This window comes from Gymnodraco acuticeps, unplaced genomic scaffold (genome assembly GCF_902827175.1).
Source record: "Gymnodraco acuticeps unplaced genomic scaffold, fGymAcu1.1, whole genome shotgun sequence".
In the NCBI taxonomy this organism is placed as follows: Eukaryota; Metazoa; Chordata; class Actinopteri; order Perciformes; family Bathydraconidae; genus Gymnodraco; species Gymnodraco acuticeps.
In genome coordinates this window covers 204,998-340,088 of record NW_022992244.1, presented here as the reverse complement: position 1 = coordinate 340,088, position 135,091 = coordinate 204,998, and the positions used below count along the sequence as shown (strand labels likewise).

The window sequence follows — 135,091 nt, the reverse complement described above, 5'->3', positions numbered from 1 at the left end:
TTGTATATTGATTTCTCTGTTTTATCCTTTCATAAATGTAAGGACTACAAATGGCTATAAACATTCAAGGGCTGGTTGGAGTAAACAGGGTTTTATTGCTCTTTGGGGGAGGTGTAGGTATGCAGGCCTTGAGACCTTTTGTTGGAAAGTGAGCCTGTTTGGTTTCCTGCTGCGTTTCCTGCTGCGTTGCGTCTCCCAATGAGATGACCTGAAAAGATGACCAGCTGACCTAACACCAAACCCCTCCTTCTTACTCTGGTATATATCCGGTGGATCCCTGGCGTTCGGCCTCTTCCTTCACATGCTGCCCTCGGGTGTGAAAGTAGCTCTGCAGTATGCGGACCAGAGCAGGAGTAAGCCGGCATTACTCCTTAAGCATTGCAATATAACTGTAATATATCATGTTGTATTGTAATGATTGTATTGCATTGTCATATTGCCATTAAAGTAGATTATTGTTAACGGTTACTTTGTAGCTATGGATTCCTTCCTGTATTATAACCAGCTTCATAGGAACGCGCGGAGATTTGAAAAGCGGACCAGTTATCCCTCCAAATCTCCAACAGTAGCAACGCCTGTTCTCTTCCCTAGCATGACTGAAGCCCCATCACATGCAAAAGAAACGAAACACTGACCTAAAAAGTCCTCGTTAAAATCTCTTCCAAGACACTCCATTAACGCCTTTGTGATGTCATCAGCCGTTGTTCCATCCAACTCGATCAGCTCCCAAAAAAACGTTTCGGGCTCAGCATCAGCTAATGCTGAGCGTAGACACACAACAAGCACCGTTTTACCACTAATAGTGGTAGATTCATCGACCAAAACACAGAGTTTTCTTTGGTTTTCTGTAATGTCTTTTGCCATTTTTTTCTTCAGCTCATGAGCTATGTGGTCGATGATTTCGCCACAGGTTTTATTGGAGTGCAAAACCCTGCCCACGTTCAGCCCATTCAGTTTCTGTACATTCAAATCAATTGGCATGTCTGTGAATGGTCGGCTATGTTTGCCAATTTTATATGCCGTTCGAAAAACTCTGATAGTGGTGTCTAATTCAGATTTATGCATAGACTGCACTTGATGTTGAATAGTTTCACGTGAAGCAGATGTAAGGATGTCAGCAGCTTTTACATGGGCTTGTGATTCTTTATGTTCTTTGATTTTTTTTCTCAGGCTAGCTTGTTGTTTGCCCTTGTCAACACCGAAATGAGACCACTGCACACTCACCCCATTCAGTTGACAGTTTCAGTCCTTGTCCAGTGTGTATTCCCAAAGATTTGACATCTCTGCATATCCGACATCCTAGCTTCTTATCTTTAAGAAGGAGCCATGCATTGGTCTTGCAAAAATATTGCACCTGGTCCGTTGTCCAGCAGTCAGGTGCATCGCTTTGCCCGGTGTTGGTGGTGGCAGTTGCGCCAGCAGCAGCTAACGTTAGAGGCTCTGGAGGAGGCGGCGGAGCTAGTGCTAATGCTAATGCACTAGAACTTGGAGCAGGAGGATCAACCAAAGAAAGCTCCCCATCAGACACAATTTCCAACACAGGCACAGCATTCTCTGTATTTGAAGTTTCTTCCGGCGACAACCGCTGTCTTTTTGCACTTTTATTAATCCACGCTAACATTTTAGAAATGCTAATTTGTGACGTGACTTGCTTTCCTTCTCTCGGGGGGCGTGCCTGCTCTGTTCTATCACTCTACATAGCCACCCACTGGGTGGGAGTTGCACTGCATAAACACAACACAGGTGCATCTAGGTATGTAAATTGTAAAGCATTAAAACATGGTTTTACTAACAGTTTTCAGTATGTTGTTACTTCGGCATTATTATTATTATTATTATTATTTTGAAACGTGTATTACTATTAAATCACGGTCAAATAGGTTAATTTTGACATAGTCGTTTCCACCACAGTATTTACATGGAGAAGATAAGCCCCGCCCCCTCTCCAGCACGTTCTGTTTGAATGACAGGAGTAAACAGCTGACAGCCGCTGTGAAACTCCAGCGGTTAGAGCGATGAGAATGTCCGTTCGGCACCTCATGACGCATCTACTGAGTACCGGGCGGCTGTATATATATATATGGATGTATAATAAGAACGGCGGGAGAGTGTTGAGTACTGGCACGGTGCATGAGTACCGGAGTACCGCCAGCATGCCGGTACTGAGCAAGAAGTGCCGGTACTCCATGGGTCAGAACCAGAAGTGCCGGTACTGCGTACCGGTGAGTACCGGCCCAATTCCAGCACTGCTTGTATGTTAAGATTATCAGCTGTTTAACATCATGAACCAAACAGTTATAAACTGAACCAATATTAGTCAACCATGACAGATACTCATCTGGACTTTTAGTGGGACTGGGAGCGTGGTTAGTGACATCAATGACCTCAGCGGGTGTCCAGGGTTTACAAACTGGAACATCTCCTATCAGAATTTTCGGGGCGGTCACACTTTCTTCAGAATTATTATCCTGAGATGTTTGCTTTGTCGTGTACATTTTACGCTGGACATTACTTGGAAAACTGCTGCCGTACGGCGAAACTGGGTAATCTCGTAAAATGAGTGGCTGAGTGCGAGGAGTGGGGGTCAATCGCGGACTGCCATGTGAAACATTCCCCTCCCCCGCTGCTGCCCTCTGCTCGGCGTGTGCCGATTCTAATTCTCCATGTTGTCCTATCTGATATCTCAACTTATTTTCATTCATGATAGCTGCAGCCAGGGTCGGCGTCATGGGGGGTCATTCGCGGGCCATGCCCCCCCAAATGAGTCACTGTGCCCCCCCAACGCAGGGTGGGCAAGCCTTGTCACTTTGCCGATTTTTTCTTTTTTTTATCATATAGGCTAAGTGAAAACGTTTCCACTAAAGGTTTTTTGTGTGAAATACATCAGAAATAAATAATACAAATATAAAACACAGCCTGAGGTGTGCTCACTGCTGCTCTCTGATTGGTGTGTTGCTTGACCAATGACCCCCGACCTTTTTTTTTGTTATCATTACGTGGCTGAGTGTTTAGATGAAAGCCCAGTGGCGATCTGTTCATCTGTTATACTGATTATACAGTAAAGCCATCGAAAATAATATGATATACAGTACAGTACAAGTACATGGGTCTCTGTGTTTCATTCAAGCTCTGTGTGTGTGTGGCACGAGCGCATTTTGTGAGTGCGCGAGCGGTAACGTGGAATGTTGTGGTTAGCATCTGGTTAGCTAGCTATGCTAACGGATATAAAGGGCTGTTTCTACACCAAGGTGGAGGAGAGTCCTCTCCTGTCAGACTGAGAGGATCTTATAACGTCAGCTCAGTGAGGTAAGGACTCTCTCAGTGTTTAGATAGTTCACTTTAGTGTAAGTTATCTCAGTGGGTCTCAAACGGTTTGGTCACAATTTATGTAAGTATTTTCGAGGAATACCTTTATATGATCATTATAGTTATTAAAGAGAGAATAAATGAAAAACGGGTACGAAATACTATAGGACAGTAACACAAGAATACAGTTTAAAAGGGGAATGATTAGTGAAATATCCATAAAGAAAAAGTAAATATGTGTACAGTTCTGTTTCATATGGATGCTGAGAGATGTAGGCTATCCATAGATCTCTTCACTTTGCTCTCAAAGTGCACCAGATTGATGCATTTAACTTCAATATTTTAAAAATAATCTTCCCGGGGGAGCATGCCCCCAGACCCTCCTAGAGGAGGTTAGGTCCACCCCCACCTAAAACATGTTCACATGGATAGGATACTAAATACATTTGCACACTTTTTATATGATGGCCTATGTCCATATCAAATCAAATCAAGTTTTATTTATATAGCACATTTTTCAACGATTTTTGGTCGAGCCAAAGTGCTGTACATATAATAAAAAATAACCTACAGTAAAGACACTTTACAGCAAATACAACAGCACAGTTTGTGCAGAATATCAGTATGAGAAAACGACACCCTCTGTCCTTATATGTTTCTGTTTTGGTGGTCGTGCCACAACCGTGCATGTATGCACAAGTCATAGGTGCGCTATACAATAGCACTACACCCTGCAATGTGTGTGAAAGACAATAGACTTTACAGCATGTTTTTTTAAATTGAAGTTGCGTTGGTGTTTGTGTGTTGGTTGTTGACGGCAGTGTGTGCCCCCCCTTGGTAAATGATTGCCCCCCCATTCAAGTTGTTCTAGAGCCGACCCTGGCTGCAGCTGTTATTAACAGATCATCATCGGAGTTTCTCGCAACGGGATTTGAGAGTTCTGTCGCGGGAATTATTTTCGTACAGAGAGATACAGCCTGCTCTCCGTCCAACAGCCCTGCGTCTGTCAAAATACAAATGAGCTGAGATGGGGTTGGAGTTTTACCTTGTCTTTTAATCCAATCATAAATTATGGATTTTGCAATGTCTGGAACATTCTCACCGTGTCTTTCCCTGAATCTGGACATGTTTTCTGATCTCACATCAAAAGCAGCCTCTAGGCTAAGCAAATGAAAACTTTTTGCACATTGAGAAACTTTATCAATAAGCGCCTTGAGCTCAATGGAGCCTCGCTCGCTGCCAACAGATTTTGCATTTTTCCTTTCTTCATAACCCCGCTTTTCTGCCAAAGTCATCCAGGCTTTCACACATTCTGTCATGTATCCTTGATCCCATGAACAATTTGAATTATCTTCCACCAGTTTAAATGCTTGCCACAACACGGCCATATCAAAACTACCTGTCAGAGGCCAATCAAATCGAATCAATCCTTTCTGATTAATCTGTTGTGAGTGTTCGCAAAGTAACGATGTAAACGGCATAACTTTAGACCAATCCAAAGTTCTTCCGACAATTCCAGACGGCATGTTTGGAGAAAACAAATGCGTGTAGTGGTTTTCTGCAATCGGGTTTTTTTTAAGTGTCTTTGTGCGTGAAATGGCTTTCCTCTTACCAACTGAATCGTTTGTGGAGGCAGTATTACCCATGTTTAACGGTTAGTACAATAAAAACAAACACTGCAATTAGACAAACAAACATGTAGGCTACTCGCAACAAAATCAGTGCCCTGGCCAAAAAAATCATCCAGTTTAATTTAGTCCGAGAATTACGGAAAACGTCAACGGGAGCACTGAAATATCTGTTTAATATGGGCTCTTCTCAGCCATATTCAATCTATTGATGAGCAATAAACGACCTTATTCTCAATCAAAACCACTATGCAAATGTAGTGGTAAAACTGCTCAACCGACCGAGAGCAGCGATTGTTTTAATTAATTCAGTGCTTTTTTTTAATTATTTTTTTTTTAACCAACAGCCAATTCAATAATCCGTTAGTTTATTAAACACAGTGTGAACGTAATATTCTGCCACGACCCTTCCCATTGAATAGCTCAATTTAGTTCTTGAGCTTATGGTGTGATTAACAGAAAATACAAGTCTGTGTTCTTAAACATTACTCTTGTGCCGCTCACCACAGGGGGGGAAGGGAATTCGCCCTCCCTCGTGCAGCCTGAGCAGACACCCGAAAACGGATAGGTCTGATTTAAACCCGTTGAAATCTCCAGAATTCGGCAATTTGTTTCAATTACAAATCCTCACATTGCTTTTTTTTTTTAAACAGAGGTTCCACCTTGCTGATGCTTTCCTTAAGGTCTCTCCGAATATTTGCAGTGTGTGATTGTCCAGTAATTTAATTCTAGAAACCACACACAGCGGAAATCGTTAAAAGTCGATGTTCCGAGGTTATTTATTAGCCCCAAATATTCGTATTGTTTATACATGAGCTGTGCTTGCTTTTGTTGGCACTTGCCCCAGCAGCATTCACAGGAAGAACCGGCCAAGATAGAAATCTCCTTTTGACACCGATTCCTCAGGTTATGATTAAGCCTTCAGATGTACATAGTGGAGAGACCAAAAAAAATTGCACTCGCGCAGTTTCACAGATAATTTTGATACCGTCAATCACAGAGTCTGGTAAGGCAGTTGTTCAAATAGATTTGAAAAAAAGCACTTACCAGCCTTCTGAAGAAATCTCGGCATCCTATTCGTAGACGCCAAAATGTGAAGGTAAACTTCTGTTGTTGCAATGTTGAGGTAGAATGAAGGAGTCTGGAACCGTTGTTAGCCAAAAGCACTGAAGAGTTTATTGATCACAGTACATTAATTACATATGGCCGGGGAGATCATCTAAGTTTCACATATGCCCAGTGCTCCACCAGCGATCTCTGAACCCAAAAGACACAAAACATCTAACCAACACGAGGAGAGGCGGGCTTCCAGAAAGCCCGCGTATAATCAATTAGCCGATGCAAGACAATGATCTGCTTGTCTCAAAGAGATCCTGCCAGGTCAACCCTCGGACATAGGAGACGCGTTTGACCTGTGACCTCAACCTACAGAGAAGTCTCTGACTGACTACAAGCAGATGTTTGCAGTATCACAGACTCTAAGGAACCATAAAAGACTCTATAAACAGATCAGATGAAAATATTCTCTTACAGTGTGGTAGACTAGAGGGTCGCTGTCATTGATGCGTTTTGCACCCCGGGCCGCTGTTTTGATATTCCGCTGAAATATACGCTGTGACTGTGACGTAATAACTCTTCTTTTTTTTTCTTCGAGGGATGGGGGGGGTCAGAGGGCCTAGGTAAAAAAAGTCACAGCTCGCCACTGCTGTGGATACAATTGGGAAAGTGCAAAACATTTAAGACACTTCTACTTGAATGTCTAATTCAGGTCTGTTTGAAGTCTTTGAAGAACCTATGTCTTGTATCTGGAAAAATGTTACCCAGTTTTGGTGAAGTTGGTCCAATAGGCGATAATGTAGCATGAGTCGTCACAGTGGCGGGGCCAGTACCCCAGTGGTGAGGAGAAAGGCTTTCCGAAAATGTACTGCAGATCATCAGCGTGGTCGGCTCCCATCCAGCTGGGGTAGTGCTGGGCAATGCCGCCCTATACGGCTGGGGTCAGAGAAAAGGTAGGAGTAGGTACGGCCGGTTCTTTGGTAAGGCAAGACATTTTTCTACGCATGGTAGAAAATGGCACTAAAGTTTGTGAAGAGCACATTAGGACTTGCTTAAAATACAAAACAATTTAGGGACTTTGGAGATTACTATGACATGACTAGGGACTATAGGACATTCCGGCCCCCCCGGCGGAACAGGTGTCGGCTGGACCCCCAATAGAACAGGACATGGAGTTGGCAGGACCCCTGGCGGAACAGGTGTCGGCTGGATCCCCAACGGAACAGGACATGGAGTTGGCAGGACCCCTGGTGGAACAGGTGTCGGCTGGATCCCCAACGGAACAGGACATGGAGTTGGCAGGACCCCAAACAGATCAATTCTGTGGTAAAATCCAGCTTCTTTCAGCAAAGGTCAAGCCTTTCCTTTCTTTTAATGACTTTGAGAAAGTAATACATTGTATCCACTAAACTGGATTACTGCAATGCTCTGTATATTGGAGTAACCAAGGCTTCCCTGTCACGCCTACAGCTGGTCCAGAATGCTGCTGCGCGCCTCCTTACAAGGACAGGCAGGCGTGAACATATTACGCCTGTACTCACCTCATTACACCGGCTACCAGTCTGTTTTAGAATCCAATTTGAAATGTTACTGTTCACATACAAGGCCCTAAACGATTTAGCCCCACCGTACCTGGCAGATCTTTTAAAACCATACACAACCACACGGTCACTGAGGTCTGCTGACAGACTCCTTCTGGTCGTCCCTAAATCGAGGTTAAAGCAGCGAGGAGACAGAGCCTTTGCTGTTGCAGCTCCAAAGTTATGGAACGAATTACCCCTCCAGGTTAGACTTGCTCCAACTCTGCCTGTTTTTAAATCTCGTTTAAATACCCACCTCTTTTCCCTGGCTTTTACAGGCCAGGTATGACACTTGTGCTTTTAAATTTGGGTTTTTATCTTACTAGTGTTTTGTACTGTTTTTACGTCATGTAGGAGAGTTTTTCAGTCTGTGGCTTCTGATCTGGTTTCATTGTCTCGTGTTTTACATTTGTTTCATGTCCTGTCTGTTTTTCATATTTATGCTATGTTTTTATATAGGCCTAGTTGTTGATGTACAGCACTTTGTTCAACTCTGTTGTTTTTAACACTAGAACCGCCAGAGGTCGCTGTATACCTAAAACCGCCAACGGGTAAAATGTACCCGCTATTGATTTTCAAGGTACAATGTTCTTTTATTTATCATACAGAACCGTGAGTTTTGATCACACAGCGATTCAAATTATACCAATATAATCTGTGGACTCTCAGCTTTTCATATGATATAGTTTATGCAGATAGCATGAAGTATAAAATATCGCTAAGAGTGCTGATTTAAACACTTGGTGTTAGACTTGTGTTTTGTTTAGGTACAAATATCTCTATCTATAACTATCTATCAGTAATGTGCTGTTCGATGGACATATAATTGTCTACATAAACAGATGACGCGGACTACTTCTCTCATTCCGAGTGTCCATCTTTATTCAACTGTCACGTAACCTGCACACATGCATTACGTCCTCAACGTGAGGTCTGTCTGTCTGTCTGTCTGTCTGTCTCGGCCCTGACACACCCAGTGGCGACTGGTCATTAGGGGCAGGTGGGGCACAGCCCCACCTAGTGTCAGCAGAAATAAATATATATATATATATATAAAATATATTTTAAGATCATGTTTATTCATCTGATTCGTCTGTACATTGCTGTTTTAGTCTGTGTTCTTCTAATTAGTGTCTACAGTGTGTGCCTATTGAGCTGTTTAGAGCCATGTGGGACAAAACCCGATCCTGCCCCTCCCTCTCCCTGTTTAAGTCAATGGTGACTGTAAAAACTACACTGCGCATGCTCAGAGTATTGTCCTATTTAATGTGTGTGGCAAAAAAATAATGACCATAGGGGCATAGTGCTGCCATCCCCACCATACGTCATCTCACATAATTCAGAGCTGATTGGCTGTAAGTACGTGTGCCGCGAAAAGTGTGGTGTGTGAAGAGGAGGAGAGAGAGCTGCAGTGAGGCGTCCTAAAACCCGGAAATAAACTGCGCATGGCTTCCCTCCACAAAAAAGCAATGATATTTCTCCATAGGATTTTAGAAAATAGCTCAAAATAAGATCTGTGGGAAACAAACCTGTTAGATAAATGCACGTTTTGTTCAGCCGGATAATATCCACATGTCTACCCTACTTTTATAATTTTCGAATCATAAATCTATTGATTAGATCAGATTTATGATAGACTTTTGAAACTACAAGAACATAAGGAGGACTTTTACAAAAAAGTAATAGAGATTTTTGTCCAGAAGGATAGGCAAATGGACTTCATCTTCATGTCAAGGTAAGACTGCAATTTGATTGAAAATGGGATCTTACTAAGAGAGAACAATTCAATATTTAAATGATACAATTACATTTTTTGGGTATCCTTTTGTTGAACTGTCTGTTTAAAATTAATTGAAGCATCAGACAAAAAAAGCTTTTGAAAATAATATTATATTTTGATTTAGGTCAAAATATAATATTTGTAAACCTGAAGAGTCAGAGCCTCACCAGCCATGAACCTCACTGCAGAAGCTTATATATAGACATCTAAGTTTTTTGTGCCCCACCACTTTTGTACATATAAAAACGCCACTGGACACACCAAGCCGATATCGGCTGTTCTCGTAAGTCGGGAGACGAAGCGTGTCCTGTCGCCCAAACTCAATTTGGTGTGTCCCGAACCGTCGACCGTGACACGCCTTATTTGGACTGCCTGATGTTGAATCGGCCATGGATCGGGTCTGGCAGTCGGACCAAACAATCACTCTGATTGGCTGTTCAGCTAGCGAATCAGTGCATGAGAAGCGATACGGAAGTGAGGAACGTAAACAAACGATTTAAGAAGAAGGCACACACAGACTGCTATTCATATTTAAATATAGCAACATCTTTAGCTTGCATACCTGTTGCCAAAAATCGCAGCGTAACCATCAGACGTGTCCCCACGGAGATGCAATCCGGGTAGTTGGTGTTTTCCCTCTGGGTGATTGGAGTGATGAGTTCCTCCAACGTGTGGAACTGCACAGGAAAAAGCCGAGCGAAATTTCTGAAATCCGGCACTTCATTGAATTCCAGCTCTCGACACAGGTTCGGGAAAGCACCGTGAGCTTCTCGCTGTAGTATCCATGACTTCACCCATTTAGTGCGGTTTCTCCTAATTCTTCACTTCCGCTTCTTGAGAGACTGTTGCTTGAGAATGTCTTCCACAAGTAACACTGCAATGGCTGATAGCTCCAGTGCCGCACGAAACATGTTTTAGATGGACGAGAGGGAAAATGGAACGCACAAGCTATTTGTTGTTGTTTATATCACGGTCTGTTCTTCTTCTCTGTCTTCCGGTTGTTGCCTCTTTAGAATGACGAATACACACTACCGCCGCCTGCTGGTAAGGTGAGTTATTGCCACTCACGCACTGAAGTCTTTGCGGTGTGTTCCCGTGCGACACATGGCCAAGACGCAGGAGAACACGGCCAGGCAACAGCCGACGTCAGCGTCGGCGAGTCCTCTGGTGACTGCTTGGTGTGTCAGGGCCTTAAAAGGAACCGCAGTAGACAAAAGGCGTTGCTATAGCAACACGTCATGTTTACGCTGCATTTTCTATGAGGTAAATATTACCCGCTGGCGGATATAGGTATAAATGTCAATTTTTTTGGCGATTTTTTCAATCTGACTTCATATTGACAATTGTTAACAACAGAGGGTGCTACATAACACACTTTCAGTAAAAGTCACGGATTGGTAGACTTTAATATGTTATTCAAAACAAGTTACATTACTTAGGCCTACATACAATCAAAAAACAGCTGCGGGTAAAATGTACCCGTTGGCGGTTCTAGTGTTAAATGTGCTATAGAAATAAAATTGATTGGATTGGCGGAACAAGTGTTGGCGGGACCCCCAACGGAACAGGACATGGAGTTGACAGGACCCCCGAAAATAGGACCCAAATGCAGGAAAAAATTACAAAAGGTCAAGAAACAAAAAGTGAGCTTTGTTTACCAAAAAGCTGTTGACAATGAACAAACAAGAAAGAAACCTAGAATCCATAAACCGGTAGCATGAGGTAGCATCCAGACAACAAACCGACAGGAACAAACATGGAGGTGCAAGGAAGACATGAAAGACGACGACCAAACATGGAGCAAAGGAGAAGACGAGACTAAATACACAGAAGGGTAATCACAGGACAAGACACAGATGGGCAGGGGAGGTAGAAACACAAGGGCAACAGGTGAACACAATAGAGGTTTCTCAATACTCTAATTTCCCCTCCTCGACTCCTCCACTCCTCGGTCCTCCGGTAGTGACCCGGAAATGGATTTCAGCGCGCCATGTTGAAGGACATCTAATTTCTCTAAATGCACATCGAGGACCGAGCGTCGAGCATCGAGGAAGCTCTCTGGAGGAGCTATAACTGAGGATACACTGATGGGTCCTCCACGGATGCATTTCCGGGAACGGTGGAGGCGTTACGCACGGCCGGTTTACAGTGAGAAAGCAAAAGCAGAGCAGTGTGTAAAATATATATCACTCAGTATAACAGGCCTACATTACTCTCTTTATTTGTATGCTGTAGTTTAGTAGATATTTACAAACAAAGAGTCGATATTTTTCTAAGACTATTTAGTGCTTCACATAATAAAATACACAACGGCTACCTGATCATGCTTTAGGAGCTGTAGGTGCGTGTTGTACAGTGCGTAGTCTCACGTAGTCACGGGTCTCACTTGGGTTTGGTGTCCTACTGTATGCTTACTTTTAGTACTTGTAAATACAACTTTTGGCCCATAATTTAAATTCCCCATTTCAGCGACCAGAGAGAGGGGGGGATATATCCAGGGGCGGATTTAGACACATATTCATGGGGTGGCAAGAGGGTGGCAGGAGATTTTGAGGGGTGGCATGCCCTGGCAGAAGTATATGCTGATTTAATCGCAGTCATATCAATCAATGTTAACTTGGAAAGCCACAATATTAAGATTTTAACTCAATAACCTAGGTGACATTATTTTTGGCACATCAGTAAAGCCTTACATATAAATATATAAGGTGGCAGACATAATTTAATGAATTTTAACTGAACAATAACTGAATGACTTTGTTTCACTCTTAGACCAGCAGGGGTACCAAATCTATGAAGACTGCTTCAATAAGTACATTAATTAACTGTCTCATGGATGTTTGTCTGAATGAATATGATACTATTAACAATCATATTATTCCCATCAGCTGTCAATCACTGTTATGATTCACATATTCATTTAATATTGAATAAACTATACTTTTTGGAGGAGTTAATGATGAATGTTCCTCAAGATGCTTGCTCACCCTCCTTCAAATTTGAAAGACAAGTAATTACTATCATGTATCAAAATTCAAAAGATTCAAAGGAACAGTTCAGCGCCCCACAACTTTACTGCAAACAGTTACAACCTTGACTTTACATCAGAAAAAACAAACATTAAAGAAGTGACTAACTGCATCAGTTAGGGTTAAAAAAAATTGTATTCAGCTAAAACATATACATCACTGCAGTTATTATCCAGTGGAAAGTCCTTACCGACTGGCCTAGTTAAATCAAAGTGGTTACTTTTTTTTGGCTGGGCAGTGTAGTTTTACACACCGTCTTATTTGACTTTCTCAGGACTTAAAACTGTTTTTTGGGGGCAGAACCCCACAAAGAAAAAGAATATATACACATACAAGGTCATCATCAGTTTTTTATGCTCATCGATTCATCCGTGAGCAGAGCATCAAGTTGGCATGCCTATTACTGCTGAATGCGGCGATTACCATGTTCAGCAAAACGCCTCACACAACGTATTAAGATCCAAAGCTTTAGTGCGTTTTGATTCAATGCTGAGCACAGCCAAACTGACAGTCTCTTCTCTGTCATTGTAGACCGCAAATACCTCATTCCTTCCGTCTACTTGGATCCGAATGGTTCTCGTTATGCGCCGTCCCGTTCAAATGAAATCGCCGCCAATCATATTATTTCCAAGCTCGCGCCAGGGTTACAGAGTTACAAGACTCACGTCTTGTGCTGCATTCACTTGCACTCGGACATTAGAGATTTTCTCTCATAAATGTCCGATGAGCCATAACTTTTCTTTCAAAACAAAGATGCCAACTGGGGTGGCAAGGCTATTTTTTAGGGTGGCAGCTGCCACCCCATGTCACCCCGGTAGATCCGCCCCTGGATATATCCAGTCTCTGATTGTGTTACTTTATTATGAGAGTGCTCTCATACTTTAAATTGCATATATTTATATAAATATATTTGTGTGTATATGTCCGCATCTGTAGCCTGTTATTGTCTCATTATACCGCACTGTCAATGAATTCAAAGTAAATATATAAGTCGTCATGAATACATCTGTCCATCAGACAGAGGGCTGCTGTGCCTCCTGTCATCATTAATGGACGTCTCTTTAAAATGACCGCTCAGAGGAGAGGAGTTCTCATTTCTCTAACCGCCTGCTGCTTCCCCTCCTCTCTCCTCGGTTCCCCTCCTCGAGTCCTCCGCTCACATCTCCTGTGGGCAGGACTAAGTCTCGGGGATAGGAGTCGAGGATGGGAGTCGAGGAGGGGAAATTAAGAGTATTGAGAAGCCTCTAATGAGACAATCAGACACAGGAGGGCAAACACAGGAATGAAGACCAGACAAAGGGAGAACAGATTTTCAAAATAAAACCATGACTAACACACAAAACTAAAATCACAGATAGTAAGAACATCTAAACCAGTGTAGAGATGTATATAGGCTAAAGTGACTTTTTAATCACATTGAACTACAAACCTTATTTAGACAGTATTTGTAAGATAATAAATTGATGGCTGATGATCACAGTATGTTTAAAAGGCCTTCAAAAAAAGGGGAGTGGAGGTTGTGCCAAGGTTTATCATTTATTCATTATATGTAAAGTTTTTTTTAAAAAATCCACTGCTGATAATAAAGGCCATCAGCAGTCAAGTTGAAACGTTTAATAAGCTCCTGACAGATTTATTTAACACTCATTAGATTTATTGTATAATTGGTACATTTGAAATGCGGTGAATGCAAATTCATCACTGAGCATCTGTGACACCACGTGATTGGAGGTTTGGAAGGGTGCTGGTCCAAAGGCGAACAAAACGTAGCCTCATTTCCTGTCCAACAGAGCTCTCATTCATCTTAGCATGGATGTCCAGGAACTGGTGTCCAGTGCTGGTGAACTCAGGCCAGTTCACAGGAACCTGCATGTTTCCTTTGTTAGGGTTTCTGTTTAAAAAAAAGAAGCAAAAGCAACACACATGATACATTTCGTAGCAAGATAATCCTCAAGCTGTTGACATTTGTGTTGCATGTGCATTTACCCAGTTCTGGCGAAGTTAGTCCAGTAGGCGATAATGTAGCCAGACAGGTCTCTCTGCCGGTCCCCATAAGCCTTTGGTGTGGTGAAGGGTTTTCCAAACACGTACTGCAGGTCATCAGCATGGTCGGCCCCCACCCAGTCATTGTAGGGTTTGCCCGGTCCGGCCAATAAACTGGGCTCGGACAGCAGGTAGGAGAAGGTACGGCTAGACCTGAAAATGACATCAGAGTGCGTTGTATCTGTCAGACATTACTGTTGTCCAAAAAATATGACAATGCCAGTTTCAAACTTTGGTCTCAACTTCCAAAGACATAACCGGAACGCTTACAAATGATAGTGTGTCAACTCATAGGTATGAGAACAGCAAGATCTGAATAATAGCAGCAATCTTGATTTTTTGCTGTTCTAGAAATGGTGTTTGGGTATAGTGGAAGTTGTCCAATGAAGGTCTAAAGTACTATAAGAAGAAACACTTTAAGAAGGGTTAGGGGATGAAGCAGTTGGCCTGACCTGGCGTTAGCTGCATGCAGGTAGATGGCAGTCTGTGCAGGAACCAGGAAGAGGAAGTCAGTCCCAATGTCTACAGCAGCTTTCTTAATGGTGGTCTGGGTGGGTGTTGATCCCCAGTTGGATGAATATTCAGTAAAGGCAACCTCAAAACCAGCTTGCCCTGTCTCTTTTGTATAAGCACCAAGGAGCCTCTTCACATCTTCTCTGCAGTGGAATAAGGTAGAGAGCTTTGTTAGTGAAAAAACTCTGAGGGCCGGCAAAACAAAAACCTTTAAAATCATCAGCCTTACACAGAAGTCTCTTGATTCTTGTCCCCAATGGAGGAAATGTCCTTGGAGGTGAACAGGTGCCCATCCATGTTATTAACCCCTGAGAGGTAATCGATGTCAGCAGTGTTGTGGAACAAGTTTTCAGGCTGATCGGGGAGGAAGTCTCCATCAACAACAGGAGCCAGAACCAGTTTTAGCACAGTGGGAGCTGAGAGAAAGGGATAAAAACATTCTGATCAAAGACACAAGAGGCAAATTACAGCAAACTACAACAGAACAATTATACCTAAGATACATTGTACATCATAAATTGTGAATTTCCATTGCTTGTTATATTCTAGATGAAGCAGTAAGTTGTACAGAAGATAATGCGTACAGTCAGGGGAGCCCAGTTGGATTCTGGGGGCAGCCATGACGAGAGTTGCAGCATCAATTAATTTCAGACAGGCCACCAGCGAGTCATCTATGGGGCAGCCGACCTTCTCAGCAACCTGTGCACATGGTTGTAAAGAGGGGAGTTGAAGCAACTGCAAGGAAAACATTTTTAGTACTGATTTTTGCTCCTCCTGAGGACAAGAGTAATAGTGTTTCCAAGATCACTGGCTAACCAGGTGTCTTAGGATGCACAGCTATGATGTAACATGTACGTGTGGCTATGTAATAAATAACTGTAATATGATGAAGTTGAAACAACATAACATTGAACTTAACCACCAATCTACATCCAAATATTGCTATAAAACATAGAATGTATATTTGATGGGGATTTTTTAAGCCAAAATTAATATAAAAAGAAGAACATGGGAATTTCCACGTGGGGTGAACAGCAACATTTGGGTTATTAAATGTCTGGATCTCTACAATCTTCTATGGAAAAAATTATTGCGCAAGATGATCTTGATCCCAACAGGAGAACTTCAGTTGTATTTAAAATCCTTTAAGATCCTATAAATGAAAACATTTGGAATTTCTCATGGTCTGACATGAAATAAAAAAACACCTCCTCTGCGGTTTTGCGTGGGTTCCTGTTCATAGCCCAGGGGCAGAAGGCAACACCGCTCTGGGAGATGGCTCTCTTGAACAGCCCTTTGTTGTGGGGGGAGAGTGTCTGTGAAGGAATACAACATAGAATATAAAATTATTACTTTTTGTCATAGTAAGTTTGTGGGCCAATTTGCCAACTTGACACTTGTGACATAGTAGAATAAGTAGTGGGAGTGTTACAAAATGTTAAATGGAAAAGGTTGTAAGGGGTGTATACGTTGTAACTAGTGTTTTTATTAAATGCAATAATCAAAGATACATATATTTCCTCTTCCATGTAAGCTATTGTTTTAGTGTGAGTTGCTCAGTGTTGGAGGTTTCGGTAAAAAAAAATAAAGGCAAAAAGATGGAAAAATTAAAACCTCAAAAACATTCCAGATATCATGACCCTGCTTTATCTTTGTATGAGCATTTTAACGGAGGAACTATTTTCTTTCTACTTAACTACACATGACCTCGGTATCACTGTGCAGAAGGAAGTTTGCATATACTCATTGACAAGAGGTTGTCATGAGATGTAAAAGTTAATGTCATGGCTGTTGGTTTTTCAAATGTATTTCTTTGGCACTGGGCACCACAAGCTGAGTGCCATCAAGTTCCATTACACTGGAGAGAGGGTAGACATCTCCAAAACTGTGGGGGGGGGGGGGGGGGGGGTTGAAATGTTTCTTAAATTGAAGTTGAAACATGACAAGCCCTTTTATTCTTCCTATTAAGCATCTCACCTGGAAGCTGACACTAGCTCCACCTGCTGACTCTCCAAAGATGGTGATGTTACCAGGGTCTCCTCCAAAAGAGCGGATGTTCCTGCTCACCCATGCGATGGCAGCATGCTGGTCCCACAGACCGTAGTTTCCTGTAGTGATGACAACCTTTGAGTCAAAATCATTATAATAAAGCCAACAGGTCTGCTGACAGACAGGCATCCAGGATACCCAGCTACTTTACATCAGTTACTGAATATAAAGAACTTATCCCACCAGGTAAGCGAGAGTCTCCAGTACTGAGGAAGCCCAGGGTTCCCACACGGTATCCCACGGACACCACGATGACACCGCCTTTGTCTGCAATTTCCTGACCGCTATACAGATAGTTGTTGAGAAAGTTTGCCCCCATTGAACCACCAGCCAAGAAGCCTCCTCCATAGATCCAAATCATGACGGGGAGATCTGATGACACTTTGGAAGAAAGAAGAAGCTATTTAATTTTACAAGCACAACTGTATCAATTATTCCAGAAATCAAAGAATAAAAAAGCTACCTTGTCGGCCATGAGGAACCCAGATGTTGAGGTAAAGGCAGTCTTCAGAACCAAAACTTGAAGTCTGGAGCAGGCTGATCTGGAGACATCTCTGGGCAAACTTAGTTGCCTTAAGGACGCCTGTGAATGGAAACAATATTAGTTATTTTTTTACAGTAATTAAAGGAGAATTTAATTGAGATTTCTTAGCTTCTGTTTATGCTATTCACAGATAATATTTAAAAAAGGTTTGGTCGGATAGGGTTTGAACACACCATCCCAGCCAGGGTGAGGTTGGGGTTTCTCAAATGTTCCAGGCTTGGCAGCAAAGGGAATTCCTTTGAAAACTTCCACAGAGCGGAAAAAACCAAGGGGGATATTTATTCCTTGAACACTGCCACCTTCCGTTTGTACCACGCCAAGCTAGAGACACGAAATACAAGAGCATTCACCTTCAATGACATTGTTGGATTACTGAACAGGCCACAAAGAGACACAACATGACTATGGAAGAGACATAAAATAACCACAAAGAGCCAAAATGGCCACTAACAGTCACAAAATGATCACAAAGAGAAAATGAATGACTGGTAAATAAAACAAAAATTGCAAAACTGTGTAAAAACATTGCCAGAATTTAAGCAGATGCTTATGCTGAATTTATGCAATTAGATAAAGTTGACAGGGGATTTGGTGAACTCATTATAAGTGAAGGCAGATACCTTTAAAACAATTATCACATTCTATTATTTCCCCCAAAATTATTGATTATCTTTTAAATCACAGAGAGTAGACAAATTACTCCATGCAAATTGAAGGATGCTTGTAATTATAATTGAAGCACACTTACAGAGGCTGCTGAGGCCGTCCCAAAAGAGAAGACAACAGCAAGCAGAATCTTAAGTTTCTCCATGGCTGTCGAGAAACCAGCGAATGCCTCACAGTGGGCCTATATACACAAGACCTTCCCTGCAAGAGAATGAATGGTAAATATAGCTGTTTACTTATATAAGCTTTTCAACCCTTACTGTTTCCCGATGTTGATGACCTGACCTCCAATTCCTGACCTCTAGTGGGAAACAGCCCGGTGTAAACCATGCCACTGCAAAGTTTCTATAGTTTTTTCCCTATTACTGATTTAGGACAGATTTCAGAGTCTGAGTATTTGCCATATTTTTTATCATTCTGCTGTAGAAAATAATTTGCTAGTCCCCACTTTGTTCCACCATCTTTCCACTATGATGATAAAGTAATCAGCAAAACATACAAAGATAATAAACCCAAATGTCACATCAACACTGAAGTAGGAAACTGCTTCTGTTGACAACAGGTGGACTGATTCTCAGACAAGCAAATATCACATGGTTTGAGACGAGATATAACCACAAAAATAACCCCACACATCTGAGGCGCAGATGTTAGTGGAAAATGTTTTTGGAATTTAATATTCTACTCATTGTAGAGATTCAGAGACTTACAACAGTTGCATAAAAACACTTATTTGTCAACAGATATTAGTGGTGTGACACAAAATGCAAGATAAGAAGAGAATTTGATATTATGCTTAAGTCTAATGAAGATACATGTAACTGTAGGCAGCTATGCTAACTGTGGGGGAAACTTCTGAAGCAATTGGAAACAGCACTCAGAGAGACACGAGGAGAGCTGGAGCTTTGATAGCAAACACTGACGGTTTATTTGGAGTTACGGTTGGAGAATTGACAAGACAGGTTGTTTATCACGAGTTGACACAGCGGTTGCCAAACCAATTCTGAAGAACTCTTCTGCAGCTCGAGGTTTTAACTAGTTCGGAGTGTAATAATCAACATTCTTCATCAGCGAGACCAAACAAATGATGGACCCTGAATCTAACTAGAGCTCTCGTCCATAGGAAAGAATGTGCGCCAGGGAACCTTCATCCCTGAACAGTAAACTACCTAATGGCGGCTTGTGCTCTGTCATAGACTGGCAACAACAATGCGCCCGAGCTGCCCTCCTTAAGAGAGATAGCAGCAATACCCAAGGCCGTAGAACTATGCCATGGGAAAAGAGACAGTGAGAAGAGAAAACGATTAACTGTGTCGAAGGTTGAATACCTAAGCAAATTATTCCCTAACACTATGTGTAGGCCTTTAGGAGAAATACTAAATATGATAATGACTAATACCAAGGCCTTAAAATCCTCAACTGAGAAAAGGTTCACTCAAATTAAAACTTAGCTTTACCCATTTCCTGAATCTATTCTTGAAAATATACATTTTAGCATTAGGCTATCCTAGCAGAAAGATGGCCTCGCTATTGTAGCTTTCAAAATGATTAAATTACTATGTCCGCTTAATAATAATAATAGTTAAAACTGCGGTCACAGACGTGCACGCAGTTGTGGGCGGGCCTTCGCGTCCGAGCGCCTGTCGGGGAGGGTCGTCGGTCGTCCCGGCGTTAAGCAGATGCGCGCGAGTCCTCCGAAATGAGCGGTTCGTCATTTCTCAAACGTTCGCGTCCCGGACTCCCAGGTCCTCCGGCAGCGACCGGAAAACGTATGTGGGCGCGCCGCCTCGAAGGAAAACACATTTCTGTAAAGGCTCGTCGACGATCGATTATCGCGGAGGCTGTCTGGAGGAGCCTTAACCGTGGCGTGCGGTGCAGTGGGTTGTGCAGACGTTCTGCCCTTGACCGTTTGTTTACTCAATAAACGCATCTCCTCTGGATATCAGGCTATGTACGTTTTTAATAGTACTGCTTGAATTCTGAGCCGACATTTACAGTGAGAACAGCTGCTGAGGCCAGTGCAGAAAGCAGAACAGTGTGTATAATATATATCTCTCAATAATATCAGTAACAGGCCTACATTACACACTTTATTTGCAGTGGCGGCGGGTCATTAGGGGCAGGTGGGGCACAGCCCCACCTAGTGTCAGAAGAAAGTATTACAAATAATGATTACAAAAAAATACTAAAAAATAAATAAAAAAACATATAAAATATATTTTAAGGTCATGTTTAATAATCTGATTCGTCTGTACATTTCTGTTTTAGTCTGTGTTCTTCTAATTAGTGTATAGAGTGCCGTTTTGAGCTGTTTAGAGCCATGTGGGACAAAACCCGATCCTGCCCCTCCCTCTCACAGTCTAAGTGAACGGTGATTGTAAAAACTACACTGCGCATGCTCAGAGTATTTTTCTATTTAATGTGTGTGGCAAAAAAATAATGACCGTAGGGGCATAGTGCTCCCATCCCCACCATACGTCATCTCACATAATTCAGAATTGATTGGCTGTAAGTACTCACGTGTGCAGTGCGTGACGAGACAACCGATGTCTCCTGTAAATCGCAAATGGTGATTGTGCTGCGATACATTATGCCTGACCTCACAGTTACAGAGCGTTTTTTGGAGTTTGTGGAAGTAAAGGACAAAACTGGTGTAGGTCTCTCTAACAGCATCAAGGCTGTTCTGGAACCCCTGAAGCTGAAAGAAAAGCTAATCGCTCAGACCTATGACGGGGCGGCCGTCATGAGCGGTAACGTGCGCAGGGTACAGACGGTGATGAAGGAGACGTACCCAAACGCTCAGTTTGTTCACTGCTACGCCCACCAACTGAACCTGACCCTGCAGCAACTGTGTTCAGCAAGGATGAGCATCCTGAAGGTGTTTTTTGCAGATCTAACTGCTTTTTCCACTTTTTTCTCCGGTGCTCCAAAACGTGTTGCAGCTCTTGCAGAGGCAACACAGAGACGCATCCCACGGCCACCGGCTGTGAGATGGAACTTTAAAAGCAGAACTGTGAACGCGGTTTGGGAGACCCGAGATGCACTACTTCAGTGTATGAAGCATATATGCGCACAACCAGGATGGGATGCGGTCACCATAAGTGAGGCATACGGCCTGTCAAAGAAACTGCGGGACCGAGCATTTATGCAGCTCCTGGAGTTTTTTTCGTTGCTTATGCCAGAAGTGGATGTTCTATACAACACTCTGCAAAAACGAAGCATCGATGCACCTGGGATCAACAGCGCGCTCTGCCGTTTCAAGGAAAATGTTCAGAAAATGAGGCAGAAAACTGATGCATGGCCGCCACTGCTCATGATGGAACAGACGAGCCAGGCCGACGAGTCAGCAGCACAGCGCCGGTGATGAAGGAGGCTTGTGACACAGTCATCTCACAGGTGGAACAGAGGTTCTCAGAGTGACCATTTGATCGCTGCAAAGCTTGTTGACAGCTCATTCTTCCCACAGCATGTCCTGTCATTTCCTACACCTGAGCTTGACTGCGCCGTGAAACTGGCCTGCGTTGGGAAACAAGGAGAAGTTGAAGTCTGAGCTGACCACGCTCTACCGCCACAGTGAGCTTCACACTGGAAACACTGCCCTGTCTCTGTTGAAATCCATTCGCGAGAACAACTTGGAGGAAACGTTTGCTGAGACTGTTATTTTGGTCAAAATAATAGTGACAACTCCGATGACGACATCCGAGTCAGAGAGGAACTTTTCCACCCTCAAAAGGATAAAGACTTTCACTCGCAACACCATGGGACAGCCGCGACTTAACGCATTGGCCATGCTTTCAATTGAAAGCCAGTTGATCCAGCAACTACAGGACTTCATCCCCAAAGTGATAGACACATTCTGTCAGAGGAAGGACCGCCGTGCCGCTTTTCTTTTCAAGTGAGCCTTCAGCTTTGGTAAGTTCATTTATGTCATATATTTTGTTGATCTTCTGTGTTTTGCCTCTGCTGGATCGATTGATATTGTGACCTCGATGATGAGTGTCTGTGTTTTCCTTATATTTACAGTCTATGGTGTTTTAATGCTAAAGCATTACGGTTGTTGTTATTGTTAAGAATTACTTTGTGATGGTGACCTTTACTCCATGTATGAAGGTGCATTACTATGACATCCCCACGCTGTGTACGTAAATGTATGCGCTCACAGTGTTGCTCCTGTGGTCTTCAGTATGTAATTTGACACTCCCCCCTCTCTCTCTCCTCCCCCCCCTCTCTCTGTCCCCCCTCTCTCTCTCCTCCCTCTCTCTGTCCCCCCCCTCTCTCTCTCTCTCTCCCCCGACCTCTTTCTGCCCCCCCAGTTTTGTACACCTAGAAACGCCACTGTTTATTTGTATGCTTTAGTAGATATCTACAAATAAACAGTTGATATTTTTCATGAAACCAAATAGTGCTTCACATCATAACATATACATGGGCTGTAGCCTGATATGTATTATATGCTTTAAGAGCTGTATGTGTGTGTTATAGAGTGTATATGTGTCTGTTGTAATTGCATGTGCCGCCAGCAGAGGGAGCTGCTGGACTAACACTCAACATCATTGCCAGCAGTGTGTGTGTGTGTGTGTGTGTGTGTGTGTGTGTGTGTGTGTGTGTGTGTGTGCGTGTGTGTGTGTGTGTGTGTGTGTGTGTGTGTGTGTGTGTGTGTGTGTGTGTGTGTGTGTGTGTGTGTGTGTGTGTGTGTGTGTGTGTGTGTGTGTGTGTGTGTGTGTGAGAGAGAGAGACAGATGATGTGGAAGGCAGAGTAGCTTATCTGACATCTAAATGTTGGAAAATGGTACATTGTAGGCTGTGAGCTCCCTGTTCGAGCGACTGACTACTCCTTCGCTATGTAGCATCACATTGGATATGGGCTGAAGTTGTCCTGGAATGGAATCTTCCCTGCCATTTGCCTAGGAGGCCTTAGCAGAAATGTGCGGAAAAGGCATGAGAACTGCACATTTTTCAAAATGGCGGACTTTCTGTGGGGCGGGGTAAATGGAAGGCAATTTGAAAGATGTCCGCGATTGAGCTAGCAACTTTTTTACTCCCAATGTAGCATGGCTGTGGATATGGTCTGAACTGGTCCAGGAATGGATTGTTTCCGATAATTTCCCTAAGAGCAGTGTGCAAAAATGTGCTCAAAATGCATGAAAAACTGCCATCGTTCAAAATTGCCATTTTTGTGGGGGGCGGGACTAATTAAAAGCCATTTGAAATATGTGTGCCATCATAATAGCAATGTGTATACAGCGTTTCGTGAATATCTGGAAAACTATATGCGAGTAGTTTGGAGTCATTTGAGACATGTAAATCGTCAAAAATGGTACATTCTCTGTTAGCTTACGTTCGCCCCATTTGAGCTAGCAACTATTTTATTCGCAATTTAACATGATATTGGATATGGGCTGAACTTGTCCTGGGCTGGAATTTTTCCGATCTTTTCCCGAGGAGGTGTTTGGGAAAATGCGCTTAAAATGAATAATGCCAATGTTTCAAAATGGCCGACTTTCTTGGGGGCGTGGCTAATGGAAGCCATTTTGAAATATGTCCGCAATTCCATGAGGAATGTCTGTGGCAAGATTCGGGTAGTTTGGAGAAACTATATGCGACTATCGCACAATAGGGGGCGCTACTGAGCTGGTGTACAAAAACGTACGATTTTTTTGTACAGTCTGGAAAAGGTCGTGGGCTGTGACATGTGTCCCAAGTTTCGCGTCCGAAGGTCATTGTAGCAAATGTGTGACATTAAAATAGTCAAAAATTGTACATTCTCCGTTAGTTTACGAGCTCCCAGTTTGAGCAGTGAACTATTCATTCGCAATTTAGCATCCCGTTGTCCTGGTTTGGAATTTGTCCGATCATTTCCCGAGGAGGAGTTCGCAGAAACGCCCATAAAACACACATTTTTCAAAATGTCCGACTTTATGGGGGGCGGGGCTAATGGAAGCCATTTTGAAATATGTCCGCAATTCCATGAGGAATGTCTGTGCCAAGTTATGGGTAGTTCGGATAAACTATATTTGACTACAGCACAATAGGGGCTACTGAGCCGTATTTGCTAAAACGTACAATTTGTTTGTACAGTCTGGAAAAGGTTGTGGGCTGTGACATGTGTTCCGAGTTTAAAGGCCGTAACTCATTTTTTCCTCTACTTACAGTATGGCTCGGTACATTTTTTAACCCTTCGATTTCGAGAAAAAACGGAATAGGACACGCCCACATTTTTCATTGGTTGCGACCCTTTAAATCTCAGTTTGTCTCACCCTGCCAGTATGTCTATGACAAAATATATTTATTTCGTCCATCGGTTCTTGAGATATAAATTAGTTGTGTTTTTGGCGCCCCCTATTGTCCGAAATGAACATGCTTTTTTGTGCCTATTCCCCAAGACAGACTGAACCTATCCACCGAAATCTGTAATATTTGGATACATTTCGGATGAATTGTGAGCATTTATGTCTAGGCCACACCTTTTTGCTAATACGTTTTGATTGATGTCGGCCACATTTTTCCACACCTCGTGCTCATTTTCTACGGTAATGTGTCCGGCCCTCCATTGACGCTGTGCACTAAGTTTGGTGTGGAAAATCAAAAAATTGGAATTTAAGTTAATATTTCACTGTTTTTGACATTATGCTAATAAAAAAATAATCAAAGTAGGCGGAGCTTCGGGATATGAGAGGATAATATGTAGAACTGCTCCACCCGGATAAGTGTGCAAAATGTCAGGTCCCTCAGAGTTACGCTGCGACTATGTACATTTTTTGAAAAACCGATTTTTCACAGGTGGCACTAGAGAGCAAGTTTGAAATTGTTCACCCATCGAATCCAGAATGTGAAATTGTTCACCCGTCCTGGCAGCGTTGCCAAATGTCGCTACATGAATAGTGTCGTAACTAGGGGTGTTGAAAATAATCGTTTCTACGATGCATTGCGATGCGGACGTGGACGATTTGGTATCGATGCAGTGACGAAAGATAATCGGTTATAGCGTAGTAACGTTGCTTCCTGATTTTCCGGCCGCGGCTTTACTATAACGTTTTTCTGTCACTTTAATATCAAATCGGTCGGTAGAGATCAGGGAACAGACGTGACAGCGGCACAGCGGCACAGCAACACCAAACACGGAGCAGTCTGCTTTATCCACCAACACAACACCACCAGTCCAGAACCAACAGCAGAAGGACCCGCTCTGAATCACTCCGTGTCGCTGCGGCACAGGGATTTATGTTTTTCAAAAATAATCGCGTTACAATCATGTCAGGTTTTTGGTGGATTTAATTAAGTCTTGGATTGCAAAGTATGAATGTCCTCTAGAAATTTTCAGACGATATATACGTGTGTAAAGTTTGTGAAGGCAGGAGGAAAAAAGCTTCCGCGATCACCGTCTCCTCTCTGCTGCTCAAAGCCCCGCTTCCTCCCTGAAAATAATGAGTGACAGGCTGATAGTGACCCGATAGAAACTTTATTATTCACTTAATCACTGAGATATAATGAAGCTAATTTAATTTCATACATTCGGGATTTATGTAACAGTAAGACAGATAATGTAAGTGTGCACCCACCCACAGTATTTTTGTTTTTATATGCTATTGTAAATACTCCTGTTGTCTGCTGTGTTCAGACTCAAGTCCTGTGTGTGATGCCACATTCAGGACATTCAGTGTCCTTTCTTTAACAGAAGGCCGTTGCTAGAAGCTGCAGCTAGACTGCAGAAGCATTATTTTTTTGTTTTTGAGGATGGAACAACTTCACACACAGGAGGCTAGACCTATACAATTGATTTATTTTGGTTTATAAATGAATGTCAAGACATTTATGTTATTGATTTCTGAAGCACTTTCTAAATAATAAAAAGAGAGTTCATATGTATTTACTGCATGTATGCATTGATGAAAAATAAGCCATGTGCAGTAATATAGAAAATTGAGGATGCAACGTATTGGTATGAATCGTGATGCATCGGGATGCATCGGGATATCGAATTGAATCGAATCGTTGACAGGATAATCGTAATCGAATCGAATCGTGAGACCAGTGAAGATGCACAGCCCTAGTCGTAACCCCCTCAAAAACAGGTCCAAAGCGCAGAAGGAGAAGAATAAGAATAAGAATTCTAAGCATAACAATAGGTCTTCGCACACTTCGTGCTCAGGCCCTAATAATAATAGCTTGGATTTATATAGCGTCTTTCATGAGACCCAAGGTCGCTTTACAAAGAAGAACAGGGCAAAACAAACATAAGAAAACAAAAGGCAGTCAGACAACCAGTCAGATAGACAAAACAACAAATAGATTATTAGGGGCCAAAGGCCTTAGTAAACAGATGGGTCTTGAGGGCCCTTTTGAAGGCGTCAAGCGTGGGAATGTTGCGGATCTCCGCAGGGAGAGCGTTCGAGAGGGTGGGGGCTGCCACACTGAAGGCTCTGTCCCCGAAGGTTTGCAGGTTGGTGCGGGGGGTGGTAAGCAGGCCAGAGTCTGAAGACCGCAGGTTCCGGGGTGGGGCATGTGGGCGGAGGAGGTCCGATAAGTACTGGGGGGCATGGGAATGGAGGGACTTGTAGGTAAGGAGGAGGATTTTTGCATGATATGCGGGACTTGACTGGCAACCAGTGGAGGTGGATGAGGGTGGGAGTGATGTGCTGCCACGACTTTGTATTTGTGAGCACCCTAGCAGCACAGTTTTGAACATACCTGTCCAGGGTTTTGTTGGGAACCCCAAACAGGTGGGAGGATGGAGTGGTGCTGAGATACAGTTGGGTATCATCAGCGTTAGCGTAACAGTGGAAATTGAGTCCATGATGCTTACTGTTCCAACTAACTTATTTTGCCCGATCTTTAGTCCAACTAGAATGTCTCTTCCATGAGTCAAATGATGTGGAACAGGACAAAATAACAAACTGAATGTTGGACAGCGGCTAATACAGTGTGTTAGCTATTTTAGCTAGCTTTAGCCCTGTCACCAAAGTTAATCAAACAGGCGCAGTCTTGACTTTATCTTCTTGATTATCTCAATATTTTGTCTTGAAAAACAACATCTTCTGTGGCAAGTGTTCATGTCATTAAAGTGATAACCTCTTGTTTAAAAATGTTCAAGCTTTTTTGTGAGCAGATTTAGCAGATGACATAAAAAGAATATTACTTTAAACATCTGTTTTAATTTTTAAAACTTGCTTTAATTTTGCTGCTTGTACCTTAGCTCACACAGATGATAAAAAATAAAATACACAAATATTCTCATGTTTTCATCTCTGGTTTGCCGTCTATTTTGTAAATCTAGTTAACACACACTCTTATCTTCTATACTAGTATACAATAAACAAACCCATATTGTAGGTTCCATGCAAATTTAATTTGTTGAGTGCTACTAAGTATATAATTCAATAGGTCAAACTAAAGAAAAAACAAAACAAGTAATATCATTTGTATTTTTCATCAATTTATTTTCTACATGGACCAATGATTATTTAATCATACAAGTAGATACAGTAGGTCCACACTGCAGCTGCACATCTGATAAACAAGGAGTTTATTCTGAGGCTGAAATGGGAAGGTTGGGTAGGACGCTGGTCCAGAAATGCACATGACGTATTCTCATCTTCTCTCTCACATAGGCTTTGTTCATATCATGATGGATCTCCACGTACTGGTGTCCAGTGCTGGTGAACTGAGGCCAAGGAGTGGGCACACTCTGACCTCCTTTGTTGGGGTCCCTGTGGATACAATTGGGAAAGTGCAAAACATTTAAGACAGTTTTAGGTTTCTACTTGAATGACTAATTCAGGTCTGTTTGAATTCTGTGAATCTCATATGTCTTTTATCTGCAGAAATGTTACCCTGTTTTGGCGAAGTTGGTCCAATAAGCGATAATGTAGCCAGAGAGGTCACGGTGGCGGGGCCAGTACCCCAGTGGTGAGGAGAAAGGCTTTCCGAAAACGTACTGCAGATCATCAGCGTGGTCGGCTCCCATCCAGCTGGGGTAGGGTCTGGCAATGCCGCCCATACGGCTGGGCTCAGAGAAGAGGTAGGAGTAGGTCCGGCCGGTTCTTTGGTGAGGCAAGGAAAAAAAGGTATGTGACAATGACTACACAACAAAAAAAAGCATAAAAATTCACAAGTGCAGTTTTCAAAAGGGACAGTCAAAAATGGCACTAGAGTTTGTGAAGAGCACATTATGACTTGCTTGTAATACAAAACAATTTAACCTGTTAAGCCCCAAGCCTGTTTTTCAGGTATCAGACTCGACAATGACATTCCCAGAACAATGGACTATATCTTCACTTCTAAAAGGGGTAAATTAATCATCTTTTTTCTCAAAGCAATGATACACCTGTGAGTTGGATGTAGAAAAGTCAGAATCAATATAGAATTTTTTTATTTTAAAGTAAATTCAGATTGAACATAGTAAAAACAATTTAGATAACTTGTCCGTCCAAAAGAAAAACATTACTTATAGTGAAAACCACCCTTGAATGATGGGATAGTAGACTAAAAGCTTTAGGAATCCAAACTATAACATATAGTAAGTACCCTGTATCAAGATTGATGCAAAACAAGTGACATTTGACCTTTTTAGAGAGGTTTAGAAAGAAAACAAATACTTCTGGGGTTATTTGGGTGGATTTGCCATATCTCTGGCCCCCTTCGGTCGATTTTGATGATTGACACCTCTTTTTAACAGTTAGTGCCAATAGAATCGAGAGGGCAGTTCCTAAAATCCATCAACATTACCATTGGTGAATGCATGCCAATGTGCCCAAAACCGGAAGCTGGGTTGTAGTAGCTCTCACACACTCTATATGAAATCTCAGTTTTTGACAAAAATTGAATGATGGATTATCAGTAATCATTTCAAAGTGAAACAGACACATTGAATTAACCTTCAGCAGCGTTTTTATCGATGTCATGCCATTGAACACAACTTTTGATCAGAAAACAGCAAAGGTAAGACTTATTTGCCGTTTTGAATCCGTAAAGCTACGTTGTGTGTTGTCTGGGTTTGCCTTTGCTGCCCACAATGATGATAATTATACATCTAGAATCTGTGGAATCTCAGCTTTAATCTGATATCTTGTTTGTGCAGATCCGATAAGTAATACAACAATTCTACTGTGAGTTCTGTGCTAAGTGCGTTAGCATTTTTTCGTTCAGTACTAATTCAGAGGCTTTGTATTAACCTTGTGTTTCGTTCAGCTAAAACATTTTCATATCGTCAGTTAGCTGAGTTTCTTCCCGTTATGTGGGTATGACACATTAATAGCTTAATTAATCAAAATTACGATGTGGAAGAAAAGGGCTTTTAAATAATAGCATCCTCTGTATAAGAATATCTTATTCTCACTTTGCGTTGGCAGCATGAAGGTAAAGGGCAGCCTGAATAGGAACCAGGAAGATAAAGTCTGTTCCGATCTCCACCACGGTTTTCTTGATGGTCTCCCAGCTGGGGTTTGAGCCCCAGTTTGAGGTGTATGTGGAATAAGCATTGTCCGCACCGGCCTTGCCCTGGTCCTTAGTGTACGCAGCCAGGAGCCTCTTCACATCGTCACTGCAACCAGGTATGTTAGACATTAGAAACATACAATACAGTTCTAACCAAAGTATGGTATGTTGATCTGGGAACAGAATCTTTAAAGTGACCAAATGGCTTAAACTCACATAGGGGTGTTCACCAGGGGGGAGTTGATCGTAGGAACATCTAAACCAGTGAAGAGGTGTCCGTCCATGTCGTTGACTCCAGCCATGTAATCGATGTCAGCCATATTGTTGAACAATTTGGAAGGGTCATCAGGAATGAAGTCCCCGTCGATCACAGGAGAGAGGGCCAGGTTGAATACAACGGGGTCTGACAGAGGCAGATACAATGAGACATTACCATTCAGAGTACTAACTGTATGCCTAACGAAAGTGGAATTCCAATTTTCCTTTTTCTAGATCTTGTATTGTTCTGCTTATATATGGCATGTGCTTAAGTGTGTTGAAGTATGCATTTTAGAGAACATTCGGCAGTGTGAGGCCACTAAGTGTTTGACGAAAGCTTGTTATGTTAGGGCAACACTCACTAGCCAAATTTCCATCTAAATTTAGCGCACATTCTAATCAAAACAATGCAGAAGGAGTCAGCACAACAAGATTATTTTTTCCTCTCCATTGCTCTGGTAAAAAGCACTGACGTTTCTGAACAGAAAATGTAAACTGTCTGTGGAGTGCAGCTTACGGTCAGGTGAGCTGGAAATACTGAGAGAGCCTGCCAGTGTAAGAACTGCGGGATCAGTCATCTTCAAACAGGGAGCCATTTTTTCATCGGTGGGGCAGTTGACCTTAATAGCAACCTGAGGAGAAATGTAAATCATGTTAAAAAGTGGAAACTTGTGGTTATGCTTCAACTGTGTTGGAGCTTGACGACGGCCAACCAACATTTCTGATGTGTCAGAAATTCAACAGAACATTCAAGAGCAGTTGAGTGGCCATTATCGGTCTACCCTGCACCCTTTACACTGCATGGTAAACAATGCGACACCAGCTTTAAATTTCAGGGAACTATTCCATATAAGAAATAAAACATGTAAGTAAAGCTTTTGTATACCTCCTCAGCAAACCTGCGGGGGTTCTTGTTGACAGCCCATGGGCAAAGGGCGACACCGCTCTGGGAGATGGCTCTCTTGAAAAGCCCTTTGTTGTGGGGACTGAGAGTCTGTGTGTGGATACAAAAATTAGGTTGGATACATACGAAGGAATTTTTATTAAATGTACTATATATGTATTATCTATCAATCATTCCACACAATGGGGTGGACACTGACCTGTAAGTTAACACTAACTCCACCTGCAGACTCTCCAAAGAGGGTGATCCTGTGAGGGTCTCCTCCAAATGAGCGGATGTTCCTGTTCACCCAGGCAATGGCGGCGTGCTGGTCCCAGAGACCGTAGTTTCCTGATGAGAATCAAATGTTTCACTTAATAACGGAACATTAATGGTATGTTAAATTGGCAGGAATGTCAACATTTATTGAGATCTGTACAATTTGTCACTTTTGAGAAAAAAACCTGGCACCAACCAGGGAGGTCTGACTCTCCAGTGCTCAGGAAGCCCAAAGCTCCCACACGGTATCCCAGTGTCACCACGATAACATCTCCTCTGTCTGCAATCTCCTGCCCACTGTACAGATAGTTTTCCAGGATGTTAGCTCCCATCGAGCCTCCAACCAGGAAGGCTCCGCCATAGATCCAGACCATGACGGGCAGACCAGTGGAAACTAAAAGACAGGGAATATTAATGCCATTCATAGAGTAGACCTAATATGGAAGACACTTTGTAGAGTTTTCTCAGTCTTTACCTGAGCGGCCGTGAGGAACCCAGATGTTGAGGTAAAGACAGTCCTCACTGCCTCTGGTATCAGTCATCAAAAGGTTCACCTGAATGCATCTGTTCCTGTACTCTGTGGCCTTCAGGACACCTGAGGACACACACAGTGTTAGTTAGAGCAGGGGTAGGAAAACTTTGTGTCTGTAGTTGGTAAACATTTTATCGCACACAAAAAACCTAAAATACCATGATTGGTATTTCCTTGTTTGTTTTGTCAGTCACTTCGTTGAAATGTTATTCAATTACATTATTAAAAACAAAAAAATCTCTTAACTTAGACTCAAGTTAAAGTCTTTGCTGCAACACTATCAAGATGATAATGGTATCATCATGGACTCCTCTTTCGAAGTGGAGCTCACAGGGGGCCAAGCTCAGTGTTACAGGATCACTGGCCCCTGTTGGCCCCCCTTTGGAGCCACCCATGCACAGGACAGCAACAAAGCCACATAGGATGATTTTATTTCATCTAATGCACTGCTGTCGATTAAGGGATTTTAAATAAACACAACATTTTACATCCTTTACACTAAACATACACATAAATACAGAAGTAATTCTACTCCACCCACCGTCCCAGCCTGGATGACGTTTTGGTTTCTCAAACCTTCCCGGGATGTCTGCAAAAGGAATCCCCCTGAAGACGTCCATGTGGCGGCGGAAGCCCAGACGGATATTCTTGCCCTGCACCTTACCTCTATCTGTGTACACCACCCCGAGCTGCAGAAATCACACACAACATTCCTTTATTTTATTCTCTTTTTTTTTTAAAAAGTGTAACAATGAAAGTTGTCACAGATATATAATTACATTTTCTCCAATAAAATATATCTATCAGTGTTTGATGATTGAAAAATGAACAAATAAATAATCATACTTCCTAAAGAAGTATTAAGTGAAGACTTGAATACTATTAAAGAGATACTGAAAAGAGTGATAAAACACATGAGAATAATATAACTGACACTTACAGAGTTCGCAGAGACCGTCTCCAGGAACACAGCAACAGCTACCAATATCCCAAGCTTCAACATATTGATGTTGGGAACTAGGTTACCTGAGATTGCCTGCCACTTTTATAAAGGAGACCCCCTCCCATACATGACGCCTGACCAGAAGGAGTTACATAACATGTAATATTGAACCGCCCTGTGTCCGAAGCATTTCTCTGATACATTTTTGTGATGACTTCAAACACTTGTTTAACTAAATCACAATGTTTTTATTGATCACACAAAAACCTTTCTCTGTTTTCTATGACCTATGTAAAAGGATATTTGATTGGCTGAGCTTAACGTGGTTGTATTTTCTTATTATACATAAAGTTGTACAACCTTAACTGCCAACATGCAAACTCCATTCATTGGACTGAGCCGAGGCGAGCCAAGAGCATGGATGTATAAAGATAACTTATCCGCTGATTTGCAGACGTCTCCAAATGTACTTTCCAAATATAAGTCAATGGGAAAAAGTGTTTTTGGGCCCAATGACCTCACATACATTTAAGTACCAGCGTTTGGCCACTATGAACATTTGCTCCAACGTCCGGCACACTTCCTGGGGACTTAGCAGAGAGCTGGAGCGCATGCTCTAAAAGCAAAAGGCCCCAGATGATCCGGGCACTTTCTGAATCTACAGTCGCTCCATTTTGGGCTTGAGTATGAAGCGCCACTGAGCACAGAACTTGTTTAGCACTAAGACATATTCGTCACACCAGGTGACATTAAGTTATTGGGCCATGACTGAATCATCTTCGATTTCAATTTTGTTTTGTTTTCATGCTCACTGTAGAACGTTTTTGTATACAAAATATAAAGTAAAAGGTGAGAGAACACAGGCCCGAGGCGACACAGCAGAAACATTTATTAAATCGGATAAAATGTTCACTTCACACTAAGCCATTACACAAAACCCCAGATTGAGACTCAACTCAAAATGGTCTTTCAGCGTAATGTCTAAAATATGGGGTTTGGTATTATAGGGCTGTAGGAAAAAAAAGTCAATAAATAGCAATCTAGCACGGCTTATATTCCCCTAAAGGTTTAGTTATTCCCTTGAGTGCCACATAATAAAATGGCCAGTTTGGTCCACCTTACAATCTCTGTCGGGCCTTGCAGTTGTGTATCAGGAGGCCAGCTCTACTGAGTTGACACAGCTGTGCAACAATCCACAAACAAGCATCCTCATGGATGTGGCAAAAGCACCTGTTCAGACTGGATTTGTTAATTTATAACAGGGGGATGGCCCAATGAGAGCTCTCCCCTGCTGCCACACCGCCAACACACCCCTGTACACACCCCCCTGTACACACCTCCAACAGGATACTGTAGCACTCTCTTCTACTAGGGGATGGAGAGAGGGGTTGTAATTCTCCCACACCACGCCGCTCCTCCGCTCCCTTCACTGGCTTCCGGCAACTGCTAGTATCTACTTCAAGACAATGGTACTTGTGTACCATGCTGCGAATGGATCTGGCCCTTCCTACATCCAGGACATGGTTAAACCGTACACCCCAGCGCGTGCACTCCGCTCTGCATCAACCAAACGGCTCGCTGCACCCTCGCTGCGAAGGGGACCCAAGTTCCCATCAGCAAAAACACGTGGGTTTGCTATCCTGGCTCCAAAATGGTGGAATGAGCTCCCCATTGACATCAGGACAGCAGATAGCTTACACACCTTCCGGCACAGACTGAAAACTCATCTCTTTCGACTCCACTTCGAGTAATAGAACTATTAACAAAGCACTTATATACTAATAAAGGACTAGCTTACCTAAAGCCAGTTGAGTAGCACTTGAAATGTTTTTGCTCTATGAAACCTGATGTACTTATATGATTCTGTTTTCTTCAAGTTTGTATTTTGTTGGTCGAACGCACTTATTGTAAGTCGCTTTGGATAAAAGCGTCAGCTAAATGCAATGTAATGTAATATAATGTAAGGTCAACAAGGGGCCCCTGGCCTCATATAGCATGTAGATAAAAATGTCTTACCATGCATTTTTATCTACATGCTATACGAGGCCAGCGGCTGTGACTGTCTCCATCTCGTTTTCGCTGCCCTCCGATGGCAGAAACTCATCGTCCTCATCTTCGTCATCCTTGTTGTCGTTCTCTTTCTCTGAATCAGAGCCTCTCCCCGGGGATATTGCAAGGCCTTTGCGTCTGCGTCTCTTGGGGAGTTCTGGCATTGCTGAAGGGAGAGAAATTAAATCAGAACCAATTCTTCAAGGGTTTTCTGTCCATATTCCAATAGTATCCAGGTATAAAGCAGCATTTTTAATTAGCTTAGTCTTAGCTACCGAAGCCTTATTAGTTTGTTATGCTTCTAGTAATTTTTCGTCTTGTAAATGTAACCTTAACAATCTTTGTCCTAGTTGTCCATGAAGACACCCTGAGTAAGAGAAGTCATTCTCTGTGATGGATGTTTTCCTTACGTGGTTTACTGGCTCGGATGACCTTCTTGATCATGGCTGAGATCATGTCCCGCAGTTTGTCCGTAGTGCCGAGGACACACCAGCCGTCCCGCTCGTCACAGGGCTGATCCTCATTAGCAATCTGAGCGATCACCTTTTTGATACTGGAGACACAAAAAGCTGAATCACAGACACACACTGGTGCAAATACACATTTTCTCAAGCATTGTTAGTACAATTTAGAGGTGCTTGTTCTTATTAGGGCCCCATTATGCTGTTTGAGTTTTATAGTTCAATAGGTCTAACTAAAGAAAAAAAAAACAAGGAAAGATCATTTGTATTTTTCATCAATTTATTTTGTACATGGACCCATGATTATTAAATAATACAAGTAGATACAATAGGTCCACACTGCAGCTGCACATCTGATAAACAAGGAGTTTATTCTGAGGCTGAAATGGGAAGGTTGGGTAGGACGCTGGTCCAGAAATGCACATGACGTATTCTCATCTTCTCTCTCACATAGGCTTTGTTCATATCATGATGGATCTCCACGTACTGGTGTCCAGTGCTGGTGAACTGAGGCCAAGGAGTGGGCACACTCTGACCTCCTTTGTTGGGGTCCCTGTGGATACAATTGGGAAAGTGCAAAACATTTAAGACAGTTTTAGGTTTCTACTTGAATGACTAATTCAGGTCTGTTTGAATTTCTGTGAATCTCATATGTCTTTTATCTGCAGAAATGTTACCCTGTTTTGGCGAAGTTGGTCCAATAAGCGATAATGTAGCCAGAGACGTCACGGTGGCGGGGCCAGTACCCCAGTGGTGAGGAGAAAGGCTTTCCGAAAACGTACTGCAGATCATCAGCGTGGTCGGCTCCCATCCAGCTGGGGTAGGGCCTGGCAATGCCGCCCATACGGCTGGGCTCAGAGAAGAGGTAGGAATAGGTCCGGCCGGTTCTTTGGTGAGGCAAGGAAAAAAAGGTATGTGACAATGACTACACAACAAAAAAATGCTTAGAAATCCACAAGTGCAGTTTTCAAAAGGGACAGTTGAAAATAGCACTAGAGTTTGTGAAGAGCACATTATGACTTGCTTGGAATACAAAACAATTTAACCTGTTAAGCCCCAAGCCTGTTTTTCAGGTATCAGACTCGACAATGACATTCCCAGAACAATGGACTATATCTTCACTTCTAAAAGGGGTAAATTAATAATCTTTTTTCTCAAAGCAATGATACACCTGTGAGTTGGATGTAGAAAAGTCAGAATCAATATAGAAGTTTTTTGGTAACATTTCATATTAAGGTACACAAATTAACCATCAACTAGTTGTTAATTAACATGCATATTAGCAGTATATTGGCACTTTATCAGCTATGGGGCTTCACAGGTTAAGGACTTTGGAGATTACTAGGGACATGACTAGGGACTAGGACATCAAAATTACGATGTGGAAGAAAAGGGCTTTTAAATAATATCATCCTCTGTATAAGAAGATCTTATTCTCACTTTGCGTTGGCAGCATGAAGGTAAAGGGCAGCCTGAATAGGAACCAGGAAGATAAAGTCTGTTCCGATCTCCACCACGGTTTTCTTGATGGTCTCCCAGCTGGGGTTTGAGCCCCAGTTTGAGGTGTATGTGGAATAAGCATTGTCCGCACCGGCCTTGCCCTTGTCCTTAGTGTACGCAGCCAGGAGTCTCTTCACATCCTCGCTGCAATCAGGTTAGAAAATTAGAAACATATAAAACAGTTCTAACCAAAGTATGGTATGTTGATCTGGGAACAGAATCTTTAAAGTGACCAAATGGCTTAAACTCACATAGGGGTGTTCACCAGGGGGGAGTTGATCGTAGGAACATCTAAACCAGTGAAGAGGTGTCCGTCCATGTCGTTGACTCCAGCCATGTAATCGATGTCAGCCATATTGTTGAACAATTTGGAAGGGTCATCAGGAATGAAGTCCCCGTCGATCACAGGAGAGAGGGCCAGGTTGAATACAAGGGGCTCTGACAGAGGCAGATACAATGAGACATTACCATTCAGTTGTAGTACTAACTTGTATGCCTAATACCCCTGTGGGGTTTTCTCTGGAAGTTTTTCCTTGTACGATGTGAGGGTCTAAGGACAGAGGCTGTCGTATTGTCATACTGATATTCTGTACAAACTGTGTAGACCACTGAGACAAATGTAACATGTGTGATATTGGGTTATATAAATAAACATTGATTGATTGATTGATTGATAATGAAAAGTGGAATTCCAATTTTCCATATTCTAGATCTTGTATTGTTCTGCTCATATATGGCATGTGCTTAAGTGTGTTGAAGTATGCATTTTAGAGAACATTAGGCAGGGTGAGGCCACTAACGGCCCATCCACACAGCGGCTTTGGAAAAAGCATGCTGGCGGGCGTGTCTGAAGCTCGACCAATAACCAATCACATGAATCTCCCGCCCCTGACACACAAGCAGCGGTTTGATTGGCTAGAGCTTGTACTGGCATATGATTTGATTGGCTGACACTTCCACCGAAAGCTTCAGAAGCTTCAAAAGTTGAAAATTGCTCAACTTTTGCAGCCTGAAACGCCAGGAAAGCTCTGCTCTGAAGAAGCTTCCAATGCCGCTGTGTGGACGGGCCGTAAGTGTTTGACGAAAGCTTGTTATGTTAGGGCAACACTCACTAGCCAAATTTCCATCTAAATTTAGCGCACATTCTAATCAAAACAATGCAGAAGGAGTCGGCACAACAAGATGATTTTTTCCTCTCCATTGCGCTGGTAAAAAGCACCAACGTGTCTGAACAGAAAATGTAAACTGTCTGTGGAGTGCAGCTTACGGTCAGGTGAGCTGGAAATACTGAGAGAGCCTGCCAGTGTAAGAACTGCAGGATCAGTCAACTTCAAACAGGTAGCCATTTTTTCATCGGTGGGGCAGTTTACCTTAATAGCAACCTGAGGAGAAATGTAAATCATGTTAAAAAGTGGAAACGGGCAACTTGTGGTTCAACTGTGTTGGAGCTTGACGACGGCCAACCAACATTTCTGATGTGTCAGAAATTCAACAGAACGTTCGAGAGCAGGTGAGTGGCCATTATCGGTCTACGCTGCAACCTTTACACTCCATGGCAAACAATACGGCACCAGCTTTAAATTTCAGGGAACTATTCCATATAAGAAATAAAACATGTAAGTAAAGCTTTTGTATACCTCCTCAGCAAACCTGCGGGGGTTCTTGTTGATAGCCCATGGGCAAAGGGCGACACCGCTCTGGGAGATGGCTCTCTTGAAAAGCCCTTTGTTGTGGGGACTGAGAGTCTGTGTGTAGATTAAAAAAATTAGGTTGGATACATACGAAGGAATTATTATTAAATGTACTATATATGTATTATCTATCAATCATTTCACACAATGGGGTGGACACTGACCTGGAAGTTAACACTAGCTCCACCTGCAGACTCTCCAAAGACGGTGATCCTCTCAGAGTCTCCTCCAAATGAGCGGATATTCCTGTTCACCCAGGCGATGGCGGCATGCTGGTCCCAGAGACCGTAGTTTCCTGACGAGAATCAAATGTTTCACTTAATAACGGAAGTTTAATGGTATGTTAAATTGGCAGGAATGTCAACATTTATTCAGATCTGTACAATTTGTCCCTTTTGAGAAAAAAAGCTGGCACCAACCAGGGAGGTCTGACTCTCCAGTGCTCAGGAAGCCCAAAGCTCCCACACGGTAGTTCATTGTCACCACGATAACATCTCCTCTGTCTGCAATCTCCTGCCCGTTGTACAGATAGTTTTCCAGGAAGTTAATTCCCATCGAGCCTCCAGCCAGGAAGCCTCCGCCAAAGATCCAGACCATGACGGGCAGACCGGTGGACACTAAAAGACAGGGAATATTAATGCCATTCATAGAGTAGACCTAATATGGAAGACCGTTTGTAGAGTTTTCTCAGTCTTTACCTGAGCCGCCGTGAGGAACCCAGATGTTGAGGTAAAGACAGTCCTCACTGCCTCTGGTATCAGTCATCAAAAGGTTCACCTGAATGCATCTGTTCCTGTACTCTGTGGCCTTCAGGACACCTGAGGACACACACAGTGTTAGAGCAGGGGTAGGAACATTTTACATCAGGTTCAAACTAGGGCTGAACGATTAATCGATTTTAAATCGAAATCGCGATTTGAAATGATGCGATTATCAAATCGCAAAGACTACAATAAAAATGTCTTCTTTTTTTTTTACATTTTGTACCATATGTTCCAGCCATTGTTAACCAATCAGAAGTGGCCCATGATAGAAGGTGATAGACAGATTGATCCAATCATCTGCCAAGTATTTTTGAAAGTGCCTGCCCTTTCCAAATGGCTTCCAATGGAGCTTTAGATGGTTTGGTGAAACAAACCATCTGAGTCAGGTTAGTAATGCTCCATCACATGTTTTACATCTATTTCAGGGTGAATCTTAAACTGAAGCTTGACTTTAAAGCAACCCAACGGAAGTTTCATGTAAGTTTAGTTAGCCGGAGATATGGCCGCGTTTTACAAAACACTTCCGTTGGGTCGTTTAAAAACAAATATCGCAAATCGAATCTCAATCGCAATATTTGTCTGAAAAATCGCAATTAGATTTTTTCCCAAAATGCAGCCCTAGTTCAAACACTTTATGTCTGTAGTTGGTGAACATTACTTTATATCGCACACAAAAAACATAAAATACCATGATTGGTATTTTCTTGTTTGTTTTGTCAGTCACTTCGTTGAAATGCTATTCAATTACATTATTAAAAACAAAAAAATCTCTTAATTTAGACTCAAGTTAAAGTCTTTGCTGAAACACTATCAAGATGATAATGGTATCATCATGGACTCCTCTTTCGAAGTGGGGCTCACAGGGGGCCAAGCTCAGTGTTACAGGATCACTGGCCCCTATTGGCCCCCCTTTAGAGCCACCCATGCGCAGGACAGCAACAAAGCCACATACAGTAGGATGATTTTATTTAATCTAATGCACTGCTGTAGATTAAGGGATTTTAAATAAAAACAACATTTTACATCTATTACACTAAACATACACAGAAGTAATTCTACTCCACCCACCATCCCAGCCTGGATGACGTTTTGGTTTCTCAAACCTTCCCGGGATGTCTGCAAAAGGAATCCCCCTGAAGACGTCCATGTGGCGGCGGAGGCCCAGACGGATATTCTCGCCCTGCACCTTACCTCTATCTGTGTACACCACCCCGAGCTGCAGAAATCACACACAACATTTCTTTTCTTTTCTTTAAAGTGTAACAATGAAAGTTGTCACAGATATATAATTACATTTTCTCCAATAAAATATATCTATCAGTGTTTGATGATTGAAAAATGAACAAATAAATAATCATATTTCCTAAAGAAGTATTAAGTGAAGACTTGAATACTATTAAAGAGATACTGAAAAGAGTGATAAAACACATGAAAGAATAATATAACTGACACTTACAGAGTTCGCAGAGACCATCTCCAGGAACACAGCAACAGCTACCAATATCCCAAACTTCAACATATTGATGTTGGGAACTAGGTTACCTGAGATTGCCTGCCACTTTTATAAAGGAGACCCCCTCCCCTACATGAGGCCTGACCAGAAGGAGGTTACATAACATGTAATATTGAACCGCCCTGTGTCCGAAGCATTTCTTTGATACATTTTAGCAATGACTTCAAACACTTGTTTAACTAAATCACAATGTTTTTATTGATCACACATAAACCTTTCTCTGTTTTCTATGACCTATGTAAAAGGACATTTGATTGGCTGAGCTTAACGTGGTTGTATTTTCTTATTATACATAAAGTTGTACAACCTTAGCTGCCAACATGCAAACTCCATTCATTGGACTGAGCCGAGGCGAGCCAAGAGCATGGATGTATAAAGATAGCTTATCCGCTGATTTACAGACGTCTCCAAATGTACTTTCCAAATATAAGTCAATGGGAAAAAGTGTTACATTTAAGTACCAGCGTTTGGCCACTATGAACATTTGCTCCAACGTCCGGCACACTTCCTGGGGACTTAGCAGAGAGCTGGAGCGCATGCTCTAAAAGCAAAAGGCCCCAGATGATCCGGGCACTTTCTGAATCTACAATCGCTCCATTTTGGGCTTGAGTATGAAGCGCCACTGAGCACAGAACTTGTTTAGCACTAAGACATATTCGTCACACCAGGTGACATTAAGTTATTGGGCCATGACTGAATCATCTTCGATTTCAATTTTGTTTTGTTTTCATGCACACTGTAGAACGTTTTTGTATACAAAATATAAAGTAAAAGGTGAGAGAACACAGGCCCGAGGCGACCCAGCAGAAACATTTATAAAATCGGATAAAATGTTCACTTCACACTAATCCATTACACAAAACCCCAGATTGAGACTCAACTCAAAATGGTCTTTCAGCCTAATGTCTAAAATATGGGGTTTGGTATTACAGGGCTGTAGAAAAAAAAGTCAATAAATAGCAATCTAGCACGGCTTATATTCCCCTAAAGGTTTAGTTATTCCCTTGAGTGCCACATAATAAAATTGCCAGTTTGGTCCACCTTACAATCTCTGTCGGGCCTTGCAGTTGTGTATCAGGAGGCCAGCTCTACTGAGTTGACACAGCTGTGCAACAATCCACAAACCAGCATCGTCATGGCTGTGCAAGAAGCACCTGTACAGACTGGATTTGTTAATTTATAACAGGGGGATGGCCCAATGAGAGCTCTCCCCTGCTGCCACACCGCCAACACACCCCTGTACACACTCCCCTGTACACACACCCCTGTACACACACCCTTGTACACACCTCCCACAGGATACTGTAGCACTCTCTCTGCTACTATGGGATGGAGAGAGGGGTAATAAGATCATGCCTCGTATAGCATGTAGATAAAAATGTCTTACCCATGGGCTGCGGCGGACTACGGTTCGAATCCAACTTATTCGTTTCGTCCCCTCTGAACAGGACTTTCAAAACAATCCTAAAGCAATAAAAACATTTTGCATGGAACAATCAATTTGTAACACTGGTAAATAAAGGATAGGTATGTGAAGCATGTAGCACTTTCAAGGTATTTGCTTTCACAATGTAGCGTAACTCTTATGAGAGAATTATGAATCCTTTCAGTTGTACCGTATAATCCAAAAATATAATAGAAGACAAAACCACTAGAAATACTTTCTGTTTTATTTATAATTAACTGAAAAGATAATTCAGACTTAACAACCATTACAGGAAATGACAGGTATTAACCGTCGAGATAAATGTCTTTAGTTACATGTAGTCCAGAATGTCTGTCTCCATCTCGTTTTCGCTGCCCTCCGACGGCAGAAACTCGTCGTCCTCATCCTCGTCTTCGTCATCCTTGTTGTCGTTCTCTTCCTCTGAATCAGAGCCTCTCCCCGGGGATATTGCAAGGCCTTTGTGTCTGCGTCTCTTGGGGAGTTCGGGCATTGCTGAAGGGAGAGAAATTAACCTGGGGGAAAAACACACAATCTTTCCAGTATCAGTGAACTTTGTATATTATCAGTGAACATTGGAAACAGTAGCAGGAGGATGGATATTGTTTTACAGATTCTCAGACACAACGTTTCAAATCGATGCTGGAACTTTTATAAAGCCATATGCTTTTTCAGAAAGAACCGGAAACCACGTCTGAACTTTACATATCTCCTTTATATAGTTTGTCTACATCCACTCACCTGCTTTGTTCATTGTGATGGACAGGTTGTAGTTCAGAGCGCTCCTCTTGGCTTTCACTGGCATGTCAGATAATGAATACCCTGAAGGTGTAAAGAAAATAAACAGGGCCAGATGGACATTTTTCTTAATCTTTGATGTTAAAAATGGAAAAAACATGATAACGGTGAACTGGAAAATAACCTTCTGGTAGATAACAATGAGTTCCTTTAGTTCTTACCATGCTTGGTGCTACCGCGGATCCTGAAATCCAGTAGCTGGTATTTCTTGGACTCTTTGTTCTTCCGGGGGTCATAGCCCAGCCTCACCCACAGACTCCTCCACGGCCCTGTCACCTGCAAGAGCATTCATTATAGTGATAAACTCTTATTTAAAAATACTCAAGCTTTTTTGTGAGAAGATTTAGACAAAAGGATTTGGTGAGACATAAAGCATATTACTTTAAACAACTGCTTTAATTTTGCTGCTTGTACTTTAGCTCACGCAGATGATAACAATAAAATACACAAATATTCTCATGTTTTCATCTCTGGTTTGCCGTCTATTTTGTAAATCTAGTTAACACACACTCTTATCTTCTATAAAACAAACAAACCCATATTGTAGGTTCCATACAAATTGAATTTGTTGAATATTACTAAGTATATAGTTCAATAGGTCAAACTAAAGAAAAAAAAACAAGGAAAGATCATTTGTATTTTTCATCAATTTATTTTTTACATGGACCAATGATTATTTAATAATACAGGTTTATAGGTCCACATTGCAGCTGCACATCTGATACACAAGGAGTTTATTCTGAGGCTGAAATGGGAAGGTTGGGTAGGATGCTGGTCCAGAAATGCACATGACGCATTCTCATCTTCTCTCTCACATAGGCTTTGTTCATATCATGATGGATCTCCACGTACTGGTGTCCAGTGCTGGTGAACTGAGGCCAAGGAGTGGGCACACTCTGACCTCCTTTGTTGGGGTCCCTGTGGATACAATTGGGAAAGTGCAAAACATTTAAGACAGTTTTAGGTTTCTAATTGAATGACTAATTCAGGTCTGTTTGAATTCTGTGAATCTCCTATCTCTTGTATCTGCAGAAATGTTACCCTGTTTTGGCGAAGTTGGTCCAATAAGCGATAATGTAGCCAGAGACTTTACGGTGGCGGGGCCAGTACCCCAGTGGTGAGGAGAAAGGCTTTCCAAAAACGTACTGCAGATCATCAGCGTGGTCGGCTCCCATCCAGCTGGGGTAGGGTCTGGCAATGCCGCCCATACGGCTGGGCTCAGAGAAGAGGTAGGAGTAGGTCCGGCCGGTTCTTTGGTGAGGCAAGGAAAAAAAGGTATGTGACAATGACTACACAACAAAAAAATGCTTAGAAATCCACAAGTGCAGTTTTCAAAAGGGACAGTCGAAAATAGCACTAAAGTTTGTGAAGAGCACTTGTAATACAAAACAATTTAAGGATTTTGGAGGTTACTAGGGACATGACCAGGGACTCGGAAATCAAAATTACGATGGAGAACAAAAGGGCTTTTAAATAATAGCATCCTCTGTATAAGAAGATCGTATTCTCACTTTGCGTTGGCAGCATGAAGGTAAAGGGCAGCCTGAATAGGAACCAGGAAGATGTAGTCTGTTCCGATCTCCACCACAGTTTTCTTGATGGTCTCCCAGCTGGGTTTTGAGCCCCAGTTTGAGGTGTATGTGGAATAAGCATTGTCCGCACCGGCCTTGCCCTGGTCCTTAGTGTACGCAGCCAGGAGCCTCTTCACATCCTCGCTGCAATCAGGTTAGAAAATTAGAAACATACAAAACAGTTCTAACCAAATTATGGTATATTGCTCTGGGAACAGAATCTTTAAAGTGACCAAATGGCTTAAACTCACATAGGGGTTTTCACCAGGGGGGAGTTGATCGTAGGAACATCTAAACCAGTGAAGAGGTGTCCGTCCATGTCGTTGACTCCAGCCATGTAATCGATGTCAGCCATATTGTTGAACAATTTGGAAGGGTCATCAGGAATGAAGTCCCCGTCGATCACAGGAGAGAGGGCCAGGTTGAATACAAGGGGCTCTGACAGAGGTAGATACAATGAGACATTATCATTCAGAGTACTAACTGTATGCCTAACGAAAGTGGAATTCTGATTTCCCATTTTCTAGATCTTGTATTGTTTTGCTCATATGGCATGTGCATAAGTCTGTTAAAGTATGCATTTTAGAGAACATTAGGCAGGGTGAGGCCACTAATGGCGCGTTTCCACTAATGGCCTCGCTCGGCCTCGCTCGGTTTGGTTAGGCCTTATTAGGACCGGCTCACTTTAATGCTGCGCTTCCATTACAGTTTAGGAACTGGGGCAGTTACTATAGTAACGCAGTGTAGGCGGAGCCGTGACGTCATCTTCAATGAGAGCCCCAGAAAAACAACACAGCCGTTAGCTCTTAGCACTCAGAGCTCACAGCTCTTCATATCTGTTCAGAAACTAGACGAAAGTTAAGTACAAACCACAGACTGCCTGTGTCATGGCGAATACAGTCGCTGGTTTATTTATGTCTGTATAGGCCGTTGTTGTGAGTGTGGACGGTCGGAGCATATATAACGTTAGCTTAGCCAAGCTCCATTTAGAAAACACGCATTTTAAAAGGGGTTTTCGCCTGCCGTCTGTCTGCAGACTTGTCAAAGCATTAATTCATGGTTTTTACTAACCGGTATCAGTATGTTGTTACTTCGGCATCATTTTGAAACGTGTATTACAATTAAATCACGGTCAAATATGTTCATCTTGTTGTAGTTGTAGCCCCCTTGCCAGCGATTCTCTCTCTAGTTTAGCATACTCAGCCCGACTCAGCCTGGTTGTTCCTGGCCCTAGAACCACGATTTTATGGGGTCAGAGAAACTGTGAATTAGGACCCGCTAGCCGGTACTAGGCCAAGTGGAAACGCAACCAAAAACGGGCCCCGCACAGCTCGGCACGCTTCAAGAGAGCTACCCGCTGCAGTGGAAACGCGCCATAAGTGTTTGACGACAGGTTGTTATGTTAGGGCAACACTCACTAGCCAAATTTTCCATCTAAATTTAGCGCACATTTTAATCAAAACAATGCAGAAGGAGTCGGCACAACAAGATGCTTTTTCCTCTCCATTGCTCTGGTAAAAAGCACCGACATGTCTGAACAGAAAATGTAAACTGTCTGTGGAGTGCAGCTTACGGTCAGGTGAGCTGGAAATACTGAGAGAGCCTGCCAGTGTAAGAACTGCGGGATCAGTCATCTTCAAACAGGGAGCCATTTTTTCATCGGTGGGGCAGTTGACCTTAATAGCAACCTGAGGAGAAATGTAAATCATGTTAAAAAGTGGAAACGGGAAACTTGTGGTTATGCTTCAACTGTGTTGGAGCTTGACGACGGCCAACCAACATTTCTGATGTGTCAGAAATTCAACAGAATGTTCGAGAGCAGTTGAGTGGCCATTATCGGTCTACGCTGCACCCTTTACACTCCATGGCAAACAATGCGACACCAGCTTTAAATTTCAGAAAACTATTCCAGATAAGAAATAAAACATGTAAGTAAAGCTTTTGTATACCTCCTCAGCAAACCTGCGGGGGTTCTTGTTGATAGCCCATGGGCAAAGGGCGACACCGCTCTGGGAGATGGCTCTCTTGAAAAGCCCTTTGTTGTGGGGACTGAGAGTCTGTGTGTGGATACAAAAATGTGGTTAGATACATACTAAGGCATTTTTATTAAATGTACTATATGGGCCATTTTACCAAATTGGTGCAAAGTCAGGTTGGAACAGTTTTGAAATGTTGTATGTTTTTTCCCCAAAACTTTGTCCATATATAATTTGTACCATATCTAAATTACACATATCTAGTAAAAGAACCGTACATTTTTATATCGTATTTTCAGACTGTATTGGAATGTTCTTCCTCTACCAACAATGGTCACTACCGAAACATAGTGCATACACTGTAGTAAAAAAGTATTATATTAACCTGTTAAGATTGTTTTACCTTCCCTTCTCTAAATAGTATTTTAACAAATATTTCTTGAGGGTTTTCACAATTAAATCAATGCAATTTAATTTGTAATCAAATTGCAAAGTTCAATTTATATAATTCATAAAAATCACAATGCAAACTTTCTTTGTAAAATGCATAATACTGATCATATTGATTCCAGAGTTGATGATTGTTGAAATTTAACATACATTAAACCAATTAGTATCATATCATTTTAGTTGATAATTCAATATATTTAATATTTTACAAAATATCCACTGTTTCGGTAGTGACTGCAGTATTTTTTTCTCAAGGTTGTATCATATTCCCTCAATCTTATTGCTTAATCTTAACTCATAACATGCCTTATGTTGAAGTGTGAATGTTTGAAGCTACTGACCCAGAATCAGCACTTTAGTAACAGGCTGAAATAGAGGGGGATGAGGCTAGAATCTGTTTGGTATTTTGAGCAAAACACTTCATAGACATGTTTCTTATATATCTGAGACCTATAATATATGCATAACAATAGTATAATAATGGCACGTTTCCACTGCAGGCCTCGCTCGGCCTCGCTCGGTTTGGTTAGGCCTTATTAGGCCCGGCTCACTTTAATGCTGCGCTTCCATTACAGTTTAGGAACTGGGGTAGTTACTATAGTAACGCAGTGTAGGCGGAGCCGTGACGTCATCTTCAATGAGCGCCCCAGAAAAACAACACAGCCGTTAGCTCTTAGCCAAGCCCCCAGGAAGTGCGCCGGACTCAGATGAAAATATTCGTGCTGGCCAAACGGCGGTACTACACTTCCGTTTGGTTGCCAGGCCCGGAAACACTTTTTCCCATTGACTTACATGGGGAAAGAGTGGTCTGTAAATCGTTGGATGATTTTTTTTAAACTAAATAAACTACCCAGTATGAACACTTGTATAGCCCTTATTATAAACATTCGTTCCTCAAGTTGTAAAAATGTGCTAATAACGTTATTCTGAGAGTTATTTCCCTCTGCATTATGAACGCGCATCTAACCCACGGGACCGCGCCGCCCGGCACGTTCATGTTACGTGTCCCGACCATAGAGGTCCCGACCAATCAGAGCACACTGTGCTCACAGGGAGGGTGGGGGCTGGAGCTATTGGAGCTACAACGAGCCGTTAAAGGCAGAGAGTGAAATTCAGTGAATACACGTAGTTTACAGAGATGCTGTTTGAGAAACCAATGTGAGTTGTGTTTATCTTTACCCATGGATGCACAATAAGAACGGATCCATATCGTCTTACTGCCACCCCACGGAGCTGTAATAATGGATATATTGCACATGTTTGCTGTAATTCATTATCATACTACATGGGCTGTATGATTAAATCTTGTACCGTAAATGTTGTATTAAATAAAGTTAATATTACTTATTATTATAAGTATATATATATATATATATATATAATATATATATATATATATACAGTGCAATCATTCTTTCATGCTAAATGAAGCTCTGTTGCTTGGATATCACTAGATCCTGTTACAGCGTAATATAAGTACATAACGATTGATGTCACATTAGCATAATTACTAGCTAGCCGCTAGCTGCTAACTGCCGCCTCGTTAATATCAAATCCATGATAACAACAATCCATTACCATGCTGTCATGAACGTGCGGTGCTGTTACGCGTACGCAAATTGACGTGCTTGATGTGAACGAGCATTTTGGTTAAAGTTGCGCATGCGCTATGAGCGCACATATGGGTACTTCTCAGGCATGCCGGGTAATCTGTGACGTTTCACTCTCTCAAAAGTTGGGCCATTTTATCATCATGCGCCAATGAGCAACTCTCATAGGAATGAATGGGGCCCCGCCTCCCACGCTGTATCCAGTTCTTATTATACATCCATGCTCTTAGCACTCAGAGCTTACAGCTCTTCATATCTGTTCAGAAACTAGACAAAAGTTAAACAAGTACAAACCACAGACTACCTGTGTCATGGCGAATACAGTCGCTGGTTTATTTATGTCTGTATAGGCCGTTGTTGTGAGTGTGGACGGTCGGAGCATATATAACGTTAGCTTAGCCAAGCTCCATTTAGAAAACACGCATTTTAAAAGGGGTTTTCGCCTGCCGTCTGTCTGCAGACTTGTCAAAGCATTAATTCATGGTTTTTACTAACCGGTATCAGTATGTTGTTACTTCGGCATCATTTTGAAACGTGTATTACAATTAAATCACGGTCAAATATGTTCATCTTGTTGTAGTTGTAGCCCCCTTGCCAGCGATTCTCTCTCTAGTTTAGCATACTCAGCCTGGTTGTTCCTGGCCCTAGAACCATGATTTTATGGGGCCAGAAAAACTGTGAATTAGGACCCGCTAGCCGGTACTAGGCCAAGTGGAAACGCAACCAAAAACGGGCCCTGCACGGCTCGGCACGCTTAAAGCGAGCTACCCGCTGCAGTGGAAACGCGCCATAAGAGACCTTTAAAGTAACACACTGATTTTCAGACAAAACACATTTATTTCAAAATGGTGGGATTTACCTGCTTACCATTCCATTTTGTCACTACTGAAACGATCATGTCAATTACCGAAACTTAACCATATGTTTCAGTAGTGACGATTCTAGCTCAAATTGAGCATAACTAAAGAATGCTAGCAAGTACATGGCTAGCATACACGTCTTTGAAGAGGTTTACACATATAAGAACCAAATACTTTGCATAAAACCCCGAAAAAGTTTACTTAATTGAAGATAATATGTGTTCGGTAGTGACAATTCTTAAGGTTACACGCCGATTTTCAGATTATGGAACAGATATCAAAAGTATGGGATCAAGCTACTTGTGGCTAAAAACCAGGCTCACCCATTGGACTAAAACCCCTTCTGTTTCGGTAGTGACATGAAAACTGGGAACATGATTTTTTTAGTATAGTTTTTTTATTAAAAAATTAAACCCACAATAAATCGAAATATTCCAACTTCTGTTTGAATGTTATCATAAAGATCTTCTAAATACACCATTGAACAAAATAAAAATGTTTTAAGTGTTATTTACAGAAATTGAAATTTAGATGTCAGGGTTGGGGACAGCTACTTCCCAATAGAAAGAACCCTATATATATGATGTTTTTGTATATATTAAGCTTATCACTATATAATGTAATGCCTTATGTTTAAATAGACCATAACATATTCTTAGTAAATATCTATGTCTGAATAATTGTTTTGTTAAATAGTTTTTCTTGTCGTGGGACCGCACTTTGTACTAATTCGGTAGAATGCCCCATATATGTATTATCTATCAATCATTCCACACAATGGGGTGGACACTGACCTGGAAGTTAACACTAGCTCCACCTGCAGACTCTCCAAAGACGGTGATCCTCTCAGAGTCTCCTCCAAATGAGCGGATGTTCCTGTTCACCCAGCCAATGGCGGCGTGCTGGTCCCAGAGACCGTAGTTTCCTGACGAGAATCAAATGTTTCACTTAATAACGGAAGTTTAATGGTATGTTAAATTGGCAGGAATGTCAACATTTATTGAGATCTGTACAATTTGTCACTTTTGAGAAAAAAAGCTGGCACCAACCAGGGAGGTCTGACTCTCCAGTGCTCAGGAAGCCCAAAGCTCCCACACGGTAGTTCATTGTCACCACGATAACATCTCCTCTGTCTGCAATCTCCTGCCCGTTGTACAGATAGTTTTCCAGGAAGTTAATTCCCATCGAGCCTCCAGCCAGGAAGCCTCCGCCAAAGATCCAGACCATGACGGGCAGACCGGTGGACACTAAAAGACAGGGAATATTAATGCCATTCATAGAGTAGACCTAATATGGAAGACCGTTTGTAGAGTTTTCTCAGTCTTTACCTGAGCGGCCGTGAGGAACCCAGATGTTGAGGTAAAGACAGTCCTCACTGCCTCTGGTATCAGTCATCAAAAGGTTCACCTGAATGCATCTGTTCCTGTACTCTGTGGCCTTCAGGACACCTGAGGACACACACAGTGTTAGAGCAGGGGTAGGAACATTTTAAATCAGGTTCAAGCACTTTATGTCTGTAGTTGGTAAACATTATATTGCACACAAACAACAGAAAATACCATGATTGGTATTTTCTTGTTTGATTTGTCAGTAACTTAGTTAAAATGTTATTAAATTACATTTTTAAAAATCATCATGGACTCCTCTTTCAAAGTGGGGCTCACAGGGGGCCAAGCTCAGTGTTACAGGAGTACTGGCCCCTGTTGGCCCCCCTTTAGAGCCACCCATGCGCAGGACAGCAACAAAGGATGATAGGATGATTTTATTTAATCTAATGCACTGCTGTAGATTAAGGGATTTTAAATAAACACAACATTTTACATCTATTACATTAAACATACACAGAAGTAATACTGCTCCACTCACCATCCCAGCCTGGATGACGTTTTGGTTTCTCAAATCTTCCTGGGATGTCAGCAAAAGGAATCCCCCTGAAGACGTCCATGTGGCGGCGGTAACCAAGACGGATGTTCTTGCCCTGCACCTTACCTCCATCTGTGTCCACCACCCCGAGCTGCAGAAATCACACACAACATTCCTTTAATTTATTCCTTTTTTTACAGTGAAGTGTAACAATGAAAGTTGTCACAGATATATAATTATATTTTCTCCAATAAAATATACCTATCAGTGTTTGATGATTAATGATTGAAAAAGTGAAGACTTGAATACTATTAAAGAGATACTGAAAAGAGTCAGAATATTATAATTGTGACACTTACAGAGGTCGCAGAGACCGTCTCCAGGAACACAGCAACAGCTACCAATATCCCAAGCTTCAACATCTTGATGGTTGGAACTAGGTTACCTGAGGTTGCCTGACACTTTTATAGAGACCTCCTCCCCTACATGACGCCTGATCAGAAGGAGTTACATAACATGTAATATTGAACCGCCCTGTGTCCAAAGCACTTTCTTTGATACATTTTAGTGATGACTTCAAACACTTGTTTAACTAAATCACAATTTTTTTATTGATCACACATAAACCTTTCTGTTTTCTATGACCTATGTAAAAGGATATTTGATTGGCTGAGCTTAACATGGTTGTTACTTGTTACTTGTTAGACGCTTTTATCCAAAGTGACTTACATACTCAATACTGTGGACAATCCCCACAGGAGCAATTTGGGGTGAAGAGTCTTGCCCAGGGACACGACATGCTGACTGCAGTGGGGTTTGAACCTGATCCGAACACCAACGCACTATTTCACTGTGCCACACGCCTCACGACAGTTGTTTTCTTATTACATATAAAGTTGTACAACCTTAACTGCCAACATGCAAACTCCATTCATTGGACTGAGCCGAGGCGAGCCAAGAGCATGGATGTATAACGATAACTTATCCACTGATTTGCAGACGTCTCCAAATGTACTTTCCAAATGTAACTCAATGGGAAAAAGTTTGTTTGGGCCCAATGACCTCACATACATTTAAGTACCAGCGTTTGGCCACTATGAACATTTGCTCCAACGTCCGGCACACTTCCTGGGGACGTAGCAGAGAGCTGGAGCGCATGCTCTAAAAGCAAAAGGCCCCAGATGATCCGGGCACTTTCTGAATCTAGTCGCTCCATTTTGGGCTTGAGTATGAAGCGCCACTGAGCACAGAACTTGTTTAGCACTAAGACATATTCGTCACACCAGGTGACATTAAGTTATTGGGCCATGACTGAATCATCTTCGATTTCAATGTTGTTTTCATGCACACAGGCGACCCAGCAGAAACATTTATTAAATCGAATAAAATGTTCGCTTCACACTAATCCATTACACAAAACCCCAGATTGAGACTCAATTCGAAATGGTATTTCAGCCTAACGTCTAAGATATGGGGTTTGGTATTACAGGGCTGTAGAGACAAAAAAAATGCAATAAATAGCAATCTAGCTATTCCCCTAAAGGTTTATTAATTCCCATATAGTGCCATATAAGAACATTTCCTGTTTACAATCTCTGTCGGGCCTTGCAGTTGTTTATCAGGAGGCCAGCGCTGCTGAGTTGACACAGCTGTGCAACAATCCACAAACAAGCATCCTCATGGATGTGCCAAAAGCACCTGTACAGACTGGATTTGTTCATTTTTAACAGGGGGGGGACCAATCAGAGCGCTCCCCGTTGCCACACCCCCTGTACACACCTCCCAGTCCCACAGGATACTGTAGCACTCTCTCTGCTACTATGGAGAGAGGGCTTGTAAGGTTAACAAGGGCCCCCTGGCCTCGTATAGCATGTGGATACAACTGTCTTACTGGCAGAGGCTGCGGCGGAATAGGGTTCGAATCCAATTTACTCGTATCATCCCCTCTGAACGGCACTTTCAAAACAATCTTAAAACAATAAAAACGTTTTACATAGAATAATACATTTGTAACACTGGTAAATAAAGGATAGGTATGTGAAGCATGTGGCACTTTCAAGGTATTTGCTTTGACAATGTTGCGTATCTCTTATGTCAGAATTTTGAATCCTTTCAGTTGTACCGTATAATCCAAAAACATAATAGAAGACAAAACCACTAGAAATACTTTCTTTTTTATTTAGATTTAACTGAAAAAAATAATACAGACTTATCAACTCTATCAGGAAATGGCTGTCTTTTGTTACATGTAGTCCAGAATTTCTGTCTCCATCTCGTTTTCGCTGCCCTCCGACGGCAGAAACTCATCGTCCTCATCCTCGTCTTCGTCATCCTTGTTGTCGTTCTCTTCCTCTGAATCAGAGCCTCTCCCCGGGGATATTGCAAGGCCTTTGCGTCTGCGTCTCTTGGGGAGTTCTGGCATGGCTGAAGGGAGAGAAATTAAATCAGAACCAATTCTCCAAGGGTTTTCTGTCCATATTTCAACAAACATTAGGATGTACTTCCTCAATGGTTAGTATCGAGGTATAAAGCAGCATTTTTAATTAGCTTAGTCTTAGCTACCGAAGCCTTATTAGATTGTTATGCTTCTAGTATTTTTCGTCTTGTAAATGTAACCTTAACAATCTTTGTCCTAGTTGTCCATGAAGACATCCCGAGTAAGAGCAGCCATTCTTTGTAATGGATGTTTTCCTTACGTGGTTTACTGGCTCGGATGACCTTCTTGATCATGGCTGAGATCATGTCCCGCAGTTTGTCCGTAGTGCCGAGGACACACCAGCCGTCCCGCTCGTCACAGGGCAGATCCTCATCGGCAATCTGAGCGATCACCTTTTTGATACTGGAGACACAAAAAGCTGAATCACAGACACACACTGGTGCATATACACATTTTCTCCAGCATTGTTAGTACAATTTAGAGGTGCTTGTTCTTTTCCCTTACCTGTAGTGTGTTATATAGGTTTTAGTGAATTTAAATGGTCTACAAAGGCTAAAATCCCAAAGTCCCTCCAGAGGGAGTTTCTCTCCCACACACTGTCCCCTGATATGAGTTTCAGAGCCCATATTATTTAGTGAAGTGAATACTAGAAAGAAGAATACACCCTCAGCAATTTAACGTACCTTTCCACATCCAGATCACAAAGCTGGTAGAACATCTGTCTGTGTGGAGGCAGCATGCCCTCTTTGAAAATGTAGGATGACTCCTGTGAGGATTAAACACAAAAAAAACGTTGTCTAAGGAAAGTTTTCCATCACTTTATTCTTCTATTTAGACTCAAACAAGTAAAGCAACCCTTGTTATCTTCTAACATGAATCAACATTTAGCAATCAACAATCAACAAAATCTCAAGATAGGAAGATATTGGATAGATAATGACAAAATGTAAGATATAACGACAAATCAGTTCCGCCGAAAAATAGTATAAAACTAGCATGTTAGCACCATGCTGCAGCATTGTCCTATCACTCCAGTTACTGAGCTTCAGTAGAGGAAGAACTCATCTGACTTTTACTTGAGTAAAAGTAGAAATACAAAACTGTGAAAGTACTGCTAAGTATAAAAAGTCAAAGTACAAAAGTTTTGGCATTAAAATATACTTAATGTACCAAAAGTAAAATAACTTATTCTGCAAATTAGCCCATTTATGACGCATTCATGTGTTCATAACAGCTTGTAATAGTGGAGCTTATTTGAATTACCAAACAATCTTAACCTATAATAATAAAACATGGTTTGTTTGATAGTTTATCTATATTTTGTACAGTACTTGGGTAAATGTACTTCATTACATTACACTACAGCTGAACTCTCACTGACCTTCAGCTGGTAGGAAATTGGGGTTGGGTCCCGAGTGGAGCCCAGACCCTCCTGCGCGGGAAGCTCCATCACACTCGCAGCCTGAGGACCTGGGGGAAAAACACGATTTTTCCAGAACATTATCAGTGAACATTGGAAACAGTAGCGGGAGGATGGAGATTGTTTTACAGATTCTCAGACACAACGTTTCAAATCGATGCTGGAACTTTTATAAAGCCATATGCTTTTTCAGAAAGAACCGGAAACCACGTCTGAACTTTACATATCTCCTTTATATAGTTTGTCTACATCCACTCACCTGCTTTGTTCATTGTGATGGACAGGTTGTAGTTCAGAGCGCTCCTCTTGGCTTTCACTGGCATGTCAGATAATGAATACCCTGAAGGTGTAAAGAAAATAAACAGGGCCAGATGGACATTTTTCTTAATCTTTGATGTTAAAAATGGAAAAAACATGATAACGGTGAACTGGAAAATAACCTTCTGGTAGATAACGATGAGTTCCTCTAGTTCAGGGGTGTCCAAACTTGTTTCACCGAGGGCCACATACAGAAAAATATACGAATGGCCTACAATCAAATGTAGGTCAATGATGCTTGTGAGTGTTGGCAGCTCATCCCTTAAAACAGAAGCCTCAGATTGATTATAATAAGGAGAAATAGGAAGGGTGTATTTCAAGTTTTCTATGTAAATAAGTCATCGGGCTTTTTGCTTATCAACTAAGATATGTTAGAAAATGTTTCCAACTTTAATTGACTGAATTTATGTGGAAATTGGTCTTATTAACACATGAATACTACTGTGTCAGTGTTTCCCCTACCATTGTCTTGGAGGGGCGCTGCGCCCCGTCAACGGAGCCCCGCCAACGGAGCCCCTCCCCCCCCTGAAATTCAAGGTGTTTTAAAAAAATAAAAATAAATTATAATTTTGTTTTTCATTTGGAACCAAATTGCAAATAATCTATATCCACTGTCACTTTTCACATTGAACATGTGCTCTTTTATTAAATAAACTAAACACTTTCATTTTAAGTTGTGAGTTTAGTGTTTTTGACCCTAAGAAACACTGATGCACTAATCCAGTGGTTCCCAAACGGTGTGCCGTGCGATGTTGTGACAACCATATGTTATTATTGCAATATACAACTACACAAAAATAATTATGTTTTCATTTACTATATCAGTACTTTGTAGGTTTATATGTACGTAATCTGCGCGATTTGTGCATCCACATCTCCACGTGCAGTGCTGCATAAACATGGCTGAGTCAGCGATAACTTTCATGGGGTGGAGGTATGCCCATTACTTTGAGTTCGTCCGAAGAATAGACAGGAATGTGACGGTGAGGTGCAAACTGTGTCCAGGCCAGAAGCTGTTATCCACTGCTGGAAACACCACGTCAAACCTCAACAAGCACCTGCAAAGAACACATGCTAAGGTGAAGCTAACGCACACGCTATTTGTTGTTTGTTTATATCACGCAGTCTGTTCTTCTTCTCTGTCTTCCGGTTGTTGCCTGTTTTGAATGACAAATACACACTACCGCCGCCTGCTGGTAAGGAAAGTTATTGCCACTCACGCGCAGTTCGTACGTGCTCGGCGAGTAAAGTAACGAGTAAAGTAACGAGTTACTCTATGTAGATAGTAACGAAGTAGTGTAATATATTACTTTTTTTTAAAAAGTAATATGTAATATATTAAAACATTTTAGTAACGACCCCATATCTGGAGTTGGCGTTCTCTACTCTGATTTACATGAAGAACAACAGGAGGTCACGGCTCTCTGTTGAACAGGACTTGCGAGTGGCCCTCTCCTCAGTGCCACCAAGGATTAAAAAATTCTGCGCGCCCCGACAGGCACATGCATCTCACTAATTTGTAAGTCGGGAAAATATTTACAATAGCACATGTTTCAATGCTGATTGCTGAAATGTTACATTTATAATTTGTAGTTCAGGACCATGGACAATGCAGCTTCCTTGCATTGACACTCTGTGCTGAATTTCTGCTGAGTTTCCTTTGCCTCATTTTTAATGTTGTGACCTGTCTGGTTTAAATGAGTGTGTTGCTGCTTTGATGAAGCCTAATTTGATAAAGTTTCAAATTAATTTCTGAAATATTTCGTTAATAAATATTTCATGAGTAATATAGTTGTCTTTGTCACATTTTATTTGGCATTAGTAAATAATTATGCACATTTACAGATATTTTACATGATATGAGTGATAACACGTGTTATAAGGGCTATTTTGCACAATAGGTGTGCCTTGAGATTTGTACTTGTCCTTTGGTGTGCCTTGGGCACAAACAGTTTGGGAACCACTGCACTAATCAATAACAATAATCCACAGCTCCTCTCTCTGCTCCAGAGGATTCAAAAATATATATATTCCAATGCACCCCCCCGCTCAGGCAGCACCCCCCAAAGCAGTAAACCTAGGGGAAACACTGTGTTTAATATATTTTTACATTTATATTTAAGAAGTACAACATAAGACAAGCACAAGTTTAATTTGTGGGCCATATTCCATTATACTTTTTTTATTTGCTGAGGGCCGATTTAAAATGGTCCGCGGGCCGCATTTGGCTCCCGGGCCGTAGTTTGGACACCCCTACTCTAGTTCTTACCATGCTTGGTGCTACAGCGGATCCTGAAGTCCAGTAGCTGGTATTTCTTGGACTCTTTGGTCTTCCGGGGGTCATAGCCCAGCCTCACCCACAGACTCCTCCACGGCCCTGTCACCTGCAAGAGCAAATCTGATGTTTCACTTTCTTGTGGGTAGGAAAAAATCTTCCTCTTCAATTTAGTTGAATCATTGCTTTGGTAAGTTAACATTGTACTTCCTTACTTTCTTTACAAAACACTGCCTCTATGAAGCTCATAGTATTTGTTGACCCAAAGGATTTTTTTCTTGGAATCCTCAAAGGGACTCTACTACAAAGGATTTATTTTTGGCTGGAAATCTATTTCTAGAGATGTATTTTCTATTATATGACATTTTAGTTCTTCTTGTACAAAGCAACGACTCCCTGAGGCTCAATTCTCCTCTGAATAACATCATGGAATATGCACCTAATGGCATTTTCCTCCCCCCCCCCAACTGTTTACCAGGCACGCTGTGTCCCTCAGCTCACCATGTAGTAGGCGAAGACGGGCAGCAGCAGTTTCAGTTTATCAGGGTGGATGTTGATATTGGCCTTGACTGCGTTCCGGGACCAGATGGGCCGGGTCTCAAACATCTAAGGACAAAAAAGTTTGGCTTGAGATTAGATACAAATTTGACCTGTGTGATGTTACATAAAATCATGTTTAATGTGACAAGCAGCTAGTTCTTGAGTCAAAACAGTTGTTTATGATAGTCAATGGTGAACATGCTTGCAAACATGGATGTTGAATATGCAGGTTTAAAAATCTACAAATGAAAAATCCAGCCTTGCAATTGGTATATGAGGAAGGGGATGAATTGAAGGTGTATGCACAGAGATAGACAATGTGTTTTGGTGAATAATACCAAAAGTATTTTAAATATATTTTACTGTTAAGAGAACAGGGAAGGAAATATAAGGGCTGCAACTAATGACTGCCCACTGTATTGTTAAACACATTTATTTTCAATAAAATCGCAGAGAATATTGAAAGAAGAACATCACCATATTATTATATTAACATTATGTTATTAAATATCAAATGTCAGTAATTGGGTTTTTTGGAGCCATCGTCCACAACCAAGATATCTATAGTAAAATGATATAAAACAGAGAAAGGAAGCAAACACTCACGATTGGTAACCAAAAAACAATAATCTTTCAGCAACAGAACAACATGATTAAGAACTGTCAGGCTAAGAACTCTTGCTGTAAATTAATTCATTTTAAAATTAACATTTCGCAGTTTTTAGCCCTTTTCAATTAAAAATATTTTTTTGGATACTGGCCTCTCCTGCTTTATTAAAATACTTAACCTAATTCAAACTTCATTATGTTTTTTCTTAATCATTTTTCATTATACTAGCAAGCCTCTATGTTTTCTGATTTCATTAAGCAGTAACCATGACTGCAGCAGCACACATACCTGTCTCAAATGTTCCTCGGCCTGCTTGTCGCTCTCCTTCACGCAGACTCGCTTCCAGTTGAGTTTCGCCGCCTCGAGGCACTCGCCAGGGACGGTTGGGTCATTGAAGCTGAAAAAGATGGCGTTGTGGGGCCGACGAGCTCGATTCAAACCGATGAAGTTGCTCTTGTTCAAGGGCTGGCTGTGAACAGAAAGGAGAAGAAAAAGTGTGAACGTTTTCCAGATACGCTGCATTAGCACAGTGACATTGAAAATTAATTAATTAATGTTTTTCCCTTACGCTATATTTTGATTGACGTCAGGTCGGAAATAATAATCCACCGGGGTGTCGAGGCGGGAAAAGCTGGCCGGGGGAATAAACAGGGGAATGGGCTTCTCAAAGAAATCTTGATTCTCGGGTTTGCGCAGGATGATTTTATCGTACAAAGAAGTGTCTTTTCCACCTTCTGAATCAACAGCGAGGCACTGGAAGTCTGCCATCCCTGCACAAAAACAAATGTAATCAATATATGTGAAGAAAAAGTCAAAGAAAATATCTCACATCAGTGAAAGGGGAAAACACTTCTCTACACAATAAGGAGGTTAAATTAAACCTTGGAATTTGTATGTTGTTGCAATGACTCCCAGGATATCCATGTGGATCTCAACGTCTTTGGGGTCCTTCTTTCGCACCCGACGCCGCACTCTGAGCACCAGGTTGCTCGATGGGTAGCGGTTTCCACACAGGGAGTGACAGAAAGGATCTTGAGGTCGGAAACGCAGCTCAAGACGCCTGTTGGGATGAGCAAAGGTCTGTGGGATTCACAGGAAATGCAGACAGGTATCAGATTAGTGCAGTTTAGAAATTAAGTGTCTAAAGACTTGTGCATTTGTTTTCAAATCGCCAGAGAATGTATTTAGAGGTATATGAACATTTTAATGAAAATGGATTGTTCAATTTTATTTTGAGACTTGAATGATGCATCTAAATATAAAAAATGCAGTTACAATATGTATAGTGTCCATTGTTAATATTCATGTTCAAATTAGATTCAAAATGTTTATGTTGTCCAACAATAAGAAGCCATGCTTTTCTAAAGTTAATGTCAAATGGCTTTTCAATCTTTATTTCTTCATTTTAACATATCATGTCCATGCTTTAAATGTTTATGAAATTATTCTTGAATTTAAATTGAATTTGCTCACCCAATAATACAAAATTGTATTTTAAGCTAGTCCAAAATGTTTTGAAATGTAGCATTTTGACTAACATGAAGTTTTATATCAGAATACTCCGACATTCCATCATATAAGGCAGTGCTTCTCAAAGTGTGGTCCGCGGACCACTGGTGGTCCGTGAGCGCCCCCTAGTGGTCCGTGAGTATATTGGTAAAATTTCACATTTTTAATTAATTAATTAATTAAAGTTTTCCGCACTCTCGCGGGAATATCTCCGCAATGGAGCGAGATTAAGTTTAACTTTCGATTGCATGATATAACCCAGATAAACACCTTCATCACACATGTTGCCACTTGTTTGTAAAATTTTCAGGCGATTTGTAAAAAACGATGTGTTTTTGGATATTTGTGGAGTTAGGTGGTCCGTGAGTGTTTTTGTATTGGTTAAGTGGTCCTTGGTATGAAAAAGTTTGAGAAACACTGATATAAGGTATACAACACCAATGACTATATTATATCATGTTTGCACAGCAGGGGGCCAAATCCGGCCCCGGGGTGATATTTACTGGCCCTTTGAGTATAATGTTAAAAAGTAATATACTTTTTTTGTATTACAGAGAGGGTGTTAAATTGAGAGATAGAGGGGAAGACATTGCCTAAAAACTTCGGCGGGCTTGGGTTTCGAACCCACCTACTAGCTACTGTAGTGACAACTCCTGTCATTTATTGCATCTCTGCGTGAATGATTATGGTTCATATGGATGTTGATGGTTAAAGTAGCTTCACATGTAGGCCTACTGAGTTCTGAACTTGCCATTTAGATCTATAAAGGCCTTGGGGCTATGTTGTTTGATTTAATTAAAGACAATATATGCACTCCACTATGCTGTTGTAGTATTTACTGTATCTGAAGCTCTTAATATGATTGCTCATTTTTCATCAACCCCATTCCAAACTAATTGAATAGCCCTGGCATACAGCATACTGTTAACATTAGGATGATATTTTAACATACGTCATAATTGAGGGCATTTGAATACAGTCTAAAATGGATAGCATAATAGTGAACTGTGACGGCTTGTAGGACTGTTTAAAGTCACCCCATTTACACTTGTAGGACGTAAGAGCAACATCAGTGTGTCCCAGTGATGGTCTGCTTACTTTGGACACGGCTCTTTCCCCCCCGAGAGTCTCCAGCATCCTGTCCACGCTGCTGACCACCGCCGGGTACTCCACACACACCAGCCTCTGGTCCTGCAGCTCCACGCTGGACGAGCTGCCGGGGACAGCCTCCTCAGCCTGCGGGGACAGAGTGAGCTCCTTCAAGATGAAGTCCAGCTTCAGCTCCTTGTTCTCCGACATGCTGGATGATTGAGTTGGGATATCCATGCAGACACATTAACAAACATGTAGTTAAACCATAAACTAGAAGTAAGAACGCGCGCTCAATTAATTACAGCAGTGTGTGTCCATGTTCAAAATAACACCGTGCGGAAACAAAGTTCAGCTAACGTTGGTTCCGCAGGCGTACGTCCCCTATCGTAGATTGGGTTTCTCTGTTTAATAAATTCAGGGAATTTACCACTCATTTGAATATGTATATAATAAAAATAAAAACAAAGTGATGTCGACATTTATCTTGATTTTTTTTAATTCGACCATTAAATGTGGCCATTACCGATACTATAACTTATCCATATACTGTACGTAAACAATTTGGAAACATATTATCATTAAACGCAACAGATATGTATTTAAATGCTGAGATTCAACTCACATACCAAAAAGACATGTAGAATCATATAGCCTATGATTTAATTACATTTTGTAGTTTTTTGACTTGATATTATTAATTTGATATTGTTAAATACTGTTTTTAAATTATGCAAAGACATTATCACATTTGTACGTCACCCGGCCTATACTCGCACCTTTTTTTAAAAATCAAATAAGTAAAAACTTATTTTAAAAACCTGTAACATTGAACTCAATGCGTACATTTGACCACGAGATGGCGCTGTAAAGCCAAATAAAATATATGATGGAGAAAACCCTCAGGCAGTGAGAATACCATGATGCCTCCATCAAAATTAAACAACTCAAGTAACTGAATTACTTTTCTTGAATACTCTGTGTCCACTTGAATGATCGGTCTTCTTACTATTATTTTATATTGAAGATCAAATACAGCCATTTTATTTAATCTTTGTATTATCAGAAAGAGACACTCTTTTGTGACCTTTGTAAAGAGGTCCCTCCCAGAAACTGTCAGCAGACTGTCATCCCCTCAGAGAAGAGGACTTCGAAGAAAAAAAGTTTTGTTTACCAAGTGATATAATATGTTGTTATAAAGGTCACTTTAATGTGAGGTGACACTGTGTTTACTTAGATTCTAGTTTGTCTTCTTCTCTTGTGCCTTTAAGGGAGTACAACGCTTAACATTGTTTTCTTAACCAACTTATATTTGTTTTTTAATGTTTTTCTCTTCGTGTTCTTGAGTGGGCCATTTTGGTAATGACTGCTGGAATGGTGCATTCATGTGCAGTTGTAGGGATTGGGAAAATAACTTCCCTTATTGAAGGCCAGCTAATGTGATGTTGGTGCTGGAACTATCGAGTTATCAGCCTCTACGTTAAGACAGGCCTGGAACATGTTTCACATTAGCTTAAAGATGTAAAGCAGTGAGTATAGAGGATGTCCTCCAAAAAATACAAAGTTATCAAATTCACATTATGTTTTTCCAACATGCTGCTGCTTGTAAATACAATATGGCAGATTTGGAGTTCCATTGAAGTTATTTATTTTTGATTGTTTGTGAAAACTGTTTCCCTTTGCATCAATTACTAACCCGAAGAAGAAATGCCTCCACAATGAAAAACGTAATAAAGTCTTGATAAATGTAGTCAATTAAGGTGGTATTTAACTATTGTTAAACAGTACTCACACCAATATAAAACTGCTTACATAAAAATGAATTGTGAATATTTAAGTTTAGCATAAATGCTACATGAGTTGTGGGACAATTAAAGAAGTTTGAACTTTTTCGTTTTTTAAAACATAGCCCAAACTTAGTTCAATTCATTATAATTTTAAATGTTTTGGGAAATCATTTTATTCAACATAGAGGCATGCCAGCAATACAAATTGTTTATTTAAATATGAGTCACCCATCTGATTCTGTGTAAGATTATTTTTTGGACTGCTCACATTTGCACAGGTGTAATCAATAATATTAACGATGGCTCTCTGATTGACCTACATGGCTCACTGTGATAGTTGAGCCATCGTTAGCATTATCAGTGACACCTGTGCTTGCTCTGCTATAGCACTCTGCTACGACAAGGTAAAAATACCTGCAGTGAAAAGGGCTCATGGCCTTAGATTAGCTAGACAACTTCAACAACACTGGACAAGAACCAATGATGGCTGAAATATTTGGCAGTTCCCCTCCATCTTTGATAGAAACAGGTTTGCTCTGAAATATAAACTAGAAGACTCCCTTCATTGGTTTTCTTGGTTAAGTCTTCCAATTCTGACGAAAACACTGTTAACTATGATTGCTTTGTTTATCTGTTTCTCAGCAGGACCAGGAAAAACTACCAAACACATTTTCATGTAACTTGAAAGATGGGTGTAGCATGGGCCAATGAAGAACCCATAAAATGTTGAAGCATGTCCGAACTAATTTGAATCAACTTAGTGAGCACTATCAGAGCTTCAATAAAAACATAAATGGTGACGTCCAGCCTGGCTTATCACACTGTGAAGCTCAGTGTTCTGTGGTATGGATATACGGAGGAGGGGACAAAAGACTGACAATCTGTTGTGTTATGTGGTAAGGATTTCAACTTTTTTTTCTGTCTCTTCTCTAGGGGGCCCTCGTCCATCGAACAGTGTTCCAGCTCTGGGTGCTATCTCAGTCAAAGGCCTGTCCAGTCCTCCCTGCACACAGCAGGCCTGTTCCAGCCGTTACAGTGTGGGGAGGCCATGATAAGGTTATCAGACGGTTACTCTGAAAGAGCCTGCTGCCTTCAGATTTCCCCCTTCTGACACTCACTCTGACTTCTCACTCAGCGTTTCCCCTCTCCTGTCATCCCTTCTCTCAGCTTCCGGACATCCAACGTTTCTGACTTGGGTTTGCAGCTGGCTGTATGTTAGTCTGAAAGTCTTTCTGTATGCATAACAATATGAGTATGTGGTGTATGCATTAAGCCACACCTAGGGCCTTGTCATCTTCTGTATGCAAAATCCAAGATTATTATAGCTCATTGCTTGCGCTGCACTCTTGCAAGTCATCTGTAGTTTTCATTGTTTATATAAGCACACATTTCATGCTACCAATGCTGTTTTTTTAGATGCTACTCTTAAATTGCCAATGTCTCATTTTGATCCATTTAACTGGTTAAACAATATTCTACACCATGATAATTAAAGAGGCCTGGAAATGAAAAGATCAACATATTAACTAGCTTAAATATTATTTGTCCCCTTTTATCCTGCCTTGAACCTTCAGATGTAACCATTGTAGTGGACGTTATCCCTAGGTTTGGAAACACTGCATGGTATGATGCTTCGTGTAAACCTTCCCCATGAAATGTGTTGCTAAAGTCAAAGATTTTCTTTTCAGATTCATATTCATTATAAATCAGTATCAAGTAGTCAAATTTGTATGGCATGGTTTGCCGTTATGAAACACTTCTGGCAGGGAAACATAGGGCAGAGTTAGGTGTATGGTTCCTGTACACGTGGCTTCCATCCAAGCCAGTATCAGCACTCACCACCGCTGACATATTTTAAAGGCGTGACGATTGATTTATCTTTTGCTGGGAATGCAAATGCATTTTGTGAGGCATACATTTAAATGGAGCCTGTTTAATAAAGAGTCCACAAAGAGTCTGAAGTTCATCAAACATCAACATTTACAAACTGAGCACCTTTTTAAACGGTTTCCGAGACCTGTAACCACATCAAGGGATGTTCATGAGCATTTTCTAAATTGGCATGTTCTTTTTTATATTTCCTGTATTTTAGTGTTTGGTCTCTTCTGCTAATGATAACAGGCGCTAACTTAAAGTCGCCATTTTGAATGGCCTACTTGTGAAATAGATAATTACAACCACAGAAAACTTTTTTTCCCGTCACTCTTACGTCTCTTTGTAGGAGTGGCCTTCGGTGCGTCATCGCTGCACTTATCAATAGGAGGCCAGGACGTTCAGCCTGGACCACAACACAGTGCCACTGGCAATCAAATAGTATCTCACCCACACACACACAGGATGTGATCATACTGCATCTTCCTGTGTTCAGTCACATGGAGGAAATCTGCTGACAGTTTATTTTTCTATTTGGATTCTGTCAGCGTGATGGATCACTGGCATGTCATTCAACACTGAGTTTAAAAAGACAAGGAATAGCTTAGTTGTGTATAAGGACTTAAGGGCCAACTTTTACATAGATCTTATTAATAAACTGTGTATTTTATGGATCAAACACAAAATATCTAATATTTTTCTATGGGTTGACATATGAACAACAAGTCCTTACACTCTTTACTCAATATTTTGATGTGTCATATTTTGGAAATAACTTTCAAATGTGTGATTTTGTTTACTTAATACTATTGTTTTTTGGTTGTGTGTGTGTGTATCTGTCCGTTCGTCCAGAGCTAATCTCGTATACTTCTGGATCTATCAGTCTAATATTTCGGTGTACATGTATGACTTTATGCTCTCATGGGTGTGGTCCATCACACTTTTTGAAAAACCTATGTCATCGGCTGTTTCATACCAGAATTAACTGCTTACCCCTCGCTCCTCTTAACCGTTAGGTAAGGGGAGCGAGTCCTCCCCATTACTTCAGTAGCAAAAAGTATAAGTGGCAATTGATCGGCTAAAAACATGCCTAACCTACCAGTTTGGCCTTTTTCGTGGCTTGAAACTGTCATCCATAGATCATTGTAGTTTTTTCTTGAACCAGTGAAACTGCAAATTAATTCCATACAGATATGTTATGACGAAAATCCCAGTTTTTGTAATATTGACGCCATTTTGACGGTACGGGAGCCATTTGAGTGGGATACAACTCTTCATTGTTACGAAGGGAGACACTTGGCTGAGATATTATTACATCTAATATTTATATTCTTTATAAAAGGTTCAATCAGTTTTGAAATGCATCATTTGTGTCACAGGTGAAAGCTCTATAAACAGCAGCTATAGGTAGTCTGGTCCTGTTTTTAGAAAATATAATAAGTAACACCTCTTATACAGATTTGTAAGCCTACATATTTGCAGCTTTACCTTTCCTGGCCACCGTACACATCCCTGTGCTGCTGTAACACCTGAATAATTCGATGTCTTTTATTTCAAAATAAAAGACCAACACATTTCAACTTTTAAAGCGTCTCGTACTGGATAAAGTTACCTTTAAAGTTGAATTCAGGGGTTTTGACTTATATTCCTAAATATGAATAGTCAAAGTAATGGTTCATTAAGTCCAACACTCACGAACCACTTGGTCTTAAATATTTTAAATTAACATTAAATTATCTTCTAAATTAACATTATTAAATAACCTGATTTTATGGAAAGCACTTAACATGCTGCTCTGTCAAATTCACCCTTAAAGTAGAGGAACCGTTTGTGTTAGTTGTAATACAACTTGTAAGTCAAACATCCTGAACTGCTTTTACAGCCAACACAGAATCAGATTAAATGTAGAAAAAGGAGGAACATATCTGGGTCCTACAACTGTAAAAGTGATTTATTTAGGGGGGATGTGCTTTTCCAAACATAGCAGTTGATGTTGACTGTGTCCTCGATGCCTCAGGCTCTCCTGCCATCCTGCAGTGTTTCCACACCACAGTAGCAGCCAGGGTTCATTTGCATGCTCATTTGCAAGACAAATTTTGAGCTGTGTGATCTATCTGTTCATCTGGTATGTACGTGAGATACAGAGGGACATAACTGCATTTGGACTGGGGTTTTGAGGCACAGTGCTGATGTTTGAGTCTTGATTTGTTTATTTGTTGGCTGCTGGATGGAACAGCGTTGGTTTTTAGTGCTAAGGCTCCACTGTACTGGCAGCAACTTGAAGAAATGACTTCTGTCACACTGCAAGCATACTATAAATTCAATATATTGAATGCACCTTTTCATGCTGAGTACTGAATTTCAGAAACTTATGTTTTACTAGTGGTGCTCTGTGAGAGCTGAACAGTTAGAAAGAGTAAATTTGCAAGTTTCACGATACCGAACGCTTCAGGGAACACATATGCAAATGAACAAAGGGTTAGATAACCAGATAAAAAGTTCCTGCACAGTCTTCATCAGCTTTTCTCTCAGACATCTCTGTTACAAAGCAAACATTCTTCACGTTAAGCTTTTCACAACCAAACAATTGTACACTTGTGTTACAGGTGACCTCTCCACACTATTTTCACTTTTTACTGTTTCCCCCCAGGCTCCTCCTTCAGGAACTTCATGTCCTGTTTGTTAGGTCCCACCATAGACTGTATAAAGGGTCCCGTCCCACCCAAAATGCATCCCTTTACTGTTGGTTAAACCTGTGCAGTATTTTGATTTGCTCCGCCTGCTCTCACCAGGATGTGGTGGTGACAGCAGCAGTTGTAACTGTACAGGATCACAACGGACCCTGTTGCCGTGGTAATGGCAACACATTTTGCATAAAGGCCTCAGATTTGTTTGCCAGACCGTAAGCCCTAACTCGTCCTCCCTGATTTCTGCAGCAGTGACTCCCCTTGGCACAACACGGGGGAAATCCCAGGTTTTAATTGTTAGTACATATATGTCTTTTTTAAAGATCCCATAGAGTGTGCAGGAAGAAGTCCAGAAACCTAGAAAGTAGTTTGCATTTCACCACTACTGGTCCCCTTTCTTTAGTTATATGCCTTAAAAAATATCTGTAGTCAACACAAACTTAAAGGTCCCCTATTATACCGTTTTTCATTACTTTATTATGGTCTCAGATATACACAAAATATGTCTCTGAAGTGTTTGGCCTCAAAATACCAAACAGATCATTGCAGCCTCCCATAATCCCCTCTGTTTCAGCCCTATTTCAAAAGTGCTGATTCTCTGTCTTTTACTTTAGATGAAAATAAGGTGCCACTCCCAACGCTCCTCTGATGTCCCTTTCACACCAACGCGGTTCCAGGGCCAGTTCGGAGCTGGAGCTTGAAAAGGACTGTTTTTTCCTGTTCACACCGCAGCGGAGCCGACTCTAAGCTCCGGAATCCGGTTTGTTTCAAGCACCAAAAAGTTGTCGGTCTAGAAAGCAAGCACCGCATACGTCACGCTTAGCCTACGTCGGAAGATCTTGGCTGTGTCCAAATAACACGTGACATCCGCCTTTCCGCCAGCCTCAATATGATCTGTGGAAATAACATTGAGAATCAGTTTTAATGTTATACCATAGTAATTAATGCTGCAAAGCTGGGTATTTTGAGCTTGGTGCATGCAGAGGCTAACAACAGCTAGCTCTAACGCCATCGAATAGGACGTATATTTACCTTCTTTCTCCTACGGAATCGTCGTAGAAGTTGATGATGATGATTGTAAAGAACTTTTGAAATGTTGAAATTAATCATCTAAATAAAATTCAAGACTGCCTCAAGGACTTAAAAACGTGGATGACCTTAAACTTTTTGATGTTAAACACAACCAAAACTGAAGTTATTGTACTTGGCCCGAAGAATCTACGAAACAAATTATCTAAGGATATACTAACTATGGATGGCATTAATTTGGCCTCCAGTGAGACTGTAAGGAATCTTGGTGTTATATTTGATCAGGATTTATCCTTTAACGCCCACATAAAATCAATTTCAAGGACCGCCTACTTCTATCTACGTAACATTGCAAAAATCAGGCATATCTTGCCTCAAAACGATGCAGAGAAACTAGTCCATGCATTTGTTACTTCAAGGCTGGATTATTGTAACTCCTTATTATCAGGGTGTACCAAGAAGTCAGTCAAGCTGACTCAAAATGCTGCAGCTCGTGTACTAACCAGAGTTAGGAAAAGGGACCACATTACTCCTGTTCTGGCTGCCTTACACTGTATAGAACACAGGATAGAATTTAAAATTCTTCTTCTCGCCTACAAAGCCCTTAATGGGCAGGCGCCATCTCACCTTAAAGAACTCATTATACCCTACTGTCCTACTAGGGCATTGCGTTCCAAGAATGCAGGGTTGTTGGTTGTTCCTAGAGTCTCTAAAAGTACAATGGGAGCCAGAGCCTTTTCTTATCAAGCTCCACATTTGTGGAATCAGCTTCCAGTTTGTGTTCGGGCGGCAGACACCCTATCCGTTTTTAAGAGTGCGCTTAAGACCTTCCTTTTTGATAAAGCTTATAGTTAGGGCTGATTAGATTCAGCCCCTAGTTTTGCTGATATAGGCTTAGTTTGTCGGGGGACATCTTACTTCTTCCTTCTCTCTGTCTATACCTGTGTACTCTCATGTTCCGCTTAACCCAGCTTCCCCAAATGTATTTCTCTTTGGTGTCTTTGGAGTGAATATTTGTTCCTGAAACTTTCAGAATCTCTTTTACACAGAGGGGACACATGTTTATGTATAAAAGACATGAAAAAGTGGATTTTGCATAGGCCTGCTAGTTGACCTTTTAGACATGTTCTATTTGTGTTCTGTGACAAACAATACAAGAGTAAACACACCTTACTTGAATATTGAATACTTCTATGTATCAACAGTGGTTGCTAACATCGACTAAATGAGACTACTAAACAGCACAATGCGAACATTAGCCGCCTTTAGCTTAGCGGTGGTGACATTAAGGTCAAGTGACCATGATGTTTGTTTGTAGCCTAAAGTTAGCTTTTTACTTCTGGCATTGCATGTACACTTCAAATATGGAGTCAAAGATGTATTAAAGATGTTTGTTTGCCACAGTTATTTTCTGCTATAGGCCTATTACCCAATGGACAAATCCCATTAGCGTTCTGCCTTGCAATGCTAACCTGGGTCGGCCTAGAACAAATTTGTCATTATTGCCCCACTGAGAAAAAATTGAGAAAAAGGTATTGCCATCACTATTTTATATCAGCAATTGTACCAATTTATCCAAAAACCAACACTTGTACAAGTTCTGGCAGCGCTGCATCCTGTTGGTGTCAGATTTATAAGGCCCAGGTGATGATCTGATTTGCCTCGAGCAGCTTAATGTCCTAACAGGTTTGGTGTTTGAGGAAGGTGGTGTGTCTTCGTTAGAGCCGACACTTGTTTGTTGAAGTTAATCCAAAAGGCGTCTGGGTGTGGTAACAGTTGACTAAGTAATCAATCCCTTTTTACACAGTCCCGTATTAATCCCTGTATCCCATTCGACTCAACGCAAGGTAAGGGCTGAGCAGCTACACTGACTGCATGTGTGCAAAGGTGTGTGGTCAAAGATTGTTACAGTCCATCCAACAGTTTGGGCAATTGTGATTTTCTACTCAGATTAGTAGACTAACCCTAATCCTTCATCTGCTTTCCAGTCAACGCTCTGGGTTTATATTTGCATGCTGTTCCGTGTGTTATTTGAATGCAGCGTTACTCCATTTCACATCGTCCCTGTAAGAGATTTTCACCCAAGGCCGCAGTTAGATATTTTACATCCTGCTCTGACAGGAAATGTGACAAAACACACAGAAAGAGGCAAACGGAGGAGTACAAGTGTGTTCACAGATCTCATCCAGTTCTCATCCAGTCATCTTAGACAAACATGTATTCTGCCTTAAGGGCACGAAGATGTTATATTGCATTTCCCTTTGCATGTCGTTATTCTAAAAGAAAAAAAAAGATCGGTAGACATTTCACCCTTTTATTCCAATTGAAAGCATTGAATAGCTCACACACATTGATCAGGCATACTTTAAATAAATTATATGAAATCAAAAATAAAAGTATATTTAGTATTGACACATCTCCCACTCATCATGTAAACACATCTTTAAATGACCACTTAATATATTAACAGATACATTTTCATCAATCACTCAATTTCTTCATTATAAATGGCCTTCAATGAGGAATCAATATCAGCTTATTTAATAGAAATGTACACATAGACACTGTTTTCCTTTTCATTTCAGGCCGTGCTGACTCTCGTGATGTCGGCGAAGATCCACCTTTCGCTGGAAGCCCTTTGAACAAATGTCACACCCAAACGGTTTGAAGCCTGTGTGTTTTCTACTGTGTGTGATCAGGTTGGAGCTTTGGCTGAACGCTTTACCACACACTTGGCATTTGTGGGGTTTTTCACCTATAATAAAACACACAAAAACAACACAGTAAGAAATAATATCCAATATCTTCAATTCATTCAAAATGGTGCTTGTATGAGTTTTCCCTCGAAAATGTTGGCAATAACAACTACGGGTGAAGAATCATGCCATTGTTCAGATTTGTCAAACATTTATTTGCAACTAATGTCACCAGCATAGACCTCCTTTCACAGAGCGCTGCGTGGAAGCAGGAAAACCAGATATGCAAATCAACAGGATATTTGTTTAAGTTTCTTTTTCTGATTTATCAGTAGTTTTATTACTCCTGGAAACAATTCCTGCTTGCTGCACCTGGATAGCAGATAATAACATCCATGAACATCTTCATATAAGGTCGCCTTTTGCAAAATGACTGTGACCTACCGGTGTGAATGTACGTGTGTTTCTTCATGTCAGACTTCTGGTGGAACCTCTTGCCGCAGTACTGGCAGGGGTACGGCCTCGTGTCCGAGTGGATGAGCAAGTGCGTGGACAGAGTGGAGGAGCGCTTGAAGGTTTTCCCGCACATCTTGCACTCAAAGCTTTTTTCCTGGTCAAAGAAGAAAGTAAAAGTGTTACACAGTTATCAACAAATAAAAAAGATGTGAGAAAAGATAACTTTTCTCCAAGTTTATAGGTCACATTTAGACCAGCATAGACAAGAAGTTCTTAATAGTACAAGAATAAAATGGAAATTTGAACACCAACAATATCAATAGACCTGTTGGTGGGTCCATTGGTGGGAAAAGGTCGGGTTTTTTATTTTGCGTAAAAACTAAACTATGGATTGAGTGAAATCAACTTTTACTAATGGCATTGCATGCTAATGATTCTTTTTTCATATCATAACCATTTCTTCAGATGTATTATGTTTATTGCCATTAACTTAACAACTTGGGAAAAACCTTTAAAACTCAGAACTAGGTCAGGTAAATGCAAAAGCAGCTTTTTCAAAAGGCACAACCCATCCATTTTACATTTGTAACATCTGTGCCGCTATTGTCTACTGGATTTTATTGAATTTGATCCTTTTGTCAATAAACAAGAAGACACATTTTGATTGAGTAGCCCATTCAATTCAAGAAACTTTTAATATTTCATACAGCTTTGGAGAGTCACCATAGATTTACCTGGGAGTGGACATTCATGTGTTGCTCCAGGCTCACGGCGTGGCCGAAGGTTTTCCTGCAGATGCTGCATCCGAAAGGTCTCGTTCCACTGTGCGACCTCCTGACGTGAACCTCCAGTCCGTGGGGCGTTGAGAACACCTGAAACAGATAACATGGGAGTGTTGTCTTAACCATTAACATCAACGCAGTCAGCTTCTTACTGGGATTACTTCATTGTTCAGGAGGTGTTTAGCGGGAGCCTCATTATCCACACAGGTCATCTCCACTCCAAAACAAACACTGTGATTAAAACAGGTACACATATTAAAGTAGAGCTATTCACATAAAAAATCTCTGTTTCTTTAGCAGTTGTTGCTCGGCTTGTTTGTGTGATAACTTCACATCAAGACGTTGAGGAGGTTTTTACTGGGAGCCGAATTAACCGCAGAGGTCTCCACCTCTCTAAAACAACAAGACCAGGTGATAAATCAGAATATAGAACGGTAATGATAACATCTTAGTTTTTTCTTGGTTGTTTTGGCTGTATGTTGTTCATAGAGTAACACTCAAGAATTCCTTTGTAAGAGTATGTGTAAAAAGTATTTGTTTTTTGGAAATTCAATCTAAACTTTTTGGCTCAAGTCAAGTTAAAAATATATTTGAAAAACACATTACAAATTCTTCCAACTCAGGGTAGGTTCTTGGTTAAACATAATTTCAATTTAAGTTGACATAACTCAAAAATATGCATTATTTATTTGTTTACCGTTTGGAGCATTTGTTTTTAGAGTGTATTTAGAACAGTCACATATTATAGTACATATGCACAGGTGTGAGGCTGACCTACCTTTTCACAGGTGAGACAGTGGAAGGTGTTGGAGGTGGGGGAGTAGTGTGTGCTGCAGTCCAGAGGCTGCTGGGGCTGGGGGCTTCGGCTGATGTGGGACCCGTACAGGCTGCTGGCGTGCTGCAGCACCGTGGGGCTGAAGCTCATCTGACGAATCTTATAGGAGGGGGGCATCGGCTCCCAGGCGTACGACGGCTTGTAGTAGGGAGGGAATCCGGCCATGTGAGGCTCTGAGGGAGAACACATACAGAAAATCATCCATCTGAACGAAGGTTTTAAAGTCAAGTCAAAGTCAACTTTATTGTCAATCTTCCAGTTTGTGTGTACAGACAGAGAGATCGAAATACTGTTTCCCACAATCATGAATATAAATACAAATGTAAATAAATAAATCTAATAAATATTAGTGCAAGATTGTCCATATAATGTGCATTATTGCAATATTGTAGCAGTGTAAAAAGTAAAATATTTTTATAAAATCTGAAGGAGATATATGCTTTTGCAGCTCACCGTTGAGGTAGTATGGCTGAGTGGGGGCCACAGGAGGTCTGGTTGGCTCTGGGTGAGCAGGTAAGGGGCTTTCGAGTTTCACCTCCTCCTTAAAGGAGCAGGGGTCTGCAGGGGAAGCATGCTCCTCCGACTTAGGCCTGTCTTCAGAGTCTGTGCTATGAGCCACAGGTGGGGCATCTGCAAAAACACAATAAATAAAAGATTCAGGAGATTGAAAGGCTTTATTTGTCATAATGCAGAATAACTATAGCATAGTTAATATTATAAGTCTCAGGGTCTTCCAACATTGCAACATAGAAGCTATAGAACATGAAAGAAACATACATACAATGGTGAATTTGAAAAATATGTACATATAAAATGATAAAGATAAAGCAAAAAGTAAATGATAGTGTACAGTAGAATAGATAATGAAAACGATATACTGTATAGGTCTATGGATATTTGAAATATATAACATGTATGTACAACTAACAGTGTTATTGATTCAAATAAAGGAAAACCCTCAAATTGTGCATTTCATAAAACAATAAAACTCTGAAAGTCGTCACAATTTCTTAAATTGGTTAACTTCTATTCAGTATTTTACCATCATTAATAACATAGGATTAGTGCATATCTCTTATACAATCTGCCTTCAAATCGAAATGCATGCAAATATTTCAAACGTAGTGCTGCTTCAAAATAAGGACTTAAGGCAGTAGGCTACAAGAAGGCAGTTTGAATTGAATTAACCTAACCGTATTTCCAAACACATTTAGATAATTAAATGTTTTATTGCAGTATTACCTGTTTGTAAGGGGGCCTTCGGCTCGTCTTCATATGACCGGTGAATATTAAAGGACGCGCACCTTTTGTTCTTCACCAGAAATGACCGCGGCATGTTGATCCTAAACGATACAAAATAATGTGCGACACAATTAGGATAAAAACAAAATTCCCCATGGAAACCAAACAATATTGTTCAAAGTGAAAGACGTAAAAAACGTCACTAGCTACATGTTTTTAAATCTAAGATATTCTGAATACAGTTATATTTATAATTTCAGTTACTTTTATATTTAATTTACATGTTTTGTTTATGTTCCCAGTGGGATACTCAGCAGTAATGTCAAGTAGGCCTACTACGGTAAGTGAATATCTTTCTTCTTGTTCAACAGAATAAAGTTTAATTAGTAGCCTAGTAGGCTACTTGTTTGATATTCGTACGGCTTAAATTGTTATATTATTTGTTGAAATAGTATTACAAGTTTTACTAACTGTATTTAGAAGTTATTTTAGACTCACCGTTAACCAAGAAAGTTCACGCGAAAAGGAAATCGGTGTAATAAAAAGTAATGTCCTTCTTCCTCGGTTGTAAGAAGCTAAAATGAGGGAAATTCGTCGCTAAAATCCTTTACTAAAAAGTCAGCAAAGCAAAGCAGTGTAAAACCATCACACTTGTTGCTCTCCCCTTTTCTCCCCTCCCTGATTTTCAATCAGATAATTTCGCAAGGGGAATCTGACTGTGGTTTCAACCAATGAAAAGGCCATCCTGCAGGTGCAAATTTGCGTAAAAAAACACAGGCCTTCTCTGTCCCTGAACAGTTAGCACACAAAACACCCAATGCTCCGGGGTAAAAGGAATATTATAAGGTACATGTTTAAAAAATAAAGTCAATAAATACTTTCTTCCAAAAGAACCTTTTTGTGCTTTAATTTAAGCTTAATTAGTTTGCCTTTTTGCTATATGTCCCCCAAAAAACCAACTAAATCACTATTTATAAAAACAATTTAAATAGGAAAAACAGAAACAAGATTTTACCGCTTGAAAATCCGACCAAATATTTCCACCACACACTGTTTGATTTACAGGATTTACTCTGAATCGTAGTGTGTGTATGACTGTGTGAAGGATTTAAATGATCATATGAGACTGTAGCACCTCCAAAGATACACACACCAAACCAGTCCGGGAGACTGACAACGTTTACACTGCTGACTCTGTCTTTATTTGTTAAAGCCTGTCAGTATTCAGACATGACAGATTTCTTAGTTTGATGCTTCAGTGTCACGCATGTAGGTAACATCACTAAAAGATATGTTGATATGATCAAATAAGGCAGTTAGAAAATATTAGTAGGGGAAAAAAGTGTTCAGAAATTACTTTATTTATATTATATGTTTATATGTAAATCTTGAAGAGCAAGTGGAAGACTGGATACACATTTTGAGGATGAGGATTTATATAAAGGAGGAGGTGCACGTGCGACATCTGGTGGACAAAGAGTGTCTTGACTCTTGAGACTTGAATTGGTATTAGCGATTTTCTTATATTTATAATATTTGATCTCTAAAATTGTTTTTTTTTAAATGTATTTATAAATCATCTCTCCGCTCTATCAAACGTAACTTATTAATTCACATATATTTTTGTTTCATTTTGTATGTAATAAAAATCCTTTAAAAAAATTGAATTTAGCTTGTTTTTTCTGATTTAAAATGAATTTATTTGACTGTTTTTATCATCAGGATGTTATGACACAAAATAGATAATTTACGTTTTGTAATATAACTTATCGTAGTTTAGGATAATGTAAAATAATGTTGTAAAATGAAAGTTAGAAGAACATGATACAATACAAAAGAGAAAAGTCAATAGCTCCTGTTGAACAAGTTTCAACAACATTTGTAACCACATTTTCAAGATGTTTGCATCATATTTTGTTTACCAGTTCACTCTACCACCTTCAAAAAACGTACAAAAACTCACCTCCTCAATCTGGCTTTTAATGTGTGATTGTTAATGTGTGATTGTTACTAACTATATTTATTTGTTGTTCTTTTCTTTTCGCTATCTCTGTAAAGCGACTTTGAGCACCTGTAAAAACGCTTACAAAATAAATCTATTATTATTATTATTACTACCTACTCCATCGTCCACTGTACATGCCAGAATTACATTCAGTCAAGGCTATGTAGGCTATGTTAATCTTTTGTTACTTATATTTCTACTTTCCCGTTTGATGCTCAACTGTATTAAGATGTACAAGTCAAATATGATCTACTACAACTACTGTTCATTTTCAACAAGAGTCATGGCATACGTAATGGCAATGTTAAATATAATTCCTACCTTTTATGGCCGAACATTATTTGTAGATGTATTATTATTTATCTACATAAAGTAAAGGCAACAAAGGAATGTTACTATAATTGAGTTAGGCCCACTCTTGAGTTACAGTAAATATACGTTACTACAAAATCTAGTTAAAGTAATAGTGTGATTACATGTTATCACTTCTCGCCAATACTGCATACATGCATTTTGTCCTTCCTAACTTTATATTTAATTTGCTGGCGTTATTGGGCTTCAATGCTTATCCCACACTAGACAAAAAAAACTGAAACAAAAATGTGCGTGCGCTCTTCACATGTGGGTCAGAGGGTGTTCATTGAAAGATGAGTAATGGCAAAATATAAATATCATTGCTTTTATAGCACAACATTGATTGTAGTTTCAGTAGCATATGGCAAATAAGAAATACATGTATTTGAGATAAGATTACTGCAAATACTACGTGTTTGATTACATTGAATTATTTCCAAATACTGCATACATACATACATACATACATACATACATACATACATACATACATACATACATACATACATACATACATACATACATACATACATACATACATACATACATACATACATACATACAGTGGGACAAAAAAGTATTTAGTCAGCCACCAATTGTGCAAGTTCTCCCACTTAAAAAGATGAGAGAGGCCTGTAATTTTCATCCTAGGTATACCTCAACTATGAGAGACAAAATGAGAAGAAAAACAATCCAGAAAATCACATTGTCTGATTTTTAAAGAATTTATTTGCAAATTATGGTGGAAAATAAGTATTTGGTCAATAACAAAAGTTCATCTCAATACTTTGTTATATACCCTTTGTTGGCAATGACAGAGGTCAAACGTTTTCTGTAAGTCTTCACAAGGTTTTCACACACTGTTGCTGGTATTTTTGGCCCATTCCTCCATGCAGATCTCCTCTAGAGCAGTGATGTTTTGGGGCTGTCGCTGGGCAACACAGACTTTCAACTCCCTCCAAAGATTTTCTATGGGGTTGAGATCTGGAGACTGGCTAGGCCACTCCAGGACCTTGAAATGCTTCTTACGAAGCCACTCCTTCGTTGCCCGGGCGGTGTGTTTGGGATCATTGTCATGCTGAAAGACCCAGCCACGTTTCATCTTCAATGCCCTTGCTGATGGAAGGAGGTTTGTCACTCAAAATCTCACGATACATGGCCCCCATTCATTCTTTCCTTTACACGGATCAGTCGTCCTGGTCCCTTTGCAGAAAAACAGCCCCAAAGCATGATGTTTCCACCCCCCATGTTTCACAGTAGGTATGGTGTTCTTTGGATGCAACTCAGCATTCTTTCTCCTCCAAACACGTCTAGTTGAGTTTTTACCAAAACATTTCTATTTTGGTTTCATCTGACCATATGACATTCTCCCAATCCTCTTCTGGATCATCTAAATGCTCTCTAGCAAACTTCAGACGAGCCTGGACATGTACTGGCTTAAGCAGGGGGACACGTCTGGCACTGCAGGATTTGAGTCCCTGGCGGCGTAGTGTGTTACTGATGGTAGCCTTTGTTACTTTGGTCCCAGCTCTCTGCAGGTCATTGACTAGGTCCCCGTGTGGTTCTGGGATTTTTGCTCACCGTTCTTGTGATCATTTTGACCCCACGGGGTGAGATCTTGCGTAGAGCCCCAGATCGAGGGAGTTTATCAGTGGTCTTGTATGTCTTCCATTTTCTAATAATTGCTCCCACAGTTGATTTCTTCACACCAAGCTGCTTACCTATTGCAGATTCAGTCTTCCCAGCCTGGTGCAGGTCTACAATTTTGTTTCTGGTGTCTTTTGACAGCTCTTTGGTCTTGGCCATAGTGGAGTTTGGAGTGTGACTGTTTGAGGTTGTGGACAGGTGTCTTTTATACTGATAACGAGTTCAAACAGGTGCCATTAATACAGTTAACAAGTGGTGGACAGAGGAGGCTCTTAAAGAAGAAGTTACAGGTCTGTGAGAGCCAGAAATCTTGTTTGTTTGTAGGTGACCAAATACTTATTTTACCGAGGAATTTACCAATTAATTCATTAAAAATCCTACAATGTGATTTCCTGGATTCTTTCCCCCCATTCTGTCTCTCATAGTTGAAGTGTACCAGGTTGAAAATTACAGGCCTCTCTCATCTTTTTAAGTGGGAGAACTTGCACAATTGGTGGCTGACTAAATACTTTTTTGCCCCCCATAGGCCTACATTTTACAATTCCTAACTACTCGATTTTTTAAATGATTTTCTGCCGTCAATGGGATTCCATAGTGATCTCACCACTACCTGGTAAAAAAAAAAATCTAATATGCGCGTGCGCTCTTCACATGTGGGTCACGCGAAACCGCATTACACACATTTCATCCTTCCACCAATGGGTGAGATGGGAAAAACAATCTTAGCTCTGCAACCTAGCGATTAATGTGTCGGGTTACGGATGCTATTATAATTTAAGATTGACTTAATGTAGGTCAACATATTTTTTTAGAGCTATTTTTAAGGTTTAATTAGTTGTAAAAGTCTCTCTTGCGACTTGCGGGGCGCTAACTTGTGGGATTAGTTTGTATGCAGCCCGGCAGCGGAGGCAGACTGCGGTGGGATGGGCTGTGAGGTGTTCAAGATGGCGGCGCCCTGTGGAGTGCAGCTACTCTAACAGGTAAACAGGTCTGATTATTTATGGCTTATGTGTTTTTCTGACAGTGAATATCAACGCATATGATTTGTTTTACTATACACGGGGTGTTTGGCTTGCTTTTTGGCCGACAAAACACGGCTGACAGGCAAGATAAATCCCCGACCGAGAGTGGGTCGCTGCTCCCAGCTAACGTTAGCTCTCGCGCTGGGGCTGACTTGTTTTTGGAGAGACCCAGTGATGGATTTAGTAGACGTTGGTGCTATGATGTTTAATCGAGGTTATATCTGCGTTTTCTGCGGGGCTTGAATAGGTTATCTGTTCGCAGGAGAAAATATATATGCATATTTTTATAATCGGATAAAGTAAACCCAACCCTGCCCATTGTTCTCTGCGAGTTGTTTACGACAAGCAGCCAGTGGTCAGTCCTCCAGAGCAGCGGTGCTCAGACCTGAGCCTGGCCGGGCTCTGAGGCGCTCTGTCCGGGTTTGTCCTTGCTCTGTCCCTCTCTCCTTATGTATGTCAGTACGACGTATTTTAATGATGGCCTATTTGCTTAATTGTTTGCTCATTATGCATCAGAGTATTTGTCTTGCAGCATTCTGCACTATACTTATTTCATATTGTGGTTGCATTCCCACTCTAATACACCAGTTTGTACCCCATGCTAATCATTAATATACTGTTGTTAGCATGTGTTCATTCAGTCGTCATTAAGCTTTCCTGCCACCATGGTGACAAAACGGTCCACTAGTTTCATGGTTTGACCTTCTTGACCTCTGTCATATTATACTAAACTCACTGTCACCATGTGGCATGTCTGCCTGACATAGCTTTGTATAAGTTATGAAAACACTAACATCCGAGTAGAAGGGCTGTCGCCAGTGTTTCAGAACTACTGAGGTGATGAATTCAATGTCTGAACAGAAACCTTAAATGTTTCTGAAATGTTCTTATTATGTAAAATGCTTTTATTTATTCAGCTTGTTTTCTGTATATTTGATTTCCTAAAGCCAGTTCCTAAGTGCTTTTATGGCTGGCATGATTTAAACCGGTGTATATATAGGTTTTAAAAAAAAATATTGATAGGATTCTAATATTCAGAGTCATTGAGTTCCATAGTTTTTGGTTATTAAAACTTTCAAATACTGAATTATTGGGATACTTTAGGAACATTTGACAGATTACGGATCTAGCTGAAACATACAATTATTATTTTTGAAGGCCTGAATGTAGTGAAGTGTCACTTTACTGAGCGTCAGATTAACAGAGGGAGCCTTTTTTGTTTTTTTTTAAGAAGTGAACTTCCCCCAGGAAGCACATTCCCTGAGAAATACCAGAGGCTCTCCTCAAAATCCCTGTGACCATTATAAGGCACTTGCAAGACTATGTTCTTGTTATTGTCAATTAGAAAAATACTTGTTTTCAATACCTCTCTTTTGAAAACATCTTCGTCTCTGTGCATCAGCGGTTAATGTCCATAGACAAAAGCGGCCTTGCAAGAACTTTTGTAAAAATAAGATGTGATCTAAATGAAGATGGATATCTGCTGATCTAAATTAAGTTTGGTATGGAGTGAGGGTCTGTGGGGGTTCCAGGAAGTACAGACCTAACACAGTTTGTTTTGTTATTTAGCAAGGAGAAATTCAGATGATTCCCACCCACTCACTGTTGTTAATAGTTTGCTTTTTATTGACCAGCCCGATGCTGGAGGTTTTATGATATGAACGAATAAATAGTTTTATTCTTGTGTCGGGCTATTTTACACGATCCCCCGTGGAATTATTTAGACGCATAAATCAACAACTAACCACACATTCTGCTAAGTAAACCCCCTAGCAACTAACAGTACAACTTAGATCCCTCTTAAAAAGTGTAATTACTTTACATATAATCCCCCACAAATAAAGAGGTATGTAGTTTTGTAAGTTTTCTTCTCCTCCTTCAATTTCCAGTTTATGAGGTGCTAAGTTAGAATAGCTGCAGTCTTTTGTTTTTCATAAACATATTTGAAGTGGTGTCAATAAACCTGTATCGTCCTTTTGGAGCTTACCGTTTGGGATTCTGTGGAATTGCACTGCGTTTTTAACCAGGAGGGGTTTCTATTATTTTGGCCACCATGTTTATGTTAATCACGGTAGACTAAATGCTCTGGAGGTAGTACAGGTTGTCCTTCAAGATTGGCGGTTAGATCCCAGCTTCTTGTCCCTATGTTTGCACGCGTAAATGGACGAGAGGCATGTTTCAAAGCACATATTCCGGCAATAGAAAAAACACAGTGCATCTACCATGTAACGTCATTTAAGGATAGTTCATGGTCTTTATCTGTATCATTACCACCATCAAGTAACTTGCAGACTCAATTCATCAATGAATCTGCTGACAGAAAAGTAACTTAAACCAAATATTAAATGGATTAATGTTAAAGTTTCTAGCAACAAAAAAAGCATTCTCAGGTAAAAGGAATTACTACTTTGAATATGATATGAATATCTTTTGGACAGCTGGTTGGGTTGAACCAAACATGGCCATTTTGCCCCACAAATCAAATTAGAACTATAGTTAAGCAAACAGGGACATTTTTGGAACTTTTATTCCAGAATTGCACCACGATACTAGACTTTGTTCCTCCATGGTTTATTTTGGACACAAATCGCCTTGTTCCTCTCTTCAAACATGCTGGAAAATGTTTTCACTGATAACATAGTGAGTGTGGCTTTCACATTACTGTCTGTTCTGTTCAGTGTGCGGCAAAAAACACCACCATGTGTACATTTGACCGGCAAAATGATCAACGTTGATCCATGGTCACCATCAGGGGCGTCGCCTGGACCTGGAAACATTCGGGGCTTAGCCCACAGTGGCGGCGCTACAGTCACATTTTCTACTGCAAGACTCCCCACACGCACATACACAATTGCGCCATCTGGTGTCACAAACGTGTGCCTGCATTAGCTTTGTTACGGCAATGGATTGTGGGAGATTCTCATAGCACGTGAGGATCTCTTGAGGGTAAGGTGCCTGTATTATCTCGGTGGACAAAATGTATGTTTTTATTTTATAAGGACAATAACGTACCGTTGTGTTTGTTTAGTTTAATGTTAATTGTTTAATGCTCACAGTCACAGCAACATGTTTTTAGTGTGATTGGCTATTTGTTTTATATGATTTATCAACGTGATCATCAATAGCTATTCTGAGCACCAGAACCCAGCTCACGAGTCCTTTTATGCTGTCCATTGAAATGCAGGTATGCGAGTTTTGTACACCAGTTTATTTATGTTTAATGTTTCACATTGCTCCACATGATGCCTTGACTACAAAGTAGGGCTGAACGACATACCGTGTCATGGCGATAACCGCGGTATGCGCATGCGCGGTATTCACACCGCAGGGACGTGCGGTTTTATTCATAAAAAAAAAAAAATGCTAACGCACTTTAACACAGGATTCAAAATAAAGATACCCTTATTACTTATCGAAACTGCACATACAATATATCCGATTAAAGCTGAGACTCCACAGATTATTTAAGTATAGTATATAAGCGATCCGATCTCGCAACAGGGGAAGCAAACACAGACATCACAACACGTACCTTTTACGGGAGATCGTCTCACCGTAGCTGTCAGCGTCCGGTTTTGGCTACGTGTCGTCACTCTCACTCCTTAGTTGTTCATGTGTTGGTGTGTGTAGAACTTCCCCTGATATTTGACCTTTTTAGACAGATTTAGCACCAAAAAAACCCTCTTTTGGGGCCATTTGGGTGGATTTTCCATATCTCTGGCCCACCTTGCTGGATTTTGACATGTGACATCTCTTTCTGACCGTCAGAGCCAATGGAATCGAGGGGAAATCACACAGTCCTTATTTGGTAATGTGTGTGTGAGAGACTTCCGCATAGCCAAGACCGGAAGCAGCAGCCACTATGGTGGCTACCATTAGCAGCTAACTTTTGCTCTGCGATATTTACATAAAAATGGAATTATGGATTATAAATTAAATCATTTTTTTATACAGAGACGTTAAAAACCTATGGATTAACCGATTCAGCCGCGTTTTTTCTTTCTCGTTTTAATGCCATTGAACACGTCTTTTTTTTCAATACCGTGCAGCCCTACTACAAAGTCTTCCATGTTTCTACGCTTCTTCTTCTGTGTCACAGTTTCGGGAATATCAAGATCATTGCACAGGGCCTTGGTCTTGTCATAGACCTCATGTGCTTTCTCGTTACTTTGGTAACTTTTCAGTGTGTTCTCAACTGCTGTTTTGTAATCTACTGCCTGCACCAAGTCAATTGTTTCTTTCTGCAGGTATGTGTGCAGGCCCTGAGTGGTTGAGAGCAGTGTCTGGAACATGACAGCATGTAGATGGTACTGCATTTTCAAAGCTTGCTTTCCAGTCCCTTTACTAGAGGGGCTAAAGGCTCCCTAAAGTCTTGATCAAAGCAGGGAGGTTTTTGACATGCCCAGCGAACAAGTTGTTTGTCCCCTACCTCTAGCTGTTTCTGAAATGTTTGCAATCTCTGATGGTGGACAAGAGATGTGGAGAAGAAAGAGTAGAGACACTCCAGGAGATCAACGCAGGTATGTGAGTTTTGTACACCAGTTTGTATAAGTTTAATGTTTCACATTGCTTGTGAAAAATATACTACCACAATACGATCACTGATGTTTTGTTGTTGACTGGACACTTATTTTGTAAAAGAGATAGCATGAGAGGATCTCTTAAGCAATGCAGCTCATGCTGTCCATTGAAATGCAGGAAAGTAATCACCAGCTCTGAGTGATCTGTTGACGAGGGGACACTACACCGGAGTTACATAAGCAGAGATAAAGTGCTATTTTGGGGGGAACTCACCTCCTCTGGGGTCCCCCAGGAAGACTTTTTAAATACTGAAGTTAAAAGCAATCTTGTGCACTTTGAGAGCAACATTAAGAGATATGGATACATCTCTCAACACCCATATGTCAAAAAGAAATCAAAGAATCAGAATCGGGTTTATTATTTAAAAACACTTCATTTTCCAATTAAATCATAAACTATGTCAAATTATTAGAAGTTGTTAGTAATCAGATTAAACAGAAAAAAGGGATGGAAGGAGGAAATAATAATCCCTCATCTCTTGCTGTTTGCGGTTGAAATGATCTCTTTTGCTGGCCAAACATGCTGGATGGAAAGCAGTGATGTCTCACTTGCCTTGGCCCTGTATCTGCAGTCCCTAAATCAGTCATGTTACTCATTGACTCTTGTCTGTTCTGGTGTTCCTGTTCATTGTTGTCTCCATTGTCGTTCTTGTCTGTTGTATCTCCTTCTTGTGTGTCCCTTTCTCCTGTTCTCCTTTCTTCATCCTCTACTCTGTTTGGCTCATCTGTGATGACTGTGTAGGTAAACACAAACAAGTATGTATCAGTTTCCAGCTCTGTCAAATAAATGAATTTCAAGATGCACACATTTGTCTTCATTAAAATGAGTGTCACCACACTGTCACAAAATGTAATACTAAGCAATTGAAAATAGTTAAATTGACATCTCTTGTAGATATCACTGTTAGAGTAGTTATCTGCCAATAGGACAGAATCATTCCTATACAAATGCAGTTTGAGTAATTCACTTAATATATTTACTTAAAACTTTAATATAGTCATTTTCACTTAATACTCTAATATAGTCATCTTTCTGCATTCAACACTAAGGAAAGCTGTACAATTTGACATGATAATGAGGAAAAAAGGCCTCCGACAATGCAGATCATTTTTTGATCATATAAATTTTAAGATGCGGGTCAAGGCTTAATAATTGGGAGCAAAGTGTCCCTTGCCCCCTTTCAGGAGCCCCACTGGATTGGCTTTGATCTGAAATATTTGTATAAAAAGCTTGTTAGCTGGCTGTCCATCTCATAATGTTCACATAGAAACTAGCTGTCAATAGGAAATATAAATCAGAAGAATTATATTTTGATGCAAAATCTGTCACAAAAAGAGGTTGCACATTTAAATGCAGGTGTTGTTATGGCAACGTCAGTGGCCAGACAGCCACATTTACTGCTGCAAATACGTTCAAACATGCTGTCGACACGTAAAGCAGTGGCAACTATGCCACCATTTCAGCTGACTTTTTCTCAGAAATACTGTCACATAACATCCATATATATATTTCAGTGCTAGGTTGATGCGTAGCTAAGCTAACTATGAAACACTTTAACTGACAGGACTCAGGAATCAGGATCAACTGTGTAAGGTAGCTTCTAGCTTCATGTCGAACACAGACAGTAAGTCAACATTTCCCAGAGAGCTTTCTTTGAAATCACCAAGTAACGCTAAAAAACACAACATTTAGATTGTATGACAAAGTGTTTATTTAATATATCTGGCTAGCTATAGCTACTTGCTAACGGTTTAGCTTACCCGCGCGATTCAAAGTAACGTCAACGTAGCTATAATGTATGCTTTGCTTACATGTTCGCATAACTTGTAAGTTTACTGACAGGTACATACCTTGTTCATCTGGCTCAGGTGGTGGCTCTGGGGTTGTTGTGTGAGCCACCACTTGAGAATTGCCGTCTTTTTTATTAAAGAAATGTCTAATGTCCATCTTCAGAATCTCCGCGTCCGGGGCTGACAGTTTAAAGTTGAAACATTGTCACAGAGGAGAGGTACGTACCTGTCAGCCAATAAAACACGTTTATTTCCATGCAACTCTCTGATTGGTCTGGTGGCGTCGTTTTGCCTCTGTGTTGCATTCACTGAACATGGGAAATTACATTTCTGCAGTCCGTCCTATAGGTAAAGTAGGTTAATGTATTATATTATTGAGGGAGAATTTGTCCGGTGTCAGTGACACTTGTCCTGACACCGGGGCTAAAGAAAAAACATCCGGGGCTTTCTCCAGGCGATGCCCCTGGTCACCATCATGGCCGATCAACTCAAAACCTGCCACCATTGGCTGATCGATTGGTGCATTGTTAAAAGTAGGGATGCACGATATTGGTTTTTTGAAACCGATACCGATAACTTCCTGCTTCTCAAGACCGATACCGATAACCGATAATAAAAAAATCTTTACGCCACTAATTATTTTAACGCGATTAACGCATGTGTATTTTTTTTCCTCGGCCGCCCCGTAGTTTCAGAGCGCATCGAGTTTAAAATACCATCTACAAGCTGATGCTGACAGCCCCGCTCCTGTCGCCCGCTTGTGGCAGTCCACGCTCACCGGCAGGCACCGACTGGCCATCTGGAGGACCGGGAGGGTGTGTGTATGTGTGGCCCGAGCGAGAGAGAGACCTTACGTGCATTGTTGTTGTTAGCATCTGGTGCTAGCTAGCTGCGCTAACGGATATACGGAGCTGTTTAAATGAAAACAGAGCAGCGACATTTCGCCACAACTGCGCCGAGCACTTGACTTTATGCAGGAAGTCAGACAGTGGGACATTGTACGAAAAGTGTGCGCAACATGATTGCAGCGTCCAGGCAGCTCCGGTTCGAGCATATGCCTTGAGTTGCGTCACAGCCAGTAGGGGTGGGCGGATCGATCCCAAAATATCGATACTTCCGATATTACGTTACGTTTCAAAATATCGATACTAGAGCCAATAGGATCGATACTGTTATACTTTTTTTCTCGTCTCCTCTACTCGTCAATTTCTTCAAAAAACTATGTGCAGACGAACACAAGTATATGCTCTTTTCTTCTCTCTCCACTGCTGTCCTCTTCTCCTCGAGGCTCCCTGTCTGAACGCCGATTATCAAGCTGACTGACAGCAGCCGGCAGGACAGCAGCAGCCAGCGACTCGCGAGTGCAACACACACACGCGCATGATGGCTGAGAGAAAGAGCAGCGTTGTGTGGAGCAATTTCACAACTGGCAATTAAAACTTAGCGAACTGTGATGTGTGCAAGAAGACAGTTCGCTACTTTGGCCACTTTGTATTGTTATTTTTCATGTTTGCACTTTAAATTTGCAAAAGTAAAACGTGTATTTGTCTATAAAAACTGTCCTGTCTTTATTCATGAAAATGAATTCAGATTTAGTCTATTTATGATGATATGATGCTAAAAAATCATGTCATGCAGCTCTCCCCTATATGAAAGTACATAAGACGCTTTTCATTAAAAAAAGTATCGGTATCGGCGATACTGGCCCTGAAATACTTGGTATCGGATCGAATCCAGATTTTGTGGTATCGCCCACCCCTAACAGCCAGGCATGAGTTAGGGAGCGCTGGATTTGTGAAAAACTCCCCTCTTCCTAAACCACTAATACCACAGTACTGGCAAAACGGTACTGGTATCGGGTTTATCGGGATGACGTCATAATTCCTAATATCGGACAGATAATTATCGGGCCGATAATTATCGTGCATCCCTAGTTAAAAGCAATTACCATGAATGAATCTGTACTGACAATTATTGTAAGATGTGCTCAAACCCCTGTTTAGTCCAACTTCAAATTCCCCTAGTTCCTTTCATCTCCTGCAGCAAGTAGATAAAAGGAATCTGCTGTTTGATACCTGAAAAGGGCTCTAATGATCTTGAAAATATTTCGTTCACAAGGACTGAGCAGGCTGTTTGTGTCTTTTATGAAACAGTTTTAAAGCATTCACCCAGGACAGGAGAAAAGGAGGCTGGTGGTAAACAACTTGCACACAGCCACATGTAATTCCAGTGTGTAAATGGAAGTGCTCAGGCCGCATAAAGCTCCTTTGTGTCCTTCTGACGTTCCCAAGCTGAGTTCACACTCGGTGCGATTCGTGTTTGTGCCACAGACGGACCTGTCCTTTCGCAAGACGCTAACTCGCAGGGTGAAAAAAACACTGAACCGCGTTCAAATCCACTCTCAGCACACAGACTGCCAACCCTGTGACTGAGCAGTTAATTGATAACAGGGGGACAATCGCGCCGTGACCTCGTCTGTGAATCCACGAACGGGAGCACGTTGAGAAGAACTAGAGAGGCCCGAGGACATTTATATTGTCATGCTTCTACCCAGATGGCAGTGTTTTTATCCGACATATGACTTCAGTGGAATATCTTCCCGTCCCACGCTCCAAATTAGCTCTTGTTGTTTTCCTGGTAGCATGTGATTGTGTTGAAAAGACTGAATACTCCGTGATAATGGGACAGTTTGTCAGATTCATCCTCTCGCGTGTCGCAAGCCAAACGCGATCTTAAGAGCTGATGAGATGTCTGCTGCTGATTCATTCATCTCGTGTTTAGGGAATAAGCTGCTGGTGCACCCTGGCGACGATGACCTGCCTATCAGGATTATTTATGCCTGTTTTTTTCAGATGGAGATTTGCAATGCTCCACTGGCCTCCTTTTCTGTGAATGGCTGACTCAGCGTTCTGCCTAAATGTATCATAAACTAATAATCTGAAATGGTAAACACATTAGGCAAATCAATTACTTTATTGGTATAATTTAGATGTCTAATTTAGGCTAGGTTCTTGAAATAAACTGAACATTCACAGAAGTGGTAGGAAAAAGAGAGGATTTTCATTGAAAACAAAAACCTATAGAACACTTTACAGGAAAGGGAAAACCCCAAAGAGCATAATAGGGCCCCTTCAACTTTTACTTTCTACTAAATTGTATAACTTATGAGGTTTGGGTCTTGCCTTTTTGATAAAAGGTCTGCTGCGAAAAGGGGCTTCTTTTAATTTTTAAATGAATACAATGAACATGCACAAAACCCTATGTAACACCCAATGATGTAATGTGTGTGTGTGGCTGTGACATTGTGTGTAATGCAAATTAAACCATTATATTGGGAATGTGACAGTGATAAACTGACCAATCGCTATATCCCTACTTTAGTGAATTACAAATGTGTCATTACAATTGGCAAGCTAGTGCTGATGCTAAATGCTAGCGTTCATTGTTGCTTTTGCAGTTCATTTTAATTTATGGCCAACACACAGCCTGCACAACTTGTTTTCGGGTGTCTGGGCACCACATTATAGCCTCTTATTCAGCCACAGCAGCAAATTAGGTTTAACCTTTATTTATCCAGGGACGTTTCAGAGCAGTGCTGTTTTTTTTCACGACCTGTTTACACTCACAGTTTTCGCACATTCACACCTGAGAGTGGCCCAGCACTTCCACTGTTGGCGTCTGAGCTTCTCCAGTTAGGCATTTAAGGCATTAAGGTCTTTACTGAAGGATAAAGGTGGTGAGAAGGTACTGCTTTCACTTGACAAATATACAACATTGCAATTCATGAAAGCAGTCCTGGTGTTTCTCGTATCTTTTTGAAACAATAGAAAGACAGACTAGATCATGTAAAAATACCCTCTGTTTATTATACAACAGAATTCAGTAACACTAAAATGTGTGAGTCCTCATAAGCCACTCTGTTCATGTGTATTAAAACTAGGGATGGGAATTTGAAAGCAAATGTATATTCGACCCCCAAAAAAACGGTTAACGAATCGAAACTAAGTCGAATTTGTCGTCTGACCACATCACGTCTGACCACATCACGTCTGACCACATCACGTCTGACCACATCACCCCCATCCTCATCCAACTTCACTGGCTCCCTGTTCAGCACCGGATTGACTACAAAAACCTTCTGCTTACATACAAAGCCCTCAACAACCTCACCCCCACCTATCTCTCAAACCTCCTCCAGGAATACACCCCCTCCCGCTCCCTGCGCTCATCCTCAGCCGGACTCCTGACTGTCCCCACCTCCCGCCTTAGCACCATGGGAGCCAGGGCTTTTAGCTGCACCGCGCCCAGGCTCTGGAACTCTCTGCCTCCACACATCAAACAGTCTGACTCCATCACGACATTCAAATCCCACCTCAAAACCCACCTGTTTAAACTGGCCTACTCACTCTAAAACACATTCAACCTGCTATCACAGATCCTCCTCTCACTCCGTCACTCCACACTCTTGTCTTGCCTGTTTTATGCTTTTATGCTGCTGTATTGCCTTGTCGGTTCGATTAAATTGTGTTCCGTTTTTGTTTTAGCTGTTTCAACTTTTAAATGCACTGTAAGGCGACCTTGGGTGTCCTGAAAGGCGCCTCGAAATAAAACGTATTATTATTATTAAATGTATTGAACTGGTGATCACAGTTTGAACAGTTGACAGCTATAGGCCTACAGCTTTCATGCTTAAAACATAACTTGGTTTTCTGATGGATTTGGACATAAATGCGAGTGAAGTATAACCGGACGCGAGAGAGATCAGCACCTGCAGCTCTGCCCGCTGTGAGGGACCGGTGAGCGGAGCAAAACACACCTTTAGACCTAGCACATTTAGCTATGGCACTATCGTATACATTGAATTATTCCATTTGATAATATGTAATCAATTTAGGCACCGCACCCAAAAAAGAAAATAAATTACAATACAAATATTCATAACTCATATTCTCATATTCGAACACCTGAATAATTTCGAAAATTTGATTAATCGTTCCCATCCCTAATTAAAACTATGAAAAATAGGAACATATTGTCGAAGATATCCAACGTCTCTAATGGGATGACCTCATGGGAACTGAAGCCAGTCTGTCTGAAAGGATGATATCATCTCAAGAACATTATATCACTGAAAAATGTAGCTGATCTCCTCAGAGCCTTTCTTCTTTATGACTGAGTCAATTTCATAAAAGCCCTCATTAATGACAACACTTCAATTTGTTTCCATTATGCACAAACCCTGCTCCCCAGTTATGAGTTGGTAATGGCATGTGACCGCTAATCCAAGATCAGAGCTCTTAACTCATTCTGGGAAATGTTTATGCATTTGTCTCGGTGCGATGCAGAGGTGCCTGGAGACTGTATTGGTGGGTGGCCCCAGGAGTCCTCCAGGCAGGCAGGGACGGACACCGTAAGAGAGACGCTGCCTCCCCACAGCTCTGCCACCACCATGGCCAGGGAGCAGCCCAACGTGGGGGACCTCCTCCCGCTCCTCGAGACCTCTGACCTCCAGCAGCTAGATGAGATCCGAGGCCTCATCAACGAGCATCTCAGCACCGGTAGGACAGCGTGGCGTTTTTAAAAACATTTATCTTTGTGTCTCCAGACTACTCTTTCTTTCTTTTTCTGCAACTTATCTAACTGATACTTCCCCCCCTTATAGAGCGAGGGTCCATGCTGCTAAACGGACTGGTGGATTACTTTTTGGAAACAAATTCGGCCCAGGCCATGCATATCCTCTCCTCTGTCAGAGAGCCACACGATAAGGTGAGAAAAGCAGCTTGATGGGATGTAAAACTGTACAATTTGGTGGTGAAATGCTTTTTTGACAATCGGAAAAGAGGATCTGAGTGACTGTCGATCCATACTTTGAATATATTTAGTTTGAGAGGGACAACAAATAAATAAAGTCTGGCCTCCTGATTTATATACACCGACTGATATGTCGGTCTGGTATATGATGACAGGAGAGGTCCAGTCAATCATGTGAAATAATGGAATAATATGGAGTTTGAACCATAAACAGTCATGATCACAGATAGCTTATACATATTTGAAAAAGTCTACACTTTTATGCAGAACAATGTAGAAAAACAACACAATTTCAACACTGATGTTTTTTTAGATGCGGTAATGTTGACACAAAAATGCAACATCTCTCTTCAGTTTCTTTCAAAAAGAATGAGACAAAATATTTCAGGCTGTCTTTGTTGCTACATTTTCAGATAGCCAGGAGTCACATCATTGAAGGAGTTGCATTTAACAATGAACACAACAGAACTTAAATCAACAGAACACATTAAGTGTGTTGTGGTGTTGCCCTTAGCTCTTCAAAATAGTATCAATTGTCTTTGTGTTGTTGTTTTTATTAGTATTTGCATATTGCCATGGAAAACGTAGATGTGGATCTGTTGTGGCTTTGAGGCGATTCTCATTATTTCTGTAGTCCCTTTTATTTGCATCTAGTCAAAATGATCTTACCATCCTGGAGTCTGAACTTCCATTAGAGAGATCAAAGTAGAATCAAACAGCTGATTTGTAAATACAGCATACATATATCTATAGAACTGGAAAAAGCTCAATTCTAAATGAAGTTCCCTGAATGAAAGTTGCCTATAAGTCAATGACACGAAACACATGTGTTGAATACAAAGCTAACTCGGCTCTCCCTCCCTCGCTCACAGCACCTTCTGGACAAGATGAATGAGTGTATGACCAAACAGGCCTGCCGGCTGCCGACCCTCACTCTGCTCGGCCATGTCATCCGCAAGCAGCCGTCCTGGATCCACAAGATCGCTCGATACCCTCTGCTGCTCTCGCTGCTCAAATGCCTGAAGGTAACCAAATGAAATGTGGCTCCTTCTGTATTGTCCTGCGAACTTTAACTGCACGGTACAGTTGGGAGATGTTCCAGCGACCTAAACGCAGACCTTTCCTGGACTCACTTGCACCTCTTTCTGCCAAACTCAGACAGTAAGAGAGGTTGTATTACATTACATGCATGCTCTGCCAAAGCAGCAAATTACCCCAGTTGAATACTAGTGTCTTGAAAACATTGTGTAAGCAGTAGGGCTGTACCCAAATATCCGAATATTCGTTCGTTGGAGTACTATTCAGGTTTCAATTTCGTTATTCGGATAATTGTTTTTTTTGTTTGTTGAATGTATTGAAATCTCCAATATCAACGTAAGAGCTTGTGGGGGGTGCTAACACTTAACCATAAACGTTTACTTTCTCCGTCTTAATATGTAGATATGACTTTTTCTCCATTAATCTCCGTCACGTTGTTTCCATAGCAACAACAACTTCCTGTCAACAGCGCTAACTCTCCTTCAAAATAAAAGCATGTCCATAAAAAATAGGAAGCCAAGTCAAGTTACACTTAAGACATATACAACTGCAACGAAAGTAACAAACACAATGCAATATCCTTTTCAATTTCAAAGAACACAAATTAGGTTATATACATTAACAAATAACTATAAAACAACAATACTGTCGAATAACAAAAAGAGTGCCGTGAATACACCGAAATACACGTGTTGAAGCGGTTCGTTGCTGATTACTACCGAATATCCGGAGCCCGAAGAATGGTTTTCGGGACAGCCCTAGTAAGCAGGTGTTATCTTCCTAACCAACCACCTGCCTCCTCAACTCTCTACCAGCTGAACATGTTAAATATCTCCATTTCTGGAACCTTCAAGCTGAATATTGGCAATAAATTACTTATCAATGCCTGTCCTTGCTAGCTTAACTTAAATACTGCTGTGGTTAAACCCCTTAAACTGCAATGCCACCGTCATTATAATGACATATTCAGAAACATTAACTTAAGAGACCATCTTATCAGATAAACAATTAAATGTTCTTAACTATTAACAACTATTAATCTCTAACTTTATCACTAACTTGAATACTTGCGTGTTCTCTGTCCTGCAGACGGACACAGACGTAGTGGTGCTGATAACTGGAGTTCTGGTGTTGATCACTCTGCTACCCATGATCCCTCAAGCTGGGAAACAACACCTGTGGGAGTACTTCGACATCTTCGGTCGCCTGGCGTCTTGGAACCTTAAGAATCCAGGTTAGAGCTTCCTGTCATTTCCCACAAAACATAGCGGTGCAACACTTTTGTATTATATACATAAAACTGATATTATTTTGGAGGGAGTAGGTGTTAAGGTATCATTTGTTTATATCATTTATATGAAATACATCTCATCAAAGTGTCAATCACTCTATTTAAATTATAGTTACCATCTTTATTTCCAGATATCGTGTCGTGTATCGCCGCAGTTCAAGTTGGTGCTTTTTTTCTTTGATTCTCTTCACATGTTCAGGGCACGTTTCTGAGGTGTATCTAATCCACCTGCACGCCAGCGTCTACTCCCTCTTCCACCGTCTCTACGGCATGTATCCGTGCAACTTCGTGTCCTACCTGCGCTCCCATTACAGCATGAAGGAGAACATGGAAACCTTTGAAGAAGTAGTGAAGGTGAGGATGTTATCCCTGCTGCTTCTTGCACTTCATTAGAGTTTTCTTCGCCGATTACTAACAAAGATTTTGAACCTTTCCCTTCAGCCGATGCTTGAACACGTCCGTATTCACCCAGAACTGGTGACGGGAACCAAGGACCACGAGCTGGACCCCACCAGGTTATTATTTCCTGCTCTGCCTGGAAACTGAACAATTACGTTCTCAATCTATTTTCCGAAGTCAACTGCATCTCTTTGGCTAACGGTGCTATGCTTTTTTGTAGGTGGAAGAAGTATGAAATCCACGATATCGTCATCGAATGTGCCAAAGTATCTCTTGACCCGAAGGAGGCCTCCTGTGAGGAGGGGTACGCCACCATCCCTGATAACTTCTACCCCCAAATCCACCTGCGACCACAAGACTGCACTTCCAGCCCCTACACTGACCTCCACAGCAGCTACGGTCAGAAACACATCATACACATGACACTTGATAGAGCCTCAACAATACTGGATTTATTTTATTTTTTAGACGATAGTGCCTTTATCTTTAGATTGCAGTGTTAAAAGAGGTGGTGACACAGTCTAATTATTCTCCTGTCCATACTGGATTTTTAACAAACAGCAGAATTTGAAATCTTGTGAGCCCCATTTGTATCTTAAAACTGTATTGAGTTTAAACCAAACTCTAGACAAAGGGTCTGGAAAAATATTTTGAGAAACATATTAGGAGTAATATGAGGATAAAATAAGCCTGTTTGTTTCCTTGCTTTGTCAAAAATATAGTTTCGATTTCACTTTTAATTTCAAACAAGAAACATTCTGTATCCTTTTCAATAATGAAAATGTTATTTGTATCCATAATAGGCCTTTTTCAGTTAAACACTTGTGTTTTTGATATGAATCTTTTTTGAACGAGCAGTCATCAAAACAGTGTCGTCCAAAGACTAAAGAAACACCACTGCAGGTCGGCAGGTGCATCCATTGATTGATCAGACTATTTGTGTTCTCGCCAACAGGAAGCTCCTCTTCGACCCCGTTCTCGACTCCACGGCTCCCCCCGCCCCTGTCCTTGCCCCCCTTCTCAGGCACACAGTCCTCCTCCCGCAGCCCCCAGACCTCCAGACGGCAGGTAAGATCATCCGTAATGCGGTTAAAAGCTGTCAAAATCATGGTTCAGAGGGTAGTAACGGAGCTACATGCCGTTAATCTTCTGTTTGCTGCTAACTCTTGTAAATGCGGACATGTTTACACTTCCTATGTCAGGGCATTCCTCTGAAAACCACACATTACTCTCATTCACATCAACCATCCATGTTCTTTAAAAGAGAGGACAGGAAGTGAGTGGGCAGTTTTTGAGTCATCAAAGTCAGCAGGCAGATCAATAGTCAGGAATTAAACATGTGCACCGTCCTCATCATGCCACCTCTATGTAGTCACTCCCTAGGGCTGGTTGCCATAGAGATCAAGTCCCTTCCTTTCTATTATTGGGTCTGCCACACAAGGGAGGGGTGTTATTTTACCCCCTGGGGTCTCTCTGAGGATTTGACTCTGAGACATACAGCTGAATAATTAGGGAAACATTGAAGAATTTAAATGTAATGGAGAAATCTGTGGATTCTGGGTTACTATAGCAAGTGTGCACATTTCTTGAAACACACTATTTCTTGATGACCAGTTTTACTTCACCTATGGGTTTAGTACATGGTGTAGATGTAGTCATTCCATCTCCATCAGAAAGATGTTTTTCAGTAAAAAGCCATTTTTAGTGTTCAATATCTTCAGACATATAACTCCTAAAACATTACATTTTTTAGGAGAAGAGACAGATGGAGATCCACATTTTAAAATGCATAAGCCAACACATCCTCACTCCCAGGTCGGCCTATGTTGACGTTATGTCAAGTCCCCTGTCGGCTTTTTCCAACGCAAGGGGGGGCCTTAGCGTCCATTTTCAGCTTTCCGGGATGTCCATATGCTTCTATAGACGCTCATGGAAGCACGGCATTCGTTTGTGTCGGCTGCCCTTAAAGGCAATGTGAGCGTCCATTCTCATTGGATAACGGATAATTGTACACCCGGAAGTAAGTATTCCCCTTACTGTCGATTGATTTTACAGTGATATCTGCACTACTCATCGACTAAAAAACACCAGATTATCCTTGTTAATTACACAACATTGATTGGTTTAAATTGTGTGCAATGCTTTTGTATTTTTCCCCTTCGATTCGGAGAAACAAATATGTTTTCGGAGTAAAGGATGGCAGAAGACACTACACTACCCAGAATCCCCAGCTATCGTTTGGACTACACCATGTGCTCTGTTTGACGTCACGTGATCTTCAAATTTCTCCCTGAAGAAAAAAAAAACATGGCCGAACTTCGTTTTATTCTCGATGGAAAATGCCTATTTTAAAGTTAGTTTGGCTATTAAAATGCGTTTTGATGTCATTTGATGCGAGAAATATGAGTTGTTATTTCAGATTATGTGTACAGTGGATGTACATGATCTTTAGTTTGCTAGTTATTACGAAGATTACTTCAGGAAATTGCGTCCATAACGTTTTCATTGTTACCAAGGTGGTTGCTAGGGACGCTGCTATCGATATTATTTCTGTTATGTTGTTTAACTGTTTAATGGTGTTATCTTTATTGCTACCCCCTTCCCCGTCAATGTATAGTGTTGGTCCACAGCGAAAACATATTAGTTTAACAAAATCCGCATCTAAAGATAGCCTACGTTATTTTCCCCTGTGCAATTCCAGTCTCACATCTCACAGCACATCGTCATGAACAAATAACGGAAACAGACCGAAAACATTTAAACAAAAATAAAATAATACTTTATTCCGAGTGTGCTTGCTTTTCTCTTTGGAAGTCATCACATAACGGCATTGTAATACACGGTTCGGCTGCATTAAATATTACATATCTGCCGTAGTTCTGTATTTATAGAGCCCTGATGAGAAGACTTCTAGACAAACATGAGGAACTGAAAACGTGACGTGGATCATAAATATATCAGCCATTAAACAACATCTTACATTTCTTTTCACACAATACGTCTCCTTGCAGTATCAACACTAATTTGGCTGACTTTTATATTTGATCCAATTGGTAGATAGGCTGTATTTACACCATAAAGGTGCACAGCTGATATAAAGGGACACCTAGTGGTTAAAGCATGTTATTGAATTTCATTATTTTTATCATTAGATATTAATAGGATCCCTATAAAGTATATTAATTACTCGTTATTCTCTACTAATAGTCCATTAAAGACTGTATATAATGACTATTTTGCACATCCCTTTCAAGATTTCAAGATTTTCTAAGGTTTATTGACATATCATATAGGCCTACACAACTATGGTGTAGTTATGCATTGAATGAAAAACTTGGGTCGCAGGTTCCTCAATAGTGCATTACAAGACATCTATCAATATTTGTGCGTTCCTCCAGCAATGTTAACTATGTTGAAGCACTTATTTTAACTGATATTATACATAATGTATTATACTCTTATAAGATGTATGTAGATATTTCATCTCCGACCTTGTCAGGTATTGAACAATCAATAAATAAAGAACACAGAATTGTTGAATATAAAACACAGAATTTGTGTGATTATACTAAATTATTTACAAATAAACACCACTGCATATTTAACTGTTACACATGCTGATGTAACGCAAATGTTCCAACTTGAGATCAATAAAGTATATCTTATCTTACGATGATCGATGGCTATACTGCCATATTTGCAAAATGTGCCTCTCAACCTTAACAAGTGCATGTTTCAGGCTTATCAATTAATGTAATGTAATGTAATGTTATCAATTAACAACAGGGGTCACAAACATAAGACCAGCTGTTAAATAAAGCTCTTCTGACCTTAGCTGGCATGTGTGTATATATATATTAATGCTGCCCATTATGGGCACAAGCAATTTTCACCCATTTATTAATTATATGTTTTAAATGTGAGTGTTTCCTATCCCCTAAACCTCCAGGGATGTACACAGTTTAATACTGGCAACTTCTTATTATGGGAAATACGAAAACGTCTTTTAAAACTACAACTCCCAGTAGAGACGTGCCATAGATACAGAACATGTTGCGAAACAGAATAGCCAGCATTTGTAGTTCTGGGGACAGGGTGGGGGAGGGGGGACGCGGTGGACCCGTTCAAATCCAGTTTTGGACAGTCTGCGTGGTTCCATCCCATTTCAAGTGCTGTTCGAGGCTCGGCGTAACCCTCGGAGCACACTCTCCAATCACAGAGCTTGAGGACTATCACGGGGTTTGTCAAACAGAGCACATGGTGTAGTCCAAACGATAGCTGGGGATTCTGGGTAGTGTCTTCTGCCATCCTTTACTCAGAAAAAACATTTGTTTCTCCGAATCGAAGGGGAAAAATACAAAAGCATTGCACACAATTTAAACCAATCAATGTTGTGTAATTAACAAGGATAATCTGGTGTTTTTTAGTCGATGAGTAGTGCAGATATCACTGTAAAATCAATCGACAGTAAGGGGAATACTTACTTCCGGGTGTACAATTCTCCGTTATCCAATGAGAATGGACGCTCACATTGCCTTTAAGGGCAGTCGACACAAACGAATGCCGTGCTTCCATGAGCGTCTATAGAAGCATATGGACATCCCGGAAAGCTGAAAATGGACGCTAAGGGCCCCCCCCCTTGCGTTGAAAATGGACGCTAAGGCCCCCCCCCCTTGCGTTGAAAATGGACGCTAAGGCCCCCCCCCCTTGCGTTGGAAAAAACCGACAGGGAACTTGACATAACGTCAACATAGGCCGACCTGGGAGTGAGGATGTGTTGCATAAGCATATTATTGGCATATTGAAATGGAATAAAGTGCAAAATGAATTCCTGCTAAATGTATATTGATGATGCTCAAAATAGGCACTGTAACATAAGCAGAATAGGAGATATGGCAAGTATAACAAGCCAGGGTTGCCATTTTAAGATTACCAAATAGGATCATAAAACTTTCTGTGAAAAAGGCTTTAAATATTGTCATTTTGTGTTGGTCAATCTGATTGGTTGTAGTTTCATCGGATTGTGTCCTGACTCATTTTGTTCTATGTCTGCTGAACACATTGAAAATTCAAAATGAGGTTCACTTTTGCGATTTGGTCTGTGGATTTGAGGCTAGGTTATCTTAGCTATCCTTAAAGAATCAAACAGGAGGGAACAGGTAGTCTCGCCACTTATATATCAAATGAACAGAGCTAAGGTAGCTGTTTCCCCCCCCATTTGCAGACCTTATCCTAAAATAAAACTACTTGCCGCCAATTGTAATTCCACTTTACAGACATAATCCATCTCCCTTCTGTAAGGGAAACTTCTGTAGCAATGGAGAGTCAGGACCAGAGGTTGCGCTAGACTTTTTCGCTGCCCGTCATTCTGACGGGCAGGATCGTAACATTTCCGTAAAAATCCATTATTACCCGTCAGCCTGTACACAACTCTGCCGGGGGGGAGGGGAGAGAGCACGCTCGTGAGAGCACGCTCGTGAACTGTCAACGGGGGACTGTTAGCGCCGTGTTATGCATGCCCATTGCACCTCGCGGGATCGCGCACAGCGTAAAGCAAATACTCACAGTTCGGCAAAGTTAGGTTTGGTAACTGTATAATTTGTTAATGCATAACACCGGAGCCTCGCTGCAAGGAAACTGTGGCGCTGTTCTGAGTTTGTTCTAATCCATCAAAATGACGGACGGCTTTCAGATTTTTCCGTCATTGTTAAAAAAAATCCGTCATAGATGGAAAATATTCGGTTAACGCGACCTCTGGTCAGGACTCAGAGAGACACGAGGAGAGTTGGAGCTTTGATGTCAAACACTGATGGTTTATTACGAGTATCGGCCGGAGGACTCACATCACAACTCACACAGCCAGAGGTTCTGACTGCACGGGAGAGTTGCCACGTCAATTCTGAAGCGCCTCTCTCTTGCTAGACCTTTTTAACTGGTTCACAGAGAGTAATCAACATAGTTGAGGAGATAGCCTAAACATCTGGGAAGTGGGAACACTGAATCACTTGCGTCTGACCCCTATGGCCTCGAAGATCACACCTTGGAGTCCGCAAACACTGTCCAGCGTTCTCACAACCATAAACCATTTGTGACCGAGAGTTGCCCGGTCATAAACTGGGAACAACAACATATGGCTGAAGCAGCCCATTCCTTAAGGGAGATAACAGACGTCAGGGTTGGTCATAAACGTCAAAGGGCAAAAAAGGTTAGATATCTAGGAGTAAAGGAGAATTATTCCCTAACACCTGCTTGAGAGAGAACAATGCTAAACTATTCTTACTGATCTGTAATAATTGTACTGTTTTGTCTCTTTCCATGCAGAACTCCACCTGTGAACTCAACTCTTCCTGCGGGGGGAAGGACCCTCTGTGGAGCCCCTCCTCGTTGTGCGGCATGGCCACGCCCCCTTCCTCCAGGGGCATGTCGCCCAACCTAGAGCTCTCCCACAGTGCCTCACACCTTCCCAGCCGCTTCCACTGCACATCAGGTACACACTCACACTACTACACCAGGTTTAAAACAACTGTTGATTGACTGTAGTGTTTTTAACTAAGTAACAATGGAATTTTCTTTCCTGCTGATTGTTTCCTGAGCAGGAGGGAAAGGAACGCCTGCCTCCAGCACTCCAGCCACCTCCTCCCCGCCTATCAGCCTATCAGATGACTTCTCCATAATCTCCTTACCAGCCAACACAGTCCAGTCCAGTCCACCTAGAAAGGTATGCTCTCCCCCCTCCATGCTAACATTATTACACCACACCCCATGCATGAATGTTTTCAGTGTAACAGAATTGCAAAGGGTCAATGACCTTGTGATGAATATTAATTTCCAGTAGGCTGTTTTTCTGAATTTTGTTCCAGATCCTGTTCCTCTCTTTTTACATTGGCTTTTATTTCTACTTGAGATGTGTGTCATGTCTTCTGTTATTATGTTATCATGTGGTCTGTGTTTTGTTTTTACGTTGACCTAAAATGTCTGCCTCATGTGCTTATTGTATTCATGTTTCTGTGGTCCTAACTTTTACTTTTGATCTTACTTGTGAAGCACTTTGTGAATTCTGTTTCTGTGAAAGGTGCTATAATAAGTAAACTTATTATTATTATTATTATGTGGCTTAATGAGGAAGATCCAAGCAAATATGATAAATATTCTATTATCTTGAAAACTAAATTCATTGATAGAAGAAAGAACATTTATTCATCAAGATTTAAATGTTTGATTTTTGTAAAGCAGCAAAAGAAGGTCGAAGTCAGTATATCAGTATACTCGCATCATTGTTTTGTCTTGTTTGAGTCTTGTTTGGGTTTTTGTCTCATAAATGTTCTTTATTCTGGTGTAGAAATAAGCAAAGACTCTCTAATCAGACTGTTATGTAGAACTAATTATGAATACTGTTGTCTGTGTAACTCTCCAGGACCGCCGACAAGGAGAGAGCAGTAAGCCTGCGCTGGTGAGACAGGAGCCCGTGAAAGAGACCGAGAAGAGCGCAGAAGGATCCGCAAACAGAGGTTAGTCACAACGAGTCTCAACACTTTAATTTACCATCAGTAATTCCAAAGTAACGGCCCTACATTTTTTCATTACATGTCATTTGTTAGACGCTTTTATCCAAAGCGACTTACATACATTGAGTACTGTGGACAATCCCCACAGGAGCAATTTGGGGTGAAGTGTCTTGCCCTTGTCCCTGATTCGAAGTCCATCACACTAACCACTGAGCCACAGCCTCCCAATTGTATCTGAAATGACTTCTAGGAACAAGCATGGTTAATTGTCTATCTGGAAAGGACCAGAGGGCAGAGGCGCCCTTGTCTGGAGCCAAACATATGTCTAACCTGAAAAGACCTAGTAGAAACTAGTTGTAACTGTTTTACCTGATGTTTTACCTGATGCTATTGCTGATGTGATTATGCTTCTTGCCACTGCACAAATGGCCTTCTGTATTTATATTTGAGTTGTATGTTTTTTGTTTAATGCCCTTGTTTTATGTTGAAACTTGTTGTGTGCCGTGTTGGTCAGGACTCCCTGGAAGAAGAGATCTTGTATCTCAATGGGACATTCCTGGATAAATAAAAAAAAAAACAGAACATCACGAGCAAGCAATTAACTCAGTCGCGGTAAAAAGGTGTCAAATTAGAGATAATTGTACACCTTTTACAGATTTGTCTGGCTCCTGAGGGGACAAAGATGTACCACATGATCAGAACTGACATTTGATCCAGGTGTTTAACATATAGACAGGCAGACCTGCTGCAATACAACAGGATCCAACATGGACTCAATTGAAACTCAGCTTGAGCTCTCGTTTTGTTGCTAAACTTTGAATAATTTGGTTCATTAGCCGGCGTTTCTTTTGTCACATTTTACTCAATGGGGCAAGATTTTTCACTACAATATACAGAATACTTCCTTCTTTGGAAATTGCACAAACAGGGAACTCATAAATCTTTTGGTGCAGATATAATACCGTAAACAAAAAACACGTTTACTTTCTTTAAAGGGGCCTATTTTATCTACTGTGACATGTTTCCATGCTTTAATGTTTTATAAAGTCTTTATTTTTCCCATACTGCCTGTGCTGCAGCACCTCTTTTCACCCTCTGTCTGAAACCAGAGCCCAGTGATATCGTTGTGTTACGAACATCTTTACCAATATTCTTATTGTCTTAGGCTGGAGCCACACGAGAACGGTAACGGTCGTATCCGCTACAGTTCTCTATCATATAGACGGTTCGGCCACACGAGGCCGACAGGGAAATGCAGATAACGATAACGGGTCCCAACTAAGGTGGGTCGAGCTGCGAAACGCTCTGGGGGGGCAAACGGCTCCGTGTCTACGCCCTATACGATCATTTTCTGATAACGATGACGCAATAGCCCCGCCTCTCCCCACCTCTCTTGCTCGCCCCGTATCACCGGCGTCATTGCTGATGTGTTTTGCCAACAACAACAACAACAGTTTTCTGAGTGTTTTGAGCCAGGTCCCGGTATCTCACAGGACAGTGCACCCAGCAGGTGCCTCCAGCAGACACCCCCCTCACGGTAGAGTTTTCCGTTAGCCGAAATCTAAAATTCTCCGGTCAAAATGTCGCTTATTGTTTAGGTGTCCTTTGACACTCAGGCAGTCATATCATTAGCTAGAACTAGCTAGATCTGATCGATATGAACATACACCTGAGTGAAGTCTAATCGGACAGGAGAGAGAGATCAGAGATCAGCTGCTGCTGACGGAGCAGTCTCGTGTGGAAGGACACGTTTCTGGTGCCGCTATTGCGTGTGGACGGAAGACTTTTTTGATAACGATTTCGGTTTGTTTGCGTTACCGTTCTCGTGTGGCTCCAGCCTTAGTTACATGTTGTGTATATGCTTTGTTATTTTTCACACGTCTGTTAAAAACACCTCCTCATCAGATGCAGGAGCTGCTGAGATCGTCTCCATGACTCTGACGGAGCTGTCGGTCTTTATGAAGAAGCAGGAGCTGGAGCTTCAGCTGAGAACAGAGAAGGAAAGGGAAGAGGGTGAGTATCCACTTAAATCAATAACAACATACAATCAGTGTTTGACTCGGCATGGAAAAACACCGGGACACATTGTGGGATATATCCACCAAAACCAAATTAAGTGTTACATTGGGCCGTCCCAGAAAGAAGAAATGAACTGTTTTTGATTTGTCTTTGACGAGGCGTGGAGGCTCTAAAAAACATGAGCCAAACCACAGGGTTTCCTGACTCAAGCCTGCTTATCCAGTTCCAGTAGTAAAACAATATTTATTTATAAAGAACATAGCCCATAAATGCAGCCTAGATAATGTGTATAATAATAATAATATAATTAATAATATAACACAATTTCACAATTTGTACCAAATGCAAAATTCAGATATTGTTACTATTATGTGAGGATCCTTCTTTTAGAGTTTACTTCATCTCAAAGAACCTGAGCTCATGCACTTTAAAATTAAAATCTCCAAGATACTAACACATCCCTGTTTATATGCCTGTGTGTTTAGCTAGCTCTGCACAGTTATTGGTTTAAATCCCACTTGAGCCACTCGTACTAAAAATAAATGCACCTACAGTTCTGTGAACCGCTTTGGATCAGAGCATCTGCCAAATGGTACAAGATCTGCTGCCAAAGCTCGCTGCTTTAGACTTAAACATTTCCACTCTCTTTGGGGGGAAAACAGAAGCCCAGAAATCTTCTTTCATTCTGTTTAGGATAGCAGGTACTTGGCACTTGAAGCGCCGGCAGAAATATTTAAGCACAGATATTGGCATTCTGAACATACATGCAGGTTTAAAGCCTCCAAAATCCTCCTTATGTTGTTTCCGATGCAGCTGCCATCACTGAGGAGCTGCTGAAGATCACCGAGGAGAAGCAGGAGCTGTCGGGCCTGAGGGGTTTCGACTCTCCCTTCTACCACACCACTGAGACTCTGACTGGCTGTCAGGCACAAGAAAAGACCCTCTCCAACGCCCAGTCCGGAGACCCCGTCACCCACCCTGTTGAATCGACGCCAGACAAAGGGGAGAGCACCAGCGGGGTTGGGAGAGAAAGAGAAGGACGGGGAGCGGGGGACAGCAGGAGTTCAGCCCTCGATCAGTCCTGGTCCTTCCAGTCAGGATTCACCCCCATCGACCACCACCTGCACCGGAGCCCTTCAGCTCCAGACGACGAGGTGGGCAAGTTTGGGATGTTCTCCCCGAGCCCCTGCAGCAAGACCCCGGGGGCCATGATGCCCTACGAGTCGTTCTTTGACCTGGCTCTGCCCAGGGCCGTCTCGCTCTTCGTGGGCCAGAAGACGTCGGAGGCGGTGCACAAGGCGGCGCTGGAGAGGCTGCTGCAGCAAGAGGAGGGCCTGGAGGACGGGGAGGAGGAGGGGGTAGTGACCGCTTCGCCACTGGAGGTGCTGGATCGCCTTGTTCAGCAGGGGAGCGACACCCATGATAAAGTTCTCAAGAGGTGAGGGGCTAACTTCAAATGAGTTCGTACTTTATTCAAGGTTTAATGGCCGTTTTATGTAATTATTTAGAATCGTGTAAAGAGGTTTTCCACCATTTCACTTTTGCACCTAACCCTAACTCTTTTTCAGCCTTATTTTTTAACAACACTCATCCTCAAATCACGTACATAGCATATTGAGACGATTTCCCCACAATTGTTCACAAGGCATACAGTTCTACAAGAGTTGTCAAGGGTGCACTGTTTGACTCACTGCTGTCACTGCCACATGACAGCAGAGCTCCAGAATACCAACTCGTCAGATGATCGGCCGTCACACACAGCGCTTTATCTGTGAGTGGAATAGCATACTTGCATAAGAGCGTTACTGCGCCGTGTGCACATGTTGTGTGAGCATGGGGCTGTGAGTGACGAGCGCAAGCCGGACCCTCCGTTCTCTGTCGTTAGTCAAGTTGACTGTTGAAGATTTGGAGATAGAATAGACAGTGGTAAATGTTTTTGTCCTGCCATGACACCACTGAAAGTTATAAATTCCAACCATGGAAAGTTTACCTGGCACACACAAAAAAGTATAGCAAATGCAGCCAATTTAGTTCCAATTTATAACAATACAATCCCATTATTCCCACTACTTTTGTGAGTAAATGATCTCATGTAGTGGACAGTGCAGCCGTGGAGGAGGTGTTTGTGCTCGCTAGTTCTTTACTCTGTATGAAACTCATGTTGATCACACTGAGGAAACACTCGGTGAACAGATTACATCAAAACTCTCTCCTGTGCTCAGCCTGCCTAGGTAGCTTCCAGTCTGTTACTGCGGCCAAAAGAAAACAGCCCGTTGAGAACAAGCACGACATTGTTCAGAGTCCGTCGGCCCTTTTTTCTTTCTCCACACACACAGCAAACCGGTCAGAGCCAATATTACAACCGCGTCAGCAGAGTCAACTCTGAACACAGAACCATCTGGCTTCACTCATTTTACTCATCTATCACCCCCACGCCTGTCTTCCTCAGAGCCAAACACTGGCTGCTGCTGTTCATTGCATTACATGTCAACATGGTGGCCATATTGGTACAGTTAGGCCACGCCTCCTTTAAATATCTATGTCTATCAAGGCAGGAGGTTTAAAATTGTCACACCTCGCTGAATTTTGAACACATTTTCAAGCAAGTTTTGTTAGACAAAAAAAGTCAGGCATGTTTGTTTTTGAAACCTTGTTAAATGTATCATGCAGTGTTTTTATATCAAAATACTTGAAACCAATAACTAGACTGCAGCAGTGACATTTCTATAATATTTAAGATCAAATGACCTTATGTAATGAATTTTTTATGGTTTTAGTATTTACTTTTATTTGTATTCAAGTGTTTGCGATACTCTTTTGTTTCAGATGGTTTTATATTATAAATGCTGTTTGGTAGTTTATTCTTTAACAATGTAATATATCACCCTCCAATTTTTTACTACATTGTTAATGGCTTTTTTATTTAAGTGTAATTCATTTAAACAATAAACAATTACAAAAGATACTTAATTTAAAACATTCAAATATCTCCTGCATTGATAAATTGCTGCTGAGATAGTTGTGTTTATATCTTTGGGAAATAAATAAAGATTTAAATGTATTTAATTAAAAAGATAAGCAATTACAAAAATACACTAAAGTTAAAATATTAAGTAAATGAATCCAGAAAGGACTTTAAACCTCTGACAACTAAGTACACATACAAGCAAATATGAAAAAGAAAAGAACAGGTTGCCTTACATACACATAAAGCTGGTGTAAATGACAATATAAACGGTGTGGATAGATTTTTTACTGATATTTATTGTACTTATTGTGATAAATTCAACACGTTTAAAATCCGTACAACATAGAAAATGTTATTGCCTGTTGCTTGGGTCCAGCACTTCTTTAATTGGAGCATCCAAAAGCAGTGGCATGTGTTCTGTTTGAACTGGCAACACCTGTGTTTCCTTTTGAATATGGCACAGTACTTGCGGTAAACCGGGAAAACCTGGTTTGAGATGTACTGTGTTTTGTAATGCAACCAACGTCAATAAAACATGGATGAATTTGGACACGGCAATATTTTTTCCCAATCCAAAAACCACAAGCTCTTCCCCAAACCCTTATTTATACACATATTTAAATGGCTACTGGAAGGACTTCTGTTTACGGTCTTATCCTGAGCAGCTTAAGAGAGAAACATCCGAGGCAGATCATCCTTCTAAAATGTTTTTCTTTCTCTCCTTTTTTTCCAGATTACCTTTGCCAAGTAAGTCAGCTGACTGGACGCACTTTGGAGGTAACACACTGGCAGCGCAGCACTGCCATACACTGATAAAAGACTCTATTATGAGGACTGCAGATGGGGCGTTATTCAGGCATGACTAGTGATTCGTCACAAGACGTGAACAGCATGTTAAAAACGTTACCCAGACAGACAGACAGACAGGGAATTTGTTCAGCGGAGGGTTTTACCAAGAAGCACAAAGTTCCCACAGTCACGCAGAAACCCGATCAACTCAGACATTCGAAAAGTTTGCCACTTATTAGAGACTCCCCGTTTATTTACCTCCCCTGTGTGCATTCAGTCAACCAGAGCCAGAATCTAATCTTCTCCAGCTGACAACAAAACAGAAACACTCTGTTGTTTTTTTTTTTTAAAGCTCTCCGCCAACTTGTAATTACAACTGAAACGTAATCGTCTCCCCGGGTTTGTGTGATGGGAGTCATTTCCCTCTCACTCTGCAAACCGATGTGACATCTCTGGATCAGATTCTCATGGGAATCTTCCTCTAAATGCTCTTTCTCTGCCCTCTTCCCCTTCGTTAACAAGTGAAGCGCTGTGTGCAGCGTTATCTTGAAAGGGTACCGCATTTTCCACATTTTGTATTTCTTTACAATGTGATTAAATGGTTAAAGCAGCCTTAAAGGGATAGTACGGATGTCTTGAGGTTGAGATGTGTATACTAATCCACAAGTCAGCCTGTTTTAAAGTCGAGGACTGTCGGCATGCCACTAGTTTGGAGGAACACACAGGAGTATGAGAAAGGAAGCTAAGCATTGTTCTGCTTTGGATGGCGGCAGCACCAAAATGTATTTCTTACAGCCCTTTCTGATCAGAGAACTAAAACGGTTATATATGCGTTCTTCAAACACACCAAACCCCTTTTTCAAATACAGATATTTTACCTTGCAGAACATAGAAACTCCCTCTGGAGGTAACTTTGGGATTTTAGCGTTTGCAGACCATTTACATGCACGAAAATCTATATAACACACTATAGGAAAGGGAAAACCCCCAAAAATCTAAATAGGGCCTCTTTAACTTCTGTGCCGTAGTTTTCACCAAACTGGCGGTGTGCCGATTGTCATCTACTGTAAGTAATAAAATGACTTTAGATATGTACTTAATACAACCTTCAAACATACGAACGGTCGCTTTTAAGGTCAGCCAAGTAGAGTTCTAACCATCAGGTCAGTGGTTCAAATCAAAAGACAAGCTGATATAATCCTATCACTGGATATGGATCCATAAAACAGTCACCTTTCAATCCTGTTTGGCTGCGGGAAGTTTGCACCATGAGCCAAGGTACAAGTGATTAGTTTAAGTGCAGATTTGGAAATCTTATTATATCATTTCTTGAAACCGAAAAAGAACCAAGTCTTAGCACAATGCAGCTAACTTGTCTCCAGTCTCCACCTAATTAGATTCCAGCACTTTGGTATGGGTGTGCAGTGTTTCGCCTAACCTTACTTTTCACTTGAAACCATTTTTGATTTAATAATAGAATCGAAAGTTTTCAAAAAGTAAATGCTGTACTCAATAACATTGGCAGATTAGATTAGATTTATGTATGAAACTCTTTAATCAAATAGTAGATAAACAAGATCATTGATGTTACACCAGATGGTCAAGGCTAACGTTTGGTCCTTGAGATATTTGTTATGCTGCTACAGTCAGCTTTTAGTCTGTACCAACAGAAGTAGGTAGAGGTTCAAAGTCTTGGACTGTAAACAGAGTTGTATGTATCTTTTGTGCAAAAGCTCATCGTTTTTCGCACGTTTTATTTCCATTAAAATATAAGATCCATAGTATTTATACAGTATTTTATCTTTTCCACAGTCATTTACTTATCTGTAATATTCTGGTGTGTATGTCCGAGGGGTAAATTAGGTTCAGGGTTCGTAGCTTCATTTTAGGGGAAGGAATTATATAAATATATATTTAAAAATATGATATATTTAAAATACAAAATGTGCAATAATAAAATGAATAGAATACAAATATTTAATATATATGCATATTGTACAAAACAATTGATTTGCAACCATTCCACTCTAACTACAGTGCTATTAAAGTATTAACTACAATCCTAATGATGAAAACCTGACTATTGCTTGAAATGTGCAATATAATACACCTCAATGCACATTTAAACTTTAATGTTGATGATTGTGACCTTGTTATTTACACTATTATTCCCGCGGGCTCCCCAGGTTCGGCCCCGCTGGACGAGCTCCACACGCTGCGCAGCCAGCTGCTACTGCTGCACAACCAGCTGCTGTACGAGCGCTACAAGAGGGAGCAGCACGCCGTGCGCAACCGCCGCCTCCTCCGCCGCATCATCAACGCCACCGCGCTGGAGGAGCAGAACAACGCCATGGCAAGTTTGCACGTTATCTTTAACATGAGATGAGCCCCACACAAAAACAGTAACACATCTAAGTACTTCAAAGATATCTTCAGAGGCATTTAAAAACTCCAGCTGTCAAATGAGTCAAGAATCATATGTAGGACGCTGCAGAGAAGCCGTGACTGAAGTTGTTTTGGTGACCCAGACAACAAGTGATGCTTTCAAAGAAGGCTGTTCTGTCTCATGGGATGAAATGTAAACAAAGTGGTGAAACACTGACACATTCATGCAGCAATCAGCGGAAACTTGTGCTTGGTAATTTAGTTTTGTTAAGGGGAAAAATGCCTTCACTAAGGTTGTGTTCGCACTGCAAGGCTTTGTGCTCTATTTGGAATCATTTGCTTAAATCAGATTTTCTTTTACATGTGTCAGATTCCTGTGTGAACCAGTCATGTTTCTGGATTGACCCAAATGCAAAAAGAACAATCCCATCACACTTAGCATGCTAGGAAATGAAACATGAAGGCCACTTGCGTAAGCTTTTGCGGTTTGATTTGTTAGCAGTGGTTAGCGCCAGGAGTACGTCTGTTTTCTATTCACTGAGTGGATCGGGCTCGCACAGAATGTAAATGACTTTTTCCATCTAGTGAAATAAAAGTCACACCAATTCCAACTGATTTTAGTTGTCCGAAAAAAGTAATCCAAATCATATTCCAGAGAGATCAGACTCCATGTGATTTTTCTGTTCACTCTATTACAAAAACCCCTGAGTCACACAGGCACAGAAAAAACATTCCATTTTAGGACACTTTTTCCAGCAGTGTGAACGCAGCAAAAAAGACCGTCTGGACTGCACAATTTGCTGCAAAGTGCTTTAAAAGATCTATTTTCTCTAACCGCTTCACACTTTGTGCTTATTTTGTGTGTGTGTGTGCAGAAGGACCAGCTGAACCTGCAGAGCGTGGACATCGTGTCTCTGAGGGAGAGTCTGCAGGTGGAGCAGCAGCGCTACAGGCAGCTGTGGGACGACCGGGAGACGGTGGTGACGCGACTGCACAGTCAGATCAGACAGCTGCAGCAGGGCCGGGACGACTACTACACCAAGAACCAGGAGCTGCAGGTACACATCCTTCACCTCTATATACACATTAAATATCAGACTGTACAAATACACGTGTCCACAGTTTTTGCATTTGTAAGATATATTTTAAATGTCTTTAATCTGATTTTGTGTTCAGAGTAAATTGCAAGAGGGTCAGAAAAGGATAGATGATCTGGAGGCGGAGCTTCAGAAGGCCAACAACAAAGTCTGCCACACTGGTCACCTTCTCAACCAGATGACTATCAAGGTAAGAAAACACCTGAGTCATGGTCTGATTATAATCATGTATTTGTCAGTTTCAAGTGTTTTATTCAGTACTCTGAAACGATTTGTATTACTGTTGGTACGGATGTGTAAAAGTAAACCAGCTTCAATACATTGCTGCTATATTATTACTGGAAGTTGAATTGAACTGGTGTTTCTGCCATGGAAAAATGTCAGCCTTTACATTACAATATGTTACGTCTCGTTTAGCTGATGCTTTCATCCAACGTGACTTACAATAGGTGCCATGCAATATGAACCAAAAAAACACAAAAATCCTGCATATAAATTCCAAAAAGCCAAACTTTTCTGTGCTAAATACAATAGTGACGGTTCCAGTCCAACTTGTATTTGATGCTTCCTTCCAAAAAGCAGGGTGTCTTCTGTTTTTTTATCTTTCATGTCTGGGCAGGTTTTACATTTCACATAAGGAGATAAATGCGTCTCTGCTCACTAACACTGATCACTATCACACAGCATTAAATTGCTCTTAGTTGAATCAGAAATAGGGTTTAGTCGCTGCCATTCAGGCTCCTCTGGTGAAAATAAAAATCCACCTTCTTTTGCATTATAAACAAATAGTATAGTTACTCAACTCTAATATATAAAATATATATCAACGAACATAAGAGGACAAAAAGCTAGAAAGAGACATAAGTAAAAGTAAAGAAAGAAGAAAAACAGAAATGATAAACGTCAATTTACAGAATATAGTAGGAAACTTCATTAATTAAAAAATAGCACAAGTACATTTATTGTCAACGACCAACCAGAGAGTCATTAATAATGTTTGTCAGATTTCTTAATGCCTTTTCCTGCCTTTCTATAAAAAGAACTTGGGCAGGATAGTGATTAGACAGTTGGGTCAGACTATAGGAGGGTTACAGCAGCACATGCCCCCCCCCCTCGTCCTGCCACCTCTCTGTAGTCTGCACACTGTCCCAGGGCTCCGTTGCCTTGGAAATGCTGTCTCTCCTTCTCTATTTTTGGGTCAGCGGCACAGGGGGTCCGGGTGTTTTTCTGCCTCCTGGGGTTTGTGTGAGGTCTGTTTTAAATCCTCTGACCCAGGAAACAGGGATTTAGTGGACTAAAGGTCCTATTTGTGATATTCAGCCAGAAGAAATAGCCTGTTTAGTTTAGTATTCTCTCATATCAAGGCCTGGGGATGAATTTCTTAAGAGCATTTTAATAGGAACAGAGAAATAAAGTGAACTTCCGCCACAGATGTGTATGCTGGGATGTGCACGTCATTAATGACTCATTCCGCCGTACTCAGTGTTGATGCTTTCCCAGATATTTCGGGACAGGTGTGATTTGTAGTATAATTGCTGTTTTGCCCTCCATCGTCATTGTTTGTCTTGCATGTCCTTCAGCTGAGCAACAGCGAGAGCACCCAGCAGCAGATGAGCTTCCTGAACAAGCAGCTGCTGCTCCTCGGGGAGGCGCACAAGCTGTCCATGCAGGACCTGCAGCACGGAGGCACCAATAACACCAAGGTACGCTGGAGAGAGGGTGTGTCTGTGTGTGGGACAGGTGCAAAGGACCACAGAGACAATATAGGAACACTAACTTACTGGTATTACTGGTATTACTGGCTTACCGGTCCCTAACTTAGTACTCTTACCACCCTGGGAAAATACTCAGTTACAAGGAAAAGTCCTGCATATTATCATGGTACTTTTAGAATAATATTACTACTGGATTAATGAGTAAATTGCATTTTCCTGCTGTTTATGTTTTAGGTTTGGTAGTTTAATCTCCATTAAAGAATTATATCGTATCAGGTTATCATATGTTTGAAGCTTTGTCCGTATTCTGTGAGAAAGACACATCTCTAAAATAAGTTCAGCTTTTGTAATTTGTACAATCTTTCCCAATGAGATTTAATGGAATATAAAGTAGCTATTGGGAAACACTCATTTTGATTAAGTACCTTAATCTCATACTTAATAGGATCATTTAGTGTGGTTTTAATTGCATCTCATTTCTAGCTCCATTGTTTGTAAAGTCTGGAAGTAGACATTACAAAGCGTAGGGGTCAAACTGTCTCCTAATCTCTTTTATTTCTTAATCCTTTCTTCACTTTGTGCCTGTGTGGACACTGACCCACCACGACGCAGGAGACCCAGATGCTGAAGGTGTCTTACGGGAACGAGGTGGAGACCCTGAAGCAAAGCCTGCTGGTCCAGGGTCAGAAACTGGAGGCGGCCCAGCAGAGAGTCGCCGAGCTGGAGACGCACCTCTCCAAGAAGGAACACCTCATCGCCGAGCAGAAGAAGTTCCTGGAGGATGTGAAGTGTCAAGCAAAGTGAGTCTGAACCGCCAAGTCCTCACAAGAAGCTTCATATATCCTCTTTGCCCTCTTCATCTTTGTTGGGAAAATACTGTATGTACTCTTCCAATATCAGAGTAGCACATGATAACGAAGGGCCTACGTTGCTGTGTACGTAACCGGATGTATGATTACCCAGAAGAGCGTCAGGACACACTGTTTTAGGCATATGATAGCTATGTGACAAGGATAATAAATACATGTATCCTGATATTGAAGCTCAAGCCGGTGACGAGTGATATCTTTCCTAACAATCTTCCTCTCTCTGTCTGCAGGGCGGAGCTGCAGGCCTCCGACAGCAGGTATCAGGCTCAGAGGAGGATCACTCAGATTCTGCAGACTGAACTCCTGCAGCTCTACAGCAGGGTGGAGATGGAGGCTCCTGCCAGCACCGTCAGCAGTCCACCACCAGGGGGCAGAGCTGACCCACAGACTTGTGCTGACTCCAGGTCAGGCTCAGCACATTTTCTTTAGTGAGCTGTTGTATTGCGATTTCACTGCTAAAGTTACCACTCGATTCAATCTACTTAAGCTATGTTTTATAATGGTCCCCAATCTTTGTGCATTGTGAGAGTTTAAACTGACCAGTGTGATGCTCACATGTGGTATGTCTTACGAGCAACACCAAACATGTTATATTTGTACTTTTTTAACCCATTTATAAAAGCCTAAATATATTAAAACTATCAACTATGACTGTATTTAATGTGACAAATTGAAGAGTAAAAAAAGAAACAGATTTCAGCAATTTTTGTTATACCTTGTTAATCATCCAATGACCTCTCAGGTAAATATCTTGGGTTATGCACTTCTAAGTTAAATTGGTCATTTGGACCCCTGTAAACATTATGAATTTAGTTTGTGTCTCATTGTGCTTTATAAGTACTTACATTTCGTCACTTTTACTATATTAGTGATAGCAGTGCCTTCACCTAAATTATATATTTAACTAACTTTGGAGTAAAACCTGATACAATAGTGATACCTGATTGTGTCAGATACTGTATGAATGAATGTTATCTATGCAATCATTTAAATATTAGTGGCCAGTTAAATACAGTTTTTGTATCATCTGATCAATCAATTGTTTTCTGGGTCCTTTTTTGTAACGTGTTAATATTTTTCTCCTCCACAGTGTCACGGTGCCAGCAGGTGGACGAAGCAAACCTCACACCATCGAGGAGTTGGTAGACGGTAGACCGCCCCGCGACTCCTCCCGGGGCAATGTCAGCACTTTATCGCCACGGCAACCAAAGGTGAGCAACTCTTCCAAGACGGCGGCGGCCAGCTCCATGAACGGCAGCCAGAACCCGGCCCCCCCGCCCCTGTTGGTGGAGTCCTCCCTGACCTGTCCCTACGGCAACCCGCTCACTTCCCTGCCCCCCTGCGACGCACCGGTAACCGTGGGCTCCTACCCCAGCGCCAAGAGCTTCCTGGGCATGAGGGCCCGCGAGCTGTTCCGCAACAAGAGCGAGAGCCAGTGCGACACGGAGCAACCGGCGACGCGTTTGTCTGGTCTTGCCCACGGCCTGAAGACGGATCTGTGCGTGGAGCCGTCCTGCCCAGGTTACGGTGCCCCCGTTGGTCCCGTACCTTCCTCCACTCCAACCCCAACCCCTGCCACCCCTCTCACTGTGTCCACCCCCTCTGAGCCCAAGCAGCGGGCCACCAGCCAGGAAAGCCCCCGCAGGAAGGCAGCGTCAGGCTCAGGCGGAGGGAGGGGTCAGGCGGGGTCAGGGCGCCCCCGGCAGCAGCAGCTAAAGATCATGGACTACAACGAAACACACCACGAGCACAGCTAGAGACACGGATCTGAGGCGGGACGCAGGGCGGAGGCCGAGAGACTACAAGTTTTAAACGATGGAGAAGAGCTACAAATCAGCTAAAGAGTTAACATGTCAGTGACTCTTTGGAATTCAGTGTTATTTGTTCAAATCCTCTGAGTGGACAACAGGATTTCCAACAATGTTTTCCTACATTCTTTTTTTTTCCAGTCATTCCCCTGAAAAATGTTGACAAGGATACAAAGTTGATGAGTTGTTACCAGTGGAGATGCTAGTGGTATGCATTTAGATTGTATGCAAAGATGCTCATGCTAGCAAGATGCAGTTATCGATAACTGTGTGACACTGTGAGTCAGAAGATTAAATGATAAATGAATTCAAATGACAAAAAAAACCCACTTTGCTTGAAAACATTTACCCATATTTTTCAGATATTTGTCGCTTTATTACGCCTTTACAGCCAACACAATGGTAGCAGCAACTTGTCTTCTGAAACAGTGTCACGGTTACTTTGGATAATCAACAAACTTTTCTGAATTTTTACTGGAACTACTTTCTAGTGAAGAAATAGTCCCTTTGAAAACGAATTATAGTGAGTTTTGTGGAGTCACATGGACACTATTTGACAAAGACGGGCTGTGATATTTTGTAGATGTCAGTTGTAACTTCTGAGGGCACCACAATTATAGCTTATTTCACCACCATTGTGTTGCTTATGAAAACAGGAATCTAAGAGACCAACATCTCCAAATCTGGACAGATAAAACAATATACTATTAGAGTTAAGTGAGAATTCCTTTTTGTAGTTTGGATGTGCTGACCCTTTAAAATCAAACAAAGAGCTAGTAATGTTACATCTGTCAGGCATGCTATGGCGTTGACCAAGGACCGAAATATATGTTTGATATCAGAATGCATGTTGAGGGTTATATCAAAGCGGTTGAGGTGATAAGTACCTACAAGACGCTTCGTTTACTATGGGGAAACTTTGAAGTGAAACCACTTGAAGAACTGACATTTCCATACAAAACTCAATTGAGTTTTTGTCCAAATTAAGTCAGAGAGAATGTGTGTTTGCAAAAAGGCAAGCATGGCGGTCGTGTTGGTTCGCGTATTTCAGCTGAAATGAGGAAAGTGTATGAAAATGTAAAACTGAAATTGTTTGCATTCTTTTGAATTCCATTGTACCTTTTATGTTTTATTTATTCAGCCATGAAGGGCTCCCATGACGTACATATCCTACATTTGAATCAGACCTGCAAGTAGCGCAAGCCCAAGCTGTAAAAAGTAATCTTTCTCTGTTGAAAGGTGATTTCGGAATTGTGTTTTTCTCATGTTAAGTGTACATTCAGCTAGTACAGCGTGGGAAACAAACAATTACATCTTGTCAAATCATGTTTCCTTCTGCGGGTCTGATAAACTGGGAGTTACCTCGTTTTCTTCTGATTATTAGAAGTAAACTCTGGCATTGAAAGTCGTCTAAATCCTGTTGTCCACCTGGAACTCCTGCTGTCACTTCCTTTTGCCTCGCTATTCTAAAGCATGTTCAACAATCCACTTTAAATGCCAACAGTAGTAACTACCGCAAACCAAGACAGAAGGTACAATCAGCACAACTGAAGAAACCAGGACTCTGACCAGAGCTGGAGATATCTGGGATAAAATGGCAAAAAGGAAGTTCTTAAAGCAGTGGCTTGTGTTTAACTGTGAACAATAAAGATCGTCTTCAATGTTTTGCACTACAATTCTGAGTTTGGCTTTTTTTTCTGTCGCCTAATGTAATCCCCTCCATTCGTACCTCTGTGGAAATGTAGCATCATGGTGTTTTTTCATTATGGCCAGTTGAGTTTGGTTTGGGGACGAGACACTTTCAGGTGTTTGCACATCGAATAGTCAGTCTGTCCTTCTAAACTGTGTTGTTGGTTTTCAGCTCAATTGAAAACAGAAAGACAATCAAGGAGTTTCTCATGACAGTACAACATTGGATGATTGTCTTTGGTTGTCAACCCTGTGAAATAACGCCCAACTACGCACAAAAGCACAGGTTTGACCACTAGAATATAAAAATATATTATTAAAATAGTTCCATATTTTCCTTTTAGTGTAGGCTACCACAGTATACTCAATATATTTGGTTTTTCAATTGTTATTCACACACTTAATGCAATTAGAAATGGGCAATTTTCACCCCTTTCCACTATTTTTAAATGCGCAGTCAGATTTGTACCCATTTTTACAGTTTTAGATTAGTTTCCCCATCTAAATAGGGAAACCCGGGGCTCAGAGGGGATACATTTGCCATTTGTAATATGTTTGTTCAATAGAAAAAAAGGGTTTAAAAACATACAGGAATAGTCAAATGGATTGATTGTATTGACGCAGTTCTTGTAGGAGTACTTTTATCATTCGAAAACTTTTTCCCACTCTCGTTTCTGTCCTTAACTCTACATTAGCTTAGTTTAGCATACACCGCTAGCTTAGCCCTGTTCATGGTTTAAAAACCGCCCAGCTGAATTTAATGAGGCGAATTAACCTGCCTCTGCCTTATCGTAGCATATATTACTGTAATGAATGGATATCGTATTTTCAACTAACGTAAACTCTCAGTATAAGACGGCCACATTTTCCAAAATGTATTTTTTCTTCAATAAATACAGAGGTAAGTCTAAAAAGTTCTCAAATTCAACATTTCGGTTTCGTTAGCAAAACACAAGATAGCGAATTAGCCAGTTCCTGCAGCAACATGGAGTTTAATTTGACTACATGCATGAAAACTGTAATTTCTTAAGTGTTACTTGGTATTTAAGTGAAAAGAACGTTAACAATTGTACATAATTTACAAACATGCTTTTAAAACAATAGGACATGTACAGTAGGCAGGACAGTAACCAAGGTAGGCCTACATGTTAATTATTCACATATGACATTGACGATTTAAGAGGATATTTATTTACTAGCCTGCTTAAGTCTTAAGGGATATCTCATAACCTGGTACAGTGAATCTACATTTTCAAATTTAAAGTGGGAGGTTGTGCTTTTTAATAGAAGTAATCTGCATGCTGAAAGACCTTGCTAAAGTGGACGTGAGTCCTCTTTGTAATGCCTATAAAGGACAGCCAATACCAAATGTGCCAAATTAGGCAATATGTATATAATTTATATTCATTTTGGTATATGATAGTATATCCACTAATTTCGTGAGTTGAGGGTTTGTGTCTGGATTTAAAGATATACTGTTGACACTCAAAATATTGAATTTAGCTTAATTAGGCCTTTTTATTTATTTTGTGTATGTTTTCTAGTCCAAAGACAGTTGTTCTTGAAATACTCTCTTCCAATAACCTCAAATGTATTGTTGGAAATGTTTTCATAATATACAATATTCTTTCTTCACACTCCTGTTAGTGTCCCTGTTTCTTTATTGTTTGTATTTACTTGTATCCCTTCTGTTTGTTGTCCTGTTTCCACCAGAGGACACTGTTGCTCCAAAATGCAGCCCACTCCACAGCCATGTTGGGATCAACAGGTAAGAGTGTGGTAAATACGGTGTTACACAGATGATGATTGAACATGATCCACATGCTTAGGCTGTTAATGGTACTGTTCAATATGACAGCTGAATTGATGATATTGACGAGAAGTGCTGTTATTTTTCCTGTTTTTTCCCTGTTATATTTCAGTCTAGGAAATGGTATCACAACTGTTGAAAAAGCAGAAAAACCTTCTGTAAATACAGCATACAATACATTCAATAAAATATGACTGATGCTTAAACAAAAGTTGATTTATACAATTACATTCATCCTATTTATTCATGAATCTATTTGAATTGTATTACACAAATGTGAATGTAACAGAATTCTGTCTCTTTGTGTTAGTATTTTTTTTACGTGTGAATGTACATACGTGACGATGTGTTTTATCAGCTCCCTATTCCCCAGGCCTGGCTGTGAACTCTCATCCTGTTTCCAGGACTGAATAATTTTTTGTGAGTACAACCGACCAAGTATGATTAGTTTATCAAACGTGTGCATATGTATTTCACGAGTGAGTCCAAAAAAAAAAAAAAAAAAGTGGTATGATTAATTTACCAGCATTCCGCAGGGTCAAGGAAATTGATGCAGGATAATTGGGCACACAGGGAATCCTTGGCAATTTGTGCTTTCAGACTCTACTTGAGAAATTAGATGTCAGTGCAAATGTGAAATTGCTCCTCAATGTTCTCAAAGATTCCATGAAAATTTAAACATAAATCTTAAGTATTTCCAGCAAAGGGATTCTTCCCCTTTTTTTTTTAGTGCCAACTTGAAATGAAGCCCTGTGAAAATGATCTGAATGAAAGTGTGTGTGAGGGGGGGGGAGACATGCGAGCTTGTGTAAAGTTGGGGCTGCACTCGGAGGAGGATGTTCGGGGCTCATGCTCTCGGTAAAATCCTCATGCAAGAATTCATTAGGTTCTTCTATTTGACAGGAAGTAAAGTTTGAATTCATCTGAAGATGTGTAATTATAATATTGGAGATGTGTACACCTATAGCGAAGAAATATAACTCAGACGGAGCGGTATACCCTAGTTTTTTATTCTCCGGTTGTCAGTTTCGAAGTTGTAGGTACAAACGTGCGACACATGTGTTCATTTGAATGAAAATAAATTACACAGGAGTGAATAATTGATATAAAGGAGAATACATTTGTCAAGTTCGGATAGTTCACTGATTGATAAAGTTCCTGTGTATGTTTCAATTTGAAGGACGTATTTATTTTGAAAAGCATCTCTGATAAACCATTTGTTTTTAATTCACTGGTCATTAATTACATGTTATCAATTTAGCCCTATAACAAGCAACACTGAAAATTAATAAATCATCCTCATCAGATCCTAACTTGTGGGAAATTTGATATTAATGCGAGATCAAGATAAACTAATCGCTTAAAAGTCTCGCTCCAAACTTGTAGTTATATTCAAATGTTAGTGTTTATTCCTCACGGACACACAGTGCTAAAAGAAAATGCTAAACAAGAATATTTTTGCTAAGCATACTACATACTGACACTCTGGAAAACGGCTTCATTTGTCCTCATTAAAAGCTTAAAAGTCCATGAATAAATAATCATTAAAGAGGATACTTTTTCCCCCTTTTCTTTTTCTATCTTCGGCCTTATGCAAAAGCACCCACTGACTAAATAAATGTGCTCCGTAAAGGCTGTTTAGAAGCGTGCCCTCCCCCCTCTACTTCCACATTTAGAAAGCTGACATGCACCTAAAGATCAGTTCCTACATTGGCTGTTGCCGTTGGAGGAAAAAATTGGACCTCCGAGAGTCAACTTAATACAATTAAGTGAGGATGATGAGTCTTTCTCTCTCTGTGCTGCTTGAATCCGTAAGCAAGGCGGTATAAAAACTTGAAGGCAAGAAGAAAAGAAAAAAAGCGCGAGATGAGCGTGCACAGACGGGTCCCAGCGGTTTAATTATTTTAATTATCTCTCCTCTTTTAGCTTTCTTAAAAAAAGAGGCCATTAAAGGATGCCCGTTTGGGTTAATCTGATTAAAAAAACAAGATGGAGGGAGAGATGAAAGGCTGCAGATGTCAGTGCTAATCAGGGGAGTTAAGACTGCTATTTGTGAACTGGGACGGTTGTTAAAGTGGGTAGAAAGTGCGTGAAGTGTGAGTGTTTTTCTAAATGCGTTTTTCCTCACTTCAAAACACCTCCTTCCTGCAGCCTCTGTTGATAAACTCCCTCTCTTGCATCTCCTCAAACTAACGCCATGTTTGATTCTCCGCCGCGCTCTGTAACTGCGCTGGCAGCAGGTCAGGCAAACACAGCGCGACTGGAGAGGCATGTTAAAAGTTTAACTTTAGTCCCCAGTGAAACGGCTTCCTTTTCGCAAAGGAAGATGCCATTTGATGAAGTGATGAAAGCGGCATAGGCAATTAGCAACAACAGAATTCATATTTCTTCATATTTTTGCTGAATCTCGGCCAATAAGGCATTATCGATTTACCAGTCAAGTCATTTCTGTTATTAACTTAGTCTTTAAAGTGTTATTTTCTTAAACAGAAGAAGAAAGTCTGTCAGTTTCCTCTGCAGATGAATCATTTCATGTATTTAGAAAACTGTGTTTTTCTTGCTAGTTTCAATATGCATGAAGGTAGAGGAAAATGGAGTTGAGTTGGTTCTAACTCCAAGTCCAGCACAAAACATTAGTGTGCTCAAATCACTCAGAATGACCTTTTGAAATCTGCAACATTATTTCAGATCCTGTGTTTAACAAAGAGGATTTAAACAGACAGTTTTGGTATTTCATTTTGAACGTTTCAAGAAACAGATGGTCGTTTCTAGGATTGCTTTTTTTTTAAAAATGTAATACATTTTTTCTAACAGCAAAAATGTAAAACTGACTTGATAAGATAGAGAGGACTTCTGCAGTGTAATTATTTGATATAGTCATGCTGTAGGAAGCTGTATACTTTGCATCACTCAGCAGATGCAACACTGTCAACTCTGATAACGCAGGCAGTTGTTAAAGTTCCTCTGACTGCAGAGCTTGACATTTGTTCAGGCAAGAATGAGCACAAACCCAGCACAGGTGTTGAGCCGCAGCATGGTCGAGAGAGGAGGGGAAAGGAGAGGTGAAAAAAACAAACAAAGATCTACTTTCAAACTAAATCAAGCAGAAGGAATGTCCTGAGTGTGTACAGAGATGGACGGGAGCCCATGCAATATTAAAGCGCCATGTCTGGCGATGCCAACCGTGCCACTCCTCTCCGAGCCTCCCGCCCTCCCGGCTTCCCGGCCATCGGCTCTTCCCTCAAGGTGACACTTCAAAGCGGGCACGCAGACGTGGCAGGCCTGGCTGTCGGCATGGAGCCAGCCCCCCCTTCCCCTCCTCCCTTCCTCCTCTCTCTCCCGCCCACCACCCATTCTACCCCCACCACCGCCACCACCTCAAAGACACAGCTCCTTCCCCTGCTGGGCCAGGTCAGCGCCAAGATCCACACCGCTCGCCGCCTCGGGAGCCGCTGTCAAAAAACTCTTCCCCACAAGCTTAATTAATAACGGGCCATTCCTAATGCAAACCCTCCGAATCTGCAGCCTGTTTCCCTCCCATCCTATTGGTGAGTTCTGAGGCCTCGACAGAAGGCAGACAAGCAGAGGATGGCTGGTTGGGGATGCATCCAAATAATTTGAATTTCGATGATTGGGAATCACATGCATTATTCTCCACGCTTTATAACCTATTTTCTGTGGTGTACAGTGCCTGCCCGCCTGTCTGTCTGTTTTTTTCTTTTAAAGACGTCTCTCTTCTGTAGATGATTGGAGACACTCCAACCAAAGAATATAGGGCGGCTGTCCTCGGCCCTTCTTGACAGGTGGGGAATGAAAAACCTAAATGTACACACACATACACACACCCAGTCTGCATCAGCTGGGTCCAGGGCCCGTAATCACCTTTCAAACCTGGAGGGAGAATTTTAGAGTGCGCCGTGATCGATATTTGCTGATCCGTCTAGCCGCATCAACCTCAAATAAAAGCAGAGTGCAGGAGACAAGGCAGCACCGGCAGGTCGTGGGGAGGTCTGTGGCGCCCCGTTTGATGTCTGTGAGAGCGCTCATCAGTGTGTAGAACCGGCCTCATCTCGGCACGCCGGGTCACCGCCGCCTCACCCCGAGCAGCGCACGGCTGATTGTCTCGCTGTCGGGGCGGGTGGGGTTGTTGTTTTCCGAGGTGAGAGGACGGATCCTTTCCGCAAGCTGGGCTTCGGTTTTTTAATAGGGCCCCAGCTCCGGCACCTCGCAGGCCCGCTCAGGCCGACACGCTGATGATGAGGAGGGGAACTCGTCCAAAATGCACTCCTCCTCCTCCTACTGCTGCCAGTCCTCAGCTCATGTTGTTACTGTATTTTTATTCACTGCATGTGCTCCTCTGTCTCGTCCGTTGCATTCTTGATGGACTGAGTGAATGGGGAGGGAGGGGGGGGCGAGCAGGCTAAACAACCCTGCGTGCCTGGAGAAGCCGTGGTTAAATGGTACACGGCTCGGAAACATAAGGTCTGCAAATACAAGCTCAGCCACGAGAGCATTGCTGCATTTAGGGCAAGGTGCTGGTTACGTTCGCTGACACACTGATATAATTAGGTCATAATAAACTAGTAAGGCAATGGAGAGCGAGGGCGTGTCTCATCTGAGGCCATTAGAGAAACCACGTAGGTTGCATTTTTTTGGGGAAAAGATAACCTGTCCACCTGGAAAAGCTCACTTTCTTTCTGCTCGGTCTCACACACATTCAGTCAGTGTCCTACTTGCAGAGTTCTTGCGATTGTTTTTCTAAACCCCAGAAGTCCTGTCCCTCTTAGTGAGCTAACTGGGGTGGTTGTAGGCTCAAACCAACCTAATTAGAACACTTACTGCACAGCGAGGGCCGGTATGAATGCGAGCCTCCGCGCTGCAGCCTCCCTCAGATTAAGCCTCTTTTAGACAAGGCTGTAACCTCCCACAATGATGCCGTAATTAACTTCATTAGCTTTCCATTCGTTTTTAGTTTTGGCAAAGTGGGCGAGGCTTAGTTTGGGCCTCCGTTGAGATAAGAGTCACAGAAATCGGTTAATCTCGTCTGTCTGTGTTTTAGCTCCACCGATGTTGCTGTATTTCACGGGTGCTACCTGCTGTTCATCTTGGCGACATGCATGTACATGAGCGGTTTGTAATGAGTCTGACATCGGGTTTTAATAAGCAGAGCTTTACCCGCAGATCCTTCTGTGATTTGCATCCATGTCCGACACGAGGCGTAAAGCGGGGTGATTGATTCATGGCTCGTCCCATATTGGAGCAAAAAAGAGGGAGGAGAGAGACACAGAGAGAGAGAGAGAGAGAGGAAGGCCGTAGATTTATTATCAAACTCAGCGACAAAGGGAAGAAGAGAGTGTGCATATGTTAATCCGCTGGCTGAACGATGATCAAAGACTGGAACAAGCTGAGCCCTGCTGATCGCCTCGGGGCAAACGATGCTCTCCAAGCAGCTGGGAAAGTGTGCAGACGAGGAGTAAACAGATAGTTAGACAAATCAATAGCCGAGATTCAGGCCATGGCTTGGTCTGAAGGTCAAAGGAGGCTGGTGTCTGCGGCGAGTGAAACCAGGGGCGCTTTTAGGCCAATTTAAGAGAAGTGATGTGTTTACAGCTGAGTTGTGTCCAGGCATGAAGGAAGTTCAAGCTGAGGTTACGGCTGCTCTGGTCAGCTCGGTGATATAACAAATAAAAAAACACCATGAAAGGCTGGCTCAGACTCTATCATCTAAGGATTTGATTCATGGGCAGTGGCATGGCTGTGTGTTTGGAACAATGACCTCGCATCATCTCATTTGGGTTTCAAAGGGAGAAGGATTTTCTTTTTAGTGTCAAAACACCCTGCGTGGGACTCGATTGTTCGTTATCTGTTTTTCACCTTCTTCTTTAGACTGACCCAAAGTATTCCCAAGGCCTCTACCTTAGGTACCCTCGCTGGATGCCTGCTTAGGGAATTTGTTCCATCCCTGTGATCTCGTCCTCGAGGCTCATATTTGGTTTGAATTCCACAATTTCCATCGTCAAAAACACCCGATTCTCCTATATGTCCTCATGTAAATATTGAACAAAGCCGGTCATCAAAGCAGCCACCCCGCAGCTGCATAATCTACAGTGGCTGTTGAAAAATAAAAATATTATCTGTCACGGCTCTATTCATTATAATATCACGTCTTTGTTTGGCTAGCTGAATAATTAAGAAGACTTAGCTTTTCACCCCCAAGCTTTGGCGTCTTTTGACTCCCTCCACTTCAGAAGCGGATTGTTTTTGTGATTAGTCACTTTGTTTAATCTGGTAATGATGGCATCCCCTCAGGCTAAGTGCCTGATTTGTGCTTACCAGTTTATTTATTCATTTGTACTTTTGACGCGTTAATCTGCATAAACGGCGCAGAGCTCCGCCAGGACCCCGTACCGTCTCTCTGCACCTGTCAATTACAACAAATCCGAGACACCTGGAAGCAGCCACTCTGGTCTCGGCACCCCGATCGGGTGAGGAGGCGTCCTGTCAATCAGCCCTCATCTACCCTGTCCTGTCAGGGAGATTTTCATATTCAGCCCTTCATCTTTACTTCAAGCATGCACCATTAATTGATCCGAACTGCAGCTAATTATGATTGATGAGAGGCCTGCCAGCATGGCACAGCATGGATACAGATAGTACCCCACAATGCAGTGATTCCTAACCTTTTTGGCTGTTCACCACTCGTTATTGTTGTATATCTTCATAATTTATTTATTGAAAAATAGTTTTTGACCAGATAAAATCATGATAGTCTACTAGAAGTGAATAGAAAGTCTGCACGAGCCTCCTTTTTTGTATCCCTTTTAATCTTATTTTGGATCTGAACCGTGATGAAAAAGCACATAGCAATAGACAAACCAATGATGTCTGGAATATGAAATAACTCGGTATTAACGGTGCACACTTGTAAGCAATTCATAACACGATTAATTATTTATGGTCTGTTTATTTATGGTGTCACTGTTGTGCACATTTAGCTGAATGAGTAGATGTGTGTATTTGCCAAGTAAATAAGAATGCAATTGTACAATGCATTTAATAGTAATGGTACCAAATATCAAATAGACTACACCTAAATTAATGTTAGAGGAAAACACGGATTCTCAGCATAAATGGATAAGCACCCAACAGTTGTTTTATTTCCTCTTCTGATATATGATGCTATCTATATATATATATATATATAAATAATGTGAAAACAATTGAACTGAAGGACATTTGATAAAGGTAGGAGGTAGAGTGGGTTGTCAATTAATGGTGGGGTAAATTAGTTTGACACTCTTGATACCTATTACATCGTTTGATGAGTTTGTAATATAACATTTACAAGTTTTGACCAAAGAAGAGTGGAACTGAAATAGAGTTGACAACACGTCAAAAGGAACCAGCTGACCTCTCGTGCCGCAGTTTGGCGATTAGCAATACTCGGGTATGCTGTCAAACAGTCGGAGACCTATCATTTGCTGCAGCGCGGCTCAGTTAGCCCTACAGCGGGCCTCTGGTTATCTGATGCAAATGTTCCCAAATGAAACGAATGGGAAATATCAACAAGCTCTGAGTAATTGCAGCTGATAAAAAATGCATGGGGGTTGTGGGGCCGGCCTCGGTTCCCGCAGACGCAGGGAAGTTATCTCTCATTACCCGGACCGTGATAAAGTGCGCCGACTTCACCGTCAAGCAAAAACAATGCATTCAGCTCCGTCTAATAAAGGCTGCTGCCTACCACGCTCTAGCTTGTGAAATCCATTTGCAGCAGTTTGTTATGGAGGAGAAATATTGTTGCTTGCTGCGGTGATTAATTTTCTCTCTCTGTGCTTTGACGCTTGTCTCCGTAGTTAAAGAATCCCTGCATATCAAGTCTAGATGTTTTATTCATTTTAAAACTTAATTTATATACAAGTATGGATCTAAACTATGTGCAGATTTCACACTAACAACCCCCACAGTACATTTAAAAGTAGAGTCTGTTGCAATTCTTCACCGGTGTACTGGGAATTTACGATGTAACTTTGTTTTCAACAGCAACTAGTCTTTATGTGTTTCTCGCTGTGCCTTATTCAAGACCTTCAATCTGCCACCTGAATGTCAGGAGTCAGGAGGAGTTTTAATGCTCGGCATCTGCCATGCAAAACAGCTGTTTGGCTCCAAGAAATCTGAATAATAAAGAGGATGACATGACGGCTGTTGCTGGGAGCACAGCAGGGAATCCAAACTCCACAAACCAAAACATGAGACTAGATTATGAGGAGTGGAAGAGGTCGGTTTCATGGTAAAGATGAGCAGCTTTACTGTACTGCTGGGGAACTTGTAGTCTGTGGAGATTTGAAAATTATTCAAACGGGAAAAGTAGATGTGTTTAAGGCCTCAAATTAAAAAATCTGGGGAAGATCAGCTGAAACACGGTGGCAATGTTTCTGCATGTTTAAAGCACATGCTAATTCACACTAAGTTGCTATCGTTTTTTCAAAATGACATCTTTAAAAAATAACTTGTTCGCCTTTCAGTTCACAGATGCATACGTGATTCATAGACAGTCATTTCTTTTTTTTAAGTAATCTTGGCATGGTTACACAACTAAAGCTGCTTTACTGTATTTAGTAAGTTCAAGTCAAGTATACATGAATGATTTTAGGTTTCTTAGTGTTCGCATTGTCATTGTGTCCATTTTAGCATGCTGATATTAGCATTTAGCTCAAAGCAATAGTGCATCTCAGTGACAGTTGCAGGGCTGGAGGTTTTTAAATGTTTTAGATCCGGTCGCAAGTCTCAAATTACTCAAATTCAAGTCGAGACTTAAGTCCTGTCTCTATAACTTGTCTTCATTCTAAGTCTCAAGCTTGAAGTGTACATCACTGGGTGAGAGCATTAACTTATTTTAACACAATACAGGGTGAGAACATAACTTAAAGTAGATATAAGTGAGAAAAGGAATGATGTATCATCCACTTTAAGTTCCACACACAGCTGAAACGAATGGAATCCAATTACTTCCCGGAACGTGTCAAATATATATAAATACTTTTTTTTAAGATGCTTTTGGACAGCTATGTAAAGCCAATAGATGCAAAAACCAAATTAATTACATTCATTGTTCTGTTCATCCTCTCCAAAGTCTTCCAGAAAACGCTGTCAGGAGATGATCCCTTTTTGATGACAGATAACACTTCTGTGAACTTTGAGATAAGCATGTTGCCCATGCAGATGAAAGGATCATCAGCAATTCAGGAAAAAAAAATACTTCACTTCTCAAATAGGGTTAATGCTTTTGGCAGTGCACTGACGTCAACAGCTGTTCTCAAACAAGCCCTTTGATGACTCATTGACAGCAGAAGCTCCCGATTGCCACTTTCACTAACTGGGGAAATGTCAGCGTCTGCGCTCAACGGAGGCTGATCACAGTCCCTCCGCAGCTCCCGCCTGCCAGAATGTGGCAGTGATGAAATAGCGCCGGTGTTAATGGATGTTAGAGCAATCTTGACCCCCCTCCAAAGAGCAGGCTCTCTGTCTCCATTAAAAAGGGGCCTTTTACTTTGGTCTGGATCAGAGCCTGGGCTCTCTGTGTGCCACGGGGAGTATCCGGACAAAGGTAATTGTACGCCTCCTCGGCCCCTCCACCTCCACGTCAGGACTCAGGGGAGCGCCTGTGGAGGACACGGATTTTGAAATGGAGAGAAAAACACACACAGACAAGTAATGATTAGGTTATTAGCACCGAGGTGACTAATTACTTAATTGTACTGTCAAAAGGGGGAGCAGGAGGGGGGAGTTGGGCTGCAAGGTGAGGGGAGCAGAGGTTTGGAGAGACTCCCCCGGCTGGCTGCAGGGGTGGCTCCCTCACTACACATCTCTTTCCCCGCGGCGTCCCCCCAGCCTGCTGTTCGGGTCCTGGTGACATCTGCTCGTGGCACGGCGGGTCCTCCCTCCCCTCCCTCAGAGGCCGGAGTCACCCCCCCACACACCCCTGCATGCCTCCCCGTGCAGATGTTTCAGTCCCTGGGTCTTGCCTGCGTGGAGAGCGTCAGGCCTGTTTGATGTGCGATGAAACAGAATCAAGCGAGCCACTCGGGGGCTCAGGGAGCAAAGGGGGGAAGAGGGGGCGAGCAAGGGTACCAAGGAAGACAGGACCAGGGGGGGGAGGGGAGGAGGGGGGGAGTACAGGGAGGAAGGGATGTTGGGATAAGTCTCATTACAATATCAATCAGAGGACGGGCACAGAGTTGGGATGTCCCTGCACTGGAGGTCAGAAATCTCAGGAGGTGAGGGGAGGAAACGAGGAGAGGAGAGATGAGGGGCAGACAGAAGTGAGATGGCATCAGAGACAAGGAAATAAGAGTTAAGAAAAAGAGAGGAAACACACTTGAGAAGAAAGTTGATGAGGGAAGATTTGAAAAGAAGAAGAGGACCAACGAGAAATAATAGCATTAAGTGGGAAATGGGCAAAATGAAAGGAAACAAGGAGCATGTGAGCGAATGAATACTACAACAAAAAGAGAGTACAACAAAAGCTAAATACGGTTAGACAAGACTAAATGAGATGTGAACTTAGGAAATAAGAGAAAGGGAGCAAGATGAAAGTAGAGGAAACATCATAGGAGGAGATGAAAGTCAGTGAAGAAACGGGGTGATGAGGAAAGGAGGACAGGAGGACAGGAGAAAGAGCATGAGAAGAGGAACCGGGAAAGAAGATGAGACAAAAGGATATTAGGGATGAAAGGAAAGAAAGGAGGATACATGAGGAGTAAGGACAGGAAGAGAGAAAAGGACAAGTAAACTAGATGAAAGAAGACGATATGAAAGGAGATGAGTGAAGGAAATAAGTGTAAGAGAAGAGGAACTTAAAGGAGAAATATTAGACAAGACAAAAGGAGATGAAGAGGCAAGGAAACAAGTGAGAGGAAGTGAAAGCTAGGAGAGGAAACCATAAGGAAAAATACAATTTAAAATGAAGTTAAATTAAAGGAAACATTCGCAAATGAGAGTAGAGGTGAGGAATTACATGAAAAGGGACACTTAGTAAGTAAAGAAGACAAAAAAGAGGAAAAGAAACTAGGATAGAGGAAATAGCAAACAAGGAGAAAAGCAGATGAGAAGAGTCGGAACAACAAGGAAGGGAAGGAAAGCAAATCAGAGAAATTGCGATGATGAGAGGAAGTGAGAGTAGAGGGGCTGGTCGCATCTTTCTCTCATGTCTCCTTCCTCCCTTTCTTCCTCCAACATGGCTTCCTTCCCTCGTCTCTTTGCTCTCCGCCTTCCTCCACACTCTCTCATTTACGCCTGCATCTCTGCGCCTAATCCTGCTCCCTGTGCACTATGTTAATTATTGTTGTGAAAGAACAGAAAGTTAATGACGACAACGAGGAGAAAGATGATGATGAGGATGATGAGGATGTTATGATTACCACTTAGTGCGGGCAGTGGCGTGCCACGCGGAGAAAGGTTGAACGGCAGGAAGTGGGTGAGGTGGCGCTAACGGGGGATCAGGTGAAGCGATGGATAGGTGAGCAGTTAGAGATCAAAGTGAAAAACAAAGGCGGATTTCAAACGGGCCCAGAGACCCGCGGCTCCTCTGATAATACTTAGATCTATAAATGTTTCCCTTTTTTTATTTATTTTTAAAATTATTCATCGCCATAATAATTTGGGCCTAACAAGCACTTGAGGGAGACGGCTTTCTTTTGCATCTCTCTCCCCCATTTCTTTAGTTCCCCGCTCCGTGGATGCTGGGAGCTCGGGGATTTGGGGGCACTATTAGAGAGAATTTCTTTTATTTGCTGCTAATGAATGATATGCATGATACTATTTTCTTGTGTACTTTGCGGGGGTAAGCGCGAGGATCGGGGCAGGAGCTGGAGAATTGGACTCTTTTTCAAGGCTTTGTTCACTTAACCCTCTTCGCGCCTTCCCAGAGAGTGCGAGAAGTTGTTATCGTCACTTTGCCAGATTTCCAATTCAAATGTGCAATCATACTTCACTTGACACCAGTGATATGGCATAGTTTGACTTTGTTTTTCTATTTTCAGTACCACTGTATGTTTATGAAATATGGGTTAACTGCTCTGTAGATACAGGAGAGGCACAGCGGGTCTGTAAACATCTCCGCCGCCACCGAGAGAAATAACTGCACATTTACCGTTCATGATTGCTAAAAGGATTCCAACTGTTTGTTTTTTTACGTCCATATAGAGCAAAACAGAGCGATTTACTCAACTGATGGTGGGCAGACACTGTGCCATATTATTAGTCTAAACTACATGTTTAAACATCACTTTAAATGTAATACTGTACGGATGAATTGATCGTGATCACACACTGACAAAGAACGATCTTTTATCACCTATCCAAAAGATGTTTTACAGCCTTTTTAGGTTTATAGAATAACAGTCTTTAAATAATGTTGTAAATTAGCCTCCGACTTAAACGGTAACTGTTCCGTTGACCTTTTACACTTCTTCACATTTCAAATGCGTAATAAATTGATCGTTGATAGCATCTTTAAGTGCTATTTCTAATCTACAATTACCCCAAAAATCTAAATACACAAACCTTTACAAAATGTATGTGTGTGTATGACTTAATATTCGGCTTCTCATGCAGTGCAAATATTGTTCATTTTATCTTCGGTTTAACAGTGTTATTTACAAAAGACACAAAAAACATATAGACATGTTCACCTAATTGTCTGTATCACAATATTATGTTAAACCAACCTTGAAAAGTATTATATTACGGGTTATGTGGTGCATTTTATATTTCATATGTATGTGTCTGATCTAATGAACACCTGAGATTCAAGTCATAACCTCCTGATCATTATAACATCAATACTTGATCAAATGTATTCATTAAATGAGACTTTTCATGTTGAATAAATTCCTCAATTTCATATTTTTGGAAAGCAGGAACTAAAACGCCTATCAAAAGAAAGACAGTTCTCATAACAAACCTGATGACTTGTTAAATCTGGTACGTTCACAGTGTATTCTCCTGCTGCCTTATAGTATCAAGTATTCATTCAGCTGTTTGTGCAAAGTTGTAGATATTCGCTGGGGAAACACTGACCTTCACCTCTCTATGCAGGAAATTATGCAAATAATTGCTAAAGTGTCGTTTCGGTAGACTTTTAAAACAACCACACACACACACACACACACACATTCCTACACAAACACATACCTACACAAACACAGGGACATAAACTATCTTGCCTTCAGAGATGGCTGCAGCACTATATTCCAAATGTTGGAACTGCAGCCTCTGTGCAGCCGTAAACATGGCCTGATAATGACCTCCCGTCTGACTGGGGAGAGGCTCCTCCTCGTCTGTCCCTCCTCTCCTTCTTTGGTGTCATGTGTGCGCCGACCCCAGGCCCCGGAAAAAAACTTTGACGTTGCCTCTCTGCCACCTTCTTCCCAAATCGGCAGCTTCTGATGGGAGTTGATGGAGGCGCTATTGTCTCCCTTTGGAGCTCTCTGCAGGAGAAGGTTGTGTGATGAATGTTTGAGCAGCGGTGATATAGCTGCACTTTTCCCATGCTGAGAGTCATGCCAGAGGCTTCACACGCCTGGCCGGTCAGGAGGGGAGTCTCCAGGCCGGGCTGCCCTGATCTTCACCTCCTACAGTGGGCTATATGGACGGGGCTTCAGGGAGCTCCGGGGCTAAAGGTCGCCTGTGTAAGTGTAGAGCAACATCCATAACACAGCTGAGAAAAAAAGCTTTGAGTGTGTTGATTCACATTGAAGTCTTCTCTTTTACACACCCGGCACAAAAACAAACTTTATACTAATACGTGTGGACGCGCGGGGCTTGTGTCAATGTTTTATTCAACCCTGTAAATGAACATTAATTCATAAACCTCATACTTCAGTCTTCTCCATGTTGCATGAGCGAGCGTTTAACTTTTAATCGAGCTTGTCGACACATGCTTTCGTCTGAATAAAAAAAAAAACAGCGCAGATTGACTCAATTAGAGCGATCCGATATGACTGCAATTCGAAGATGTTAAATCTTCGTCTTTGTTTGTTTCTTGCACAGCTTGTTGCTCCCCAAACCCAGAACATCTGTGCAGAGGGAGGGGACATGGGACGTGGGGGGGTTGATGGCAGGCCACATGGGGAGGTCCTCCTCTCCCTCAGTCTGTCAGCCCACCTAACTGCTGCTGTGGCAGGCCTGCCCAAGGCAAGACCACAGGCTAGGGCCTCTTGTGGGCCTCCAGCAGGGCCAGCCAGCCTCCCACAGCCCATTAGAGCACCCTTCCTTCCACCTAGGGCCCCCACCCCGCCCTGCAGCCCAGTGCCCCAAGATGCCATCGCTCTCCGTCCCGCTCTGCGCCGTGCTGAAATAACTCTATTGTTTTCTACTGTTTGTAATAGGAGCGGTTTGGGGGCATGTTGTTTTATCTTTATTTATTTTGCCGCCTTTGCTCGCCTTGTCCTCAGGCTGCGAGGTTTTTGGAATCCTGAGAGGCTCCAGATTCCTGTGGTGTGAGAGTATTTTTAGAGAACAAATCCCAGGAAAGGCCTTTTAGAGTTACTGCACTAATGCGGTGCGACTGTCAAAGCTTCCACTTGCATTGAAACGGACCAACATGGTGGATTGTATCAGCCCTTCACCAGGATTCACTGTGTCTTATAGCAAAAACGATAGCAGGGTGTATTGCTGTTGTATATTCCCCTCTCTGCTTCTTACATCTTATGATTTAATGAGATCGTCTCTGGAGCCTTTCTCAGAGGCAAGGTGAGGTGGGGGGGAAATGATCAGATATTCTGGATATCCTGTGATTCTCTGTCTGAGTCTTTTTGATCTAAATGAAACTACAGGGTGCAGAACGGACCCTGCATGTGAATCAGACCGGGCGACTTTGCATACGAGCTTCAGAAATACCAGGAGAGCAAATCCATGTTCAACCCCGACTTGTGGATGCAATTTGTGAACGTGAGCTTCTGAAGCGCGCTGTAATGGTTCAATTTATAATTAATAATATCTGATTTGCCGGATTGCCATAAACTTGGGGAATAAAATTGGGGTGTGTTGGGGTTTGAGATGTTTTTTAAAGCATTAAGTATTCATGATCCTTGATGGATATATAAACTGTGGTAAATCCATTGCCTTGAATATGGATTATCTCTAATTAAAAATGCAGTTTGATAAGAAGGTTAGCCGCTTTCTCTGGTCAGCCATGCACCACTTTCATACTAGTTAAAAAAAAAAATCCTGACCTCCTTGTGGTGTTTCCCTGTTTGCAGTTCAGCATGCCAATTAGCTGCGGAGCTCTTTAACGAGCGAGTCATTAGTTCTAATTAAGATGTGGTTAACTGCATGCATTAAAAGGCGAAACCCATCATGTTGAAGGATGGGGGTGTCGCCGTTAAACCAGACTGGAAACAGCTGTTGACTTTCCTGAGAGGGTCACGCTTTAAACAAATACTCCCCTGAGCACAGCGAGAGAAGGGGACAACTACTCGTACAAAATGATTAAAAGCACAACATAATGATTAATGGAATGAGTGCAGTTGGAATAGTTAATTCTTTGGAAATGCAATTTGGTGTGTCTCAAAATCTGTAGAACTACAACATTTTTAGCAACCTATGTTCAACTCTGTCTCATAAAAATTAGGTTAACTGTACAGTATAAAGACAGAAAAACAATAATACACAGATGACATTATTAACATCATAAGGAAACATTTTATTAACTGGATCTGCAAAGTAAGGTCTAGTGTTCATACTGAATAGGCCTGGATATCAGCATTTGTATTGGTTATTGACACGCTTCCATGTGTTTCCCCTATGGGTATGTTAAGGTCATTTTTCATGGAAAGATTGAAC

At 41.4% G+C, this 135,091-nt stretch overlaps 7 protein-coding genes across 7 annotated transcripts; 1 reads left to right on the top strand and 6 right to left on the bottom strand.

Moving 5' to 3' along the window:
* Nucleotides 1-13,978: 13,978 nt before the first annotated feature.
* Nucleotides 13,979-18,360, bottom strand: LOC117539966 (bile salt-activated lipase-like). Its single transcript, XM_034206342.1, has 11 exons — nt 18,277-18,360; nt 17,702-17,849; nt 17,448-17,567; nt 17,168-17,365; nt 16,913-17,043; nt 16,144-16,251; nt 15,520-15,634; nt 15,165-15,351; nt 14,875-15,078; nt 14,366-14,575; nt 13,979-14,270 (listed from the first exon to the last, which is right to left on the bottom strand). Exons 1-11 carry the CDS (start codon nt 18,337-18,339, stop codon nt 14,078-14,080), a joined length of 1,677 nt encoding a protein of 558 aa, XP_034062233.1. The 5' UTR covers nt 18,340-18,360; the 3' UTR covers nt 13,979-14,077.
* Nucleotides 18,361-27,687: 9,327 nt separating this feature from the next.
* LOC117539973 (bile salt-activated lipase-like) lies at nt 27,688-32,582 on the bottom strand. Its single transcript, XM_034206351.1, has 11 exons — nt 32,520-32,582; nt 32,121-32,268; nt 31,523-31,642; nt 31,244-31,441; nt 30,989-31,119; nt 30,772-30,879; nt 30,403-30,517; nt 29,844-30,030; nt 29,530-29,733; nt 28,025-28,234; nt 27,688-27,901 (listed from the first exon to the last, which is right to left on the bottom strand). Exons 1-11 carry the CDS (start codon nt 32,580-32,582, stop codon nt 27,718-27,720), a joined length of 1,668 nt encoding a protein of 555 aa, XP_034062242.1. The 3' UTR covers nt 27,688-27,717.
* A 2,712-nt stretch (nt 32,583-35,294) lies between these two features.
* On the bottom strand, nt 35,295-40,538 carry LOC117539974 (bile salt-activated lipase-like). Its single transcript, XM_034206352.1, has 10 exons — nt 40,056-40,538; nt 38,922-39,041; nt 38,643-38,840; nt 38,388-38,518; nt 38,170-38,277; nt 37,800-37,914; nt 36,784-36,970; nt 36,473-36,676; nt 35,710-35,919; nt 35,295-35,585 (listed from the first exon to the last, which is right to left on the bottom strand). Exons 1-10 carry the CDS (start codon nt 40,132-40,134, stop codon nt 35,402-35,404), a joined length of 1,536 nt encoding a protein of 511 aa, XP_034062243.1. The 5' UTR covers nt 40,135-40,538; the 3' UTR covers nt 35,295-35,401.
* Nucleotides 40,539-43,374: 2,836 nt separating this feature from the next.
* On the bottom strand, nt 43,375-51,518 carry cel.2 (carboxyl ester lipase, tandem duplicate 2). The gene is made up of 11 exons (XM_034206356.1): nt 51,432-51,518; nt 51,076-51,223; nt 50,538-50,657; nt 50,259-50,456; nt 50,004-50,134; nt 46,263-46,370; nt 45,887-46,001; nt 44,565-44,751; nt 44,254-44,457; nt 43,784-43,993; nt 43,375-43,660 (listed from the first exon to the last, which is right to left on the bottom strand). The coding sequence occupies exons 1-11, from the start codon at nt 51,492-51,494 to the stop codon at nt 43,477-43,479; spliced, it is 1,668 nt and encodes a 555-aa protein (XP_034062247.1). The 5' UTR covers nt 51,495-51,518; the 3' UTR covers nt 43,375-43,476.
* Nucleotides 51,519-53,230: 1,712 nt separating this feature from the next.
* On the bottom strand, nt 53,231-61,594 carry gtf3c5 (general transcription factor IIIC, polypeptide 5). The gene is made up of 11 exons (XM_034206358.1): nt 61,280-61,594; nt 59,554-59,752; nt 59,241-59,442; nt 58,961-59,141; nt 58,024-58,128; nt 57,517-57,631; nt 55,189-55,269; nt 54,891-54,979; nt 54,193-54,275; nt 53,769-53,911; nt 53,231-53,496 (listed from the first exon to the last, which is right to left on the bottom strand). Exons 1-11 carry the CDS (start codon nt 61,505-61,507, stop codon nt 53,315-53,317), a joined length of 1,608 nt encoding a protein of 535 aa, XP_034062249.1. The 5' UTR covers nt 61,508-61,594; the 3' UTR covers nt 53,231-53,314.
* A 9,351-nt stretch (nt 61,595-70,945) lies between these two features.
* gfi1b (growth factor independent 1B transcription repressor) lies at nt 70,946-75,745 on the bottom strand. The gene is made up of 7 exons (XM_034206327.1): nt 75,155-75,745; nt 74,657-74,757; nt 73,868-74,044; nt 73,358-73,587; nt 72,532-72,669; nt 71,786-71,951; nt 70,946-71,400 (listed from the first exon to the last, which is right to left on the bottom strand). The coding sequence occupies exons 2-7, from the start codon at nt 74,748-74,750 to the stop codon at nt 71,222-71,224; spliced, it is 984 nt and encodes a 327-aa protein (XP_034062218.1). The 5' UTR covers nt 74,751-74,757; nt 75,155-75,745; the 3' UTR covers nt 70,946-71,221.
* Nucleotides 75,746-79,364: 3,619 nt separating this feature from the next.
* On the top strand, nt 79,365-117,425 carry tsc1b (TSC complex subunit 1b). Its single transcript, XM_034206350.1, has 22 exons — nt 79,365-79,642; nt 91,401-91,613; nt 91,718-91,821; nt 92,739-92,891; nt 93,994-94,138; nt 94,395-94,549; nt 94,637-94,710; nt 94,815-94,993; nt 95,550-95,662; nt 100,916-101,081; nt 101,191-101,312; nt 102,009-102,102; nt 104,005-104,112; nt 104,932-105,556; nt 107,820-107,863; nt 110,062-110,228; nt 111,136-111,318; nt 111,437-111,547; nt 112,938-113,060; nt 113,685-113,872; nt 114,172-114,345; nt 115,032-117,425. The coding sequence occupies exons 2-22, from the start codon at nt 91,505-91,507 to the stop codon at nt 115,696-115,698; spliced, it is 3,804 nt and encodes a 1,267-aa protein (XP_034062241.1). The 5' UTR covers nt 79,365-79,642; nt 91,401-91,504; the 3' UTR covers nt 115,699-117,425.
* Nucleotides 117,426-135,091: the final 17,666 nt, after the last annotated feature.

Excerpts from the sequence above, each read along its gene's own strand:
- cel.2 (XM_034206356.1), bottom strand. The coding sequence starts at position 51,494 with ATGTTGAAGCTTGGGATATTGGTAGCTGTTGCTGTGTTCCTGGAGACG. Across the intron at positions 50,658-51,075 it reads ACGTCATCCAGGCTGGGATG|GTGTCCTGAAGGCCACAGAG; the intron begins GTGAGTGGAGCA and ends GTGTGTCCTCAG. Across the intron at positions 50,457-50,537 it reads GGTTCCTCACGGCCGCTCAG|TGTCCACCGGTCTGCCCGTC; the intron begins GTAAAGACTGAG and ends CCTGTCTTTTAG.
- LOC117539973 (XM_034206351.1), bottom strand. The coding sequence starts at position 32,582 with ATGTTGAAGCTTGGGATATTGGTAGCTGTTGCTGTGTTCCTGGAGACG. Across the intron at positions 32,269-32,519 it reads AGACGGTCTCTGCGAACTCT|CTCGGGGTGGTGTACACAGA; the intron begins GTAAGTGTCAGT and ends TGATTTCTGCAG. Across the intron at positions 31,120-31,243 it reads TGGAGAGTCAGACCTCCCTG|GAAACTACGGTCTCTGGGAC; the intron begins GTTGGTGCCAGG and ends GATTCTCATCAG.
- tsc1b (XM_034206350.1), top strand. The coding sequence starts at position 91,505 with ATGGCCAGGGAGCAGCCCAACGTGGGGGACCTCCTCCCGCTCCTCGAG. Across the intron at positions 91,822-92,738 it reads TCAGAGAGCCACACGATAAG|CACCTTCTGGACAAGATGAA; the intron begins GTGAGAAAAGCA and ends CCTCGCTCACAG. Across the intron at positions 92,892-93,993 it reads CGCTGCTCAAATGCCTGAAG|ACGGACACAGACGTAGTGGT; the intron begins GTAACCAAATGA and ends TCTGTCCTGCAG.
- LOC117539974 (XM_034206352.1), bottom strand. The coding sequence starts at position 40,134 with ATGGACGTCTTCAGGGGGATTCCTTTTGCAGACATCCCGGGAAGGTTT. Across the intron at positions 39,042-40,055 it reads ACGTCATCCAGGCTGGGATG|GTGTCCTGAAGGCCACAGAG; the intron begins GTGGGTGGAGTA and ends GTGTGTCCTCAG. Across the intron at positions 38,278-38,387 it reads GAGCTAGTGTTAACTTCCAG|ACTCTCAGTCCCCACAACAA; the intron begins GTCAGTGTCCAC and ends ATCTACACACAG.
- LOC117539966 (XM_034206342.1), bottom strand. The coding sequence starts at position 18,339 with ATGGAGAAACTTAAGATTCTGCTTGCTGTTGTCTTCTCTTTTGGGACG. Across the intron at positions 17,366-17,447 it reads GGTTCCTCATGGCCGACAAG|TGTCATCAGATCTCCCCGTC; the intron begins GTAGCTTTTTTA and ends TTTCTTCCAAAG. Across the intron at positions 17,044-17,167 it reads TGGAGACTCTCGCTTACCTG|GAAACTACGGTCTGTGGGAC; the intron begins GTGGGATAAGTT and ends TCATCACTACAG.
- gtf3c5 (XM_034206358.1), bottom strand. The coding sequence starts at position 61,507 with ATGGATATCCCAACTCAATCATCCAGCATGTCGGAGAACAAGGAGCTG. Across the intron at positions 57,632-58,023 it reads CCGTCTTCGCCTACTACATG|GTGACAGGGCCGTGGAGGAG; the intron begins GTGAGCTGAGGG and ends TTGCTCTTGCAG. Across the intron at positions 55,270-57,516 it reads CCGCTGTAGCACCAAGCATG|GGTATTCATTATCTGACATG; the intron begins GTAAGAACTAGA and ends TTACACCTTCAG.
- gfi1b (XM_034206327.1), bottom strand. The coding sequence starts at position 74,750 with ATGCCGCGGTCATTTCTGGTGAAGAACAAAAGGTGCGCGTCCTTTAAT. Across the intron at positions 74,045-74,656 it reads GAAGGCCCCCTTACAAACAG|ATGCCCCACCTGTGGCTCAT; the intron begins GTAATACTGCAA and ends GTGTTTTTGCAG. Across the intron at positions 73,588-73,867 it reads TCAGCCATACTACCTCAACG|AGCCTCACATGGCCGGATTC; the intron begins GTGAGCTGCAAA and ends GTTCTCCCTCAG.